At 44.7% G+C, this 144,179-nt stretch overlaps 1 protein-coding gene across 8 annotated transcripts; it reads left to right on the top strand.

The window, feature by feature from the left end:
- The first annotated feature begins 29,648 nt into the window (after window positions 1-29,648).
- On the top strand, window positions 29,649-128,871 carry TP53BP1 (tumor protein p53 binding protein 1). Of its 8 annotated transcripts, none has more exons than XM_066592696.1 (28): window positions 29,649-29,733; window positions 41,324-41,511; window positions 44,142-44,214; window positions 46,157-46,247; window positions 50,190-50,263; window positions 53,638-53,784; window positions 56,358-56,427; window positions 58,504-58,736; window positions 60,782-60,890; window positions 75,914-76,005; window positions 76,178-76,362; window positions 77,659-79,480; window positions 85,837-85,956; window positions 86,579-86,815; window positions 88,405-88,462; window positions 90,562-90,657; window positions 97,037-97,526; window positions 99,235-99,387; window positions 100,442-100,734; window positions 101,291-101,470; window positions 103,951-104,369; window positions 106,496-106,687; window positions 108,321-108,539; window positions 122,277-122,477; window positions 122,609-122,703; window positions 123,584-123,783; window positions 123,863-124,008; window positions 128,491-128,871. In XM_066592696.1, exons 2-28 carry the CDS (start codon window positions 41,332-41,334, stop codon window positions 128,676-128,678), a joined length of 6,363 nt encoding a protein of 2,120 aa, XP_066448793.1. In that variant the 5' UTR covers window positions 29,649-29,733; window positions 41,324-41,331; the 3' UTR covers window positions 128,679-128,871. The 8 variants fall into 8 exon arrangements, with proteins under 8 accessions (XP_066448793.1, XP_066448799.1, XP_066448795.1 ...); XM_066592702.1 differs by lacking the exon at window positions 29,649-29,733 and adding an exon at window positions 35,521-35,645 and having other exon boundaries at window positions 46,160-46,247; window positions 58,519-58,736; XM_066592698.1 differs by lacking the exon at window positions 29,649-29,733 and adding an exon at window positions 35,521-35,645 and having other exon boundaries at window positions 46,160-46,247.
- Window positions 128,872-144,179: the final 15,308 nt, after the last annotated feature.

The raw sequence follows: 144,179 nt of genomic DNA, 5'->3' as shown, positions 1-144,179 counted from the left end.
CTCCGCTCTGACTGCAAGCGTCCCCGCTGTGAATTACCAGCGAGAAACTAGCAGAGAGAATCTTATCAGCACAGCTGGCTGTGATAACAGCCTGCTCCGCTGATAACAGCTGATCGCTCAATTCTAGCAAACTAGAATTCAGTGATCAATGACTCGTGCACAAAAACTGCACAATGTCAGTGCATTTAGACAGAACGAGAATCACTCAAAGGACGGCTTTGAGCATTTTTTGAGCAATTTATGTTGCGTCTAAATAGGCTTCAAAGGATAGATATGGTGGCTCACAGGGTTTACAAAATTACTGTGAATATAGTACCTGCATATTGACTCCTTTCCACAGCTCTATGAACATGTGATGATGATTATCCATTCAGTCAAGACCAACTTTCAGTCATTTATGGATCGACATTCTCCATGCTTTCCTATGCTTGTGCACTTCTTCCAGTTCTTTCATGTGCATGTTTGCATCCGCCTTGATTGCATCCAGCCTGCGTGCTCCTTGGTGTCTTCTTCTTTGTGACCCACTAACTGTGACAGTCATGAATCGTGTTTCCAGAGAATTGGCTCGCATGATATGTCCAAAGTAGGAGAACAGCTTTTTGGTGATTTTCACTCTAGTGATATTTTTAGTTTGAAATGCTCAAGGACCATCTTGTTGGTGACCATTGCCAACCACGATACACGTAGCATTCTTCTCCAGCACCGTAGTTCAAAAGCATCAATTTCCTTCTATCTGCCTTCCTGAGTGTCCAGTTTTCGCATGTGTACATGGAGATCGGGAACACAATTGCATTTATTATTCGGATCTTTGTTGCAATGCTAATATCTTTGCTCTTCCATATCCTTGCCATTCCTTGCATTACGCTATGGCCAAGTGCAATTCTTCGTTTGATTTCTGGTTCTGATTTTCCAATGCTGTCAATCTTGGATTGGAGAAAGCGTAAATCTTTAACTGATTCAATTTCTTCATTGTCGATTTTTACGTGGACTGTATCATTACTTGCTGCCATCATTATCTTTGTTTTCTTTATGTTGAGGTACAGCCATGCGCTCACTTTCTTCTTTAACTCTTCGGGTCAGGTATTCCAGATCCTTTTCACTTCCTGCGAGCAACATTGTATCATCAGCATATCAAAGGTTCTTGATGTTTCTCCCTCTGATTTTCACTCCAACTGTTGATTCGCCAGGTTACATTATCTCATGATTGTTTCGACGTACAGACTGAACAGGACCGGTGATAGAATGCAGCCTTGTCGGACGTCTTTCTCAATCTCAAACCAGTCAGTATTACTGATTGCTGTTCGTACTGTGGCTTCTAGGTTCTAAGTCAACTTGCTTCATACATTTCCACAGCTTGTTGTGTTCAATGCAGTTGAATGCTTTGTTGTAGTCTATGAAGCATATGTACACGTCCTTTGGATATTTGACTTCTTCTCCATGATCCACTGCAAGTTTACAATTTGATCTCTGGTTCCATGTCCTATGAGAAATCTAGCTTGGACGCCAAGGAGCTCCTTTTCAAAAATAGAGTTCATGGGTTTTTGAATAATCTTGAGCAAGATTTTGCTTCCATGCGACAGGAGTGTGTCCAGTCTTTGGGCCATGATTTGGTCTTCCAGATCTGTTGACAGATTGTTAACGCATTGTTAACATTTGGATTGCCACTGGTTTCAGTAACTCAGCTGGTATGCAGTCAATGCCTGGGGCTTTCCAGATTGAAAGTTGTTCCACTGGAACTTCTTGACTACTTTATTGACTTGGTCTACTGCCTGCGTATAGCTTTGCTGTATATTTTTGTTACCTTCGTTTAATTTGATCTTCACTATGAAGTACTTTGCCATTTCTATCTTTGACAGTTGCAGCTTTGTGGGATGCAAATGGTACCTGTTTCACATTGGTGAAAAGCTCATGGGTGTGACCTTGCTTGCCTCATCCAGTTTACACTTCTCACCTTGCTTCTTTCTGACATTTAGCATTCAGCAATCTGAAATCAATGCTGTTGCCAGTGGCTTTGGCTGTTCATCTCTTGTTGGCGATTTTGCATTGGAGAGCCATATTGGCCTTTTTGTTGGTTTTCTGTATGGGATGAATTGTTCCACTGTGTCTGTTATGATAAATTTCATATCTTTCCTTATCTTCATCTTAATTCATCTGGAGTTTTTCTGTTTTTTACCTCTACTACATATTCTACTGGGATGTTGCTGGTTTCAAAGCATTTCATTGCAGGTGATCTTTTCGCGTTGTTTAAGCAGAGTTTAACTTTTGCAATGAGTAGCTGGTGGTCAGTACCACAATCTGCACTGGGTAGCATTTTGACTGCTTGTACTGAGCTCTTCCAACATTGCTGGCAAATGAAATAGTCTATCAGGTTGCAATCCTGCCCATTCGGAGCTGTCCATGTGTATAAACAGCGCTTTGGCTGCTCAAACCATGTGTTTGCAATCAATAATCCATAGGAGTCCCCGTTTGAAGGGAAAAACATCCCCCTGTAGTGACAATAGTCACTGGCAGAGCTAATCAGAGACTGCTAGGACCCTGCAGCTGTGCTGTAACAGGGGTACCTGGTGGTTACGTGACCTCCGGCTCGCAACCACCAGGGAAGAAACACTTCCAATTTCACTTCTTAGTACATAGCACTCATTGAGCGTTATGTACTAGGGAAAGAAGAAGGCAGAAGTGATTAAAAACTGCTTCTCCCTTATCTTTTGGGTTCTCAGCTGTGACTAACAGCTCACAACCCAATCTGCTTCTGCTTGATTGCAGAATTTCTGCACCGTATTTCTGCAATCAGGCCGGGATTAAAGCCCAGGACCAAGCACCGTAAATTTACAATGCTTGGTCCTTAAGAGGTTAATGACAACCTCAAATGGTGGGCCATACTCCTTGGTAAAAATATTAGTTCTCTCCTTCCAAAGATACTACATTCTGAACAAGTCGGTTTTGTTCCCCACAGAAAGGGAAAATTCAATACTTGCGCATTATACATGCTATCCAATTTGTAAAAACTCAATGCAACCCCTTGTCTGTCTTCCATGCAGCCACTGATGCCGAGAACACCTTTGATATAGTTAAGTGGGAATATATGAAAGTGGTGCTAATTTTGGTTTGCCTACTCAATTTATTACAGTCATTCTTACGCTATATTAGCCTTCTACCAGAATACAAGTCAATGGTACCTTATTAGCCCCCTTTACAATTACTAATGGCACTAGGCAAGGCTGCCCACTGTCCTTCATCTTATTTCTACTTGTCATGGAGAATCTACTCCAAAACATTAGACAGACTATTCCGTCCACACTACTGCAGCATTTGCCAACGATCTTTTAATATTAATAACAAATCCTGAACAAACATTCCCCAAAGTCCTAGAGATTTTTGAGCTTTCTGGTACAATTTCGAATTTCAGAATAAATTACAGTAAGTCTGAAGCCTTGAATATTTCAGTTCCTGCAGAGAAAATGAAACTGATAAAACAACACTCTCCTTTTTCTTGACCCTCCTCCGGCTTAAAGTACTTAGGTATTATTTTGCCACCTAATCCATTATCTCTTTATAAATTTAACAATGCCTCTTTTGAACAAAATTCAAAGCAAAGCAAAACAACTTAAAATTCCGCCCGCTTTCCGGATGGGTACAGCAGCACATGTCCAGATTCTAAAATGAAAGGCACTTCCATCATCATAGCCAGTTCCATTTCCTGGGAACATTTGGAAACACGACTAGATGGTACCGGTAGATACCTGTTTGTTAAAGGCAAGCTGGTCAATGTAGTGGTAACCTTGGCATCCATTTATGTACCGAACTCCGGTCAGGGTACCTTTATGAAGAGGGCCCTGGAGAAGTTGGAGGGATTTTAAGGAGGGCATCTTGATACTGGGAGGAAAAATGAACATTCCACTAGACCTAACAATAGACTCCTGACGGAAACATAGTAGCATATCAACTTCCACACAATGTAAGATTAGTAAGCTCTTACATGAACACCAGCTAATAGATGCCTGAAGAACTTTTCACCCCTCCACCAGAGACTATACCTTTTTCTCCTCACCACACAACTTACTCTAGAAAAGATTATTTTCTACTTAATCATTCTAGTCTACACTTTCTTTCAAAGGCAGATATTGATAATATATCCTTTTCAGATCACGCCCTCATGTCACTAACACTGTCCCTCCCAACATCTCTCCCCAAAACCTGGCACTGGCATCTCAATGAGTCTCTAATACAGAATCCACTCCTCAAAACAGAGATCAAGGGGGTTTGATACTGTGTAAGCCAGTAGCGCAAAGTATGATTGTTTTCAGTAAGAGAAACCAAGTAATCTTGTAAAAAGTATCATATCTACAAGATTACTTGGTTTCTCTAACTGAGAACAATCACACTTTGCTCTGTGTCTTTCAGGCAATACCTATCTCTATTCCCAGGTTCTTTTTCAAACACCTAAACTCTTTAATGAACAAATTCATCTGGGCAGATAAATCTCACGTATTGCCAGGGCTACGCTTTAAAGACCTAAACAGGAGGGAGGTTTGGGACAGCCAAACCTGACGGCATACCATCAAGCATCACATCTAGCATGAGTCATAGATTGGCATAGGCATGAGGATCTAAAACATTAGGTATCTCTAAAACAAAGTGTTACACCTGTACCTTTGATCACATTACCATGGCCTCTCGATAAAATTCCCATAAGTTTTAAAAATCACATTATAGTAGGACCCACTTTGAAAGTGATATTGAAGACCTTTCCAGGACTAGAGGTATCTCCAGCACCTTCATCCCTTTTTTCTGTCCTGGGTAATCCGGGCTTCCCCCTGGGTATGGAGAAAGGGATATTTCAACATTGGCAAGATAACCACAAAGACAAAGCACACCATTTCCTCCAAAATGGATGTCCATTAAAACATTGTCACATATCTCCAACCCAGTACGACTGTCTCCATGGCAGGTCATTCAACTCCGTCACTTTCTCATTTCACTACCCTCCCCATGACTTTCTTCTCATATTAAGACGCCCTTTGAACAACTATGCAATGCACAAGGCACAGTTAGAAACACCCTCTCACGTAATTACATTCTACTATATTCACAGTCTGAATCACCAGATCCAATCGACATAAAAAAATGGGAGAGTGATCTCTCAATGTCGTTTATGGAGAAACAAAAACAAAAAATTTACACCTTCACGCATAAATCCTCAATATCCAGTAGATTTCAAGAATCAGGGCTCAAGATTTTTTCTCGTTAGTACAGGATGCCTGCCCGCCTCCACACCATGATGCCTTCTGTATTTCTACTTTACTGGAGATGCGGGAGAGAACGAGGTACTCTGATACATATCTTTTGGGAGTTTCCTGTATTGGCCGGCTTCTGGTCAGAGGTATGGAGCATTACATCCAAATTTACAAGTTTCATATTACCTAAATCTCCGTCGTTGTTTTTGCTGCACTTAAGTGACATTCCAATATCCACCTATACGTGCTCTGTGGTACATCATCTAGTAAACACAGTTCGGGTATGTATCCCGAAGCTTTGACGTGAATCAGTGCCACCTCGACTCTCTTTATGTTTTAATATCATACAGGAAATCATAGAGATGGAAGACCTTACCGCGTCTCTTAAAGGAACACAAGACAAATTTCCGAAAACATGGTTTTATTGGACTGAATTCCAAAACTCCTTCGAATATAGATCTTTACATTGTACCTAATACACATATATAACCGCTGGTCCTCTTGGCTACTTACTTTTTTTTCTCTACCCCTGTATACCCCTAACCTTTTGCCTTCCCTTCCCTTGATTCATGAATATCCTGCTTATTTTACTCGAATGTACTCTAGACATGCATTCCACTCCACTGATACCAAACTGCAAATGTTGCTGTTAAATGAAAATTACAAATAAAAAATTTATAAAATTCCTTTTTTTTTCTTGGATTGGACAGAAAAACTTATTTTAACTTATGTTTTGCCTGTAATTTTTGGCTTTTCTCTAACTTTTTCTTAAAGGGGTGGTCTCGCGAAACCAAGTGGGGGTATACACTTCCGTATGGCCATATTAATGCACTTTGTAATATACATCGTGCATTAAATATGAGCCATACAGAAGTTATTCCACTTACCTGCTCCGTTGCTAGCGTCCTCGTCTCCATGGTTCCGTCTAAATTCGCTGGCAGCTTGCTTTTTTAGACGCGCTTGCGCAGTCCGGTCTTCTCCTTTCAGCACGAGCCGCTTCAGTGTGCTCCCCGCTACAGCTCTTCTGCGCATGCGCAGATGAGCTGTCACTGCTTGGGAGCGCGCTGGAGCGGCCATTCTGTACCTTCCTCTGTTAGAGGAAGGTGCAGAGCCGCCCAGCTGTCCGGAGAAGCCGCCCAGCTGTCCTGCCGTCCAGCTGTCCTGCCGTCCAGGTAAGTGATGGGCCGGGGGGGGCTGCCGCTGCGCCGGGGGGGGGCTGTCGTCGCTGTCGCTGCGATGGGGGGGGGGCTGCTGCCGCTGCGATGGGGGGGCTGTCGCTAGGCCGGGGGGGGCTGCCGCTGCGATGGGGGGGCTGTCGCTAGGCCGGGGGGGGGCTGTCGCTGCGATGGGGGGGCTGTCGCTAGGCCGGGGGGGGCTGTCGCTGCGATGGGGGGGCTGTCGCTAGGCCGGGGGGGGCTGTCGCTGCGATGGGGGGGCTGTCGCTAGGCCGGGGGGGGCTGTCGCTAGGCCGGGGGAACTAGCGCTGGGCCAGGGGGGTAAGTGATGGGTCGGGGGTGATGTTCACTGACAGGTGAAGGCCCCGGAGCCCAGCGCTGGGCTCCGGGGCCTTCACCTGGGCTCCGGAACCTAGCGCTGGGCTCCGGAACCTAGCGCTGGGCTCCGGGGCCTTCACCTGGGCTGAGGGTCTAGCGCTGGGGAGCCGGGGGCTAGCGCCGGTTACCTGCTGCCTGGCGGTGGGTGACTGGTCGGCGGCTGCGCGGCGTCTGGTCGGCGGCTGCGCGGCGTCTGGTCGGCGGCTGCGCGGCGTCCGGTTGCCATGGAGACACAGCTGGTAGCGTCTCGGGAGCGCGCACGTCGGGCTGCAGCGAGCGACGGGGAAAGAGCCGGCGGCCATCTTGGGGAAACTTTTATAAGTTGCTGAAACGCTGGAACGGTAAGTACAAACCAGCTAGGAAAGTCATTTACAGGGGTAATTAGTAATGTATGTTTAATTAGGGGGACTGGGCAAAAAAAAAAAATCACTGCTTCCTCGAGACATCTCCTTTAAGCATTCAAAAGCCCAGAGTAGCATTTAATTATTTGGCTCAAAAAAGACAACATGGAGGTTTCACACTGAAAAAGACCCATCACGGATCGAAATGTTGCTGGCACTTAGACCATGGACTAATAAAGGTCTTTTACTACATTCACGCTGCCTGGAGTGCTGCCTATGCATTGCTTTATCTGTTTTTTTCTGGGACTAAGGATCCAGTTCCCTTAGGGCGAGCACCAACACTATTTGAAAATCTCCAACCAATTGTTTTTGGACTGTGGTGAGTGCTGCTGACGATTGCTTTTTTCAACTTCCAGATAGCTATAATTATTACAGGACAGCACATTTAGCTTGATGGCTCTTACTAGTTGACAATTCCATAGTGTCGCCACTCTGAGTATAGAGAGAGGCATACTTGGTTCAAATAGGTTTTGCCAAAGGAGATAAACATTATCTCATAACTGATACAGCAACCTGTAAGCCTTAGTTGTTTAAGACTCATGCCAGAATGTACTTGATATGCAAAAACTGTCCCATATGATGCCAGCCTCATTAATACCAAACATACTTACAAGCAAACCTCTAACCATATCTGATACTTGGATAAAACTTAACACAACCACAATTCATAATATTCTTAAGGGGCTAAGGCCTCCTGCACATGGGTGGGTCGGACCCCGCATGCGGGATTCCCGCAGCGGAGTTCGACCCGGTGTCCGGCCGGTGACCCCTGCGTACCTGTCCGGCATTTTCTATGTGCGCTGCGGATTTGCCTGTCGGCACCCTATCGTGCATGCGCAGTAGGCGCTGGAGCTCTGCAATGACACGTATCCCGTGATACTTCCGCAGTGCTTGTTGCGGAATTGGCGCAGGATGGATGGCTTTTATTAACTTCAATGAAAGCCAGCCATCCGTATCACGCAAAAAATTGTAGCATGCTGCGATTTCTAACCCGCGAGTGGAACATCGCAATCGATTTTGGATATGGGTTGGATTTGCCGCGGAATCCGGAGGGTGAATAGCAGTCCAATTATAATCCTACGCACCAACAACACATTTGAACTACAGTATATAGAATCATTTGATCTCTTGGATGTGCTTGGGCACATTTCAGAAATCCTTTCACGATTCATTAAGAGTTCCCTCGTGGTGCGAAACTTATTTATCCTTGCCAAAACAGCTTGATAAACTAATATCACACTTATATAATGGCCTTTTCTCAAATCTGCACCTAATTAGCCTTGGTTCATAAGAGAGTGGGAAAGGGAATTAAATATATCAATTTCCAAAGAGGAGGTTGCTAAAACACTTAAAATTCACATGGCTTCACAAAATGTGTCCGCATTCAGGGAAATTCATATAAATTGTTGACAAGATGGTACAACACTCCTGATCGCCCATAAAAATTAAATCTAATACTTTCAGACACATGCTAGTGGTATGGCGGCCTCGGAGGCACCTTATTACATTTTTGGCAGGACTGTCCGCCTATACAATTGTTTTTGGACTAATATAAACAGATTAATACAATTTGTTCATCAGCACTTTAGCAATCTCTGGACTTGGTGCTTCTGTGGAGGCCAACCTCCCATCTGTACCCCTCTCAAATGAGTCTTCTGACTATGCTAATTACAGCTGCAAAACTTGTAATCCCATTAAAATGGAAAGACACAGAACCTCCCAGCCTATCTTTATGGGAGAATATACTCTCTCTCCCATTTGCCATTTCAATTGCAAGCTGGGAGAACTGCATTAGAAATCATTTTCTGTCTATCTGGAGACCCTGGCTGTTACCATGCGGCGGTTGCTGGTCCTCCCAGGGCAGTGGTGTGTGGGGTCCCGCGGTCGGGGCACGTCCCCTTGGCTTGTTGTCCGGCTGCCGGGGGCACGGGTGCCTGGCCGGCGTGGTGCTGGTGGCGTGCGGCACCGTGCGCGCGTGCACCTGGGAGTGCAGCTGCAGTGCACGAGCTCCCTTTTATTATGTTCTGTTGGGAGTTGGCTGTCTCCCTCTCTCCACCCCTGGGCGGAGGCTTTTGTTTAAAGGTCGGGCAGAGACTTGTAATCACTGCCAGTTATTGGTTTCCCTCAGTGTGCTGGTAGTCTGCCTCTGTTGGTCTCCTGCCTCTGTCATCTTGTCTGCTATACTTTGCTATTGTCCGCCAGGTTTTTCCATCTGCCTCAGTTCTGCTTAGTATTGTTTGTGTTCTTATACGCCGGACTAACTACATGTAGAAAATAAAAATCAATACTCACCTCCCGCGGCATTCTACGATGATCTGTGGCGCTGCTGCAGGCTGTCGCTCCCTCCTCCACGCCAACAGAGCATTGCTTTTTGGATGCAGGGCTTGAATGCCCCGCCTCAAGAAAGCTAATGGTTTGATTGGCTAACTCAGTATGGTGTCAGCCAATGAAAGCTGGTGCTGGGTTAACCAATTACAGCCATTCAATGACATCAATATATTAAAAAGCATAGGGCTAGTTCTGATCTTTGTTCATATTCTAGGAATGGTGCAGTGTCATACCAGCCGGTGACCATTTCTGCCCGCCACTGGCTCCCAGGATACGGACAAAAACCACCTCAAAGCCATTGGAGGATTGGCAGTGGAACGGCAGAACATTTAAGACATGATTTCTGAGAGTTTTGTTTTTATTTTATTAAAATTAGGCTGCCTGTTCACGGGCGTTGCGGTATCCCGTGGCGGATCTCCGCCGTGGGAGCCGCCACCCGGAGCAGGAGCCAGCAGATGGATCTCCGCAGTGAAACCTATCTGACAGATAGGCTTACTGCGGAGAATTGCGGCAATTCGCAGGATGCCTCGATTTGTCGCCCGCGAGCAGAGAAGCATAGCAAGCGAGCGGAGAATCATAGCAACGCTATGGAAAGCAGGCACTGCGTTCCCCGTGGCCGGATTATTGCCGCAGGGAACACAATTCAAAAGTGCCCGTGGACAGGCAGCCTTAGGAAAAAAAATGAAAATTCATTTTCAGGAACTGTACTCCTATTTTTTTTAAACAATCTCTTTTTATTGAAAAATGACAAAGCATCTTGTAATACATGTTAGAGATTAACACACAAGTCCCAACAAACAGAACATAACATTAAGGTATGCTAGGTAAAAGATATGTTAATGAGAATGCATAGATTGTTTCAGGAGCAATTGCATGCATGATATTTCCTGAATCAGGTCATATAATGGAAATGTGGGTCAAGAGGAGTGTCGTCTTTTCTTAAGGAGAGCACCCAAAAAGTGTGTGGAGACACCTAGGGGGTGAGTAGGTCAAGTTGTAAGAACTGTTGGTTAAATGTGCAGCCTTAAGAACAACAGAAAAAGAACAATATAGTGGTAACCCTGTCCAAGAGGATATAATGATGCACCCACTAATGTGTGGGTGGGTCAAGGGGGAAGCCTCAGCCCTTTCAGGACACGGCCCTTGTTTTTTTCTTTTAATTTTTTTCCCCAATTTTTAAAAAATCATACCGTAACTCTTTTATTTGTCCATGAACGTTGCTGTCTGAGGCCTTATTTTTGGCGGCACAAGTTATATTTTTTAATAATACTATTTAATGTGCCATCTAATGTACTGAAAAACTTTTTAAAAATTCTAAGTGGAGTGAAATAGGAAAAAAACCCACAATTCTGCTACCTTTGGTGGGGTCTTGATTCTATGGTGTACATGGTGCAGCAAAAATTGCATGCTAACTTTATTCCGTGGGTCAGTGCGATTACTACAAAACCCAATATTTTTCTGTTGCAATCTTTTGGTAGCCTTAACTTTTAAAAACATTTTCGTCGTCATAGTTGTGTGAGAGCTCTTTTTTGCGCAATGTGCTGTAGTTTCTATTGGGACCACTTTGGAGAACATACAAATTTTTGATAATTTTTATTACATTTTTTTCTTGGAGATGGGGTGACCAAAAAAGCATAACTCTAACGTTGTATTTTTTTCTCTGAAGTCGTTCACCGTACGAAGTAAATAATGCGTTACTTTGATAGACTACAGGGAGCTGCGGCCGAATGCAAAAGTAAAATCGTGGCAAAGCTCTGCATTTGCAATTGCGGCGTTTTGGTGCATTGATCTGTGAGAGTGGCCTAACACTGATAAATGTAAGGATCTGCACATGGGCAGAGGAAATACATGTCACCATTACACACTAAATGGGAAACCACTGAGTAACACTGACATGGGAAAGGACTTGGGAGGTTTAGTTAACTGCAGCTGCTGCCAAGGCAAATAGGATTCTGGGATGCATCAAAAGAGGTCTAGGGGCACATGACAAGAACATTGTTCTTCCTCTTTACAAGTCACTTATCAGACCATGCATGGAATATTGTGTACAATTTGGAGCACCAGTACTCAAGAAGGACATATAGAACTTGAGCAAGTTCAAAGGCAGTCAACTAGATGGTATGGGTGAACTACAATACCCAAAGAGGTTATCAAAATTAGGGCTATTCACTTTAAAAAAATGAAAAAAATTTGGTATCGTGTTAACCAGTAGAGCAAAGTGTGATTGTTCCCAGCAAGAGAAATCAAGTAATCTTGTAGATATGATACCTTTTAAAGGCTAACAAAAATACATGATGTTTTAGCAAGCTTTCAAACTTCTCAGGGTCCTTCCTCATAATGAAATTGATCCGCAGAGGCATGAATATAAATATATGTATACATACTTATGACAAGGCACAGACATGGATGTGATTAATTTGCACTTAAAAGAATACCACACAGGATGGGTAGAGAAATAAATGAATACTTAAATAGTCCACTGATAAAGATGTGAAGGTTATATGGTCACTGAATTAGTGTTAGGGGGTCACCAGGCCAGCAGTGCTATCTGTGCTATAAATTTCTCATACTTCTCATTCACACATGAATCCTCTTGAAGAATTTGGGAGTACAAATTTATAACAACTTTTGATACTTTCAACAGAGGGTTAAATTCTTTCCTCAAATGAGAAAAATTGGCTCCCTTGGGGCTTTTTACTTTCCTATGGATCGACATTGGGGGAGCAGGTGTGGGGTGGGGTAATAGTCTGAACTAGAGGGGGGGTGGGGTGGAGGTGGAATTGCAACAATGCTTAGATGGAAGGAGTACTTAGCATGTAGTCCGCTCAATAATTTCAGTGGTGGGTCTGAACTCTGACAACAGGGGAACAGAGGGAAAGGTAATACAGCTGAGCTAAAAAGCAGCTGAGGAGGAAGATCTGAAGAAAATAAATAGTGGATTATCATGCCCTATCGGTAGGGACATATCATTTTCAAGCTCATGAGTGATTATTGAAATAATCAGGTTGGGAGTGATTATTTCCAAAAATAATTGGGACAACCTGATCCTGATTCCCATTAAACTCAATAGGAGTGAAAATTGGGTTCACTAATTTGGGCTGCAGAACATCCCTAATGCAGCACCGTGATGGTGATTCTTCAATCAATGTGGCTCATTTGTTAGCATGTATAGGTTGCAGTGCTGGGTTTCTAGATTCAAATCTCATCAAGAACAACATCTGCACAGACTTTGAAAAACTCCAGTCCACATAGATGTTGTCCTTGATCTGATTTGAACCTACAACTTCAGCAGTGAAAGGCTGCAATGCTAACAACTGAGCCACCACACATGCTATTTTGTTTCCAGAGAAAGAGAAAAATAAACACAGAGAATACATAAATTCCATACAGATGTTACCCTTGCTCCGCAGTAGTGCTGAGTCACCATACTTGTTTTTCATTCTTTCGTCTCTGGAAGAGGAGAAGAAACACAGAGAGAACACACAAAGTCCAAGCAGATCTTGCCCTTTGTCATATTTGAACCCAGGATCCCAGCACTGCAAGACCACCTCACTTGTTCTTCCTTTCCTCTTTATTCCTTCCTCCTCCAGAGGACAAGAAGAAGAAAGTAAAGGATAAGAAGAAGAAATAGAAGATGAAGGAGGATAACAGAGAAGAAGAATAAGATGTTCTCCTCTGGATAACAAAGAAGCCTGCTAGCTCAATGACTAACACTGTTGCTTGTAGTGCTGGGGTTGTATGTTCATGTCTGACAGCAGACATCATCTGCATGGAGTTTGAATTTCTTTTTTGTCTTTATTCTTTTTATTCTTTTCCTCATCCTCTGGAGACGGAAGAGAGAAGAAGGAAGAATGGGCGTGGTGGCTTAGTTGTTAGCATTTGACTTGCAGTGCTAGAAACCTAGATTCAAATTTGACCAAGGGCAACATCTAAATGGAGTTTTTATATTTTCTTTGTGTTTGTTCTTTTTCTTCTCCTCTAGAGACAAAAGAACCAGTGTGGTGGCTCAGTTGTTAGCACTGCTGCCTTGCGGTTCTAGGTTTAAATCTAGCTATATTTCCTACCACATTGAACGATTACCATGAATCAGTATTGATGCATATTTGCAATGATTTTTAGTCCCACAGTTTAGGAAAAATTATACTCAATAATTAATGAAGTTTTGTCATAAAAAAAGCTATACTTACCTATTCCTCCCCAGTCAGTCTCTTTACCACATCTTCTTGCCGAGCTTCTGCAGTGCCCCTGGGGTCACCTCACCGCACGTCGGCCGGCTTGCTATGAAGGCTGCATTCCTTGCATTCTCTTCCTGCAGGTCAATGAAGGTCACGTCCCGGTGATGTAGTGTTCCATGCCTAGAAGGAATGCTGATCTATTGCCGAGACAGCTCTCATGCGCAGTCTCTGCAATAGATCGGCACTTTCCCTGCTGGCCTGTGGACTGTGACGTAACGTACATTGGAGGGCAGGAAGTAGACTGCCTGTGAATGTAGGTAACCTCACAGGAAGGAGAGGAATCAGCCAGCTGAATGTGAGGTGACTCCCTGACCTGAAGGAAACAGGAGAAGATTGTTGAGGTGAAAATCTGGTAGACTGATTGGGAGGAATAGGTAAGTATAGAATTTTTTTTTTTATGGCAGAACCCTTTTAAGTAAATATATTTTATTATAAATAGTTTCTATTATTCACAAATTAAATAGACACAATGGGCAGTTAATAAAAAACATATGCTATCTTTTTTAGGCTGCATTCCCACGAGCATATATCGGCTCGGTTTTCACGCCGAGCCGATATACATCATCCTCATGTGCAGGGGGGGAGGATGGAACAGCCAGGAGCAGGAACTGAGCTCCCGCCCCCTCTCTGCCTCCTCTCCACCCCTCTGCACTATTTGCAATGAAAGGAGGCGGGACAGGGGTGGGGCTAAGTTCCGAGAATTAGCCCCGCCCCCATTCCACCTCTCCACATTGCAAATAGTGCAGAGGGGTGGAGAGGAAGCAGAGAGGGGGCGGGAGCTCAGTTCCTGCTTCTGGCTCTTCCATCCTCCCCCCCCCCCTGCAGATGAGGACACCGTATATCGGCTCGGCGTGAAAACCGAGCCGATATACGTTCGTGGGAATGCAGCCTTAAGCTGTAAGAATAATAATGAGAAGTAAGGCTAGATTCACACTAGCATAATTTAATTGTGCATTACACTCGTAATGTACATGTGCATAATGTGTGGTAAATAGAGTCAATGAAAGTACATTGATTTTAATTGATCCAGTCACACTTGCGAATATTCATTCTGTATAATACGTGCGTAAAAAAGAACACAGAATGTTCTATTTTACCATATATTACGTGCAGTAGAGCCCTGTTGTTCTCTATGAGTGCATACAAAAACACTGTAGATACGCAATTACATATCGTATGTGTTATAATGATACAATATTTACATTGTCTGTACATGCATACAGATATAATCAGTGCCAATCAGCCAATAGAGAAATATATTTACAATGCAGCACCATAGCACCCTCTAGAGGCACCGAACAGTAATGCAAACAAACTCTCTATATTCCTTGAAACATGAATACAGTACAAAGATTTTTTAGGACAGAACATATCTATATAGCTATATAAATAAGCTTAATTGAACTGAACACCGACTATATAACATGTGTTATATATACCCTTTGTAAAAATAATCAAGCACGTAGAAGTTGTGTAGAGCTTGTTGACCACTAGATGCCTCTACGACGCAATGTAAGAGACTTTAATTTTTCAGGGGGAGAGCATTATTGGAATGTGAGAAGCTGTATACTTGCATCAATGAATACCAGATTGTTAGGTGGTGTTAGGACCAGTGGATGAGTGAGTATGTACACAAGGGGATCGGGCTCAGGATGCCCTCGAGAGACCACCAATAAAAAGGATCATCTGATTGTCAAGCACAAGAAGCTCCAACTGTTTTGTTGTCCTCCATCCAGAGACAGGTGGCACCATTGTTACAGACCCCTTTGTCTGGCATTATCGGGCATTTGATTGAAGACCATTACATGTACTGGCTTTGGCACCCACCCAACATCGCTTGCAGTTGTGTCGTAAACAAGGAAACTGGACTGTTACAGAGTGGAATCAGGTTGGCTTCAGCGATGAATCCAGGTTTACTTTGGGCACTGACGTCTAAATGCTGCCTTTGCTGTAAGGCGGCACACTGCCCCCAGTGATGGTCTGGGGGGGCCATCGTATACAACAGTCGGTCACCCGTAGTAGTGGTTCAAAGGACAATGACAGCTCAGCGATATGTTCCATTTGGGATGCCAACTTTGACAGCTTACGAGTTTGCATAATCTATAGGCTCAGTTACAGCAAATGTGGATCGATATGCGGTAGGATACAATACAGAACCTATGCCTACACGTATCAGGTCTTGCATCCAAGCTAAAGGCGGTACAACAGGGTGCTAGAGCCTCCATGCCCGCCCATATAACCCCTTGTATCCAAGCTAGAGGCAGGAAAACAGGGTGCTAAAGCCTCCATGCCCGCCCGTATCACATCTTGTATTCAAGTTAAATGCGGTACAACAGGGTACTAGAGCCTCCATGCCTGTTCGTATCATATCTTGTATCCAAGCTAGAGGCGCTACAACAGGGTACTAGAGCCTCCCTTCAAGTGTTCAGTTTTTCATAATAAATGTGTTAGGTTGTGTTGCTGGAGTTTGTTGTTCTACAGGGTTCCAGGAGCATAACCGCACAGGTGAGGGTTAATTCAGCTGGCTGGATGTGGTTGTTCAGGTCAGCCAATCCCCTGGGTCTGGGTGTAGAGATATACTCCAGCCCCTCTAAAATGAGGAAGCTGTATTTCCTCAGTATTGTCTGCTGTGTGAGTAGTGTCTGGACAGCTTGCCGCTTGCTGTGTGAGTAGTGTCTGGTCAGCTTGCATCTTGCTGGGTCATTAGTGTCTGGTCAGCATGCAGCTTGCTGGGCTGCCTGTTTAGTGTCTTTCTAGAGTAGGGACTGCAAGACACGAGAAGCGTTGTCGGAGCCTTGCAGCTTAAGTATATTGGCCAATGTCTGAACTAATCCCACACTTTTATATTCAGCTTTACCATCTGCTTTAGTGTGCGAGGTTGTGTGGTGAGTTTATGCATTTAATGTGTCAGTTCTGCCTGGTTGCGAGTATCACCCTTTCAAAGAGAGCAGGGCCGAGGTTGTAGCGTGGGGCTGCCTTTGTATAGGCAATTGCTCTGCTTGTAGGTAGGGCCAAGTCATCTTCCCTGCAGCACAGGGTCAGTTTCCCCTAACCCGTGTTTTTCAGGTCACATTCGTGTGGGCCCTGTGCTTAGTTGCCCACACGAACATAACAAAAAGATTCTTTTGCTCTGATATTGTAATCACTTACTTATAGCAATGTTACAATCCTATATAGAAAGTTTCATTCGATTCTTACAACTTCTTCTAGGTGCTTAATTTTTTTTGACAATTAGTGTATTTTCTGACAGATGACCCTTTGAAGACTTGTCACTATAGATGAGCGAGTATACTCGCTAAAGGCAATTGCTCGAGCAAGCATTGCCTTTAGCGAGTATCTCCCCCGCTCGAGACAGAGAGTTCGGGTGCGGGCAGCCGGCGCGGAGCGGGGCGGAACGGAGGGGAGATCTCTCTCTCCCTTTCTCCCCCCCGCTCCATCCTGCTGACAGCCGCTACTCACCGCTCCCCCGCGCCGGCACCCGAACCCTCTGTCTCGAGCGGGGGAGATACTCGGTAAAGGCAATGCTCACTCGAGCAATTGCCTTTAGCGAGTATACTCGCTCATCTCTACTTGTCACCTTTAAAGTAGGTCTGCAGTTATGTTTTTTTCACAGAAATAAGATGACTAAGAAAAAAGCATTCCTACCCTTTAGTAAGCAGTGTAGAAAACAATCAACCATGGGTATAAGTTGCTCTTGTGGCATCACTTCAATACAGTTACATAACATCAATCACGGGATTGTGTCATCCATTGGTTACCACTGTATTTAGTGCATGTACAGTGACTTCAGATCTTGTTGAAAGTTTTGAAAAAAATGGTCACTTTTGGTTATACACCATAATTAAAGTTGTGCACAAACTTGCTCTTGGCTTGTTGCCCCAGCCTTTCTCTATACATCTTTTTACAAATCAGTGGGTGTCCCAGTGGTCAGACGCACATCCAAGCCAACCTGTACTGCCTATGTAATCTAATACATAGGTGATAAATGTTAACTGCTGGAATAGGTCTTTACCTCTTTGGCTAAATATCTTTAAAATTCTTCATAGCTTCCCTAGCATACCTGTGAAGCAGAAATCTCTTCATTGATGGACTACAAAGTACCGTTTGTAGTACTTTGTTTTCCCTTCATGTACTTCAAGGTACCATATTAAATTTATCAATAAATCTTATGTACAAAAATACTGAAATGACTCTGTTATGGATCCATGTGTATGGCTTTGTAAATTGTACCCATAACCGAGTATGGTACAATCTAACATAAGACTTCTATTCTAAAGCTGAATGCAGATAACATTGATGATAGGAGATGGGGACAGCTGAGCTCTTCTTTAATCCTCTCCTTCCCCATGCAGTGCTCCATACACATGACAGAGTATACCGGCAACACCTTCCAGTAGAAGTCAATTACATATTTTCTCCACAGCTCCTAGGGAGGCCTGCACACAAACGAGTCGGATTCCACATGCAGGAGCTCACAGCGGTATCCAACCCTGTGCCCGACCAGCATCCGCGCGTACCTGTATTTCTCTGTACTACGGACGGTCTGGACAGTTAGCCGTCGGACTTGTGCAGTACAGATTTTTTTTTTAAATCCCTGCTTTTCACACACAATTGCTAGGCGATGACGTGGAATCCGCGACCTTTACGCAAGTCAACTGTGGAAGGGCCGCAGGTAGGGCAGCTTCTATTGACTTCAATGAAAGCTGTCCGCACAGAATCGGCGCAAAAATAGAACATGCTGCAATTTTTTTTCTGCTAGCGGAAATTGCAATCACTTTCGTCTCATATGAGCGGACATAGGAATGTTCTATACTTGCTAATGGATGCGGAATGCCAAGGATTGTCCGCATGGGTTACGATCGCAGATTCCGCAATTCAAATCTGACCGTGTGCAGGCGGCCTTAAGAGCGTTTCAAGGTTTGCCATTTTTCCAGGAACAGCACTGTGTCTCTGGGCTGTCTCTGGTATTGCAGCTCATCCCCATTCAACTGAATTGAGCTGTAATACAAATACAGCCTGTATACAGACATAGTACTGTTTCTGGGGAAAAAAAACCTGCATATTATTATATATACATACACACACTGACATGTCAGAAGTCATGGGACAGGAACTAGTATCATGAAGGACCCCCTTAGCAACTCGACATGGCATTGATTCCACAAGTAGACAGAAGGCATCTGGAGGGATGTTGAGCTGTGCCATCTAGATAACCTCTTGCAGCTCCGTGGTATTTGAAGGTGAAGGATCTCAGGGGTGAATGGATCTCTGCAGCATATCCCATAAGTGCCCGATGAGGCTTGTGTAGGCTGAATATGCAGACCACACTATTTGTAGAAACCCAGCAGAATGCTCCCCAATCCAATTCTGGACAACTTGGGCCCAATGGCATAGTGCATTATCCCATCATTGTGAATGTACATGAAGGGCTGCAAATGGTCACCAAGCAAAAAAACTAAGTGTGCACTGGTCAATGACATGTTAGTGGAACCAGTGGAGCCAACACATGCCATGAGAACACACCCCACACCAGTATTAAACCATCACCATGGTTTGTTGACAACTGGGGTCCATGGCTTCATGGGCTCCGCACCACACACAAACCCTACCATTTGCCCAAAACAATTGGTAGCGTGGTGGAGCGGGGGGTAGCAGTGGGGAACAGGGCGGAGCTCTCTCCCTCTCTCACCCCCCCCCCCCCCCCACTCCCCTCTGCAACCCCCCGCTCACCCCCGGCACCCCCCGAATCTTTTCGCCCGAGTAGGCAGTTACTCGAAAAAAGCGATGCTCGATTGCGAAATAGCCCTAAACGAGTACGTTCGCTCATCTCTACTGAGCTGGCCTTTTGATATAGTTAAAATATACTGGTAATATTGTGAAATACGATTTATAATCCCAAGTAATTTTTGTCCACCCCAGTATACACACACACTTTTTTTTCTTCTTTTTTAGTACCATCTACAGTATATAAATTATTGTTGAAAGACTGTGCCTAGAAAACACACTGATATACATTTTTGTATATTAGATTGATCACATGCTAGACAGAAGTACTAGAACAACTACTCTGATGCTATTAGGTTGGTAAAAAAAATAACAACTTCTTTGTTTATGCTTAGTGTGGTCTATAGTAAAGTAGTACATAGTTAGACACAAAGTGGGAATAACTGATTGCTAGCCTGTCAGTTGGCAAATCATAGGTTGCAGAGTAGCTCAATTCATCAAGGGACACAAAGTATATTTTTCTACAATATACGGGTACTAAGCTATTCAATTTCCTTGAGTAGTATCTAGGGAGTGAGTCACACCACTGTACAAATTATGGTTATTATTTCTACAGTCAAAATGCTATTGTTGATTTAAGATTTGTTAAGATTTTTATAATGAGAGAAACTCCCTATTAAAGGGTGTACCTTTCTTAAATAATGCCTAAGTGCTTGGCATCCGTTTGATTCTGTTCCACGTGGATCTTTTGCTATATTTTACCAGGCTAAAAACTAAAGTAATGGAAATTCCAAGCAATCTATGGCCAATATTTTATAGAACAGGCACAAGTAAGCAGATTGATATATAGATTGGTGGGAAAAGATTCAGTATGGCTTGTTTATTGAAATTGTTAATTCTGGAGGTCTAGCGAGATGTCCTACTTAGTGATTGACAGTCTTCCCGGTAAGCATATAGAAGTAACTGTCGATCACTGAATTGGACTGCACACAGGACTCGTTAGTCCAGAATGAGCAGGAATTTCAATGAATAACTTACAGTAAGGCAGGATTCAGATGAACGTATATCGGCTCGGTTTTCACGCCCAGCCGATATACGTCGTCTCTCTCTGCAGGGGGGGAGGCTGGAAGAGCCGGGAGCAGTGCTCTGAGCTCCCGCCCCCTCTCTGCCTCCTCTCCGCCCCTCTGCACTATTTGCAATGAGAGGAGGCGGAACAGGGGTGGGGCTAAGTTCCTGGAATTAGCTCAGCCCTGTCCCACCTCTCCTTTTTTTTTTTTTTTTTTTTAAATATAAAACACTCTCCTTTGTAATGAGGGAGCCTGACTGCATTTAATACTGTTCAAGGTACTGCAACATGAGCTTTCTGACATGTTCATTTTAAATTGGCATGAGATAGACTGGCAGTTGAATAAATTAGGGCCCATGCCCACGGCCGTATACGTAAAACGCTTCGGGTCCCCCGCAGTGTTTTACACATTACAGCCCATTCGCTCTGCTGGCAAAGAAGCGGCAGAGACCGCATATGGCACTGTGCAGGCCTGTGAATCACACACTTAGGGCTTATTCAGACAACCGTGTATCAGCTGGGTATTCACGCCCGGCCGATATACGGTGTCCTTATCTGCAGGGGGGGCGAGGATGGAAGAGCCAGGAGCGACGCACTAAGCTCCCGCCCACTCTCCACCTCCTCTCCACCCCTCTGCACTATTTGCAATGAGAGGGGAGGGGTACGGGGGGTGGACCTCAGTGTACTGCTCCCGACTCTTCCAGCCTCCTCCCCCTGCAGAGAGAGACGCCGTATATCGGCTGGGTGTGAAAACCCGGCCGATATACGGTCGTCTGAATAAGCCCTTAGAAACACGCGCAGTGTGATTTTATTTTTTTTTTGTTATTGCCTGCTCGGTTCATATCAGAGATGCATATGGAAATGTTGCCCACATGCAATGCATTGCGTATGGACATCGTATCATACACAGCCTATACAAGTGTATAGGGCTCACACTGCGTATGAACGCAGAGAAATAGAGCATGCAGCGATTTAATCCTCTTGCTTTGTCCACACGCTGGTGTGCATGGATCAATGAAAGTCCATTAACTTTCATTGACTGCATTCACCGTGTATCACTTCTGCATGTAATGCCCATGTAATAGGTTTCCAGCTAAGCACCTCAGTGCTTCCAGTCAACACTACCAGTGCGCCATGCTGCCCTATCCTTGTTTTGTGATGCACTGTTTATTACACTTGTATTGTGATATCATTGTGCTCTATAGTCATTAGGCGTCATTCACACAGGCATATGCATAAACGGTTACACACATGGACATGCACAGCGTTGCTCTTTTTTTTTTAATTCCCCGCTCTGTTCAGAGCACGGATGTGTATGAAAGGCTGTCCATACTATGTATAGGGCTCATGTATGCAGAGAAATAGAGCATGCTCCGATTTATTTCTTTTGCACATCAATACGCAGTGTCTGCACACTGGTGTGCACGGGACAGTGAAAGTCCATTGACTTTCATTGACTCCATTCACTGTGTATTACCCATGGGATATACACTTGCATAATACGCAGTGACAATACTCCAATGTGAACGCGCCCTTAGTTGCAATGTGACGAAGTTCATTATGCCTGTTACATCACTATGCGCACTAAACCCATATAGGGACATCATTCAAACAACTCTCCAGTGTTATTATTATTCTACTGTGACATCACTGCTTGCTATTCCTATTTTGTGATGTCATTTAATGCCTGCATTGTATTATGCTGTGACTGTGATTACTGTGCATCTTCTATGGACTGTGACATCAGTGTAAACATTATTCCTGTGTTGTTACCTCACCTTGGTTATTACTCATCTGTTATGAGCATGACATCGTTATTTTTACTATTCCTCCACAGAAATATCACTGTTTATCACCACTTTATTAAGACAGCACTGTGGGAGCTGATGGCTAAATAGTTCCTTGGCAGAATAAGAGGATACCCTATTAAATACAGCTGGAAGAAAGGAGTAATAATATTTGGTTAAGGGCTTATTTAGACGACCGTATATCGGCTCGGTTTTCACGCCGAGCCAATATACGGTGTCCTTGTCTGCAGGGGGGGGGTGGGGGATGGAAGAGCTAGGAGCAGGAACTGAGCTCCCGCCCCTTTCCCGCTCCTCGCCACTATTTGCAATGGGAGGGGTGGGATGGGGGGGGCTAAGCGCAGGGACTTAGCTGCGCCCCAGTCTCGCCCCCTCCTATTGCAAATAGTGGCAAGGGGCGGAGAGGCGGCTGGAGCTCAGTTCCTGCTCCTGGCTCTTCCATCCCCCCTGCAGACAAGTACACCGTATATCGGCTCGGCGTGAAAACCAAGCCGATATATGGTCGTCTAAATAAGCCTTAAGGGTGGACACCCACTTGCGATTTTTTTTACCCTGTGATGCGACAGCGATGAATTTGTAACCAATGATTTTCAATGGTTTCATACTCATTTGCGATGTTTCAGCAGAGCTTCGCATCACAGAAAAGAAATCTGCGATATCGCTGAGTGTTTGCAATGAGGGCCAGCAGCAGCGCCAGCCCCATTGAAAACATAGGGAGTTATATTGTGGACTTCTGCCACAGCTGTAACAGCTGTGACAGCTGTGGCAGAAGTCCAGGATGCTATGCCATAGCTTTCAATGGGGTCTGTGCTGCTGCCGGACCCATTGAAAGCAGTGGTTTTGTGGCAACCCCCGCAACATGATTTTCGGGGAAGGGCTTGAAATATAAGCCCTTCCCTGAAAATCATCCCTAGATGGTTAAAAAAAACAAAAAAAATCTTTACTCACGGCTCAGGCACGTCCTCCGGCTGGCTCCCCTGCACTGCTGTCCAGCGCTCAGCCAAATACAGCCAGCGCTTAGCTATTCATTGATATCGCAGCGTTTTTTTGCGCTGCGAGGCAAGTGTTTTCACTGCCAGTGGGGGTGAGCCCTTAGGCCTCCTGCACATGGGCGGAAATTCCCGCAGAATTTCCACCCGTGCACACTTCCATAGGTTTGCATTCGATAATGTAATCCTATATAGACAGCCGTGATTTGACCACGTGAAACCTCGTGCGGTAAACAAATCACGACATGTTCTATTTCTGTGCGAGCCTCGCAGAGGCCAGCACAGAAACGTCACTAGGGATGTGTTGGTTTTGCGTATGTACCAGCTGGGCGGCAGCCGGCACATAGCAGAGCGGAGAAGACGCCAGGAGGAGGTGAGCCGCGGTGGTCATTGCAGGGGCACGGCTCGCATCCAGCTGCGAGAATTCTGACCCGGCCGTCTGCAGGAGGCTTAAAGCATGAAATAAAAAGCACCCATCATTACAACATGTGTACAGTACTTCCAACAGGTGAATCTGCTGTGTATATTTAGGCATTTGAAGGGTGGAGAACAAAAAACCATTCAGGCCAGATATTCAAAACTGGAAGGAATAAACGGCAGAAAGATTTGCATGCCGCCACAGACTGCAGAGTGCCAGAAACTGGCATAATCTGCAGCCCATTCCCTGCTGCACAATATTTGTACTAAGGCAAGCAGATGAACGTGTTTGTGCACGTGAAACTCACAACTGTAAAACGTGACGAAGCAAACCTATTGATTTCAATGGGTTTGTTCTCATCAGCTTGTTTCTCATGCAATTCCTGCGCATGAGAAAAGATAGGTCTTGCCCTATCTTTCTGCGTTTTACCCAGAAAGCTGCCATAGAAGTCTATGACAGGTTAAAAAAAGAAATCAAGGGCAAGGGTGTGACCCTGTATACAATGTAGGGAAAAATACGACAGCTTGCCTCTTTTTAGGCTTTAAATAGCCATTCTATTTCACGGAAAGGGAGTAACACGCGTGCGGGTGAACCGGCATTGCGAGCTTAAAAATTACATTACCATGGCACGTGCATATCAGCCTGTGTATTGCTATCTTCAAACCTTGTTCATGTATAAATATGCTCAGCTTCGGCGAATGTAGTCACGCATATGTTCCTAAGGGTGACTTCATACACTGTGGAATTGTTGCTGAATTTCGGCTGTGGAATGCACATTGAAATTTCGCTGCAAAGTATAGTACAATGGAAGTACAAACCCTATTTGCTTACAGCAAAAAAACTCAGCAGTGGAAGATAGTCATACTTCGATTTTCAAATCCGCAGCATACTCTATTTGTTACGGAAGAGTGATGGATTTTCACCATGAAATTCACTCACAGGAATAGAATGAGCGAATTGCACAGTGAAAATCCACACAAAATCCACAAACTTGTTTTGATACAGATTTACTCAGCGATGTATGATCATACCCTAACGTGATAGTTTTGGGAATTAATATTTACTTACTTGCATTTAAAGGGGTTGTCCAAGATTTTTTTTTACATTGCACAGTAATTACAGAGGTATATAAAAGAAAGAAATAGGACTCATCTTTTAAATGTCTGCCACTGCAGTGTCACCAATTTGGACCCTTCTGGTCCTGTACCTGGAAGCTCCTGCAGCAGTCACATGCTATCTATTTCACGTGACTGCTGCCACCAATTACTAGCCTCACTGATCATATGTGCATGAATGGGTGATTGCTTGCATCAGTTATGTGAAAGATGTACAGCACATAACGTCAGCAGAAACTCCGGTACCTGCAGGGACCAAAGCAGCTGCAATAGAGCGACAGGACATTTAAAAGGTGATTTTCTTTGTTTTACACACTTATCTGCTTCTTGTGAAATTTTAAAAAAATCTCAGGCAATCTCTTCAAAGCAACCTTCAGGTCCTGGTAAACAAAGATGACCGCACCGCTTCTCTGACTACCTGATGAGCAATGTGTAAAGCCTCGTTCCAATGGTTTCCTATAGAACTGTTCAGATGAATGAATTTTAGACGCGCAAAATTTTCGCACCTATCAAAGATAGGACATGCGATTACAAGGTCGCATTTAAGCTCCGTGTTTTGCGCAAAGATAGGACCTGACCTATCTTTGGTGGTGCGTGTTTTCCCTAGACTCCTATAGGAGCTGGAGAGCACGCACCTCGGATCGTGTGAATGGGCTAATTGAAATAGCTGGAATTCACCAGTTCACGCGATCTTTAGTGCAGGATAGCCGCGATTTTTTTACGCGCCTATATGGCGCACCCACAGAGCTTGTGTGAATGAACCCTATTATTGTGTATTAGTAGTCTAAGATGCTGCTTTGACTGGCCAGTGCAGCTCATATTGGTAGCACTAGACAATCAAAATAGCAAGTAGCCTTTTAGGGTGATTTTAGACGAACGTGGTTTTTCCTGCCTTATACGGCTTCAAAATAAGACAAAACCACCGATTTCAATGGATTTTAGTGGTTTTGTTTTCACTAGCTCTTTTCTTGGCTGTTAATTGCAGCCAAGAAAAGATGGGACCTGCCCTATCTTCCCCACACATAGTAAATACTACATGCGAGAAAGATCGGCAGCATCTATCTTCCCATTTTTTTTTCAAACTCCTGTGCTCTGGTGTGGAGTTTGAACACCCAAAGAAAACCCTCATTCAGGTGCAACTATGCTCCATAGTGGCAAGCGTAGTTGCGCCTACGACCATCTTAAAAGGCCCTTAGTCTAATGATTAGAGATGAGCGAGTATACTCGCTAAGGCTAACTACTCGAGCGAGTAGTGCCTTAGCCGAGTATCCTCCCGCTCGTCTGTAAAGATTCGGCTGCCGGCGCGGGTGACAGGTGAGTTGCGGCGGTGAGCAGGGGGAGCGGGGGGGGGGGGGGGGGAGAGAGGGAGAGAGAGATCTCCCCTCCGTTCCTACCCCCTCTCCCCCGCCGCTCCCCGTCCGCAGAGACGAGCAGGAGGATACTCGGCTAAGGCACTACTCGCTCGAGTAGTTAGCCTTAGCTAGTATACTCGCTCATCTCTACTAATGATGCATACTAGTGCACAGTGTGCATCAGATAGTCAGAGAAGCAGTGCGGCCATCATTGTTTTCCAAGACCAGAGGGTTGCTCTAATGCTCTGATGGTCCACCAACACAGTCAAGTTTCTCCTTTGATAATACACTGAAATATTTTGAAGGGTTGTATATAGCATGTGCTCACAATTATGTTAGGCTCAGTTCCAGGTTTCCATATCTCTGCTCCATTTTTGAAGGGGAGAAACTGAAATAAAATGGAAAAAAGACAAATCCGTTTTTTTTCTCCCATTGATTTCAATTGGGTTTCAAAAGAACGGAAAGCAAACAGAAAGGCTTTAGTTTGCTTCCATTTCGTTAGGATAGGAAAATACTAGTTTGCAGCAGCATTTTTCCATAAAAAAAATGGAAACGGAATAACAGCAAATAGAGGCCTTTCTGTTTTTTTTTACATTTTTAAACCCCATAAAAATCAATGGGAAAAAATACTAATACATGTTTTTCAGTTTTATTTCAATTTCCCTTTTCCAAAAATGGAGCAGGGAGATGGAAACCCTGAACTGAGCCGTAATGCAGGTGTGAATGCATCGACGTTTTGTTTAATGTACTGTATAAGGCTAATTTCAGATTAACGTACCTTTATCGCCTTATGCCGCCATTATAATCACAGTCGTATGACAGGACCAAACGAAACAACTGTTCTCCATGGGATTTCAGTGGTTTTGTTTTCACCAGCTCTTTTTCCACTTGTGTTTTGTACGGCTGGGAAAAGATAGGACCTGGCCTATCTTTCCCGCACGTAGTGAATACCATGTGCGGGAGAGATCGGGCAGACCGCTGACTTCCGGACTCTTCTTTCAAACTCCTGTGCTCTGGTGCAGTGTTTGAACTGCAGGAGATAGGGATGAAATCCCCCTTGTTCAGGTGCAGTTGCGCTCCGGACTGCCGAGCGTAGCTGCGCCTATGGCCGTGTGAATAAGCCCTAATAGATACAAATTATATCATTTAAATGTAACTGCTTACTATACCAAGTTCTAGCAAACTCTACTGGGTCTTGTAATAGCACAATATACTAGTTGTAAAAGAAATAACTCTGTAAGGCTGCCTTCACGCTGGTGTAAAAATCGTGCAAGATTTGTGCGTTGCAAGACGCACAAATATAAAACCCATTCTTTTGAATGGGTTCATTCACATTAGTGATGCTTTCCTGCATGGCACTGCAATGCAATGCTATGCAGGAAACAAATCGCAGTATGTCCTATCTTTCTGCAAGATCGCCCACTGTCAGCAGCGCCCGCCCGATTGGAAGCAATGGGCTAACTCCGTGATCCTCTGCCACGGCTGTGACAGCTACCACGGGGGATTCCCTTCATCCCCGCAGTGATGCGAGTCTGTTTTCACATGAAACAGGGGCTTTCACATGTTGGCAAGTGCAATATCGGGCCATGATTCACGGGCCAATATCGCACTCGCTGGTGTGAAGGAGCCCTAAGTCTGTATTCACGGGTGAATTTCATGCACAAGATCTACCTGATAGCAGTATGGACGGAACTGGCATGTGAATATAGCACATTGATTTCAATGTGTTAATTTACATGAGTGATTTTCTCTCTGACTGGTGGTCCAAGATAGCAAAGTCACAGCATCTCCCATTTTTGGGCGATTCTGTTCAGGAATCGCCCATTAGTTCCAATGGCAGGAAAAAAACTTCATAGCATTCACATGTAAATGTGAGTTTCATTTGAGTGCGATGTGATTTTTCAATTTTTACATTTGAAACAACATGCGATTTTCATGCGCGTGAAAATCGCAACAGCAACGATGTGATATGTTTTTCTCGCAAAACGCATCACAATCACAGGAAAAAAAAACCACTTGTGTACAAGTGTGACTCGGGACAGTATTGCATTTGCTAATGTAAATAGGCCGGCTTCACACGAGCGTTTGCGTATTTATGCACGCATGAGCGGAGCGTTTTTTTTGCAGAACAAATGTTGCTTTTTTGCATGCGCATCGGCTTATTTTTCTGTAAGCCATGTGCATTTGCGCTCGCAAACAAAGCAGTGATGCTGCCTGCCATTGAAATGGCTTATAAGTAGTGATGAGTGAGCATACTCGCTAAGGGCAATTGCTCGAGCGAGCATTGCCCTTAGCGAGTACCTTCCCGCTCGAGAGAAAAGGTTCGGCTGCCGGCGGCGGGCAGGGAGCTGCGGGGGAGAGCGGAGAGGAACGGAGGGGAGATCTCTCCCTCCCTCTCTCCCCCATGCTGACTGCCGCAACTCACCTGTCACCCGCGCCGGCACCCGAACCTTTTCACTCGAGCGGGCAGGTACTCGCTAAGGGCAATGCTCGCTCGAGCAATTGCCCTTAGCGAGTATGCTCGCTCATCTCTACTTATAAGGCCTCTCTCATACAAACGTCTTTTTACAGTGTTTTGCACTAAGCGCTGCGCTAAGCCTCCTTTCATTTCAGTTAGGCTCTTTCAGACAAGCGTTTTAGCACAGTGCTTATAACTCGTGCTGAAACGTACGCCGTAAGAATGGGGTGTGTTAAAAACAGCATTAAAAACGTTGTAAAATGCTGCAGGTTTTTTTTTCAGTCGCGCTGCAGGATTTGCGCGACTGAAATGCACAGGCAAAAAAGGGCGTTTAACATACAAAATTTGCATGCGTAAATACGCTTGTGTGAAGCCGGTCTAAGGGTGTATATACATGGGGGAATGATATATACAATATTACACTTGTAAACCTATAATTGCGATGCCTTTTGTGAGAAAAATGCATTGTTGCACTTGTGTTTTTCATGAGCATGAAAATTGCATGTTCTTTTAATGTACATTTAAGCATAATGCAACTTTTTAAAGCTCCCGTAGGAAATAATGGGTGATTCTTTAACAAGAACTGTCCAAAAATAGGACACACCATTATATCTCGGACCATGTTCCGAGAAAGAGGAAAAACAATTTAAAAGAAACACTCATGTGAATAAACAGATTTAAATTAAAAGTGTTCCCTCTATGTGTGAGTTCCATCCATATCGCAATCGGATGGCACTCTTGTATGAAAATTGCCTGTGTGAATACACCCCAAGTAGAACAGTGTATCTGAAACAGACATTATCTTGTAAATTATGTGTAGGGATTGTATCCTGCGTGTTTGCTATTTCAATCCTAATAATAATAATAATACTAATAATAATAATAAGTCTGATGTCAGTACAAAGAACTCCTCCTCTGGTGGAAACAGCGCCCCTAGCGTTCTTTTAAGGATTGGCAGCTCAGAAGAGCAGCTTTCTCCAGCAGCAGAAACCATTCTGTCCGTGTCCCTCCCATGCCTGCCTGCCTTCCCTTCTAGATCTACTGAGCTCATTGAGGTACAGTAAATCTACATTTACATACTAGCGATTGTTATGGTCGTGCATGCTATAGACACCGGCTATAAGCTTTGATTGCTGGAGACAGGCTGGAGATTGCAGGAGGCTACAATGGCAGGTCTGCTGCGTAGTCCTTTCATTCATTCTCCAGATGGCAGAGATGCTATGACGTGTTTGATGTCATAGGAGTAGTAGATGGCATAGGGTAGATCCAGACACCCCAAAACTTTTCTCTTATGGCACACAATGTAAATGAATGGGCATTGTAGCTTTGTCCTGCTATGTAGTGGGAGGCTCTTTGTTCTCTGCATAAGGAAGAATGAATTGTGATTTTTTTTTCCTGCCATGCCTGGCAGCAGTGTTCCTGGTTAAGTGTTGCAGTGCCAGGAGCATTCCTAGTATAAGATGTGAGATGATGTCATTCTCCATACATTCTCCATTGTACATCACTATAGCCTATTACACTGTATCTGGGTATCTAATGCACCCCTGTTAATGTTGCAGAAGGCTCTGAATGTGCAGATTAATCATAAGAATAAAACATGAATTAAATATAATTTCTCTTATTCCATGTGGGAAATCTTCATGTTTAGAAACAAGTGGAGAATGTACAAGTGGATAGGTTGAAAGAAAGCAGGAAGGGTAGCACAGGGCTTTGTTCTCTGTAATGACTTCATGGAAATGATGGACAGATACATGTATAAAACAGGGAGATTGATCATGCCAGCACTACATGCAATTGTGGTGATATTGGTGACAGTGGGAGTTTATTTCCTGTAGACAGAGAGGAGTGGCTTCCTTTACAATATCAGTGTAGAAAAGATAAAAAAACAAACAAAAAAAACACAACACAAATGTGTCAAATTAACAGTAAGTATTTAAGTTTAAAAGTGAGGCAGAATTCTATATGTTAGGACACTTAGTATCAAGTTGCCCCAATTGCATCCACCATTCCATGCACCTTTTTTCCTAAGAAACAGAAAGGTCCTGTTTTTAGGGAATCAAAAGGGTGGGATTCATTCCTCTAGCCCCCATGATTGGTCCTTTCTGGGCTATTAAGTGAATGCAATTCTGCCAAACAGTGCAGCTTATGCTAGGATATCATGTCCCCTTTAAAGGATCATTATTACTAGTTATTACCAGCATGTATTGTTGCTATTAGTATTATTTTTACGTTGTTCTTCAGATAAAATAATCACTTGGGAACGTACGGTATGGATGGCATATGGGATGGTACCTCAACCAAAATTAGGCATGCAAATGATGTGAAACCATAGGGTGCCCCTGCAGTCCAGTGTCTTTTGTTTGGTTTGACCCCCTGGTGTATAGCACAAAGTAGTTTATCCCTGTTGATCTATGATTTAAAGATCATCAATTGCAGGACAAAATCTGCAGGAATCTGTATGACACTATTTTGCAGTTGTTTGCACGCCACAGTATTTTTTTTAGCATATTTTAGTACAGTAATGTTGCAACTTTATGAAATAAGATACTTTTACATTACTATATGACCCTCTGTTGCATTGGCCTCAAAGGGATTTAAGAATAAACACTCTACTGCATATGGCATAAGAATAAGGGCCCTTCTACACTGAACGATAATCGCTCAGATTCTCGCCGGATTGCAGGAATCTGAACAAATCATTTAGTGTAATAGGCCTGTTTCACGTAAGGGATGTTTTGTGGCCTGAAAGAAGCCATTGGAAACCATGGGCTTCACATACAAGGGTTTTGTAGCGAGATTTTGTAGCCCGTGTGAACGAGGCCTAAATGCCATCAGCGACTGAACAGCAAAAATGTGTTCAGTTTCTGCAGGTATAAAAATCAAATGATGATCGACTTGTATTGTCATCTATGAACGACTGCCTGTTCACTGTGAAAGGAAGACGGTGGAAGAGATCTCCGGCCCCCCCTGCCTCCATTCATTGAGCGATCCTCACTCCTTTGTGAAAGCTCAGGAGTAGAGATGAGCGAGCATACTCGCTAAGACAAACTACTCGAGCGAGTAGTGCCTTATTCGAGTACCTGCCCGCTCGTCTCTAAAGATTCGGCTGCCGGCGGGGAAGAGCAGGGAGGAACGGAGGGGAGATCTCTCTCTCACTCTCTCCTCCCCACTCCCGCAACTCACCACTCACCCGCGTCGGCAGCTGAATCTTTAGAGACGAGTGGGCAGGTACTTGCTTAAGGCACTACTCGCTCGAGTAGTTTGCCTTAGCGATAATGCTCGCTCATCTCTACTCAGGAGCGATTATTGCTGGGACAACTGTCCCATCTTAAAGGACCCTAAAGCATATACCCACCATTAAAGTGACCCGGCACTACAACAGCACTGGTCCATGCTTAACCACTGGTCAAACATGTAACCGATCCAGCCAATCACCGGCTGCAGCAGGGATGTCAGTATGCCCATAGGATCGTTTCTCTATCTGTGGCTCTTTGTGTATTGCTTGTTTGATCATTCTTTCATGGTCAATGATTTAAATAGACTTGTAGGATTCTCTTTAGTATAAATGTGGCCTTTCAAGTAAGCCAATCATGAAATGAACGAAAGCGATCAGCCAACAAGTGAATAAATGCAGTTTGGTCAGCTGATCAGATCTTCGTACTGCCATAATTGTTTATATGATCATTCGTTCCCCAACTGTCTGAATCAGCTTGTGTAAAGGTTATTTAAATGAACAGCGATATATTTGATCAGCCCTTGGCACTTCGCTCATCTCAAGTTGTCCAAAGTGACCCTTAGGTTCACTGACAGCACTTATTTAGGGTGATCATTGTGTTTGTGTTTTCTGAAAGGGATTGCCCAAGGCTAGAAAAACCTAGCTACTTTCTTCCAAATATAGTGCCACCCTTATCTATGGGTTGTGTCTGGTATTGCAGCTCAGTTCCCATTCACTTTAATGGAGCTGAGCTGCAAAACCACACACAACCCTATAGACAAGGGTGGCGCTATGTTTGGAAGAAAGCAGCCAATTTTTTTCTAACCCTGGACAACCCCTTTAAAAAGGACCTGTTATTTGTCTTTGTCAACAGGGCTGGCTGTATAGCCCTGCAGATACAGCCCCATTGACTCTTTGGCTACTTGTGTTTCTTGATACTCACCTCCATTCTATAGGGGCTCTTCTCAGATCTGGCTGCCAGCACTGTTAGTGTGTCAAATTGGCGGTTTAATCTGCTCACTGTCAATGGGTGACGTCAGTGAACATATTTGAAAACCCCAACCACATGAATTTACAGTAAATTGCCACAAAGTTTCAGCATAAATATTTTCCTATTTTCAGTACACACATCTGTGAGAATTCACGGACATTTAAACATATACTTATTCTTCATTTAGTGAGTGCTGAGTAATGAACTGCCATATAGGAAATTTGTCAGTCTGGCCCAAGTCCAAGAGATGCTTGATATATGGGAGAGAATATCCCAGTGGTGAATTTCGTTAGGTAGAGCACTACAACCCGAACCAATATTGGATTTAGTAAGAAAATGTAACTGCATCTCTTCGGGCTTATTCACACAGATGCCTTTGTGAAGCGTATTGTGCACACAAAATTTGCATGTGTAGCACGGATTTAATGGAACCCATTGATTTCAATGGCTTTGTACTCGAAACACATCGCCCATTGTTTTCAATGGGACAGTAAAACATATTGCATGGCGTGCAATGCGCATGCGAGTGTGATGTCTCCCATTAAAAACAATGGGAAACACTTGACGATCCTGCCACACCAGAGGATCGCTAATTTACTGAAGTAATAGTAGGCGTTTTTGCCATAAAAACGCCTTGCGTCATTTTGAAAATGCACGTTGGTGACCGCGATATCGGGCTCGAGTTTCTCAATATCGCGCTCACCGGTGTGTCAGTAGCCTGGGGGTATGTTCACACATGGCATATAAGCTTTATATTTTCCGCCACATATTTGCATTCTGAAAATATGCAATGTATTTTAAGACAAGCAATGAGGATGGGATTTCAAGAAATCTTATCCACATGCTGCAGAAAACAATCTGCGGTGTTAAATGACCTGTGATGTGGACTTGTTGCAGATTTTCCCAATTGATTTGGGAATGGAGGAGTAAAATCTGCAACAAATCCCAGTTGTTGTAGATTTTGCTGTGGATCTCAGCAAAATCTGTAGGCAGGGGGACTTAAAAAAAACAATTACTCATTGTCTCCTCCACGTTCCCATGCAGAGGCTCGCCGCTATCTGCTTCCTAGCTCGCAGTGATGACGTGTTGTATCGACACGTGACCGCTGCAGGGAATGAAGGAATATGGATCCGAAACCTGGTAATACCACCAGCGGAGAGAACCGGGGCCATTTTCCATGTCTCCTGTTGTTGCCAGGCCTGGTTCTCTCCATTACTGGTATCACCAGCTCTAATGGGATCCATATACCTTCCACCCCAAGAGTGATGTCCTACCCAGCTTGTCTAATGAAGGTGTTTCACCCCAAATCGCATATTTTATGTGTTTTTTTAAATCCATTTAATAAAAGAGAACTTGGATATTACGCCCTACCATCTCACTACCTTTACTGGAGAGTTGTGCCAAGATACCATTTTTTTTTTGGGTCCTCACATATCTAGCGTGCCCACCGTTCGTGGGTTTTTCTGCTTGGTAGCACCTCCATTTTCTATCTGATTTTTGCAACACTCTCTAAGGCCGCCTGCACACGAGTAGAATCGCACCGCGAATCAACAGCAAGTTCTGTTTGTTACATGCTATAGAAAAACGCTTCCTCCTGCACACTCGTGGAATCGAATTGTGGTTTTTGCGAGGGGAGGAAAAATTGCAACAGGTTCCATTTTTGTACGGATTCCCCAGTACAAATAAAAGAAGAAAAAGTCACGTACGCGCAGATACCGGCTTCTGTCAGGGTCGGGTTCGACTGTGGGCTCCCGCATACGAAACCGACACGTTCGTGTGCAGGCGGCCTAAGGTTTTTAGGTTCTCGATATTCATCTGCGACCCGAGCCTCGGATGCCATTGGGTTTGCTCCACCCCTTTTCTTCCACATTACAACTGTACGTAATCAGTTCTTGCCTCCATATTTGCTGTTATTGGTTTTATTTTCTACTGCACAGATGCAATAAAACATGCTACGAATACCGAGGCAAAAACGGAAAAAATAGTTTGTGCTGTTTCTAAAAACCGGCCATGTGAATAGATGCTTAGATTTATATTAGCTCCGTATTACGGTCCGCAAAACACGGACCAATTATGGAGTTAAAATACGATCGTCTTAAGTGGCCTTAATCCAAGGAAGACCGCGCCAGAATGTGTTTTAAGTATGGATTTCTGTCACAGATTTACATTGAAAGCTACCATGGATTAGCCTCCTTAAATACGGCTAATCCGCATGAGAAAAACCTGACATGGAATCCGCATTAAGAAATGATGCTTCGCTTCCTTTTTTGGCGGTTTTATATTATAAAAAGGTAAAATAATATAAAGGCAGCCACATGGCAAACAGTCACATTAGTCCTTTTATTGTTCAATGAGCTGTTAAGAATGGAAGCTGCAATCTGCTTTCTGGCTTCCTTTGCACATAAGGTGTCTTTATCTTCACTAATGTCCGGCCTGCTACAGTAGTGCAGCCTGGAAACACAGCATGGAGCAGCTTACTGCGAGCCTAGGCGCCATACTGGCTGCCAGGCCGGCACTACCGAGCCCCTAGCAACAGTAACCATGGTGAGGCCGAGCTTCTCTGTGCAGGGAGTGAGTTCCTCCCCGCGCAGCCAATAGGCGCTGTGTTTAGGGTGACGTCACGGCCAGTAGCAGAAGGCGCTGATGACGTGGTTCCCGGGCACAGCATGGTAGCCCCGCGCTTCCCCTGCATTCTATAGGGCAGATGGGCACCCTGGCTGGCGATATATCACGACACTGGCGCTATAGGGGATACTGAAACAGTGAGTCGGAGAGAACGTGTGCAGTAAAGGCGGGTGCGCCGTGCAATATGTAGGCCGGGAAGGACAAAGGGACGGCGGGGGTACTGAGCACTACATGCATACATGGCTGCTACATGTTACCCGTGCACTATTGTTTATGTCATGTGACACAGTGCAGGCTCTTCTAATCTGCTCTCTGTTATCAGCCAATTCGCCTTTCTCCTAGAGGTTGGGCCATGTTCACAGGTTGGGAATACACTGGGGGTTTTCTGCTGCGAATTTGCGTGCGACATATCCTGATCGTACTAGCAAAAATCCGTAACGTAAATTGACCGGTAGTGCGAATTCTAAGGGGGTTTCCATAGGGGGAAAAAATTGACTAAAAGCGCACGGTGTTATATTAACAAAAGCGACTAACTTGCATGTGTTGCGCAATTAACCCTTTAGTAACACGACCCATTTTGGGCCCAAGGGCACTGATTTCCCCCCCCCCCCTTTTCTTTTTTTCTTTTTTGGATTTTTGTCTCCACTTTTTAGAAGCCACGACTTTCCCCATCACCATGACCGTATGAGGGCTTGTATGTTTCGTGACGAGCCGTAGTTTCGTTGGTACCGGTTTTTACATAAATATAATGTAAAATTTCTGTTACTTTTTTTTTTTCCTTTGGAAACGGAGGGAGAAAAAACACCTCGATTCTGCAAATAGTTTTGTGTTTTTCTGTAGAGCGTTAGGGTGTAATTTCATCACATAATACGCAGGGGGTGGAGTCAATGATAGTTCATTTATTTTCCTTGACCCACTTGCGCTAGTGGTTTTTATTGCGTATAATACGCATGTTAAAAAAAACCCAGTATGTTCTGTTTTACAGTGTATTACGCGCCATAGAGCAACATTGTTCTTCATGGGCGCGTGATAAATGCTGTACGTATGCAATTACATTTACCGTGTTTATACGCAATGTCGCTAAGCAACAGAGCGGACATTTTAGAAAAAGTTAGACTGCGCATGATAGCCTGCAGGAGATAATCTGCCATATGCAGTGATACGCCTGCTCCCCGCCGATACAACGCTGCGTTGTGCATGCAGCGGTCTACACATGCGCTGATGTGAGCCGGCCCTCAGTCATCATAAATAACATGATAAAGAAAAATTTTCTGCGTATTTGTACAATTAAAACCCTACCAAAATGTATATATTTTTATGTTTTTCCACAACACCGCTGCATTCAGTCCTGGAACTTTTCAATTTTTTTTCCATGAAGGCTCACCCCTGTCCACAGGCGTTGCGAAGTCTTGCGGCAGATCTCCGCCCCGGGAGCAGGAGCCTCACACGAATCTCCGCCGGTCAGCCTAATCTGATAGATGGGCTGGCCGCGGAGAATGGGGGCAATTCTCAGCATGCTGCGAATTGCCGGCCGTGAGCGGAGAATCGCAATGATTTACTGTCGGCGAATTCACGGTCGTGGACAGGGGCCCTTATTGCGTGACGAGGTGTAGTTTTTATTGGTACCGTTTTGGGGTGCTTATGACTTTTTTGTTCACTTTTATTGTGTTTCATTTGCGAGGCAATAGCAAATATGTACTTTTTAAAAAAAATGCGTACTTACATTTTGCTCCCTCTGTAAACCGTTTACATGCTGCGATCAACATTCATTTTGGCATGTAAGGTCTTAACAGCGGGGATCGGTGCAGTGGGCAGCTGCCTGTGGTTCTAACGAGTTAATGATCGTCAATGGTGTGGCATTGCGACCCAGCATGTCTAAAACACATCAGTTCCAGAAAATCCAACTTGGTTGTATATTGCTGGCGCGTTATTTTCACCATACACATTAACCCTTTCCAATCCACTGTCTGACGTCTAAAGACATTACGAGTTAAGGCTATACAGCTCTGATGTTAGAAGACGTCCGTCAGGGTTCTCTTGCTGTACATTGCCAGCCTCTATGCTGTCAACGCCTATCCAACATGTCACCCCATGCAGTACTGGCTTTAGCCAGCAGATAACGTTGTTGTATAACTGCAGAAAAAGAGTAAGCCCCCTAGGAAAACCAGGATACAAACTGGATTGGAAAGGGTTAATGTAAGGGCCCTTTACGACGCGCCGATTTATCCTTTGAACTAGTGAATGACGTTATCGTTGGTTTATTTGCTCGTGCAGCCTGTTTAGAGAAGTGAAAATCGCAGTGATATCTGTGTTCTGTGCGATATCACTGCATTTTTGCGACTTTGTAGTGCTCTTTTGCTGGTATTTTCGGGGGGAGGGTCAGGGTTTGAAATATAAGCCCTACTCTGAAAATAAGGCCTATCTGCAAAAAAAAAACCCCCAGTGCATTACCTAACGGGCGCTGTCTGCTCCGCCGCACGTCTCCTCTGCAGCCCCGGCAGACTTGCTTGTAGTTTTCAGTCAGCGCTTCCTGTTCAGAGATTCAAAATCTTTGCCTTAATGCGATGGCTGTGATTGGTTCATTCAGCGCTGCAGTGATTGGCTGAGCCAAGGCGTTCGAGAACCAATCACAGCTAGTGCTTCCTGGAGGCGGGGATTTTGAACCTTCAAACCAGGCAGTGTCGACTGAAAACTACAACCAAGTCTTCTAGAGTTGACGCGCGTGGGACCTGACAGCGCCTGTTGGGTGATGTAGCCTGTTTCCCTGAAAATAAGACATAGCATGATTTTCCAGAATTTTTGAGGATGCAAAATGATTTTTCAGGCTTTTTGAGGATGCTTGAAATATAAGCCCTACTCCAAAATTAAGCCCTGCTAACAGTTAATTTAAAAAGTCAATTTAAATAGTGTCCAGGCAGCTATACATGTAAAAAAGTTAAACCTTTTTGAACAAAAATTAATATAAGACACTGTCTTATTTTCGGGGAAAGGCAGTATTGTGTTCATTTAGTTTTTTTGTTTTTTTTGCTTAATGCAGATAGGCCTTATTTTAGGGCTTTTACAGTAGGATTTCCTATTGTAAAAGTTGCTCCGCACGAAAAACGCTTTTTTATGCGATGCAACACAAAGGAAGGCTCCAGAGGGAAACGTGGGCTACAAAACATTGATAATTGCGACAATATTCAGCACGTTTTTTTCTCGCAAATTAGTAGCCTACAAAACATTGCTAATGTGAGGGAACCCATTAGAAAGCATGGGCTAATTTTGTCGCCCGTGTGAAAGCACCCTAACTGTGCAAAAAATCGTGTGAATGGGCTATTTTCCGCAATATAGTCCTGAGCCTCAGTGTGAAAACTGCCCATTTACGCGATCGGTAGCGGCGTGTTGCAGGAAAAATGCGCTGCTGTTCGGAATTCCCTCAGTCGGTAGAAATCCTCCTAATGACTTCTTGTGTCCTAAATACAGGCAGCTGTCCTTTTCCGAGCGTTGGACGCGGATCAGCTCCCTCCCCTCCCTTTTTTGCTCCAATATGAGTCTATGGACACTTCTGCGTTTTGCGCACCAAAGATAGGTGCGGTCCTATATTGTTGCGCAGCAGGGGATTGCAGTCGCTCATGTCCTGTCTTTAGGTGCGATCTTGCGCGTCTACAATTCATTCATTTTTCCTATAGGAAACCTTTGGTTCGAACGGTCGTGTTTTTTTTCTACGGCTAACTTAGCTGCGCAAAATCCCTCATATGAGCGAGCCCTGAGGCTGCCTTCACACGGGTGTCAAAATCTCATACAACTAGGTTTTCCTGCATGGCACTGTCATGCTATGCGGGTAACGAATCACGGCATGTTCTGTCTTGTGTGTGCTCTCTTGTCACGGCGCCCATTGTTTCCAATAGGACTGGCGGCAGCAGCGCACTCCATGCTAGGTACACACGATGTGAGGTCTTCCAATGAAAACAATGGCAGAAACTCTGCGATCCTCCTTCGAGGATCCCTACACCCCCAAAGTGATGCAAGGCTGCTTTGACATAAAAACACCTCACATCCTAGGGAAATTCACATGGTGGGGAGTGCGATATGGGAGGGGATTCACAGCCTCGTACCGCGCTTCCCTGTGTGACGTGAGCCATGCGACCTTCATGCGATTTGTCTGTTTTTTAACAGTCCTACTGTATCTCTTTCACAGCCAGGCTGCAGCTGCGAGGATCGGGGATGACGCTGATCCCAGTTAACTATTTAGATACCATTGTCAGCTCCCTTTATTTCCTAAATGGCGCCCCCATATTAAGATGACGGGATTTCATTCAGTCGCCATAGCCGTCTGTGGCCGTCTATGTGACTTGTTCTGTAAATGCTCCTGAATTACAGCAGCAAACTCCGCTGTTGCAGTTCCGCAGCATATATGCTTCGTGTGAAGATGGCCTAATTCTTTGATTTGAAGGTCTGGACCCGCTACCTTTATCTGTTGTGGTCCGGGCTTCGTAAAGAGTTGGACCTCCTCCTAATGTGTAAGGCCAGATGTGGGGGTCATTTTCCCCAAGGATTTTGCTAAAAAAATCTATGTTGATTCATTTGCAAAATCCCCAGATTTTTCTCTGGATTTGTCGTGAATTTTCCCTGATTCATTGCAAAGTTCTGTTCAGCTCTGCTCACATTTATTCTCCTACATGTGGATGGGGTCTTGGCTATCTCCATAGATGGTGAATGGAGTAGTGGTCGCATGTGTACACTGCCGATCCACTCACTAAGTGGGACTTGGGGTGATTCTTGTGATCTCTGGGGTCCCAGTGGTCAGAACCTCAGCGATCAATTATTTATCACCTATCCAAAATCCGATGGATTTGGTGGGACAACTTATGCAAGTGTTTCCCAACTCCAGTCCTCAAGGTACCTCAACTGGTCATGTTTTCTGGATTTCATCAGCTTTGCACAGGTAACGTAACTATGGTCCATCTCAGACATTGCCACAGGTGTTCTTACTATAGGACATCCTGAAAACATGAACTGTTGGTGGTCCCGAGGACTGGAGTTGGAAAACGCTGTCTTATGCACACGTCTATAATTTTTTCTTTTTATTGAAGACCTTTGGACGGGATAGGTCATCAGTAGAGGATCAGCCAGAGTGACCTCCTGCTGATCAGCTGATTCCTGGCACCGCTGTCAATGTGCTCAGTGCTGGAAGCAGAGAGCTCTGACAGTACTGCAGCGGCACAGTTTGTTGGCGGAGGCACAGCTCCCATTGAACTAAATGGGACCTATATCTGCAGTACCAACTCGGACCACTGCAATATGGTGTTGCCTGCGCTATCCGTGATAACAGCGCCCCAGGGATCCCGAGCAGCGGATCCCTGCTGATCATCTGTTGATGACCTATCCTGAGGTACGTTTTTTTTTCTCTCACCTCTTTGATTTTATGCAAAACGTAAAGGTTCCTATAAATTATTAAGAAATTGAACACAACTAATTATTGTGTTTTATATTCATGTTGATAGCAGCAACAATCAAGACATACATTTGGTAATCAGTGAAAGATTCGTATAATATCCTCTGGTGCCATGTTGTCCAAACTTATCTTTGTGAAGAGCACACCATTATTGAACTACTCGATGTGCCAGTACAACACCCCTCTCCTCATCATACTTGTATATTATAAGCAAAAGTTTTCCAAAAATACATACAAAATAGCAATGTGAAATCCCCATTTTTGCGTATATATTGCACATTAAGATCCCTATGACAACTCCTAATGTCACGATTGTATAAAAAGCCCAATATATGAGATCCAAAATAACATGATTGTTCTGTATAATGTAATTTGTAGGCACGCTGATGGACCCCAGTAGGAGTCAGCCGGACTCGGACTTCTCGCAGCAGGATGCGCCGTGCCTCATTGTAGAAGACTCCCAGCCTGAAAGCTTAGGAACAGAAGATGATCTGGACCGCGCACGCTTTGGGCTGCTTGCACAGCATCTCCCACATCTGGAGGCACAAGTAGAAAGCCCTGTCATGGTAGGGGTTTTATTCCAATTTGTTGCATGCTTCTACTTGGATATAATTGTTATAAATGAAGCAAGATGTGTGAAATAGTATGCAGGATGCAACCAAGGCTTCAAAAATGTCACCCAAGCGCATGGACTGTTAAAAACCGCTCTCCAAGCATTACATTCATTAATGGACTTCAGGGAGATATTTTTAACTAAGGAGGAGTATCCAATTTGCAGTAATTCAGATTAAAAATACATAGGCATACATGAAGTTAAAAACTTGCCATCTATGTATAAAACATTACTATAACTTCTAACAGTGCTTCCCTGCATAAATGGAGGATTTGGGGAATTCTAAACCTGTTATATTTCATACACTGTATATAAGGCTGTGATGTTGCATAGCTTATTGAAAGTTACATTGGTGACTATAGCCACAGTTGGTTGCACTACCTCTATTAAACTTTGACCTAGCAGACCTCTAGTCTAGTCAGATGTAATTTTACACTACTTAGAATGTCTGTGGGGTACTCTAGTGGCCCTTTTACTGGGGCCAACAGTTGGGTAAACGACTTCACGAATGCTGACATCACCGCTAAGGTTGTCAGCGCCCATGCCGAGCGTTTACACAGAAAGACTTGCTGCTGGCTTGCTAGGTTCTCGTTCGCTTCTTGCTCAGCGCTTCACATCCTAAGTGAAGCGCTGAGAATGGAGCGTTTACATGGGACGAGAAGCTAGCGATTGTTTTTTTTTTTTGTTTGTTTGTTTTTAAGCTGCCTGAAAAGTCAGCTTAGCAAACTATGAACAAAAAGTGAGGGATTTCTGTACATTTACACTGAACAATTATTTATCAAATTCGTACGTTTGAACTAACTTTGAGCGATAATCGTTAAGTATAAATGGGCCTTAAAATCCATTTGACCATTTCCCTTCACAATGGCATATCTAAACAGGCTGTGTTATGGTATCCCAGCACAGTGGATGGACAAGCGCCACTCTCCGGGGGACAAACTGTAGAAGAGCGGTGAACCGATTAGCCAGCAATGACCACTCATTGTGGTAAGCCATCACTTCCAGCAGCAAAACCTCCTCTGATCGCTACAACAAAAGGGCTATGCTCTTTTGTCTTGTGACTTGGTGATCTTTGGACTCTACCTCGTACTGCAATGGGAGTTGACAAGTTTTATAAACATTAATTACAATAGCTGATCAAGAGCTATATCACTTAAAGGGGTTCTGTCGTTTAGAATAAATAAATAATTCTATACTTACCTATTTCTCCCCCGTCAGTCAACTTACCAGATCTTCAACTCACCTATCTTCCCCTGTCTCCTGCAGTCCGGGGGGGAAAAACACTTCACCTCCAGCTGGCTGATTTCTCTCCTTCCTGTGACGTTACTGCATTGTCGGCAGTCTTCTTCTTGCCAGCCAATGTACGTTACGTCACAGGCCAGCAGGGGGAGTGCCGAGCTATTGACAAGACTGCTCATGAGAACTGTCTCTGAAATAGATTAGCATTCCTTCCTAGCCAGAGAACAACATGACCTTCACTGACCGGCCTGGAAGAAGAATGCAAGGAATGCAGCCTTCAAAACAAGCGGGGCGGTGTGCAGTGAAGTGACCCGGGGCAGGAACTCAATGAGGAGAAGATCTGGTAAGGGGGGGGGGGGCGTGAGGAATAGGTGAGCAGGAATAGAATTGTTTTGACAAAATCCCTTTAATGTTGACCCACTTTGGAAGGTCTAACACAGAGATACCGTATGCAAAGAAAATTGCATGGGGATAAAGCCTAGGAGACTTGTGTCCAGCAATGTGATTTCCTTGTGGTGTTTTATTGCATTGTTTACGTTTGTACTCGGAGGCCATTTAGGGCTTTTGTGCATGCCCCTGTACACAGGTCCGAAGCATTCGATGATTACTATATATCCCTGAGTGCACAGTAAGGCCTGCTGCACACAATGGGGTTAAATTCCGCATGTGGAAGCCTGCAGCAGAATCCATCCCTGACTGTGGCCAGTGACCCTGTGTACCTGTCTTCATCTGTATTGCGGATGGCTGCAGCGGTCGCTGTCACTAGGCGATGGCGCGGATACCCTCGACCTATCTGCAATGCCAATAACGAATGGGCCGCGGGTTGGACGGCTTCTATTGACTTCAATGGAAGATGTTTGTGCGGAGCCCGCACTAAAATAGAACATGCTGTGATTTTATTTCTGTGAGCGGAAATCGCAGCCGCTGTCTGCTCATGTGAGAGAATATGCAAATATTCTATTGTTCGAATGGATGCGAAACAGCCGCGTGGGTGACAATCGCGGATTCTGCAATTTAACCCTTTCCAATCCAATTTGTATCCTGGTTTTCCTAGGGGGTTTATTCTTTTTCTGCCGTTATACAATGGCGCCATCTGCTGGCTAAAGCCAGTACTGCATGAGGTGACACGTTGGATAGGCTCCAATAACAGAGGGGCTGGCAATATACAGTGAGAGAACCCCGATGGACGTCTTCCGACATCGGAGCTGTACAGCCTTAAATCATAATGTCTTGAGACATCAGACAGTGGATTGGAAAGGGTTAAACTCGGTTGTGTGCAGCCGGCCTAAACGTTAGATACAATGACTCTCTTTATTTATTTGGCTTTTGTTTTCCTCGTTGTAGGATTTTGTGCCTGGTAAACCTTCCATTGGTGTTAAAGAACGCATAACTGAGCCTGCAAAAGAAAATCATCTAGGTAATGTGATCAGAGACGCTTTCATGCACTGCACTGTCGATCATATTTTTATGTAATGCATTGTTTTGATTACTTTACATGTATAATTTCTATAATCAGTACCCTATTCTGCGTTTTCTACTGACAGTGGCTGCATAGAAAATGTTTTTTGGTTGCTGTTCCTTTTTGCACCTACTGTCTCCATATTATTTTTTTCATGCAAGTCATAGTTTTATCTGTTAACTTACCCACAAAGTAACGTCTCTTTATCAGTGTACCTTTTTAGAGCAGTTTTGGCATAATAATGGCTCTCATTTTTTTTCACTGAGATAAATTATTCTTGGAAAATCTTTGTGGTGACTACTTCATTGTCAAGACTTAATATTTTTGAGGCTTGACCTTTTGCAATCCCAATTTTGGATAGAGGGTTTCCTAGAGGGCTTTCTCTTTCTGCCATTTTACAATGGGGCCATCTGCTGGCTAGAGTCAGTATTGCAGTATGTGATATGCTGAAGAGGCCCCCTGACAACAGAGCGGCCAGTAAGCTACAGTAAGAATACCCTGACGGACGTCTTCCGACATCGGAGCGGAGCTGTGCAGGCTACAATCAGAATGTTAGAAGACGTCAGACAGTTGACTGGAAAGGGTAAAGGCCCTTTTACACGGGCTGATGATCGTTTTTATTCTCGCAACCTAGCGAGAATCTGAACGATTATCGTTTAGTGTAAATGTGTGCACAGACTAAACGACGAATGAGAATTTGTTTATTTCTAGTTTGTCAAGTTTCTGCATGCAGAAAACTGAATGGCAGATCGGCTCGTGTAAACAGCCAGTCGTTCACTTGCTGTGAATGGGAGCGGGCGGGTCGGAACAATCCGTGCTTTGCGCTGATGAGCAGGGACAGTGTAGTATACAGGCCCTAACAAGGATTGGCTGAGGCCCGGCCAACCAATACTATGTTTGGGCTCATCAAAGCATTGTTCCGCTCACCCAGGCTCCTCCATAGTTAGTCCAGTCCTGCTGCGGCTCCTCTGCCGGCCTGGTATTAGTTCTGCCCCAGGAGGAAGGGGGTAATGGTGATTTCACGATTTTGATGAAAATTAGAATACTTGAACTAATTTGATTAACCACTCAACCGTAATAGGAATTATCATTTTATAACTAGGCAGACTTAGCATCCCAGAGCTTGGAAAAACAGGTTGACATTCCCTGTAGTAGGTGTAATAGCAGCTATACGTGTCTATCACCCCAGCTTTCCCTTGAACTGATATTTCTAAGAAACCGCATTCCTTTTACTTGTAACATAATCACAAGTCAAGAACTTGTTTTTACAGTAGACTTCTTATTTTAGCCAGAAATGTTCTTTAGGCTGCAATCGTGCATGCAGCTTTCTGGGCCAAAGCCAGGAGTGCATCCAGTAAGAAGGAAAGACTCGTGCTTCTCCTCCTCCCATCTATGTTTGGCTCACACCGCTGACACAAAAAGTTCATGTGTGCTTCCAGACTTGAAGTGGTTTCTTGTGATTTTAAAAATCTATTCATGTGGGCCCCAAATTGCAAAACGCAGTTCTAAGCTTTGTAATATACTTGCTATACTGTTTCTTCTCTGGTTTTGTACATCTACTGTTTCTGCTATGTAGAATGTAACTCCCGTGACCAGTGATTGGCAACACAATCATCTGATCATTACTATGGATGACATGTCGGTATGCACTGGGTAACCTTAGGCATGCAGTTTTTGATGTAGTTCTGTTAGTCAAACCCAATAATGGGCACAAAACGGAAAAGGTTCAGTCTTTCATTACATTTCAGTCTTTTATGATTCCTGTCCTCTTTAAGAAAAAGAAAATTGCACGTTTTTACCCTTTTGGAAGATGGAGTCATATATTTACTGATAAGAGTTCATATGTAAAATGTGCTATTCATTTCTATTATTTATTTATTTATTTATTTATTTTTTAAAGTAGCATCCATGGAAAAACTACATGCACCAAGTGGTGATCGCATTCTTAGCCAAGTAATTGAGCAAGTTTCTTGTCCGCCAAAAAAAAGCAGGTACGTTGATTAGTAATAATCTTTATTCATATAGTGCTTACATATTCTGCTATGCTTACAAAAACAGGGGAATACAAAAAGACTAAAGTACAAAAATTGATGGAAACTGTAGGGGTGAGGGTCCTGCTCCAACGAGCTTACATACTACAGATAATGGGGTGATACAGAAGGTAAAGGGGCTGGAGATGTGCACAGTATGGCGAGGTGGAGAGTGAGGGATGCTATATGGTATGCTTCCCTGAAGAGGTGTGTTTTTAGAGCACGCCTGAAGTTTTGTGTGTCAAAGATTTCACAGATAGTTTTCTGTAGCGCGTTCCAGAGGACTGGTGCTGCTCTGGAGAAGTCTTGAAGGCGGGAATAAGCGGTTCGAATTAAGGGCTCAGTTACACAGGCGCCAATGCGCTCGTGTTACTGCACGAAGAAGACGGCCACACTGCAGGTGCGGACGACTCTCCGCACCGCCGGAAGAAAGTACACATGACCGACAATGGAGCTGGTCATGTGTTCTTTCTTCCGGCGTTGCGGAGAGTCGTCCGCACCTGCAGTGCGGCCATCTTATCGGCGCCCGTCTGACTGAGCCATAAAGGGGAACTCAGTCTGATTTAGTTAGCAGAGCAGAGGGCCCGAGCTGGGTGGTGGATTGAGATAAGAGAGGCAATGTAGGGTGGTGTGGTGCTATGGAGAGTTTTATGGATGAAGGTAGTGAGTTTAAACTAAGTTCTGTACTTAACGGGCAGCCAGTGCAGTGGCTTCCAAGTAGCGGCTGGACAGGAAGATGAACCTGGCTGCAGCATTCAGGATGGATTGGAGGGGGGAGAGTCCAGCGCAGGGGAGGCCGATCAGCAGCGAGTTGCAGTAATCTTGAAATGTTTTTGAGGTTCAGCTGACATGTTCGTGCGAGAGATTGGATGTAGCGGGTAAAGGAGAGATCTGAGTCGAATATGACCCCAAGACAGCGGACGTGCTGGGAGTTATGGTGGTGCCACACACTGAGATGGAGATGTCAAAATGAGTTCGGTTAGCAGAGGGTGTAAACACCAGTAGGTCAGTTTTTGAGAGGTTCAGTTTTAGGTAGAGAAGAGGACATAGTGTTAGAGACAGCAGACAGACAGTCGGTGGTGTTCTAGAGGAATGTTGCTGGTATGTCACGGGGGGCACTGCTTCATCCAGGGCCTGTCTGAGAATGGTGTTATGTGCTGCAGCCAGGTTGGGGCAGGTGAGGAGATAGATGGGGGACAGAGAGGACAGTTGGATCTCAGCAAAGTATTGCATGTGAACAGCCTAAAGGTTCCTGTATGTAGGTAGGTAGGAGGGTCTGGGGAGATACTAGGAAGCTTGACAGAAAGAGAGGAGGTGATGGTCAGAGAGCGGGAGAGGGGAGTTAGTGAAGTGGGAAGCATAGCACAGACGGAGGAAGACCAGATCCAGAGTATTGCCCTCCCTCTGAGTGGGAAAGGCTGTGAGCTGTGACAGACCGAGGGAGGAGGTGAGTGATAGAGTACTAATGTTGTTGGAACTATATTTTAATTTTTAATGATTGATCAATACAGAACTCCAAGGACATGTAAGGCGGGCATTGGCTGCTTTCTCAAATCTTTTGAAATTAATAGATGCACATGTCTTTCATTTGTTTTCAATTCTGCACAGTTTGTCAGACCAAATGTGTGCAGCATGTAAACACTTCTAGTGTGTGTGAACTGTGTAGACTCGCATCATATTCCAGCTGCTTATACCTGTGGTTTTGCTGGTGCATACAGATACAAAATGGATATATATATATATATATATTATTATTTTGTTTTTTAAAGGAACGTTTATTTAGCCAAAATAGACAAATATACAGAAACAGCAGACATCATAAAGAGTGCACACCTTGCTGATACATCACAGTACATGAGAACTGAAAAAAAGACAGACAAAAATGGAAGCACTGACTGTCTCATATTCGTGTACATTTCTCATAAAACATAATACTTGGCTGTTCATTTTCACATTTATTTATCAGCTACCCATAATGGAACAAACCCAACCAGGGAGGGCTCCTAGCCTTGGAGCCCCAAAACACCAGGAAAAAAAGAAAAAACTTGACAAAACAAACAAAAAAAGGGGACAAAAAATAGAGAGAACACCCCCCCCCTCCCCAAAACTTTAACCCTCCCCCCTTAAACAACAACCCTGTGCGACTCTTAAAGAAAAAAAGAATTAGCCTAAACAGTAGATCAGTTCAAGCGGGTAACCCTCACCATATCCATTCCCAATATCTAGACAGGCATCTCTGCTGCTGTTGCCAGACAGTTCACCCAGCCCCCCCAAACTTTGTCAAACTTCTCAGGACATCCCCATGCCATATAAGTCAGTTTATAGGATATAATAATTTTTATACATTAATCAGTCATTTGGATATGAGACTCCTTCGAAAATTGGCCTGGATGGTTAGTGCACTTTAACCCCTTTCTGCCATATGACATACATGTGCGTCATGGGAAGCAGGAGGTTCATGTGAAATGCCGTATATTTGTGACATGTAGGTGGTGGGTTGGCTCAGCTTTGGAGCCTGCGTTATCTGCAGCAGGAGCCATCTGTAACTGACAGCCAGTGAGAACACTGATCCTCCCCTGTTGAGCCTTTACATGTCACAATCAATGTTGAAAGCCAAAAATGCAATGAGTGATCTCAAAAGTCAAATGTACCCCAAAATGGTCCGAATAAGAACTACAGCTTTTCACACAAAAAGCAAACCCCCACAGAACTCCCATTAATAGAAAAAAATTATCGCTCTTTGAATGCAGTGATGCAAAAAAAAAATTATTTCCCCAAAAAACGTTTTTATTGTACCAACGTCGAAGAATCTAAAAAAATATATAATTTTGTAAACGTATCGATCCGCAGAAAAAAATTGATTGTGTCATTTAGGCCTTATTCACATGGGCTACAAATTGCGCGACTTTGTAGCCGTACAAAAACGCATAATTGTGAAGCCCATGATTTCCAATGGGTTCTTTCAGGCACAAAACATCTCTGATGTGAAAGAACTCATTGTAAACCATGGGCTGCACATACAGGTGTTTTTGTAGCGCTACAATTTTGTGGCCCATGTGAATAGGGCATTATACTGCATGATGTCTGCTGTTAATAAGGCAGAATCGATGTGCTTTTTCACCCAGGCTCTCCTCCTCCTTTTTTGTAATGCATTGCATTACTTATATTGTACTAATCCTAAGTTACAGTCTTCATTCTGGCTAAAAGCTGTATTCACAATTCTCCTGGTTGTAATTGGAGACGGATGCAAATTTGTCAGATACATACTGAACAGTTTAGCTGAGCTATACTTTCTATGATGCAAATTACCAGAGCATGCATCGGGAAGGAATTCTGGGAAATTTCAGCTCTGAAGCCTGCAGAATTGTGAATGCAGCTTAGGGCTATAACACAGTCTCTATATCCGGATCAGTACAAGAAATGAAATATATTTGCACTGTAAAACTTTTATTTAGATTATCTATGTAATTTGTTAAATAGTGTTCAGAATTACCTTTTTAAGGATGTCCCCACCTTGTAAGGTGATGGCATTTTGCTAGGATATGCTATCACTTTGATTGATGGGGATCTTGCGTCTGGGATCTGCACTGATCTGGAGTATGAAGCCCTGGTATGGCCCTGTGTCCCCTGCTAAGTTCCTGCCCGTCCTCTCTCCGGGTCACCTGGCCCACATGTGGACAGACCCCCTCCCCCCCACTGATCATAGCGAAGCTGGATCCTTGATAGATGGGAGTACCTCTTTTATGACTGTTTATGTTCACCATATGAATTATAAGGTACAAAGGAATCTTTCTTGGGGATCAGTTAAACAGATGGAACACTTCAGAACTGCTAGTCTAATTATTGTTCAGCTATGTAGTTCTTTATTTCATAATATTAATATGCTTTATTTCTGTTACTCAGTGACCTCCCCTGTATTGAAAGTAACGAGCTCGCGGAGGCGGGTGACTGCACTACACAGTCGCTGCAAGCTGAAGGTAACATTGCAAAGCCAATGAACATAGTAGCAATTGCATCTACCTTTCAAAGGGAACCTGTCAAGACGATTTTGTGTTAAGCCAACATTACTAGCCTGCAGGACAAGTGGAAGCAGTCTGAACCAACTGCTTTTTATGGCCAAATGACCCTATTAACCTTTTGCAAATTGATCTTGAATATTTCCCACTCTGTGTCCTAATGAGCATAGAAGAGTCATATTTTGTGCAGATGAGTCACAGCACTCTGAAATCGTGCCTCCAAAACGGTGATTAACTGCATAGCAAATGTAATGGCACTGGTGAAACCCTGCGCATGCGTTATTCGGCTCTGTTGCAGCACAAGCGTAGACATTTTCTCCTGTACTCTGTCTGGCCTACTACACCTCATACGCATGCATAAGAAAACTACTGCTGAGCGAGATGTCTGCTGCCCTGAAGGGTTTATGAGCATCGGGATACACTGGGGTCGGAGCGGAAGCTGCTGCTCTGACCTCTGTGTAGTGGCCGGTGCATGTAATTGAAGACGCAGCTCCCATTAATTTCAGTGAGACCCCAGCCTGCAATTATGAGCACCGGCCACTACACAGGGGCCGGAGCAGCAGCTTCCGCTCCGACCCCGATGTATCCCGGAGCTGCCTGGTAGACTCCTTTTAAGGCTGCTGTATGACTCTTCTATGTTCATTAGCATATAATTTATTATATTTTAACTTGATCTAGTGTTGCATCGTGTTCAGGAAGTCTCTTCTCCTGTATATCTTCAGAAGAATGGATCTCTCAAATGTGATGTAAACCTAGACTTATTTGTATTTTGAAAATCATCTAAAGTCCAATTGCAATAAGAATCGCGGAGTGTAGAGTCAGTCATTCCTGTGTTATTGGCCTCTCCCCTTTCCCATAGAACGTCGGTGCTAGACATGCGTAGTGAGCCGATGAATCCAAGGTGTATACACCGCCACTCACTGCTTATATTGGTGTTATAGTGAAAGGAGCGACACAACCCATGCATGGGATCTCGGCAGTTAGCGCTGATGTCAGGTGGCAAAGGGGATGTCAATCACAGGAAAGGGTGTGATTACAGCCATGACTCAGTTTGGCTCCGACACAATCCCAATGATTTCTGGTACATTATTTGCATATAGCACATGCCCTTATTATACTTTTTGTTTCAATTTGTCATAGTTTTCATATTTATTTTCTGTCAGGAAATGCTGTTTACATTCAGAGGCTACAAATCAGGTACATCGTTAGGACCCTTTCACACGGAGTGATAATCATTGAGATTCTCGCAGGATCTCTGGGATTTGAGTGATTACACTGCAACAAATTTTAAAAAATTTATAACAGAAAGTAATTGAAATGTTTCTGTAAAATTAAAACATGCTGATTCCACTGGTAACATTGAATACTAGCAGCACATCGCACTTTCAAGTTACAAGCCATTTCCTTTATTTATGATGATGGCAGTTTGGATGGCCCGTAATATTGGATCTTGACTCCCTCCTGTAAGAAATATTACTTTCCCTCTGTAAGAACCAGCAAAAGTCGCCCATCAAATTCGGATTGTACTTCCCTTTGTAATATTCTTCAGTGACTGAGATGTCTTGTGTGCGTAATACGCAGTGAATAGAACTCATTGATTTCCAGGCGCATCACATGTGCCGGCTCCGGTTATGTGATCCGCTTTGCTATGTCACCGCAGGTCCTGTTCCTCACTAAAGCCTGCCCAGACGCTGTTGCAGCGGTAAGTAGAGCGGGGACCAATGGGGACCCTATTACTACTGGGGCTGTAATAGGGCATCGCCTATTACTACTGGGGCTGCAATAGGTGTCACCTATTACTAGTGGGGTAGCAATAGGGGGTCACCTATTACTACTGGGGTTGCAATAGGGGGTCACCTATTATTACTGGGATTGCAATAGGGGGTCATCTATTACTACTGGGGTTGCAATAGGGGGTCACCTATTACTACTATATATCAATAGCCCATCCAGTGCTCTGGTGTTCTCTCTCTGTCTTTTTTTAAACGGCCCTGTCCTTTTTATAGCGATGGAGGTAAAAATATGTTGTGATAAGACACGCCCCTAACCCCTCCCTTGACCACATCTTCTGTCCAGCTTTGGGGCTCCACGAGAAACTTTTGCTTTAAGAAGGGCTCCATGTCTGAAAAAGTTTGCAAACCACTGACCTAGACAATGCTCCGTGAGGTAAACAGCCTGGACTCCAGACTGATGCTGTGAGAACTTGCAACAAAGTAACTTGTGCAGCTACTGCAGCGTTAAAGGGGTTGTCTCGCGAAAGCAAGTGGGGTTAAGCACTTCTGTATGGCCATATTAATGCACTTTGTAATATACATCGTGCATTAAATATGAGCCATACAGAAGTTATTCACTTACCTGCTCCGTTGCTGGCGTCCCCGTTGCCATGGCTCCGTCTAACTTCGGTGTCTTCTTGCTTTTTTAGACGCGCTTGCGCAGATCTATCTTCTCCATTCAACTCGTCTCGGCATCACCGGCATTTTGGCTCCGCCCCCTTGTACGCGTCATCACTAAGCTCCGCCCCGTCACATGTGCCGATTCCAGCCTCTGATTGGCTGGAATCGGCACATGTGACGGGGGTGGAGCTTCGCGATGACGCGTACAAGGGGGCGGAGCCAAAATGCTGGTGATGCCGAGACGAGTTGAATGGAGAAGATAGATCTGCGCAAGCGCGTCTAAAAAAGCAAGAAGACACCGAAGTTAGACGGAGCCATGGCAACGGGGACGCCAGCAACAGAGCAGGTAAGTGAATAACTTCTGTATGGCTCATATTTAATGCACGATGTATATTACAAAGTGCATTAATATGGCCATACAGAAGTGCTTAACCCCACTTGCTTTCGCGAGACAACCCCTTTAAGTTAAGAAGAGCATTGCAAAGACTGATGTATACACTTCTTAGCTGTGAACAGGACTAGCTATATACAGAGTTTGTAGCCTGTGAATGCAAAGAAAAGTGTCCTTAATTACTGAAGGCAAATGAGCGTCACGAAAATGGTGAGCAATTGAAACTTTATTTACTAAGTCTGGAAACCACTTTTAGGGTACGTTCATGCGTCGCTGATTTGCTTCAGGTTTTGTTACGGATCTACAGCAGGTTTTGCCCTTTCAATTGCATTCAATTTTAAGGGGTGAGATCTAGTTGCGTTTTTGGCACAGATCTGGAGCAATCGGTGACATGTAAATGCACCCTTAAATAAAAAATTAGTTTCACATGTTGAGATTGATATAGACTCCATTGTAGATATTCTAATGAGCAACACATCCAAATTGGAACATATTTCTAAAAACGGAGCCTCTTATGTGTCTAGCTCACACACTGTATGCATCCTTTCCAGATTCTGGAACTTCACAGCTGGCATTTGGAGTACTGGAACTATCTCAGAGCCAAGATATTGAAGGCCAAAGCACAAGGGAGGACGATGGAATGGTTTTGCAAGACATAACAAACGCTGAACCTCAGACAGTTGAATGTAACCAAGCAGGTATCAGCTAGTTCTCTTAAGTTATGTAATGTTTGTCCTTGACTGGTCTTGCCATTAGAAGTCTGTTACTGCATGTCTTACTTTCCATTATTGACAAAGAATTAGAATTCTGATTACAATGAGCTACTGTGTTTCTTTATAAATGTCTTAACCCTTTCCAATCCACTGTCTGACCTCTGAAGACATTATGATTTAAGGCTGTACAGCTCCGATGTTGGAAGACGTCCTTCGGAGTTCTCTTACTGTATATTGCCAGCCTCTCTGCTGTTGGCGCCCATCCAACGTGTCACCTCATGCAGTACTGGCTTTATCCAGCATATAGCGCAATTGTATAACAGCAGAAAAAGAGTAAGCCCCCTAGGAAAACCAAGATACAAATTGGATTGGAAAGGGTTAAAACTGATTTTTTTTTCAACAGTTTTTTAGTTTGAGAAATACATTCAGATTATACACGTGCCCCATCGCGATTGGACAAAATGTTCCTCCAGTCCCCAAACAGTTGCACTTCAGGTGTAGCCTCCTTACATATATGGTGGTCTTGCCCCTTACTCCTGCCTATGTGGCACAACATAAATAGCCTATACAATGCAGGTTTTAACTCCTCCCTGACCTTCTCCCTAGAATTGGCTCTCCTTACACTGCTTCCAGGCTCTCTGGCAAGGACTACTTTAAGTAGAATAGGACCTTTTGGCTGTAGGGCATACCCCTTCCCACACCCCTTCCCACACTCCCTCCTCGTTATCCCTTTCCTGTGGACATAGTTACGGTCGAGCGCAGGCCTTGTTTTCGTATGACTTTATATTGATTAAAATACAAGAATTAATCAGTGTGAGATATAAAAAAAGGAAATGTATCATTCTGCTGTAAAACATATTTTGAATGTAAAACAATTTCTCATTGTATCCTACAGTTTTTTAATAAAATACTTTTGAACCATAGATTATACAAGTGCCATTGAGCCACATTAGTTCTATCTATTACAGAAGTATAAGGCTAGGGCTACACAGTGGTGTGCAGAGGGTTCATGAACAGCCAAAATTGCATATTAAGTATAAAAATAAACTAATAAACAATCTAAATCTTACATAAGTTTTTGTGAGCAAGGCCTTATCTATGAAGTAGGGGTGTCAAAGGACTTACATGTGCTTGTTCTGTACAATGGTCCAGTCCTTTTTTTAATACAAAAATCTGCAAGAGCCAGTGTCTGTGTATTGTACAGGTATGAAGTACATTAGGTTATAAGGGGTGTCGGGGAATATGGTTTGATGAAGAGTTCAGATTCCAAGGGGTAATGCAGAAGCAGGACAAATAGAGAGCCGTTAAATCGGAGAACGTGATAGGCCTACCTTAAGAGATGTGTTTAGGGTGCGCTTAAAACTGTGGATATTGGTGATTAACCTGGTTGTCCAAGGTAGCGCATTCTAGAGAGCTGGTGCAGCGCAGGGAAGAGTCTTGGAGACGGGATTGGGAAGTTAGGTTTTTGGAGGATGTTAGTCTAATTTCATTAGCAGAATGGAAAACATTTGTAGGGTAGTAAATATAAGGAGGTGCAACACTGTGGAGAGCTTTATGGCTGAGAGTGATGAGTTTATACTGTATATCCCGTAGTGGATGGGCAGGCAGTGCAATAAGTATCCCTGGTGTAGCTGTTGGCTAATGGGTAGACCTGGTGTAGCTTTTGGATAAAAAGATGAGCCTGTTTGCTGCATTCAGAATAAATAAGAATAAATAGACCCTTATTTGAACTTTCCTTCAGTATCTCCAGCTCAAGGAAGCTGAAAATTTCCATCACTAGGTAGGGAGCGAGGTTTACGCAGAATAAGAGGAAGACCACTTGTACCAAACCCAGCTTGTGAACTGCTCATTGGACAATTTAGATCTAATTTCCATACCACGAAGATATTTTGGGGCTCAGGCAGCATAGTGAATTGAAAAAAAAATAATCACGCTTTGTGGCCATATCTGCTACCTGTGGTCAGCATAGGTTTTTTGGCGAAAAGGTGGTGAAGGCTTCCATTAATGGCTTTAATGAAGTATCTTGCACTATAAACACACAGGAACTTGGCTGTCAATTTTTTTAAGCAACTGTACAGATAACCTGTACAATAGGGATTTTGTAATTGGGTAGTAAATGTATATATATTTACTGCCCATGCTAGATAACCATATGCAAGTGAATCAACTAACAATTTAATTTTTTTTCAATAGCTGGTCATTTTGCGAATATTCTAAAGCAGTGTGCCTTTATGTCAATGAAATATTATGGAAATTGCTTGAAAATGACATACATGTGGCTTTCAAAAGATGTCATTGTATAATTTACTCTGTGGAGCTACAGTATATACTGATGTGTACCAGCCCCATGAAGGCCAGAAAGGTCCTTTGTCGAGTGAATGGAGCCCCATGTATACATTTGGTGTGTACGCCGGGAGGTTTTTCTTCTCTTTGTATACAGCAAATGTAGTGCTGAAATGTGATGTGAACTTAGAATTATTTGTCCTCTGAATTAACAAAATAAGATAAATGTATTATTTGTATATTTAGTTATATAATAACTAAATTATCTCTTTCAGAATTCAGTGACATTGGTGCTGAAGCTCGAGGGGGTGTTGCAGGAAATGTATTAGAAGATGAATTGAAACGGTAAGGGAAATACTGCAAGACAGCTTGTGCCTCGTTTCCAATCATTTTGGGAATGTTTTAGGGGCCAGTATGAATCTTTCTTGTCTCAGAGGCACTTTTTTGTTAATAAAATGCCAAGAAGACATTCTTGCATTTTTTTTAATTGCTTTTAATGTTTATTTAATGACCTAGTTCTTACCATATGTCCAAAAAAATTGCAGGTCCTCTTTACCAGTTGTAATTGTTGGTGCAGTATTTAAAGGGACCCTCCAGGCTTGGTCTTACGAAGACTCATTTGCCTTAGTGTATCTGTAACAAATAACTGATCTTTTCCCTGCTGTTGGTTTAGTAAATTGTAGTCATTGATTATTCTACCCTTGCCCTACTGGAGAAATCGGCTTTTCATGTTCTGACTTCCTGGTGGGGCTGTGACAGACTTATGTTTATACACAACATCCAATCAGAAGAGACTGAGCTGCAGGGGAGGGAGAGAGCAGCAGTTTGAATGAATGATGACAGGGTGCGTGTTTTAGACTACTTCCGACTCCCTGTAGACATTCTACATTCACTATAGTCACAGATCACAGTTCTGCCCTAATGAAGCTGAGCTCAAAAGCAGGCAAGGAAACCAGAAAATAAATAGCAGGTAATCATCTCTTGTAGGTATTGTCTTAAATATTGATTTTAAGCTTCTGACTGGACAGTTACTGTTATTTAATGTTTTTTGTCACTTTCTTGGAGTTTAATTAAAGGGAGCCTGTCAGCTTGAATTCGTTGTCCAAACTGCAGGCATGATGTTATAGAGCAGGAGGAGCCGAGCAGGTTGATATATAGGTTTATGGGGAAAGATTTAGTAGGACTTGTATTTTATTCATTTAACCCCTTGAGTGGCAGGTTTCCTACCACCCTGTCGTGCCCACCAGGGCAGGTTTTTTAAAATGGTCTAATCATTGAATTTCAACTAGTTTTGCAGTTGCGTCTCAAGAGCCATAACTTTTTCATTTTTCCATTGACATGGCCATATAAGGGCTTGTTTTTTGCGGGACAAGTTGTGATTTTTTAAACAGGGGGGAGGAAAAAAAGAAATGGGGAAAAAAGAAAAAAAGGGGCCATGTCATTAAGGGGTTAAATAATGTATTAACTTCCTTCTCTGGGTCATTACGACGCACATGGATACTACATGTGTGATTGTATTTTTGATTTTTTACAAAGTAAAGGGAGACAAGTGTTTTTTTTATTTTTTTAATAATTTTTTTACTTTTTTTTTTTAAAATTTTTTTTAAATTTTTTATTTTTTTTTGTCCCTTTAGGGGACTTCCACAGGGACCCATCAGGACCCCTGATCACATTCCAGGGGTCCGATGGTGACAGCCCTTTACATGCTGCAGTGACAGCCCTTTACATGCTGCAGTCACATAGACTGCAGCATGTAAAGGGTTAACACAGCAGAGATCGGAGGTTTTCTCTGATCTCTGCTGTAAGAGCTAGTACCTAGCTGTCCTCTGACAGCTAACAACCAGCTCTCCCTGCCACAGAGACCATCAGCTTGCTTCTGACAAGCCGATGGTCTCTATGGCAACCTGTAAACAAAGCAGGACATTGCCGACATGTCGGCAATATCTTCTGCTGGTTTTTCAAAGCCCTTGCTTTGTTCTCTGTGGGACTGTGCAGGCAGAGCACACTGCTACAGCTTGTGGCATTGTGCTCTGCAGCTCCCATAGTGATACATAGCCCGGAAATCTTCCGGGCTATGTTGCTATGAGCAGTGGAGCTCGTCACGGAACTTTTCCGGGCGTGCCACTCAAGGGGTTAAACCTCTGCAGGTTCAGAGCTGAGTGGTCCAATGGGCGGAGCTATCAGTGATTGACAGTTTCCTCTGTACGCACAGTTATACACTCATAGCTGTCAGTCACTGATAGGACCGCCCATTGGACTGTTCAGCTCAGAATGAGCAGAGGTTCTACTGGCTCTTTCCCCGTAAAACTATATAACAAACTTCGCAGCTCCTTCTGCTCTATAACATGATGCCTGCAGTTTGGACAGCAAGTTCAAGCTGACAGATTCCCTTTCAGTTGTAAGTTTTCTTTTGTGAATTAGGAAATGTCTTTTCAGACAACAGGAGGAAGTATGTACTATGGAGACTTCTACCAACCCAAGCCAGCAACAAACGTGCACTGCTGTAAAACCCCACTCTGATGGAGAACAGCGGAGTTACCAAGGCATACAGGCGAATGTGGAATCAAGCTGTGCAAATATGGAGGAGGAAGAAATGGATACTTCAGAACTTGTCTCTAGTCAAGAAGACCTATTTGGGCAGCCAAACAATGCAGGTAAGGAAAACAAATGAATAATAACGTGTTACATTCACTTGCAGATCTTATTCACCTTGCCTGCACAGAAGTAATATATTTATGGTTGAAAGAGAAAGAATCTAGGGATATACACCAGAAATCTGCACAGTTACAGACATTCACTGAACAAGTCCCTATACACACCAAGTATCTGCACAGCTACAAACACAGGGGAATCTCATGCATGTAAACGTACCCCAAATTGGGCATGGCTTAAACATCCTCACCCACACACATAAGGGACGGAGCATCAGATATCGCCCATCTGACAGCATAAAGGACATCTGATGTCTGGAACCACACTTGACAGGGATAAGGGAGAAGGAGCTTGCATGACATATGACTAAGGGAATTGGGTGTCCAGACCATCTTCAGGGAGAACAGGAGGAGGAGGAATGGATAATGACCAGCACCGTTTAGCAAGAGGGGCGGGTATTTATGTAAACAGAAGCATGGTGATTGGCTGGCTGGAGAACGCCACACCCTCTGCCAGCCAAATCAACCACATCTGCAGCAGCGAGCTCCTGGAGACCCATAGTACTGCAGATCCCATGAGCACAATGTGACATAAACATTGTTAACCCCTAATGGTCTGTTCGCATGGCTGTATATTTGGGCGATGTGCTGTCTGAGAGTTCCATGGACAGAGCACTGCCAAATATTAGTCTATGAGGCTACTCACAAGGTCAGTTTTTCACATGGACCAATGTTTTTTTAATGATATTAACTACATAGTATAAATAATGTAATATAAATAACTTCATTCTGCGGACAGCACAATTATGATAGTTCCTAATGTATAGTATTTCCTTATGCTAATTTTTAGTAGCTTTTGGACATGAAAAAAACTCATTCTTAGAAAAATAAATACAATTATTTTATTTTTGTGTCTCCATATTTTTAGAGCAGTAACTTTGTGTCCAATGATGGAGCTGTATATTTTTGTTTTCTTGGAAGGATGATGTAGTTCTTATCGGTACCATTTTGGGGTACATAGAATTGTTTTAGTTGTATTAGGAAAGGAGTGATAAAATGTTAAATTATGTGTTTTGTTTTTTTATTATATATATATATATATATATATATATATATATATATATATATATATATATATATATATATATATATATATATATATATATATATATATATATATATATATATATAATATAGTTGTTTTTTTTTGTCTTTTTTTCCCCGTTAAATAAAGCTTTGGTGTCTGTTTTTCTTTTTTAATATATTTTTGGAATATGTTATTTTCTTTCCATTATGGGACTTGATTATGTGATTATATCAGATCTGGGGGCCTTCCTTAGCCTCCCAGTTGCCATGGAAACCTATCGGCACCCTGCTTTTAGATTGTGAGGGTACCAATACTAACAGCTCAGATGCCTTGGTTGCTATTGGGGTTTTAAATCAGGATTGGTGTTATCTCCTAGCCTGGCTATTGCTACAGAATATTAGCTGACTTTAGCTATTATGACCATACCATCCTCGTACCGCACATGTATGGCGCTTTGTGAGAACTACCTTGTGTCAGTGCTCTATATTTCATGGTTTTGCTTTAAGCGTCGGTGGACAAGGGGTGGGAAACCACTGTGAAGATTATTCCACCATCATAGGCAAGAACTCTGGACTTTAAAGGCCACAGCATGTGCCTGGTCTTTATAGCAGTATAGGAGTATACCCAGTGTATACTTGACAGCAGCATATTTTTGAGTGTGAAAACTTGTCATAAGACGATTGCAAGATGCTGTGTAATGCCTAGTGCAGGATCTAGGCCGGGGGATGAGTGGTGCGTCGTCCTGCCCCGGACCCTCACTTCACATATAGCAGTGTAAGCTTTGCCTGCAGTGTTTTTTATAAAGGAGAGTTAATTTATTGAGCTTTGATGCAGTGATTCCTGATGCCGCCTCTAACCTCCGGGGTACGGTTATGAAATGGCTTGAACAGACTTCCGGTATACATAATAAGATGCACATAGATTCTTTTACATTTAGTTTTATCTTGTTTTTCCCATATAGAATCTCATGTCAGTCCTGTTGCAAACAAGATTGTCTCTACTCCAGCTGACACACTGCGCCTCCTGCATTTCTCCGGACAGGCTAACCTTACACCTGTGAATGTCTCAGAGTAAGTATGTGTTCTTCATTGTTCTATACCTAAATTGACTTGCTGGTTTACAGTAACAAATTTAACTATGCATGCAGAATGTATAGGTAACATATGTAACGCTCTCCTTTTCAATATTGTCATGGTTTGTCCCATTCCCAAACCTCTCTCTTCGCGTATGTGTACGCTAAATTTTCAGACTACTCTATTCACAGTGGATTTAAGTAGTCTAAGACACTCCCACCTGCTTGCTAATAAGATTAGCACTATGTCCATCTTTTATCAGGGGAGTGTGTTGAAGCACACTGTGCATAGGGTAGTGTAAGAATCTGGCAGTCCAGGGCACCAGGTATGTTAACTATACCTTCTGTGTTTATAGGGATATTTTTACTATAAACCAGAAGCTATGCAGGCTTTTTTGCTGCATGATAGTGTGTGTGCTAAAGTCACAGAACAGATCTTCCATCCATTGCAAATACATAGTTCCATACGCTGCTTATTATATTGGAACACAGAGGTCATTGGTGGTTACAGTTTGCTGCCACTTCAGGGTCAGCCATCTTTAGATTCAATTAAATTTATTGATTTTACATATTAAACCAATATGATGAATTACAATAAACATTGGTCCATCTTAACCTTTGTCGTTGCTTCACGTCCTCTTGTACAATGAAAATAATTAGAATAATCAGGTCGTCTTCATCTGCATCATATATCAATATTAATACTTGACTCATAAATGTTATACCAACTATAACTAACTAACAGGGGGGGTATAGAGAACGGGTAAGGTTAGGAGAGAGGGGGTAGGGAGAGGTGGGTTTTAGGGGGTAGTGCACCTCCTCGCCTGTTTGTATTGGTGCTCTCACTCTTCAAGTTGACCTGATTCCAGCCTGGTTTTGAACGTGTCTGAGGCTCTCATCGCTATCCACGGGCTCCATAGGTTATGCATCCCGGTTCGTTCCTTTTCGCTTTCAGCTCCTTCCTCCTCATACCTCATTAACATATTAAGTTTCTCTGACCACATTATTCGTGTGGGTGGAGATCCTGATTTCCACAATTCAGGTATCGACATCCTCACTGCTAGAATAACCAGCCGCAACAGGTCAGCTTTCACTCTAGCCATAGAACCGGGCAGTATCAAGAGCAGGGCCATCTCCGCTGTTATGGACACACCAGACCTGGACATGTCGCTGTATAGTAATTCCACGTTACTCCAAAGGGTCCTGACTGGGGGGCAATCCCACCAAATGTGAGTCATTGTCCCGGGACCGTTCTGGCACCTCCAGCATATCGGCAGTATTCTATTGTCAATTTGGTGCAGTCTTGACGGTGTCCGATACCAGCGGGATAGGATCTTAAAATTCTGCTCCTGTAATCTACCATATCTGGTGCTTTTGTGGCACATGAGGAAGGCCCTCTGCCATTCTGATGCAGTGCAGTTGACCCCTAACTCATTCTCCCACTGACCCGTGTAGTTTGGGAGGGAGTCCCCCGTCTCAACGTTCAGCAACAACTTGTATATTACCGAAATGCCGTGCTCCGTAGGCTCCGGCGACATGCACATCTCCTCAAATGGCGTCAGCTGTCTTTTAATGCACTCCCCGGGCGTCAGGGACCCCACAAAGCCCCTTACTTGGAGGTAGCTCAACCAAGCTCCTGAGGGGGGACTGGAGTTACCATAAAACTCTCTCAGGGGTTTCATCCCGTCCTGGTTTACTACGTTAACGACTCTAGAAATTGGAGAGTCTGGGATGGACAGGATTGTATTCTTATCCCTCGCTGGTGGGAACTGTGGATTGGCCACCAGTGGAGTAAGTGGGCCTGGTATTGTTATCAATCTCGCTCTTGTGGCCCATATCCCCCATTTCTTGAGGATCTCTAAAAGGTGAGAGGCTCTCCACCTCCTCAAGGTGCTGTCTAGGTATCCAGGGAGCCCCCTGTGCTATCCTAGAATCGGCTGCATGCTCCATTTCCACCCATAATTTAGTTGCTTTCGCTTGTAACAGCGAGAGGATGAAGTTTGCCATACAGGCCTTGTAATAGAGTGAAAAATCCGGGAGCCCCAGCCCCCCTTCTTCTTTAGACCTTGTTAGTAGCCTGTGGCTAAGTCTAGATTTACGGTTCATCCATACGAATTTAATGATTAATGACCGGATACTCAAAAGGTATTGCCGGTTCAGGGCTACCGGGAGGGTCTGGCACAGATACAGAAACCTTGGGAGGGAGTCCATCTTGACTGCATTTATCCGCCCTGTCCACGATATGTAAAGAGGGCTCCATTTGCTCAATTCCGCCCTCAGGCCCTCCAGGTATGGAAGGAAGTTTAGTTCATAAATCTGTGCAGGGTCAGCTGGGATCAGTACCCCCAGATATTTAATGGCCGAAGACTTCCACTTAAAGGGGAAAGAATCCGAGAGGGCCTCCACCTCCGTCTGGGCCAATGTTACATTTAGGATCTCCGATTTCTGTAAGTTAACTTTAAAATTACTTACTCTCCCATATCTCTCAAATTCCTTCATTACCACTGGCAGCCCTACTCTTGGGTTCGACAGGAACAGGAGGAGGTCGTCCGCAAAAAGCGCTAACTTATGTTCGGAGGGGCCCTCCGTCTGTCCTCTGACCGACCCGTTTTCTCTGATGGCGTTGGCCAGGGATTCCATGGACAGGATGTACAACAGGGGTGACAGGGGACACCCCTGTCGAGTTCCATTATTAATCGAGATGGAATCTGAAAGGGTCCCATTCACCCGAACTCTGGCTGATGGTCCCTTGTATAAAGCCATAATCCATTCCCTCATTCTCTGGCCAAGGCCTATCTGACGGAGGGTCCCCTGCAAGAACCTCCACCTGACCCTGTCGAACGCCTTTTCTGCGTCTATTGTCAGCAAGCACAGTGGTTTATTTGCTGCTCTCGCCCTGGATATTAGTGAAATCGTTTTAATAGTATTGTCCCTGGCTTCCCTCCCAGGGACAAATCCCACCTGCTCTCTATGTATCAAGTCAGGGATGTGCTTGCTGAGTCTATTTGCTATGAGTTTGGCTAACATTTTGACATCTAAGTTTATCAGGGATATGGGTCTATAGTTTGCGCAGGAAGAGGTGTCCTTCCCCGGCTTCGGGATTACTACTATATGCGCCTGAAGGGCCTGAGGTGGAATGGGGCTCCCCTGAGAAACCCCGTTAAACATCTGCGTAAGCATGGGGGACAATTCTTTTCCAAAGATTCTGTATAATCTGGCCGAAAACCCATCCGGGCCTGGCGCTTTGCCTATCTTTAGATTTTTGACCATCTCCTCTACCTCTTCGCATGTGAAGTCCTCCTCCAAGGCTGCTGCATCCTCAATCTTTAGCGGGCCCGGGCCGTATTTTTCTAAGTATGTCCTTTCCTCATCCCCTTCTCTATCTCCTGCCCGTGGGGGTTGTTCTATGTTATAGAGTCTTTCATAGTATAGGTGGAATTCTTCCAGGATGTCCCTTGTGGAAATCGCTGGTGTCTTCCCTGCTCTCTGTATTTTGGGTACGAAAGTCACCGGTGTTCTGGGGTGTAACGCTCGAGCTAACTTTCTTCCACATTTATCCCCTGCCTCGTACGCTTCCCTACGGAACTTGTCTCTCAGAGCCAGCGTCCTCTGGTCTAATATTGACAGGATCTTCTGGCGCAGCGTCGATAATTCTGCCCGGACTACGTCATTTGAGTTTTTTTTTGTTGGCTGTCTCTTTCTCCTGTAGGGCCGTTAGCAGGGCTCCCAACTCCCTTGTTCGCTCTTTTTTTAGTCTTGCCCCTTGGGAGATCATGGTTCCTCTCAGGACACATTTCAATGCTTCCCATTTGACTGGGGCCCGCGTGCTATCGTTTTGGTGGTCCTGTACAAAATTGCCTATGGCTGTTTTAATCTCTTGGACACATTGGGGGTCTTTTAGTATATTGTCATTGAGTTTCCATGCTCTAACTCGTAGGTCTTTTTGAAATCCGTTGAAGTCGGCGTATACCGGAGCGTGATCGGACCAAATAAATGGTCCGAAATCGCATGCGGGCCTGTAGTCTAGGAGGGCGTGTGAGACCCATACATAATCAAGCCTGCCGTAGCTATTATGGGGGATTGAGTGGAAAGTATAGTCCCTGACGCCCGGGTGTAGCAAGCGCCATATGTCCACTAGGTGCATGTTTCCTAGTTCTCTCATTAGGGTTCTTGTTGCTGCCCGTGAGACAGAGGACCTACCTGACGATGTGTCTTGTTCTGGATCCACGGCTAGGTTAAAGTCGCCTCCCAAAGCAATGGTGGAGCCGTCCGCGAACTTCGCCAGCTCCCTCAGGGTGGCCACGCCAAAGGATACCTGTCCCTGGTTCGGGAAGTATAAATTTGCAAAAGTTATCACCTTTCCAAAAATTTCTGTTTTAACAAATAGGTATCTACCTTCTGGGTCCTGTAGAATGCCAAGGGGTTGCATCTGTAACGTGTTATGAAATGCAATAGATACTCCTCCCGCCTTCCGGTTCGGGCTATGAAACCAGGTAGGAAATGCTTTTGTGGAGCAGGAAGGAATCTCGTCTGTTTTAAAGTGGGTCTCCTGGAGGAGAAGCACCTTCCTACCTTTTTTTTGCATGTGGTATAAAATCTGACCCCTCTTGGAAGGGATATTCAACCCCTTGGCGTTATACGAGGCAATCGTCAGGTCAGCCATGGACCACACTGGTTAGGTCGCTTGTCACGTTCTTCAGGCGAGGTTTAGGGTGGACGGGGTTGGGGATAGTGGGGGAAGGATAGAGCATGGGGCTGGGGGGAAGGGGGGGGGGGGTTAAAAAACATAGAACATCTACAGGCCACTCGCAAGGCCTCACTATTCAACACTAAACACTATTAGTTGCTATTAACTAGCTTCAAGCGCAGCTTAAGAGCTGCCTACTCTAGGTGGGGAAGAGGAGACCACTAATGGAGGCCTGCCCCCGCCCTCGCTTGGTGAAGAAAAGAGAAGAAAAGTAGAAATATGACAGATATAAAGAATAAATTGAGTAGCTGATGGCACTGATCTCGCCCGCCGCCGGGTCTATCGCCGTATCCCACAAAGGGAGAAATGAAAGAGAAGAACAGGTATGCAGGAAGGTGGATAACAACCGATCTTCGTTATCCGTTGGTCTAGACACTAGAAGGGGCCTAATTAGGCTGGTCTGGTCAGTTCGTTACACCAGTCTTCCTGAATGTAATCCTCAGGACATCTGTGGCTCCTCTTTCAGCCTTTGTCTTGATTTCTTAGGGGTTTATTCCCCGGTTCTCTTCGCGGTTTCCCCGCTTTCTGCCACTCCATTCTGGGTGGGGGGACCGGCATCTCGCCAATTTTGGGCCAGTCTGGTATTGCAATCTGAGGTAACTCCAAGGTCCCAAGAAATTTGGGTAGGTCTCCCAGGTGTCTAAATACAGCCGATCTCCCTCCTTTTCTCGCGTGAAGCTGTAGGGGGAACCCCCATCTATATGGAATGTCTCTCTCTCTCAGCGCATTTAGGAGGGGCTTCAGGGCCCTGCGTAGCTGTAGTGTGCGCTTAGATAGGTCCGGGTACACACTAACCGAGTAACCCTTGAACTGCAGAGTGTCCAGCATGCGTGTTCGCTGTAGGATTTGCTCCTTTTCTCTATAAAAATGCACTCTGCATAGAACGTCCCTGGGTTTGGCGGGGTCCGCTGGTTTCGGGCCCAGGGCTCGGTGGACTCTGTCCAGTTCTAAGGCGGAATCGGCAGGTCTCTGCAGCAAGTGATTGAAAAACTCAGTGATCCAGTCCTCCAGTTGGTCATTGTTTATCTCTTCAGACAGGCCTCTAACCCTAAGGTTGTTTCGCCTATGGCGATTCTCCAAGTCGTCGATATGATTGGTCAATTCTTCTATCTGGTGCGCTTGTGCTTCCAGAATATGCGCGTGTTCTACTATAGTGGTTTGGAACTCTTCTTGTACCTCTTCAACTTCCGCCACTCTCTGCCCCACTTCTCTGATGTCTTTTTGTAGGACTGCTATGTCTTGCTTGTGGGCTGCATCCAGTTTCTGTAGAAGTTCATTCATCTCCCCCTTTGTGGGGATTGCCTTCAGGTGGGCTCTCCAGTCCCATTCCTCATCATTTGTTTCTGGGGCCTGGGGTCCTTTGTGGCTAGCGTGCTGGGCTTCGGGGTTGCCTGGGGCTTGTGTGGTTGTAGCTCTTTTGTTGGGCTGTGCAGGGGGGCTTTCAGGTGTTTTGTTACTGTGTGCTTTCTTCCCCTCTGTATCCCCGGTTTTGATGTGGGGCACTGCTCCCTTCGCTCCTTGTGTGGGTCTTTGCGGGAGGGGGGCAGCGCCAGGGCCTGGTTCATGGCGGCTTCCTGGCTCCCCCTTATCACTCCCTCTTTCTTCAGTACCCCTTTCTCTTTCTTTTGTTTGGGGCCCTTGGTCTTTTGGGCTTCCCTGCTGTGGTTCTCTAGGTGGTACTTGTGGGGTTGTAGGCTGCCCTGCAGGGCTCATTTTCTGGGGGGAGCTGGCTGTCAGCATGCCTGGGGGGTTTCTCCCTGCTGCGTTCTTCTCCTGTGTGCTGGGAGCGCCGGCTCCCCCTCCCCATCCCCCCTCTGCAGCCGGACCCTCCGCTCCTCTGACTTCTGCCCGGGGCCATACCTCCTCCTCACTGCTGTCTCCCGCTGCCCCCTCCGATCGGGCTTCCACCTCTGCTGGCTGTGATGGTCCGGCCCGGGGCTCCTCTTCCTCCTGTGTCCATGGCTGCGCTTCTTCTTCACCGGCGGCTTCCCGCGCCGGCCGGCGCGGCGCCATCTTGTTTTTGCCGCTCAGTAGCGGAGCTCCTGGGGAGCGGAGAAAACGCTCCATACTCGGAGCCGGGGGCTTCAGCGGCTGCCTGGGGGCTTCCGATGTCCTCTTCTTCCCCATGGGAGCTGTTTCTCTCGGCGGCGGCGGCGGAACAGCTTACGGAAGCGAAGGCTCGGGCAGGAGCTCCGGCAGGAACACCTTACTCCATCAAGCGGTAAGCCACGCCCCCGGGTCAGCCATCTTTAAAAGGAACCTGTCAGTTTAAAGTTGCTGTCCAAGCAGCATTTCCCATAAAACTATATACCAATCTGCTCAGCTCCTCCTGCTCTATAACCTGATGCCTGAAGTTTGGACAGGGTGTTTGAGCTTGACAGGTTCCCTTTCAGACAACCTGAAGCAAATTTCTATTTGCTATGTCAATGCAATTTTGTAAGCTGCTCATGGTGCTTCAGTAATATTTGCATGCTAGGCTTGTGTAAAAAATTATAAACCCATAGGCAATGTCTTAATGTGATTCAACGGCACAAAATATGTAGGTTTCAATAATACTCCATTTTTTACCCATATTTTTATGTTAAAGGTACAGAAAAGACCTCATTTACTAGAATGGCCCAATATACTAGCTTTTTACAAAACAGGTGAAGTCAGGTGTATATACAAGGCCTAAGATGATTTATCCTTTATGCAAAATGGTTCTTTCCGCGGATACTTCTGTTTTTATTTTCTGTCTATGCTGTATATGTAATGTGGGCCAGTCCTACTTAGAAGGGGCCGGTTATCATTTGGATAATGTTTGCATTGAAGTGCAATATGCTTAAAAGCTGTGCCTGTACATTCCTGTGTGCAGTCCTATGTGACACACAGCCCTTCCACTGCTATTGGTTGCAGGTCAGGAGGCCCCTGTTCTTCACATAGGTGCAAGACCTAGAGGTGGGTACAATATATTTATCAGGTATTTACAGCATATCCTGTAGATATGACATGAATGTCCAATGTGGACATATCCCTTTTAAGTTGCTGGCTAAGTGCTAAGTCCATTCAAAGTCATGGGAGGATAATAGTGTAAACGGTTCACAGAGTTTTCCTCTCTTGCAAATTATGTGCATTTATAAGGGGAAGACAGTCTTTGCATTCCTGGAGTACAATCCTCCAATAATGCTTTGAAAAATAAGGTTCTTGTAGTTTAAACATGATACTGGAGCATACCACACTTCGTCCACCACCTTTGCATAGATATTAGTTTAAAAATTTTAATGCAATACAGAACAATTAGGAGAAATCAGAGGTGACAGCCATACAACAGAGAATAATTGGTTAAATATATAATAGCTTGTGCATATAGAATAGTCCATGTCATTCCTGAAATGGAGATATATTTTTTCCTTTTCCATCATAATCGCCTCTAATTCACCCAATCGCCATATGGTTGCACATAGATCCACCCAGTGGAATATGTTTAAGTAAGTTCCATGGTACCAGAACCATTTTAACCATCTTTTATTGCATTTATGTCTTTCTTTATGTTTAAGGTGCTGTTTGAATCTGGACAGCAGTGGGTCTAGTTTTAGTTTAGTGTAATCAGAAATAATTCTTGATAGATTCACTTCCAAATACTTAGGGTGCCTGCACACGAACGGAATTTCCAGCGCGTTATTTTAGGCACATTATCTGCCCCAGGCCGCAGCCAATATACTCCTATGAGGATCCGCAGTTGTCCCCAGACGGACGGATTTGTATCGCGTTTTTTCACGCGTGTAAAAAAATCTGCGACCTGTTCTAATTTGGGTCGGATTCTGCGCGTGAAGCCTCCAATACAAGTGAATGGGTGCGTTTTTTCACGCAGTACATCCGCAGTGCAGCTGCGGATGGAGTCACTGGTTGCTATGACTACAGGAAGTAGGCATGGTAGGAGGCGTCCCAACATACAGCACAGAGCTTCACAGGCAAATTTGTAGAGGGAGATAGGTAGTATTTCTTGCCAATGCAGGATGTAAGAATGCAAAATCTGTAGTAATGAATTCGGCTGCCTGCAGACGAGCGGGTCGGATCCGGCAGCGAGAATTCTCGCCGCGGGACCCGACCCGAGAGCCTGCAGTGACGAGCGCATACTCACCCGCGCCTGGCGGCCCCGGCTCTTTCATGTGCCGGCAGCCGGCGCATGCGCAGACCGTAGCCGGCGGCCGGGTGAGTGTGAGCCCCGCACAAAAATAGGATATGCCGCGGTTTGTTTGCCGCACGAGATTTCGCGCGGCCAAACCGCGGCCATCTGCATAGGAGTGCGTATTGTAATGCACTCCTATGCAGACTTTCAGCGGCGGAAATCCCGCGGGAAATACCGCCGCGGGATTTCCGCCCGTGTGCAGGCGGCCTTCCTCTTGTGAATTTTTTTGCAGTGACTGAAATAAAGTCACGCTGGAAACGCGCCTAAAAAAAGTTACATGGATCAACCATGCCCACAAAGACATCTGCTCACCGGGTGAAAGCATGTTGCCAGAATAATTTAACGGTGCTCGCACAAGCAAGGGGGACAAAACGGAGTCTGGGTGTTGGTTTTTAAGCTGTTTTCCAAGGAATGGGCAGTTCTCTAGGGGTTGGGTTTACAATAAGGGGTGTCTGCTGGTTTTTCTGCGCGTTTTTTTTCCGCAACACATCCGCGTATATCCGCGCGTGATTTTTCACGCATCCGCACCTATCCGCAAGCACATTTAGGTACCATACGCGTGTGAAAATCCACTAGCGGAATCCGGAACGCTCGTGTGCAGGCGGCCTTAGACAGGTGTACAGATTACCTGAGCTTGTTCAATCCGAACCGTTAAGTCATGTTTATCTACTGGCATGATTATGGATTTATTTGTTAATGCTAAGAACAGAATAGCATCCGTACTTGTTAATCACAGAGATAGCTATCTCCAAGAATATCTCGGCATCACCCAGAAACAATAATATATCCAAATGTTATCTTATTTTACTTGCAAGGGGCTCAATTGCTACTGCAAACAATAATGGGAAAAGAGAAAAACCCTGGCGCGTTCCTCTATGTAGTGAAAAGGTATTTGTATGAACCCCATTCTGGCCCATGTCACCTGTCAGATGCTGTGCCGCCACAGCACTGAAATGGCAGTCTGGCGCTAAAGTGAATTTATATAGTTTTGGGCACAGAGTGTACAAAACTACTTGAAAATAACTTGAACACCACTTTAATTCTGTTTTCTCGTTCGTGTCATTGGGGGACACAGCTTGACCATGGGTATACAGCAACTGCCGATTGAAGATGGACACCAAGTAGAAAATGAGTTGGCTCCTCCTACTTGCTATATACCCCCTGCAGGCACTTTGCTAATCAGTTTTTAGCTTAGGAGGTGCTCTGGGTCTCTTTTTAGGGGTGGCTAGCTTTGTCAGTCGGAAGACCGTTGACCCAGGGCAATGGGAACTCCATGCATAGGTTTTCCCGACAATATGTCAGAGGTGCGGAAGCCCGGACATCGACCTAATGGCGTCCAGGTTCGATCATAAGCTACTAGTATTCATGTCTCAGTCTCGACCCTCTGGCTCGGTCAGTGGATGACCTTGTGATTTCATGGAGGGACTTTTGGCTCCCTTACATCTTTCCTTCCTTTCCCGATTCAGCGTCTTCTCAAAAAGATGAAAACGGAGGGTCGCCCAGTTATCCTGTTGGCTCCAGATTGGCCCTGGTGCGCATGGCACTCAGATCTCATAAAGCTGCTGGACGACACACCCTGGCGCCTTTCACCTCGAGTCAACCTACTCTCGCAGGGCCACCATTTCCATCCCAATTTACCTCGGCTGCATTTGATGACATGGGCGATTAAGACCGCGGATCTGAAAGAGTATGGTTTCTCCCAGCTGGTAATTCATACAATGATAAAGGCCAGAAAAGCCTCATCCTTCTAAGTCTATTATCACGATTGGAGAAGTTATTTTCGTTGGTGCGAAGGCCTTTATTTAATTTTTTTCCTTGTCTCACCTGGCATTTTTATAGGAAGGTCTGGACCTAGGTTTGGGTCTTAGCTCATTGAAGGGGCAAGTGTCCGCCCTATCTATTCTTTTTCAATGTCCGTTGGCAGCCGAAGCGGATGTACATACCTTTCTGCAGAGTGTTTTGTACACTGCGTGGCCTTTTTGGTCCCCTGTTCCTCTGTGGGACCTTAACCTTGTGTTGGAGGCATTACAGTCACTTCTATTCAAACCATTAGAGTATGTGTGTGTGTATATATATATATATATATATATATATATATATATGCATCTTTTGACCCTCAAGGTGACCCTGTTGGTGGCAATCACCTCTTTTATGTTGAATTTCCGAACTTGGAGCCACCCTTCACTGGTCTGCACCAGGACTAGGTGGTGTTGCGCCAAAATGTTTTTTTGGTTTTTTTTGCCGAAGGTGGTTTCAGACTTCCACCTCAATCAGGATATTATTCTACAGTCTTTGTTTTCCCTGATGCGGTTCTTCCAGAAGAACAGGCCCTGCATAAGTTAGATCTAGTGCAGGTGCTGCGGATTTACCTGTTTAGGACAGCTACTCTGAAGCGCTCTTGGTCTCTTTGTGGTACCGGACCGCCAAAGGGGGGACCTTGCCGCATTCAAGGGGGCCATATCATGTTGGATACGTGGTTGAGGCATATCAGGCCAAGGGTGAGATTTCACCTTTTCACATCATGGCACACTCCGCTCTGGTGTTGGGGGCCTCGTGGGCAATGCGGAATGGGGCTTCTGCTGCCATGGTTTGTAAGGCTGCAACGTGGTTATGGCTGCACACCTTTTTAAAATTGTACCTGGTGCAAATTTTTGCGGCTGCTGACTTTCATTGGCCGGACAATTTTGCAAACGGCCTGGGATTGTTCTCAAAGGTCTTGAGCAGGTTTCCTACCCCGGGAGACTGCTCTGGGACATCCCATGGTCAAGCGGTTTCCCCAAATGATGCAAACAAGAAACCTAAATTTTTGCACTCAGCGTAAAATCTTTCTCATTTCGTTCATTGGGGGACACCGCAACCACCTATTAAGGGTCCTTTATCTTTTGTTTTGGGATCTTTTCCCTGGCAGGGGTTTTTCTTGTTACACAGGCGCCTTCCTAATTTGGTTTATGCGCTATCATATGATATCGGGCCCCACCAGGGTGCTCCTACTACTTGCATACAAAACTGATTAGCTGAGTGTCTGCAGGGGTATATAGCAAGTGGGAGGAGCCAACTTGTTTTCTACTTCGTCTCCATCTCCAATCGCCAGCTGCTGTAGACCCATGGTCAATCTATGTCCCCCCATGAACAAAACGAGAGAGAGATTTTATGGTGTGTATAAAAAAATATCTAGGTTCATGTTTATGGACATGTCCTCTACTTTGCCAACATAAAGCCTTTTGTGTAAATTTTTTAATCAGATAAGTTTTATCAGAATTGTTTTTTGCATATAAAGTATAGTAAATACAACTAAAACAAGCCTACTCGCTCCTCTCGCAATGCACAAATCTGTGATTTTCTTGGCCATGTGAAAGAGGCTTTAAATAGAGCCTGAAGGGCAACGTATATAGTGTCAGCTTATGCTTGACTAGCTAAATTAAGTGTATCAATCCACCTCCTCCACTTTTTTTTTTTTTTTGATAAACTGGTCTTTCTGAGTATATAACCCCATTCATTTTAGAGAAGCAGAGGAGCAGATTGCATGTATTTAGCTGCAATTGATTTCTTGCTTCATATAGGATTCTTTGAATTCCTATGGAGCTGTAACTATCCAATTCATCCATAATGCCTAGTATGCAAACTCTAGGGTAAGGGCGAACATCCATTGTATAAACTCTTTTAAGGGCCACCCAGTGATTTTTTTTTTTCTGGCATGGTTAGTTTATTCTTTTTCTAGCATAAACTTTTCCCTCCAGATAGTCATGTGATCTCAGTTCTGACCAGCTCAGATCTACTTATGTGTGAAGTTTCTAGTCAATTTCTCATTTCTGATCACTCCCACTTGTCAGACAGTTAAAATAGAAGAGATCACAGCTCATCCTCCTGATTGTATGCTTATGGTCTATAGCGTATCTAGGTGAATCTAGAAACTCTAGCTAATGCTTTGCTAATGCATCATGGGATAGATTTTGAAAGTGCAGGTAAAAAATAAAATATCACTTTCAAGATGGTGCCTGATAAGCATCAGACAGGGGGTTACAGTTCATGTAAATAACTATAATACACAGAGGAGACCTCCAGAGTGTGACAGGCAATCAGGCGAGGCAGGCAGTCAAAGTGACTCTTTAATAATATCTAGTATTCATTTTCCAAATTCCGTCTACGTTCACTTTTATGCATTAAATGTGTACCTTCGATATTACTTTTTGGCCCGTGTGAATCTGATCTGATACCAATAATATATAACAGAAGTGGTGTTTTATAAACTCTGTGTATAAAGAAATAATGTGATGCCCACTGAGCTTCACATAGAGGTACTAATGGGGTCACTTCTAACACTGCAAACCACTGTTCAGTGTTGATCGGTCATTCGCCTCTTTCCCATTTTCTTTTATTCCCACTGGAAATTGCTGTAAATACTCAGGAATGATTTCCCTGTGCGAATAAAGTACCTTATTTTTCGCCTTATAAGACGCATCGGTCTATAAGACGCACCCCCGTTTTAGAGCGGGAAAATAGGGGGGAAAAAAATCATTACTCACCTGCCCCGGCGTTCTGCGGCGCTGCTGCAGGCTGTCGCTCCCTCCTGGTCCCCGGCAGAGCATTGCTTTCTGAATGCAGGGCTTGAAATCCCCGCCTCCAGAAAGCTAATACTGTGATTGGCTAAAACACGTCGTCAGCCAATTACAGCCATTCAATGACATCATTGAATGGCTGTGATTGGCTGAAGGCGCACGTATGTTAGCCAATCACAGCCATTCAATGATGTCATGAGGCGGGGATTTCAAGCCCCGCGTACAGAAAGCAATGCTCTGCTGGGGACCAGGAGGGAGCAACAGCCTGCAGCAGCACCGCAGAATGCCGGGGGAGGTGAGTAATGATTTTTTTTTTTTTTTTGACAGGAGGTGAGAAACCTTCTAACTGATCGCACATTTGTTCGTGCGATCGCGAATTTAATGCGCAATCGCGCTAAATAAATCGCGTCCGCACGTTAAATTTGCGATCGCGCTAAAAATGGCGATCGGAACAAATATTCGGCACATTCCCTTTATAAGACGCAGGAACTTTCCCTCCGCTTTGGAGGCGGAAAAAGTGCGTCTTATAAAGCGAAAAATACGGTATTACACCTATCGCATTTCCGTCCTCCTCGAGAAAATCTACCAAGGGGTACCTTACAGTCACCAGAGATGTTACTCAAGCTTGAATGGTAAAGGTGCGTCTTAAATGAAGAAATTGAAAATAACTACGAGAGAAATCAATACCCTCTGAAATGTTCAAAACTATTTAAGGGAGCATTAGCATGAACGTGGCCTGGAAATATTACCCCTCTTTTCTTCAACAGTGTGAAACCTTCCAACCGAAAAAATTCTCCTATCTTAGACTTAGGAGTGCATGATGTAAACCCAGATGTCTGCAAAATCTCTAAGATAAGATATCATTTGTCCTCCTCCCAAACCCGTTTTGTATATGGTGATAGTAACAGTATGTAAGGCTGATAAAAGACATATGTCCATCCAGTTCAGCTATTAGCCCTACCAATGTTGATCCAAAGGAAGACAAAAAAAACCCCAATGAGGTACAAGCAAGTTTTCCCCATTTAAGATACAAAATTCCTTCTTGACTCCAATCTGACAATCGGAATAATCCCCGGATCACTGACTCTTTTGAAGTTAATAATGATTATAACATAATATTGTATCGCTCAAGAAATGAGTGATTTGGGGTGGGGGGGGGGGGGGGGGGTACACCCTGCCATTTTGGACACTAACTGACCAATAGGTCTCATTTTTTCCCCTCACACCCCAGCACTGTATCTGTTGAAACGGAGAGGCTGGAAAATACTGTATACCCACGCATTTGGATTAGCCAAGCCCCCCAATTTTGTCCCTTTTTGGAGGGTTTGAAGCTTAATCCTGGCACATTTCTGTTTCTGTAGCAGATTTCTAATACTTTCCTGTTATTTAATTGCTGTACATCTTGGATATGTTCGAAAACAATTCCCAGAAAAGCTACTTGTACCTGTGTGACCATTATACTGTAAAGCTCCTTGTTTGCTTTCCTGAGTTTCTACATGTGTTCCTAATAGTGGGTAACAGTTGTCTGTCTGTTTACTTTCCTTGTGTAGAGTTTCCTTGGACCCAGTTTCTCCTTCCCAAGATACTATCAAGCCTACCCCCATCATCCTGCCCAGCTCACCCACAGAGCAGGAGAAAGATGGTAATCGCCTTCTGTCTCTGTGATAAATGTCTATCCTTGTCTTTCCCTCTTTCTTAGTCGGCTGCCGATTTCCGCTAATTATCTATACATATTTATTCTTTAGTTTGACTTGCTTCTGTTCGGCACTTCTTATGATTTACGCATGCCGGTATGTGATTCTGTTTTAATATAGTTGAAGATATGGAAATAGCTGCACCATCAAGCAAACCAGTGAAGGATAGGCAGCAAGAAGAAGCCACAAAACCTGAAAATGATCCTTGTTTAGCTGTACCTCAAGTTTCAACCCCAATGTGCCAAAACGCTCCAGCATTTGTGCCAGGATCTTTTGTGGTACCTTCACAGCCAGATTTTTCTCATGTAAGTATTAAATAGGGAACCTGATGTAACTATTCTTTTCAAATATGTAAACTAGTCACAAATAGACATGTGTTTTTTTGTTTTGTTTGTATATTGCTTATTATTTTACCTGAAGCACACTTAACCCCTTGAGTGGCACGCCCGGAAATTTTCCGGGACGAGCTCCACTGCTCATAGCGACATAGCCCGGAAATGGGCTATGTATCACTATGGGAGCTGCAGAGCACAATGCCACAAGCTGTGACAGTGTGCTCTGCCTGCACAGACCCACAGAGAACAAAGCAAGGGCTTTGAAAAACCAGCAGAAGATATTGCCGATATGCCGGCAATCTCCTGCTTTGTTTACAGGTTGCCATAGAGACCATCGGCTTGTCAGAAGCAAGCCGATGGTCTCTGTGGCAGGGGGAGCTTGGTGCTTGGCTGTGAGAGGACAGCTAGGTACCTGCTCTCACAGCAGAGATCAGAGAAAACCTCCGATCTCTGCTGTGTTAACCCTTTACATGCGGCAGTCTATGTGACTGCAGCATGTAAAGGGCTGTCACTGCAGCATGTAAAGGGCTGTCACCATCGGACCCCCGGAATGTGATCAGGGGGTCCTGATGGGTCCCTGTGGAAGTCCCCTAAAGGGACAAAAAATAAATAAATAAATAAAAATTTTTTAAAAAAAAGTAAAAAATTATAAAAAAATAATAAAAACACTTGTCTCCCTTTACTATTACTATCAAAAATACAATCACACATGTGGTATCCATGCGTCGTAATGACCCAGAGAAGGAAGTTAATACATTATTTAACCCCTTAATGACATGGCCCTTTTTTCTTTTTTCCCCATTTCTTTTTTTCCTCCCCCCTGTTTAAAAAAATTACAACTTGTCCCGCAAAAAACAAGCCCTCATATGGCCATGTCAATGGAAAAATGAAAAAGTTATGGCTCTTGAGACGCAACTGCAAAATTAGTTGAAATTCAATGATTAGACCATTTTAAAAACCTGCCCTGGTGGGCACGACAGGGTGGTAGGAAACCCGCCACTCAAGGGGTAAAGGTGGTTCTCGCCATTGGGCAACTCCTGCGAATGTGCCATAGTAGGGCATATAGGTATGTCATGGAGGTGACACCTATTTAGTGCCCCCTTCTATTTGCTAGAGCTGCTAAAAAGAACTTTGATCTATAATGATTTTTGCAAATTACGGACTTGCAACTGGTGTTCATCTCAGTAAAATAGAAGCAAGGGGAAAATGATTTGCTGGTAACTTTCAGGATAGAATATTTCACAGATTTTTCTAAATGTTTTCCAGGATGTGTTTGTACCGACTCCGAGCCTTGAAGACCCTATTTCTGGAGAGCAAAATGACCAACTGAATTTGCCTAAAGATTGTGAAAGTCCCCGAAGTTCTAGTCTGAAGAATGAAAGCCTTGAATTAAACCCAAGACCGTCCCATGAAAACGCAGAGGATGAATGTAATTTAATGTTATCCACAAGTGAACTTATGGAAACGGATAATCCACACGCGGAGGACATTAGTGGAGCAACACAAATTGAAGAGGATGAACAAGCAACGCACCTTTCTAAGAGTACAAAAGAGAGTCCTCGGCCAACAGATGCTCTACAAGAGAACCAGGATACTGTACATAGGCAGCCCGTTACACCTGCCCAAGATTCTCCCACTAGCAGTAAACAAAGTGCCATTGTTAACATTGATGTAAGTGACAATATAGATTGTATAACCCAAACAAGTGACTCTGCTAGTCAGAATGTGTTGATGCCATCTTTAAATTCAGATGCTTCTTTGAGCATCTTGGATCAGGAGGTGTCTGATCACAAGTTAAATTCATCTATTGAGAGCCTTTCTGGGGATGTCGATGAAGTTCCTGAAACTCCTCATGACAAATCTTCAGAAGATGAGCATCAAAGAGAGGAGGGCATTCTTAATCTTGCTCTTTCAGAGACTCAGGCTCAACATCTGCGTTCTGATGATGTGCAGCCGTCGGAGACTGTTGAAGCCATGGAGGTGGATCACAGCGCAGATTGTCAAGTTGCTAAAGGGAAATCTGATTATGAGAATGTTGAAGATCAACAATCTGTTTTCTTAGAGAATAAATATGATGATTTAAAGCACATAAAGTCTGTGCCTTGTATATTGCCTTTACATCCTGATGTACCTCCGCAAACTGAAAACAATGAATGTGGCAAGTCTGCGAGTGCAGCCGAGGGATCAGAGTTGGGTCCACCAGATGCTCAACAGAATGTAGAAGAAGAGCAGAAACCTCTTGTTGAAGCTTTAGAGAAGCCAAAGCAGATCTGTGACATAGACCATATTCAAAATGAAGTGAAAAGGGATGATATTGTGCCTGCCGCAAGTGATTGTAACAAGTCATTAAACTCATCTCCAGAGGAGATTTCGGACTTGCCTTTGGCTCCAAAGGTAAATGAAGAACTCTATGTAGAAGATGAAAGTGAAAAGCAATCTGTGCCTGAAACACCAGAAGGTGTTAAACAAATTGACCAAAAGTCGAATTTGACTGAACGGGTTGAGGAAAAGCAGGATTATATCCTACAAAGGAATTCAGTTGGCACGAGTATTATGGAAAAATTAACCCAAAAATATCCAGAGCCTCTAGAAAGAACAGAACATGTTGAAAAGCAAGTCATGTGTGGGTTGAGTGTAGAACAGGCAAACAAACAATGTAGCCTTGACATCGTAGAAGATACAGAAAATACACCAGACAATAGTCCGTTGTCAAGAGATGTCCTTGATTCTGCAAACAATATACAGTTGAGACCACCTGCAGCAGAACTAAAAATTGTATCTGTAAATGATAATGAAAATCTGTCTAAGGCTCCATTACTAGACCCGAACATGAAGTCTGTTAGTGAGAAAGTTAATGTCCTAAGTCCTCAGCCCACAGAGAACATTTTAGTCACTGGAATTACTGAACAACAGAGAGAGTCGCAGGAGAAACTTCAACCGATAATTCCTCAGAAAACGGTGGTATTTAATAAATGTATAGATGATGCATCCATTGGTTCTTGTGAAGATGAGGCACATGGAGCCGATTCAGAATTCCAAGAGAAAACCGCAGAACAGTCCACTCGTAGTCTCTGTGAAAGCTCAAGTGGTAAGTTAATGATTGCCCCCCATTTTTCTTAATTATTTTGTAAAAGTCATACATTTCTGTTGCTTACATAGCTCCTACATAGTCTGTAGTGGTTCGCAGAGATTAACATCACTCACATCAGTCCATGTCCTCAGTGAGGCTTATAATTGTATAAACACACATAAGGCCCAGTTTAATAGGAAGTCAGTTAACCTATCAGTTTGCTTTTGGAGTGTGGGAGGAAACTTGCAGGTAGAACAAACTCCATACAGATGATGTTTGGTTACATTTGAAACGCAGGACCTCAGTGCTACAAGGCAACAGTGCTAACCGGTAAGCCACCATGCTACCCACTTGTGACACCTTCCCTGTTGGGGAACAGGAAATGATATGAGTAATGGTGGTAGTCTCTGTATAGCGCTGCACTGTATGTAAGCAAAATGTAATAAATGAATAAAAGATCAAATTGGGGAAAATATTCTAGTAGAAAAATGCCTTTTCCCCTCACTGTGTTTGCATCATGCGTACTGACCCATCCACCTGGGACATGTTATACAGCCAAATAATGGCAGAGGCAAATGTAAATTATATTTCAAGTTTTCTTTGTGATTAAAAATAACATAAGTGAGAAACTTTTTTTCCCCTATTCTTAAACCCTAAAATCCACTTAAATAATACCTAAAAAGTAAATAGTTAAAGAGCTTACCTCAGGAGTGCATAGCTACCAGCTAGATGGCCAGATGCACAGAATAGAAACTTCTGCGTCTCACCAGCTTTAACATTAAACCTGAGCCCATGCTGAGCTCACAAGCACCTTGATCTATTGTGGCAGATACCGGATTGCAGGCCATTGCGGTCGCCTGTTGATCTGGTGGGGGTGGTAGTCCATGGTGCCGGCGAGCGCTCGGGATGCTGCTTCTTCACTGAAGTCGGACCACCATTTTCCATGCGTTCCGCTTCCTGTGGCCACATCTCAGGGAGAGATGCAGAGGGGGAGAGGATGATATAGGGATTGCCCGTTTCTTCTTTGAACACCGCGGCACATCTGCTGCCCTTCTGTTACCTATCTCCCTTCTTTGAGACCCCTCTCAGCTCAATACATCCTGGAGGAGCCTGTAGCTTGGAAACATGCAGCGACAGTGAGTTGCGAGTGACTCTTCTACAATAACTTGTGAAACTCCTATCTGCTGCCCTTCCTTCCTCACACAAATAGACTTTGAATCTATTAGAGAGCATTATAGATTTAACAGACTTTGTAACTTTTCTTTGGGAGACAGGTAATTGTGCTATACTACCCCATAACCACCTAAAGGGACCCCACACCCACTTTCAAGATCTTGTCCAAAACTAAAATAAGCACAGGTGTCAAATGGAGACTGGTCCAATGGTGTCTACTCGGCAATTCTCCACCATGGACCGACTTAAGGAGTTTGTTAGGATTCTCGGGGTGGTGATGTGAGCCTTAACCCTCCATGTGCTCTCTCTATTTGGACACCACCTGATCCAGATCTGAGAAATAAGTCCAAGGAGCCAAACCTAAAATCTGATTAACTCCTTTTAGCTATTGAGTAATCTACTGCTGCCCTCACGGGTAAAATTGATAGGGTCAAGGTGGAAGTCAGCCTCTTGCGTCAAGACTTCTGGAACCATTGGGACAGCATCCCACACATGGAATATAGGCTACCCACTCTAGATGATCTTGCAGCTCCACTACGGTCCGCAGTGCTAGACCTTACCCACAGACCTGCGATGTGGCAACAGAAGGCGGACAACCTGGTGAATCACTCCCGGGGAAACAACCTCCGTATTGTGGGTATGCCAGAGAGAGTGGAAGGGTAGAGGGCAGAGGAGTTTGTAAAGAAGTGGCTTCAGTCTTTTTCCTGACACGGTTTTCTTCACAGTAGTGAGAGCTCACAGAGTCCCAGTGAGGCCTCTTGTTTCCAAAGCCATTACTAGCATGCCTACTGAACTGTATTGAGACACTGTGCTGCAAGCTGCTCGCCGGCATGGTGAAATCCAATATGAGAATTCAGCCATTTCCCTCTTCCTGGACTTCTCGGCGGATATATAAAAACAGAGGACGTTTTTATTGGAGTTAACCGCAAGCTCTGAGAGCTACAATTGTCAAACTCCATGACTTATCCTGCTCGACTCCGAGTGATTGATGGAGATCACACCAGGTTCTTTGCTTCTCCATCTGAGGTGGAGAAATGAATCTTGACCAAGTGTTGAACTCAGAAAATATGAATGAAAAGGCGCAACGCCATCTCTTTTGTAAACAGTTGTGTTTTTTTGAGCCGAGTAACTAATCCAGTAAATTGCTGACATTATATGATCGCCAACATTCCACTTCTCTCCACATTTTGAAGATACATTCCTCTGATATTGGTAAACTAATCACTTCATTTACGTGATACTCAAAGTGTACTGTAGCCTTATTAATCAGGTATGCCTAATTTTATATATGGACAATGCATCAGAGAATAATACAATGAGAAACCCTTAAGTGATGTTTCCAAGCTCTTTTGTCTTATCTTTAAAATGCAAGCAGTTATATAGTTTGGTATCCCACACAAGATCAAGTCAACAATTCAAAGTCTACAGTATGTGTGATACTTCTCTCTTAGTAAAACTGCAAAGGTTAATTATGATAAAGCTGTATGCTCAGCAACTGAGACCCTGTTAGTAAAGCTACAATACTAGTCCTTTGTACACATACTTCTTACTATGCACATGACACTACTGCTTTGAAATATAATTCAACGCTTTCATAGTATACTTCCAGATCCCCTTAATGTACTTAACAGATTTAGGCAATTCTATAGTGCCCTGTACCAATTGCAGATTACATATACCTTTTGAGGAGCTGATGGATTATCTAGCAATCATCATCTTTCCACAGCTCATGGAAGACCATACATCTTTATTAGACTCCCCTATCACCTCAGATGAAATAGAAGAAGCCATGACAGCAATGTCTAAAGGGAAGGCGTCTGGCCCAGATGGCCTCCCAATCGAAATTTACATTTAGGATAGCAATATAGTAATTCTGCAACTGCTTTCCCTTTTATAAAAATTTGCCGAAGCCGTTTCTGAGACTCATTCAATGAAGCCACTATAGTATTGATACTAAAACCCTCATGCCGACCCATTTAATTACTGAATGTGGACTATAAGATTATAACTAAAATTCTAGCATCCAGGCATCTATTCATGATATTCTACATCCACATCAATGAGGCTTCATGCCTGGAAGATCTACTTTCGACAATATTAGGAGGGTTCAAGTGGTCACTCAAATTGAATGGAAACAGCAGAGCAATTGGGTATTGGTGTCCTTGGATGCCGAGAAGGCCTTTCGACATCCATCGAATGGCTATATTTACTAGAGCTGATGTCATGTTTTGGATTTGGAGACTCAATTATCAGATGGATTTCCATTGTCTACAATACCACTATGGCCAATATTTTAGTCAAATATTTACTCTAGATCCTTCCCTCTGAGCAAAGGGACATGTCAAGGCTTCCCACTATCGCCTTTGTTTGCGCTGTCCGTTGAGCCCTAGCTATCTGACAAGATCCTAAATATACAGGAATTAATTCTAGGGAGGGTCAAATTGGCTTATTTGTGGATGACATGATCCTATTATAAATTGGCAAAAATCCATTTTTATGCCTCTGCGAGTCAGGCATTTGTCTATGGGCCAGGTAATATGCCAGCTTGAGGCTGTTGCCAGATTCAAATATCTAGGTGTATTTATGTCAAGACAATCCACATATAGTTACAATCTGATCATCGCACCAATGCTCCCTTTTCTTAAAGATTATTTTAAAATATGGAGATCCCGGCCTCCACCAGTTGCTGGGCGAATTAATCTTATCAAAATGATTGACTCCGCAAAGTTCTTACATAACCTAGAACATTCAGATACCATAGTACCGCAAAAGTATTTTTTAACGTAGTCTGTTCTCTCCTATCCTCCTTTTTGTATGGAGCAAGGAGAAAATACTTCTGGTGTGTTTCTGAGTCAATCCTAGCAAAGATATATCACATGACCCCCTTCTCATTTGAAAAACCTGAGCTGAATTCAATATGGTGGATTTCATAATGGCCCTTAAACGTTTCCGCCACCAAAATATGCACCCTCCGTCCCAGTTAATACTTTCACATATTGTAAACAGGTGTGTCCAAACTTTTGCTTCACCCTGTACATTGATTACCATTTACGTATTGCTTCTATATTGTAGCAGTCATGGATGCACACCAGTAAAGAGATGCGGGTGCATTAAAACTGGGTTACCGCTCGGTAGTACTTCAGAATTTAATTACAGTGTATTGTGACTGTTTGATTGATATATATATATCAATCAATCATGTTGATCGCTGACCGTTTCATGTTATTTAAATATATGCCGGTGTAAATAAAATACAAGTACCTTTTAAGATTGTTTGTTAGGTTAGCCCTGTTTACTGCTTACTGTGAATGGAGGCGGGTGGATCGGAACGATCCCCGGCCCCACTCTGCCTCCATTCACTACCACGTCTCTATTCGTTTAGCAATGCTCATTCCAGAGTAAAAGCACAGGAATGATTATCGTTGGGATGGCCTGTCAGGCATCTGTTGCCAGACCGAGCGTCCCATGTAAAAGCACCCTCATTTTACACTGCACAACTATCGTGCAAATAATAGTTAGATCAAGTGATTTGCACGATAATTGTGTGGTATAGACGCATGCAGCAAACGACTGATCAGCAATAAATCGTTAGATTTTTGCTGATGATTAGAGATGAGCGAGTATACTCGCTAAGGCACATTACTCGAGCGAGTAGTGCCTTAGCCGAGTATCTCCCCGCTTGTCTCTAAAGATTCGGGGGCCGGCGCGGGTGACAGGTGAGTTGCGGCGGGGAGAGAGAGATCTCCCCTCCGTTCCTCCCCGCCCCCCGCCGGCCCCTGAATCTTTCGAGACGAGCGGCGAGATACTCGGCTAAGGCACTACTCGCTTGAGTAATGTGCCTTAGCGTGCTTTTTTTTTTTTTACCTGCAATAACACCCATGTGAATGGAGTGCTGGCTGAGCATGCACCGTCGGCGCTCCATTTATTTCAGTGGAGCTAATGGAATACTTGGGTAACTCTGCAGTCACATTGAAAGTGATTGGAGCGCTAGTGCATTTATATAACCAGCACTCCATTCAATCTCTTCCTAAGGCCCAATATCCACGGGCAAAATGGAATTAAGCAATCCGTGCGGGTCTTCCGCATGTGTGATCCGTGCCTTTAGGGAATCGTTGGACACCCGTGGGTAATTACATACCTGTGGATGTCATCTTTCCCTGGCACGTGGATCGCATGTGCGAGAAATCACCCGCAGCATGCTCCATTTCTTGCGGTTCTCCCGTACGGACGGCTCCCGCTGCTTCCATTGAAGCCTATGAAAGCCGTCCGGTCCCATGGCACACCCGCAGTTGTATTTGTGCTGTGCTGTGGGAAAGCAGGAGTTCAAAAAAGTACATATGCGCACGGCGCATTCGACGGAGGGGAGACCCGCAACATCCGGAGAGGTAGGTATAATCGAATTTTCTGGCCTCATGTCTACGGGAAAGGAGGGATCGGCTGCATGATTCTGCATGGCGAATCCGTGCAGGCCCGAGTTTCCCCATGGACATGAGGCCTAAATGTAGAGGGGGAACTAAATCCACATTTGGGACTACTGGGGAGGCACAGGACCTCCACTGAATCAGCAAGTTATCCCATAACTAGGGAATAACGTGCATTGTGGTACAACCCCTTTAATCCTACCTGCGATGTTAGTGAAATGACTGCTGCAAAGTTTTCTCTACAGATCAATAACTGACAAAATAGTTTAAGGCTCTGGTCACTATGAAAAATGCTGGATTTTAGTTGTTTTTGTTTTTTTTCTTTTAAATTTAGATTGTGATGGTCATTTTCTGATGACGCATTCCCATGAAGGTTATGTTCACACACGTTGCTAAATATAATCCCTAATCCATGGCAGACATTTGAGGCTGAGCTACTGCTGTGAATTTGTATTGACAGCTGCCAAGCATATGCACGCGGATTAGCCTCATCCACTAGGGGGTCATCTACATTTGGATAACCTGATGCAGGTTTTGTGTCAAGAAGCGACGCCTCACTTTTTCTTCAACGCAGATTTGAAATTTACACATGGAAGAATTCAGATCCTTTAAATGAAAGTCAAACTGATTTGCCATGGAAACCTGTGCTACATAAACTTTTTTAGGATTTTGAATAACATATTTGTTTCCTAACGTTGATTTATTCTGTTACTGTCCCCTTTTAAACCATTTGTTACAATGTCTCCTGTATCTTTCTATTTGTAATGGCTGTCTCTCTAGAAACACCATTCCATTTTACACTGCCAAAGGAAGGAGACTTAATACAACCAATGAGCACCGTTACACCTCCCATGATTGGCCAGTTGAAACGGGGGCCACGAAGACATAGTACCCCAATTGGTAAGATTCTTATGTTAATCCACCAATAACTGTAAGTTCCATGACTTATGTATATACATATATACAGCCTGCGACTACATCCTTAGTCCTAGACGTTCTGATCTTATAGTTCACAGTAGCTGGTACATTATCCTATATCGATTTTGTATCATATGCCTTTTGGATTTACACAGACTTTTTGTAGCACAACAACTCCGGTCTCGTCTGTCACAATACTTGCACAGCACTACTTCTGCAGTAACTAACTTATGACTTGAATGCTATTTGCACACTTTGTTTCATGGTATATATATTTTTAGGGCTCATACATATAGATGCATTGTAGAAAAAAATTCTGCATGCTCCATTGAACCCTAGGAGACACAAGGAGTCCGAAGGAGCCTTTACAGCTCCTTAGTAAGGAGCTCTGTGCATAGGGCCGTGTACGGGAGTCCTTATGGATATAGTTGTCATGTATGTATAAATCCCAGCCTTATATCTACTTTTGTTTCATTTCTTCCGAGAATGAAATGATTACTTCTAATTACCAGCCTTGGATTTATTTGTTTTTGACTGTTCAGGAAATGTTTTTGTCCGTAGTGATATGTTCTGACTTGGGAGTATTGGATTTCTGCTGTTTCAGTAGTGGGAGGCTGTCCAGACAGCACCCTGGCAACCAGTGATGTCACAGCTGAGAGCAATGTGGCGACCAACGATGTTACCATAGAGAGCGCCATGGTTACAACAGATGTGTCTGAGGAAAGCGACAGGGGAAATTCTGGCTCTGCCTCCGATGCTGATGGGAAACTGTGTCTGAGAATGAAACTTATTACACCTGTAAATGAGGAGAGTGAAAGTGCTCCACAGTTTAGCTTGGAAAGTAAGAATGCAACACTATATACCCTTGGAAGGATGCTAGAAATAAATGTTGTGATGCCAATTGTAAGAGTGACATGTTCGGTGTTTACTTACAGGGGTTATCCAGGCTGCAAAAATTCATGGCCTATCCTCACAATCAGTCCCACTGAAGTGAATGGTATAACGTTGCAGTAATCAAAGTGGCCGCGCACACACAAAAATACTGCATTCTGAGTACGAACAGGATCGTAAACCTTGAGGAGCTCACGAGCGCTTCCTCCACTTTTAACCCTTTAAAGACCAAGTGCGGTAAATTTACGGCGTTTGTTCTTGGGCTTTTATCCTGGCCGATAGAATTTGGCATGGGATTAGTTTCTGCTCCTGCAATCAAGCGAGAGCAGGCCTGGTCCTCAGCTGTCAGAGACAGGCGAAGACCACGAGGAGAAGGGAGAAGGTGTTTTTAACAGTTTCTGCCTTTTTCTTTCCCGGCTGCATAGCACTCAATGAGCGCTATGTACTAAAGAGAGAGAGTGGAAGTGTTATTTCTGCTATGCCGCTCGGCGATCACGTGACCGCCGGGTGTGCCCTGTCACACCAGAAATGCAGGGTCCTATGAGAGCTTGATCAGGTGTGTTAGTGACTACTGTCATTACAGGGGGATGGTTTTCCCTGTAACTGGGGGTAACCTATGGATGCCCCAGCTGCAGTGGAAAAGAGTCTTTTTTTGAAAAATGTCTGGTTTTTTTGTTGTTTTTTTTTTTATTTCAAAATGTAAATGGCCCCCAGAGGTCTTATATGACATCATGGGAGACATATATGGTGAAAAAAAAATAGTTGCAAAAATATTTAAAAAAAAAATAATAACTGAATAAAATAAAACTATATACATAAAAAAAGAAAATGACCCACCGTCGATGCCAATTAAAACCGTCACCTGTAATCTGAGACTATATAAATTATATATCAAAAAGGTCAGACAAAATAAGGAGTCCTTACCTATACTTTATTTTAGAGTAAGTATGCCAATCTGAAAATTTAGTCTATGCAATTTAAAAATATTTTCTTTCTTTTTTTTTTTTTCTTTGCTTTTTGTCCCTAATAAGACTAAAATCCCTAAAAAGTGTGTGGTCCTTTTAAGACAAAAACACTCTGGTCATCAAGGGTTGAACAGCTGATTGATGGGGTCCCAAGAGTCAGACCCCCACTGATCAGATATTGATGACCTATGCTGAGGATTGGCCACCAGTATTACAGCCTGGATATCCCTTTTTTAAATTCTGCACATTTTAGGATGTAGTCCATGCCATCTGTAACTGTGTGGACTGTCGTGAGTCTAGATTGTAGAGCTGATATTTTGTTGGAAGTAGCTTCTACTAGAGGCCTCGTTGCAGGATGTCTCTTCTAGACTTGGAACAATATAAACCAACTTTACATGAAAAGACTTTCTTATAGACTTTGGCATGATATCCTAGCAATATATAATCAATGTCCCCCCATTGAAAGATATGATCCAACTTGGCTTCCTGTTATTCACAGCATTTGGACATTAGGCTTGTACATGCTCATGTTATAGATGATGTTTAAATGTCTTTCTATTTCTTGCTTCTTTAGAACCTCCTGTTGCTGAGAGAACAAATGGAGCATCCACTGTGGAGGGAGGTATTGCCAGGTAACGGACTCTGGTTGCTATGTAGAGTTGTATGATGCAAATAGCTTGAGTAGAAAGAAATGTAATTCATGCTCAAACAGGGGTGTATCGGCACCATTTTAGATTTGTATGCCTACAAAAGTGTTTGCATATACACACAGGCAAGCACTATACTGCTATTCTGCTCTAATTCAGTTCCCATAAATTGGGTGGAAAGGGAGAATGTACACACTATGTACGCAGCGGCGGCCATCTGTGATATGTTATGTGTCTGCTGTCTCAGTAATGTCCCTGCCTGTGCCTATTTAAACAGGTTGCTACTTAACTAGTGCCCTCTGTATGTATGCCCATATGCAAGCATCCTCTATTGTTGGGGCTACTGTTTTTGCTGGGTGATACGGCTGAAAATTAAAATGTTAGTTTTTTTTTTTTCTTTTTCTTTTTTCCTTTTCTTTTTCTCCCACAAAGTTTAGCAAGATTCTTGATTTTAGTTTCCATTTTATAGTTTTTTTTCCTAAAGAAGCTAAAGGACTACTAAGCAAGTGGACTTGGAAGGCACATAGTGATTGGGTACATTTACCCAGTAAGCATTTTCCATGCTTGTCAAGATCAGTGTTGGATAGACAGGGGGCACATATTGCACCCATCGCTACATGATGACATAACACAATAGTGTAGGTTTTCCCACAGGTGTCCCTACACCTGTACAGCACCAATGATCCACACATACTGTAGGTTCCGAACCAATGACACTACTGCTAATAACCAGCAAAGAGGAGTGAGGAAATGCCACCTGTAGTAACACAACTATCAATGAAACTGCCCAATCAAGCTTGCGGCTGACACAAAAATAAATCTTGTTATTTGTATAGTACCAACTTATTCCGCAGCACTTTCAGGTAATTATTTTTTACATTTATTACCCCACACCAAGCTGCTGCTCAATTTACCAACCTCAGAAGGATGAAAGGCTGAGTCGGCTACCTGAACCATGCTTGGATTGAACCTTCAGGTCGTGTGTGAGAGCTTAGGACTGCATTTCACTTAACACTCTACGCCACACAAGCCCTTTATGCCTGAGCACCATGTCAAGTACATATTGCCTTTTGCGCCATACCCATGACTTAGCATGTTCAACTGACATTAGATGCAACTTCTTGCATTACAGATGGTAAAACAGTAGAACGCAGCACATGTGCTAATTAGTAATGCTGCGAATTGTGGTACATGCAGAGCCATCAGTCATATTGCTGTATGTTGGCAGGTTTGCAAGAGCACAAACAGGGCTTATCAGAATTGCTTATCAGAACTTGCCACCTGCTCTAGATATTCATCTTTAGGCTGCCTTCAGCAGATCTTAACTCCGTATTAGTTTTGTTTTGCAGACTGTAGTATGGAGCTAATGTAAATTTATACATTTATTCATATTTTTCATGACCATGTTTTAAAAATATAGCATGGCTTATTTTTATCTGTATTTGTAGCCATTGGTATTGTTTTCTATTGGGCAAATACGGATTCGCCCTGTCGATAATAAAATCAATGACTGTATATACGGAAGCAGATGTAGATCACATACCGATGACCTATGGTTGCAATGTCATCTGTAACACATCCGCACAATGATGAGCTTGTCTGAAACTGTCCTCACAGATATTCCTATATGAATGAATGATCATAAGTCAGCTTAGAGGTTCAGGAGAGCAAATAGAAGGGGCTGGAGACGGAGCTATCGGATGAACACACTGACATTTGCTAGTGAGCAGCTTTCTGCGGTTGCTATTTACTTTGATACAGAAAAGCCGCAAAATCCACATGGTGCAAATTTTTTCATCCCAAAATACATGCATTTCAGTTTTTAAAAAAAAGGCGAATAAAGGTGTCCATAGCCTATAATTCAAATGGCGAGTTAATCAAATTAATTAAATTACTCACTTGGCCCTGCTTGTGCTCTTTCTTCTCAGAATGTGTTACTGATTTCCCAAAGGTAGAAGAATTTAATAAATTACCATTGTATTGCTGATGATATTTTATGGCAGATGAATACTTATAACTGACTTGTACAAGAGAGGAGCTGTACAGAATGCTGCATGTTTAGAGCTTTATTGTATTTTGAACAGTAGAAGAGAGAATTCCCCATCTGTGTTCGTACGTGTGTGTGAGGTCCATCGTGAAGAAGAGTCCGGAAGTCCTCAGTTGCCAGCTACGCCGGTCAGGTAATTATCGTAAAGTGTACTACTGTATTCTTCCTTTTGAAGTCTTATTTACTGGTTTTCATAACATTTCATAAATTAAATTGATTGTATGTAGGTTTTGTCCAATTGAAAAAAAGTTAATTTCTAAAGTTTCAAAAGCGGAGTAAAGATATTATCGGCCCCTTCATTTTATTCGTGGAAGTCACCGTGTAGCCAAAAATGGCTACAGTACTTACCATGAGGGAAGATGCCATAATTATTATGAATCCCCAATGTCACATAACCCGCTCCAGAAACTCTGCTGTCCCTAATATTAGTGGCTGGCACAGTCCCCTCTCGGAAGCCATCAGGAAAAAGGGGAAAGCTGGGTCATGGAAGCACGGTACTTTACTATGTAAGCATAGGTTTTTAATGTTTTCTGGATGTTGCATGGTGCATAGAACAGAACTGCAATCGAGAGGCCACAGGAGATTCGATTAGGGTAGTTTCACATATGCACCCTGGGTCCTGCTTTCCTACTGTGTTCGGGGAGCAGGAAAGGGAAATCTCTGGCCGAATGGCTCAGTCTCCGAATGGAACCAAACGGACTCCATTGACTATAATGGAGTCCATTCATTTTCCGCTCAGCTGCCCAGCATGCAGCACTTTTTCTTCCAGTACTTTGAGCTGGATCTACTAAGTAATACAGCAAAAAAAAAACCTATATAAATTTGGTATTATCGTAATGGCTCATAGAATAAAGTAATTTCTATTGAACTGTGTATGTTGTAAAAAAAAAAAGACCTGCCCAAAGTTAGTGAAATTGCACGTTTTTTTTCTCATTTCACTCTTTTTAGAAATTACGTTTTTCAGTACTATTATATGGTATATTAAATAGTACCATTGGAAACTACAACTCGTCCTACAAAAAATAAGCCCTCACATAGCCATGTCGATGGATAAATAAGAATTAAGATTTTTATTTTTGGTTTGAAAATGAGGAAAAGCCAAAAATGAAAAAAAAATAATTTTTTTTACATTTTTTTCTTTTAATTACCTAATAGTCATTTGTCTGTGAGAGTGTTTTCTTTCTAAGGGTGCATTCAGATGACCGTATATCAGCTGGGTTTTCACGCTCAGCCGATATACGGCGTCTCTCTCTGCAGGGGGAGGAGGCTGGAAGAGGCGGGAGCAGTGCTCTGAGCTCCCGCCCCCTCTCTGCCTCCTCTCCACCCCCCTGCACTATTTTCAATGAGGAGAGGTGGGACAGGGGCGGAGCTAATTCCCAGAACGTAGCCCCACCCCGTCCCGCCTCCTCTCATAGCAAATAGTGCAGAGGGGACGGAGAGGGGGCGGGAGCTCAGAGCACAGCTCCCGACTCTTCCAGCCTCCTCCCCCTGCAGAGAGAGACACCGTAAATCGGCTGGGCGTGAAAACCCGGCCGATATACGGTCGTCTGAATGCACCCTAAGACTGTAATGTGTTATAGAAGTTGACCTGGGGCTCTTATACCCTGGTTTGTCTGTGAGACAAGGAAGGCTGTCAGTCATGCATTATGCATACAGCGATCTCTGTCAGTCACTAAGTTAAAACCGCTGATTGGACTCCTGAGCAAAGAAAGAGCAAGGATTTAAAGGAGATGTCCCGCGCCGAAACGGGTTTTTTTTTTTTTAAACCCCCCCCCCCCGTTCGGCGCGAGACAACCCCGATGCAGGGGTTAAAAAAACCACCCGCACAGCGCTTACCTGAATCCCGGCGGTCCGGCGTCTTCATACTCACCTGCTGAAGATGGCCGCCGGGATCCTCCGTCTTCATGGACCGCAGGGCTTCTGTGCGGTCCATTGCCGATTCCAGCCTCCTGATTGGCTGGAATCGGCACGTGACGGGGCGGAGCTACACGGAGCTACACGGAGCCCCATAGAGAAGAGGAGAAGACCCGGACTGCGCAAGCGCGGCTAATTTGGCCATCGGAGGGCGAAAATTAGTCGGCACCATGGAGACGAGGACGCCAGCAACGGAGCAGGTAAGTATAAAACTTTTTATAACTTCTGTATGGCTCATAATTAATGCACAATGTACATTACAAAGTGCATTATTATGGCCATACAGAAGTGTATAGACCCACTTGCTGCCTCGGGACATCTCCTTTAAATAAATGAAATACACATTATGCCATATATTTTCCCACAAAACTGTATATCAATTTGCTTTATCAGGTACTATTTTCAACGTGGCAGGTTACCTGAAAGTATCAGCTTTACATACACTGAAAGGCCACTTTATTAGAGGCAACCATCTTTTCGCAATTGCAGCTTTCCTGTATAGAAATTAGACACCTGAACCTCCCAGAGCAGCATCTTAGTAAGCATGCACGCTTTCCGTAGATCAGTATAAGACCTCCCCCACACAGATGTTTTTTACCGCGATTAGCGCGGTGTAATGCTCCCACTGTTTTCAATGGGACCGCTCAGACAGCCGTTTGATCGCAGCACTTTCCAGCACTGCGCTTTTTGAGCGGTGTCTGTTTTTAATTATGAGGTATGCTAAACTCTGCTGTCGTCCGTAGCTCCCTGCAACCGAAAGCGAAAGTAAACTCATGGCGCTTAAAGCGACAATTGTGTGAAGGAGGCTTCAATGTGAATCCACATTACAATGTGAAAATCATGGGATCTGAGGGACTTCAAACAAGGCATAGTCATCAGTGCTAGACTAACTGGGGCCAGCATTTAAAAAAACTGCCAACCTTGTGGGGTTTTCTTATGGAATGATGTTGAGAGTATACTGAGAATGGTGTGAGGAAAGGCATTCGGTGAAAGGAGATCCTTAGAGGATGGAGAGGGATGGGAAGAATTATGACGAAGAGGTAGTGCAAATTGCAGCCAAATACAACCCTGGTGCTCCAACTAACCTGTCCTCAATGCACAATATGTTCCTTAGTACGGTTGGGCTAGAACAGCAGAAGATCAATTTGAGTTTCATTACTGTCTAAGAGAAACAGAAAGAGAAGACTTAAGTGGGCAAAAGAGCACAGAAATAGTATCACTGAGCGGTGGTCAGATGAATCCAAATTTCGCTTGCGCAGTACTGATGGGGGTTCATAATTTAGTACAAGCAGCAGGAATCCGTGAACCATTCTTCTTATGTGCATTAGATGGGTGTGTCCATAAAGTGACCTACAGTGTATATATATGTAAATGGAAAACCACTGAAAGTAGATAGGGTTAAAATGAATAAGAGGAAATGAGGGATGACCCTTTGTCTAGTCTAGGTGCTGCATTCATTACTAAGCTAATTAAAAACTGTATATTTTAATTTTGGTATTAGAGATGAGCGAGCGTACTCGGAAAAGCACTACTCGCTCGAGTAATTTGCTTTATCCGAATATCGCTGTGCTCGTCCCTGAAGATTCGGGTGCCGCTGCGGCTGACAGGTGAGTCGCAGCGGGGAGCAGGGGAGAGCGGGCGGGAGAGAGGGAGAGAAAGATCTCCCCTCCGTTCCTCCCCGCTCTCCCTGCAGCTCCCCGCTCCGTGCCGGCACCCGAATCTTCAGGGACGAGCACAGCGATATCGGATAAAGCAAATTACTCGAGCGAGTAGTGCTTTTCCGAGTACGCTCGCTCATCCCTATTTGGTATACATGTCCATACTTTTTTTTCCCCATTTTTGCACTTGTCCTTTGTTCTATGTCATATCTGCATACATTTACCATAGTTTTCTTTATATGAGAGCTCTGGTTTGTCTACATGGCCGAAAATATAATTTTAAAAATCCTTGTGGCTTAAGGACACTGTTAGCGAAGTGAGCTCTTATGAAATATGGATTTGTACAGTTTCCATTGAACTGAAAAATTAGTATTTTTCTGTGCCGCAGCTGTGTGTAGCCTTTATCTTGTAAGCTCAGCTGTTTGTGCCCCGGATTTCTCTGGCCTGCTTTGAGCTGTCCATCAGCCATATTAGTTCTGAAGCTAATTCTTCAGTCACTTAGGCCTAAACCGTCACCCTTATCTCAGGTTTTCCTGGCTGTTCATCATTGTGACAGAACCTTCCTCAGTGTGAATGAATTGATATTAATAGTTTGCAATATGATCTGGTATCCGAGTCACTTGTCCATCACAGAGGTATCGGACAGAACAAAGTCCTCTACTTAGTGTATGCTCTATGATCATTTCCGTTTTTTTTCCACTTAGTTGACCAAGTTGAAAACTAAGGAATCCTTTGACATGTAGTTCAATAATGACATTTAGTAACGAAGAAATTAGCCCACTAGGATTTCAGTAGAAATAATTATAATGCATATGGCATAACGGTTACATAGTAAGAAAGGCAAGTCTTGAAATTAATACAAGTGGTGCTTGAAAGTTTGTGAACCCTTCAGAATTTTTCTTATTTATGTTATATTTGACCTAAAACTGCATCTTATTTTCGCATGATTCCTAAAAGTAGATGGAGCACCAAATCAAACATTTTATTTATTGAGCAAAATGATCCAATATCGCATGTCTGTGAGTGGCATAAATGTGTGAACCTTTAGCATTAGCAGGTAATTTGAAGATGAAATTAGTCAGGTGTTTTCAATCAATGGGATATCAATCAAGTGTGAATGGGCGACCTGTTTTATTTAAAGAACAAGGACCCATCAAAGTCTAGCTCACGTTTGTATAAATGTTTCATGGCACAAATAAGAGATTTCTGTAAACCTCGGAAGAGTTGCTGTTGCTAATCAGGATGGAAAACATTTCAAAACCATCTTAAACAGTTTGGACTCCACCAATTGACAGTCAGATCAATTGTGTACAAATGGAGGAAATTCAAGACCAGCATTACCTTCTTCAGGGTATTCAACGAACAAAGATCACACGGAAAGCAAAGCGGAGGACTCTGAACAACAATGGTGTGCATGGCTGGATTGCAAGGAGAAAGTCGCTGCTCTCCCAAAAGAACACTGCTGACTGTCTGGAGTTTGCGAAAGATCATCTGGACAAGCTGGAAGGTTAATGGAACAATGTTTGGTGGATGAATGAGGTCAAAATAGAGCTTTCTGCCTTAAAAGAGAAGCGTTATGTTTGGAGAAAGAGGGGAAAAAAAAGAAAACTCCATTACAGCTTAAAAACCTCAGACCATGTATGAAACACAGTCGTGGTAGTATCATGGTTTGAGCCTGTCTTGCTGCATCTGGGCCAGGACTGTTTGCCTTCATTGATGAATGAACAATGAATTCTGATTATGGTGGCAAATTCTAAAGAAAAATGTCAGCACATCTGTCCGTAAGCTGAACCTTAAGAGAATGTGGTCCAGGCAGTACCAAAGCACACAAGTAATTTTACAAAAAAGTTGTTAAAGAAGAATAGAGTTAAAGTTTGGGAATGGCTGAGACACAATCCTGACCTTAAAGGAGATGTCCCGCGCCGAAACGGGTTTTTTTTTTTTTTAAACCCCCCCCCCGTTCGGCGCGAGACAACCCCGATGCAGGGGTTAAAAAAACCACCCGCACAGCGCTTACCTGAATCCCGGCGGTCCGGCGTCTTCATACTCACCTGCTGAAGATGGCCGCCGGGATCCTCTGTCTTCATGGACCGCAGGGCTTCTGTGCGGTCCATTGCCGATTCCAGCCTCCTGATTGGCTGGAATCGGCACGTGACGGGGCGGAGCTACACGGAGCTACACGGAGCCCCATAGAGAAGAGGAGAAGACCCGGACTGCGCAAGCGCGGCTAATTTGGCCATCGGAGGGCGAAAATTAGTCGGCACCATGGAGACGAGGACGCTAGCAACGGATCAGGTAAGTATAAAACTTTTTATAACTTCTGTATGGCTCATAATTAATGCACAATGTACATTACAAAGTGCATTATTATGGCCATACAGAAGTGTATAGACCCACTTGCTGCCTCGGGACATCTCCTTTAATACTATAAAAATGTTGTGGAAGGACCTGAAGCAAGCGGAAACCCACCAACATAACAGAGTTGTGGCTGTTTTATACGGAGGAATGAGCTAAAAATCCTCCAAGTCAATGCTCAAATACTGGAAACGTTTAGATACAGTTATTGCTGCACAAACGTATCTCACAGCAGATAATGAAAGCAAAGTTTCACATACTTTTGCCGCTCGCAGTCATGTGATATTGGATCATTTTCCTCAATAAATAAACCAAGTCTCATATTTTTGACTCTCTTGTTTGATTTGGTTACCCTTTTATAAATTTTTTAGGACTTGTGTGAGAATCTGACATATAGTTTTAGGTCAAATATAAGCAGAAATAATTCTGAAGGGTTCACTAACATTTAATCGCCACTGTAACAGATTTCATCTATACCTGGAGACACATTCATGAAACCGTTGTAGAAAGGATGGAAATATGCTTTAAGCCATTGTAGAGGAGTAACTGAAAAAGTGCTAATAATCGACATCATGCTGTTTGCAGGGAAAACCCATTCCAGTTTTCCAGCAAAGAAAAGGATGGAACCTCTATTGCTTCTCAGAACATGAAAGAGATCTGCAGTGAGCAGGTCACAGATCAGCTGTCTACATCAGAAGGGTCTGTCCAGGACTTATCCTGTGATCCAGAGGCCATGGAAACTGAACATTACCAAGAAGAAAGTCAACGTGATGTTGGAAAAGAGGTTGACCGAGACAAGAAAAATACATCCGCTCCATCTCCTACCCGACAGTTGGACGCAGAGGAACATTTGCCTTTGGGTCATAGAAACAAAGAAGTTCAAACTGTGAATGTAGTAGAACCTAAATCTCTAGTTGTGTCATCTGCAACCCAGACAGACGTTGTGTCTAGCCCAACAAGAAAGGCTGCTGAAGGGTCTGGCGTACACAATCCAAAAGAATTCAAGCATAATGAAAAATCGGAAGCCGCACAGAAGCAGGGACAGACCGATGACACCGAGTCTGTGCACAGTCAGGTAACACGCTGTACTGTTCGGCATGCAAATAAATGTTTGGTGAGCCTTGTCTGATGTAGTTTGAGGAGTTACTAATACCACAAGATCAGTTATGTGACATTATTCATCAATATTTTTGTACCTGAAGAAAATCCCAAGGACCAAGTTAAGGGAGGAAATATCTATATTTACATTAATAATGCCTATGTCTAGAGGTGTTCTTCCAACCGTTTTCTCTCCTGCTAATGCCAATTCTATCAGTCCCATAGCCATTGAATAGAACAGCAGAATCGGCATTCTAGTGATCGGTGGGGTCCTCAGTGATCAGACATTTATCATCTTATCCTATGGCTAGACCATTATGCACTGTGCAGTGGATCCCTTTTAAAAGGGTTCTATGTATAGAATATAAAATGTGAAAAGTGCTCAGCCTGCTGTACAGACCTAAAAAAGGGCATACTCCTTACACCCAACCTCCAACTCCCATTTTGACAATGCTGGTTTTCCGTTGCTCTCTACATTCTGTTTGCTGTAGTGATAACCTCCAGACACCAGACACATGGTACTGCTGTAGTTAATCAGAGGCCAAAGCAAGCTAGTGATTAGCTGTAGCAGTCTCCTATCTCTGTTGTTGGGACATCGTTGCTGCAGCAGGATTTAGAGAGCGTTGGAGGACCAGCACCATCAGAATGGGAGGATTGCATAAGGGGAGTATATCCTTATTTATGTATTTACAGCAGGCTAGCCACGTTTTCATTTTTTTTTTTTTTTTTTTTTTAATTCTGATCGCCCTTTTTAAATGTCTATTAATTGCAATCGGCATCAGAAAAACTGTTGGCTATATAGTTAAATTTGCTCTTTTGCTTTCTGTTCTTGCATGGTTCTGCTCCAACCCCATTGTATCCTGGCTGGCGCTGCCTCTACTCGCCCCGCCTGTAGCTCCGGTCCGGCTACGCAATGCAGATTCTGTGACTGAGGTCAGCGGTCACATACTAAGCATCAGCCTCTGCCAGACCAAGGCTGCAGGCTGGGTGAGTGTAAAGCCTATAGAGATGCTGCCCGGCCAGAAGCCAAAAGGGGGGGGGGGGTTGCTATTGGCCTCTGGTCTGGCAGCATCCCTGGGACTACTATGGGAGTCATTATTACTACTAGGGCAAATATAGGGGACACTTTCTACTGGGCCACTATGGGGGGCTGAGGCGGGAGGTCACTGTTACTAATAGGGACACTGTATCTTGGGGGAACATTGTTACTACTAGGGACACTGTGGGGTGGGGGGGGGGTCACTGTTACTACTAGGGCCACTATGGGAGGTCACTGTTACTACTGACGCCACTATGGGAATCACTATTACTACTGGGGCCACTATGGGGGTCACCATACAATTACAATCGACCCTTTGAAGGTAATCATAAGACTGATGTGGCCCTCAGTGAAAATCAGTTTGACACAGTCATTGGCAGGTCCCATGGGTAGGTTTGGTTGCGTTTTCTCCAATGATTACCAAGTATTATCAGCTTTACGGGATAGAACTATCTAGACATATAGGAACATTCCTTCTAGTTCATCTACAGTATTTCTGATTGGTGAAGGTAGAGTTCCAGTACAGATAATGATGTGAAGGAATCCACAAGTTTGTAAGAACCTGATGCTGAATTGACATTGAAGAAGTTGTAAATCCGCAGTAAAAAGCTTGAAAAAATTGTCAATTACTTTCTTCCCTGTTAAGGAAGAGGATGACTTTGAGCTACCTCGCCCTCCTCCCGGCCGTAGTGTTCATCGGCATGTTCGTACAGTTAGAGAAGTACGTACTGTGGTCACTCGCGTTATCACAGATGTGTATTACATCGATGGTGCAGAAGTGGAGCGCAAGGTTGTGGAGGTAAATCATTTCTGGCTGATACGTCTGATGTAAATTGTGTGCACACATCCTCTTTGGCTTGTCACTTGTGGAAATGTAACATACACATGGCCTAAGGACGGCACATTGTCAGCAGCCGTTCAGATATTGTGGCTTATGTTGTCTAATCTGCTATGAAGGATCCCATAACTTGACGTCTTATGTGCATATGTTTGTATGCATGAGGAACACTGATTGAGAGGATACAAATTAGGATGTGATTAAGGCCAAGGGGGACACAACCCCCTTTTTATTTTTTTTTCATCCCAAGACAAAATTTGACAAATTGTCCAACCATGAAGTTGTTAAAGCTTTGACTGTGTAAATCAAAAGTAGTGCGCTTTTAGAACAAGCTGTATTTCTAAAAGGGTGTAAATTCAGGGGCTCTGAACAAAGCTAAATGGTGACATACAGTATTGTGGTGGGTGGGATGCACTGTCTCTCTAATGAGGGCTTGCTATTGGCCTGCTTCATTGCCATATGGTATCATAGGTGAATAGCCGAACTGTGCACTTCGCATACAGCTGCAGTACTGAATTGAAACTGTACGGAACAGTCTGTATTTCTTTGACCGAAAATTTAATTTGCTTGCGTATTTCGTCCGCTCCGGATTTTTGTGCTTGCAAATACACTGCATATTTACATACGCTAAAATATATGTAGAAGGGCCCATTGAGTTGCTGTGCAAATAGGCCGTGAATACATAGGTTTCCTGGGTACTCCTTCCCTTCCATGGCCTATTGCAGTGCATAGTATGCACCAATATAGGGCATGGTGCGTATTTTTTTCATGTGATCAAACGTGTGAAAAAATACTTACATGCGAACCAACCCACTGAAGTCAGTGAGTTCTGTTCACTGTATATTACGTGCACAAAAAGTATATATTTTAGTGCTCTAATGTAGCATATTTACAGGAGAAACTTATGGCATCTTACGGTTGGCCTGGCATCTTGACCATCCGCTCTCCCAGCAGCTCTTCTAGGCTACAGTACTGAGAAATTTAACAACTTGTTTTCTGTAAATGTTTCCTTTAGGAGGCAGAAGAGCCTGTAATAGAATGTCATGAATATGAAAACGAAGTGTCGCCGTCCAGGACAGCGGTCTCCTCTCTGACTTCTGGAGATCTGGCAGATATTAGTTCTTTATCATCCAAAGCGTCAAGTCTTCAGCGCACGTCTAGTGGAGCAAGCAGCGGCCTTTCTGCTGGACAGAGCACTAGCAGCAGCTCTGACCGAGCAAGATCAACTGCAGGCAAAGGGAAAAGTGGCCAGCTGGATGCTGGAGACTTTGCCATACCGAGCGGTCGAGGAAATGTTGGAAAACTGAGGTACTTGTGTGGTGTAGTGATTGCCCCCAAAAAGGGTAGAAGAGCTTTAAACCTACATATAGGAAAATGTGTTTTGTTATTTTGTATGTAAAATATATTGATCTGTGGACAAAGTATACAAGGTAAGCTTCTTTCTTTATGTGAATATACTTGGTATATATGCTGGTAAAGCTACCGATAAATACACCAAGTCTAGGCTTGTCCACGTTCACCCGATTGAAGTCAAAACAGTATCTTTTTGGGCTCGGTTGTAGGGTATGTGTTGGCATACTCCTCTTTTTAAAATGTTAGGGAAAGTGTTACAGACTGTGTTTTCCTATATAATGGGCTGGCACACAAATACATTTTGCAATCTTTTTTTTAACCTCGTGGCCCGTGGGCGATGTGTGCCACTCTATGGCTATAGAGTGGCACACTTTGGAGATTGCCATAGGAATTATGCATAGGCGACTACTGATATATATCTCAGACATATGGCTTTGAGGAGATGTAATACAAACGGAAATTACAGTCCAAATTCATTGTAGAGCCATAACATAAATGATTTCTCTTGCAGTCCAAGGAAAGTGGCCAGTCAGCCAGGGTCATCACACCGACTGGGAAGACAAACGGGGATGCAAGTGAGTGAGGATGATGCAGATGCACCACTTGGAAACAGACCAGGGGCCAAAGCACCTCTTACACCCCGTGGAAGAGGGAGGAGGGGACGACCTTCTTTTCGAGGAGCTGGATCCAGGTATCCACTTCTTCTATTTTGCTAGAGAACTACAACTAAGTAGCCATATGTGTTGTCTTTTATTAGCTGTAGGTTTTTTTTTTTCTTAATTGAACATAATATTGTGCTCAGGTATAACAACACGAATACAATGCTCTAATTGTAGTGTTTATAGAAGAATGTTGCATCTAGTACCTACACAATAGTACACAGCTACACAAAAGCCATACCAGCTACCTTGGAATTTAATTATTTTTAATCCTTTTTTAGGGAAGCAAGATGATCAGGAAACTGCTATTTTGGCTTTTTCTTTTACAGCATTATTGTGTGGGATGAATTACTGTAATATTTTATAGTACGGGTTGTATGTGGCGATACCAATTATGGGTCTTTTTTTTTGTTTGTTTTTGTTTTATTTTTTCAATATTTAAAGGCGTTTTCTAGGGAGAATGCTATTGATGACCTATTTTCAGAATACGTCATCAATAGTTGATCGGCTGGGGTCAGTTGCTTAGGACCCCGACCGATCAGCTGAGTGGGTGCATGCTGTCAGCGGCACAAATACCTTCTGTATCACCCCATTATCTGTAGTATGTAAGGTCGTTGGAGCAGGACTCTCACCCCTACTGTTTCCATCAACTGATTTCTGCATGTAACCGTGGTTTTTGTTTCTTATATCTGTTCTTCCCTGTTCTGTAAGTACTGCAGAATTTGTTGGTTCTATATAAATTAAGATGATTCTCCCTGTAAAACCCCATTTTCCGTGACTAGCTCCACTGCCCATATTGATATAGCCTGGAAGATTTCCAGGCTATGTTTCACTATGGGACCGTGCAGAACACAATGCCATAAACTGTGGCATTGTGTTCCGCCTGCACAGTTCCACAGAGAACCAGTGCAGGCCTTTAAAAAAAGAAGCAGGAAGATAGTACTGATCTGCCGGAAACTTCCGGCTTCTTTTTTTGAACTCCTGCACTATTTACACATTGCCATGGAGATCATTGGCTTGTCAGAAGCCAGCCGATGGTCCCCTGTGGCAGGGAGAGCTGGTGATCGTCTGTCAGATGAAAGCCAGGCACCAGCTCTTACAGCAGAGAATAGAGAAAATTTCCGATTTCTGCTTTTTAACCCTTTACACGCCACGGTCTGTGCGACCGCAGCATGTAAAGGGCTGACAGAGGAAGGGGGCTCCCTCTGTCACCATCGGACTCCCCGCAATAGAATCAGGGGGTCCTGATGGGTCTCTGTAGCACCCGGAGGCTTGAATAAAGCCGCCGTATCTCCCAGCTAAATTAGGCTATGATGCTCAGAATTTGTCTGAGTGTCATAGCCTGTCTAATACTTTGCTACGCCTCAGCATTGCAGAGTATTAGAAGAATAAAAAAAGTATTATGCAAGTCCCCTAAAGGTACAAAAATGTAAAAAAGTTTTTAAAAAAAGTAAAAAAATTATTAAAAAAATAAAACCGACAAAACCCTACCTTTCCCCCTTTACTTTGTAAAAAAATAAAAAACAAAATTACACATGTGGTATCCCTGCATTTGTAATGACCCAGAGAAGGAAGTTAGTACATTATTTAATCTGCAGGGTGCACGACATGGAAAAAAAAAATCTAAAATGTGGCAAAAATAGCTAATTTACCCTATCTCACCATACAAAAAACAGAATAGAAAGTCATCAAAATGCTGCACGGATCAACAAATGATACTAATAAAAAGTACAACTCATCCCGCAAAATAAAAACCCTTACACAGCTCCGTTGATAAAAAATTTAAATGCTAGAGGTCTTGGAATGCAGCGATAAAAAAAAAAATAATCATTTAAATTTTTTTTTAAAGTGTAAAAAAATAGCAAAAAATAAAAAAACTATTACAATTTGGTATTGGCATAATCATACTGGCCTGTAGAATTACTTTAATATATTATTTATACTGCTCAGAGAATGCAGTGAAAAATAAAAAAACACGCCAGAATTACAGATTTTGTTAACCTTGCCCCTAGAAAAAATGGAATAAAAAGCGATCAAAATTTTACATGTTCCCAAAAATTAGATAAATGAAGACTGGAGTTCATCCCGCAAAAAACAAGGCCTTCTCGGGCTCTGGCAATAAAAAAATAAAATTAACACACCTCTCTGAATGTGGCGACACAAAAGCAAACCATTAAGAAAAAAAAAAGGTTTTAAATGTACAAAAATAGCAAAACATAAAAAACTGTATAAACTTGGTATCGCCGGAATCGTGTTGACTCAGAGAATAATGTTATCACACTATTTATTCTGCATGCTGAACGCCGTAAAAATGGAATCCAAAAAACAAATGGCAGAATTTCTTTTTTTTTCTCCAATCTCCCTACAAATTTTTTTACAAAAGTTATGCAATACATTATATATACCCAAAAATGATGCCATCAAAAAGTACAACTTCTCCCAAAAGTAATACTTTTATGTAAAAAGTAAAAAAAAAGTGTGGATTTCTGTACAATGTTTATTACTATTCCAGGGAAACTGGCACAGCAGCCCATGCACATGGCGAGGATTCCACTGCTGCTGCCATTCCAGATGAAGAACCATTTACCCGCATAAATATTGGTCATCCAGAAGCCCGTGACAAAGCGAGCCCAGGAACCCTCATTATGTGTCGCAGTGACTCTCCTGAAATCCCATATCAAACTCCAAGTGAAAGCCTGGACTCCACTAGTGGCAGTAGTTTTGTGGGGCTCAGGGTTGTGGCCAAGTGGTCCTCCAATGGCTATTTCTATTCAGGCACAATTACGCAAGACGTTGGAGGAGGCAAATACAAACTGCTGTTTGATGATGGGTATGAATGTGACGTTCTAGGAAAAGACATTTTATTGTGTGACCCTATTCCTTTGGATACAGAGGTCACAGCCCTCTCAGAGGATGAATATTTTAGCGCAGGTATGTACAGTACTCCAATATTATGTAATACAGGTATGTAATTAGTGTGGGAGGTTTTCTGTCTGGAAAGGTAAGCAGGAAGCCCTGTACCGAGGCTTCAATGTGTCATAATTATATGATAGACTTCGCATACATTGACATCTTTGTGAGTTTGTGCTGGGTATATGCCGAGTCATTGAGCACACAGAACTGCTAGGTACAGTGGATATACACCCTTGTTAAAACTCCATGTCTTGGAATGGCCCAGTCATGAATCCCATTGAAGATCTGTGGGTTGACCTGAAGAAGGCGCTACACACGAGATGCCCTCACAATCTGACAGATTTGAAGCGCTTTTACAAGGAAGAATGGGCAAAGATTGCCAAGTAAAGATATGCCATACTGATAGAAACCTACCCAAAAAGACTGACTTTATGAAAGCATTCAAAGGGTACATCAACAAAGTACAGTAAAACCTCTACTAACGTTGGTGATCCATCCGAAAACAATTGGCTTCACCTGAAACCGTTGCTACTCAAGGTAATTATATCCATAGGAATCAATGTAAATCCAATTAATTCATTCTAGGCATTCCAAAAAACACACCAAATCACATTTAATGCAGAGTAAATATGGTATTTAATACCAAAAACAATAACAATGGAATATAAAACACTGCTGTAAAGAATAAAAGAACATTTAACATATTATTGAACATGTCACTATGTGTTATCTGTGGTGTTACATAGCACTGCAGGTCACATCTACAACCTCATCTGTCCTCAGCGTTATCACTGTGTTTTCTGTGCTGTCACATAGGACTGCAGGTGACATCATTATCTGTCCTTAGCGTTATCACTGTGTTCTCTGTGCTGTTACATTGGACTGCAATTGTACAGTACTGTATTACCCGTCGCCGATGATGAAGGGTGGGTTGCTTTAGCAGCAGGAAGAGGAGGAGGAGACACTGAGCAGGAGATCACAAGGGTTCAGAAGCAAGGTCACGTGGGTCGGCACACATCGGTGTTATTAGAGGCAACCAATGTTACTAGAGACAAAATTTTGGCTAAAAAAATGGCCTTACCTGAAATCGTCCTTAGTATAGATGTCAATGCTAGTAGAGGTTTTACTGTATTAGTTTTAGGGTGTGCATATTTATGCAACCACACTATTTTAGTTTTGTTACCTTTTTTTCTATTCAAACTGATTTCAGTTCTTTTTTTAATGGAATGGTACATGTATTGGGTCACATTGAAGGTGGAAATGCATCTGAAATCCTTCATCTTTTGGCATGTGACAAAAACATGGTATTTTAACGGGTGTGTAGACCTTTTATATCCACTGTATGTATGGGAAATGGACAGAATCCTGAACAACTAACTGACTGAGTCATTTAATGTGTTAAAGGGGTTAACCAGCTTTAAAAAAAAAAAACTGCACGTTCTCTGCTTCACTGATCTTGTGCTGCAGGTCCAACAGCCTCCTGCCAGTCTCTGTTTACAAGTGGACAGAATGTGACTATTGCAGCCAGTCGGGGGTACTACTACTGGCATCGCCACTCAGGGATGGGAGCCATAATGCCAGGGGTAGGGGCACTTGACTGCTGCAGCCACTGATTGGCTGCACTGGTCACCAGCAGTGTGAAATGCAAGTGCTGCCTGCATGTATACAGAGATTGGTGGGGAACTTCCAGAGCTGCAGCGCTGAATCACCGGGGCAGAAAACTGGTGAATACTGGTTCTTTTTAGGTTTGATGACCTTTGTAAGAAGTTTTCCCGCAGAATTTCCGCCCATGGAATCTGCCATAGGATTGCGTTAGAAAACGCAATCCTATGCAGACGGCTGCGATTTGTCTGAGCGAAATCACGCACGGAAAACAAATCGCTCTATTTCTGTGCGGGGCTCGGCAGGGGCTCGAGTCAGGTCCTGCTGCAAGAATTCTCACAGCCGGATCCGACCCCAGCCATCTGCAGGCGGCCTAATTAGTATTCCAGAGCTGTTTGTATGTAGCCCAGAAGTGGGATGCTTTTATGATACTACTCCTTCCTCTCTCTGCTGTCGGGTTGTCCAGCTGTATTTTGTTTGAGGAAATAAAAAAAGTCTGTGTGTGAAGATATAGTAGTATTGATTTGCTGCTTGTTTTTCAGGGGTGGTAAAGGCGCACAAGAGAGACTCTGAAGAACTGTTTTACTGTATTGAAAAGGAAGGTCAGAGGAAATGGTACAAAAGAATGGCTGTCATACTTTCTCTAGAGCAAGGAAATAAGTTGCGGGAGCAGTTCGGACTCGGTCCATATGAACCTACTACACCATTAACAAAGGGATCAGACATAAGTCTCGGTATGTATTTTCTGGTAATCTCTACAGATTCTAAAACTGTGTATGGAAGTCTCACGACTGTAAGCAAAAGTCTAAGGCCTCATGTCCACTTGCACGCATGGAAGCCACTGCTGAATCCCGCAGCGGTATCCGTGCATGCTCGCGGACATTGAGAGGAAAAGACCGTTTCTTACCTCTTCGATTCCAGCATGGGTCTCCTCTGAGCCGTCCGGATCTTCTTCTTTTAGCATGGCGCATGTGCAGCGCTTTCTTTTTTGTTTTTAATTCTCCTGCTTTCCCGAGGATCACAGTGACAGCTGCGGGTGTGCTGCGGTAGGGCAGCTTCCATTGACTTCAATGGAAGCCGTCTCTGCGGGATCCGCAGGAAAATGGAGCATGCTGCAAAAAAAAATCCTATCTGCATGTTTTAAATTGCCGTGCGGATTCAAATGCATCCCTATGGACCGCAAGAGGTGTGGATCTCCCGTGCGGATTTTATAATTAATATCCACCCGTGGACATTGGGCCTAATTTCTGTGTATACTTTATGCAATAATAGCAAGGTCTGATAAATCCCAGGTGGCTAACGCCTGACGAGAAATCGCACATGGTAGATGCGTTGCATAGCTTTGCGTTTCATTTATCGGACTAGGGTTTGCACATGCAGCAGACACAACGCCAGACAGATGAATGGAATAGATTCTCACACTCTGATATTTCTGCAATAAATCTTAATTCACCCTTAGGCTGATTTCACACAGACGAATGCGATATTGGGCCGTGAAACTTGCCAATGTGAATTGCAGAGTGTTTCCTATTGTTTTCAGTGGGAAACCTCACATCGCATCACACTTGCATGCACCTCACACCCCTTGTGATGCTTTGCCGTCCCCATTGAAAACAATGGGTGATGCAAAGGAACGCCCAAAGATAAGACATGCCACAATTTTTAGTATTTCCAAAGAATTGGCTTCATATTCGTGCAAGATTTGTGTGTCTAGCCGTCTAACATTTCAGGGGATTTTCTTTTTTTTTTCTGTTGCAGTCAATATGGTTCATATTGTCAGGCCAAGAACTATGCAAGAGTTCAATCTTAGTGAATAGTATCTTGTTCTCCTCAGACTTGTGCACAATCCACTCAATAAAATAGTGAAATATAGTTGTGCTAACTCACTGAGTATTACTGTTGTTTAACCCCTTAAGGACACAGCCCTTTCTTGTTTCCGCTTTTTCCTCCCCATTTTTGAAAAATTATAACTTTTATTTAGCCATTTTAATGTTGCTGTATGAGGGCTTGTTTTTTGCAGGCCGAGTTGTATTTTTCATTGCTACTATTTAATATACCATATAATGTACTGAAAAATGGGAAAAAATAGTAATGCATGTAGCGATAAGGGGTTAAAGTAATAGATATCAATATCGAATATTGGCTCTCCAATTACTAGAAGAGAGGGGTAATGACACTGCTAGAACCCGGTCTTCCTTAGATGCTATATTCTGACGTGTGACGTTGGGAACTTGCGCCACATTTTTATTTTTGTAGCTTGTTCATTTAAATCATGTTTATTGATAAATCTCACCGCTCTTCATTTTTTACAGACTCCTTTGCCTTGGTCTGTATACAATTTGTGTGATAGTTTGTTGTCTTTTTCAGATAATCTTGTGGAAGGGAAGCGCAAGCGGAGAAGTAACATAAGTGGGACGAGCACGCCAACCACCTCCGCTACAGCTACCACCACCACACCAACCCGGAAAGGATTGGAGAGCCCCCGCAGCTCCCTGGGTCCACTGTCTGGTAAACGGAAATTGATCAGTACAGAAGACGAGAAATCCTCAGCTAAACGGGGACGCAAATCTGTTGTGGTGAAGCCGGGTAAGAATTTCTTGGTTTTGTTTTGAAGTGAAAACATTTTTTTAAAACTTTCCCCTGAAATTAAAAAAACAATAAACCTGGGGGCGGAGCCTGGCCGGAGATGTAGAAAGTCGCACCTCAGTGTAGCTCCTGAAAGACCCGACAATCCCATCCTGAAAACGGGACCCAGAGGCAGCGAAAAGCAGCCAAACAGTAGCGGAGGCACAGCAGCAAGCTCCGGAGGTGAAACGAGTGACAGCAGCAATAATGGTGCGAGGCAAGGAGCGGGGAAAAGCAGAAGAAGCCGGTGGCCGGCAGAGGCAAGATGGCACCGGCGGGAGGGAGCCGAGAACACTCATACCGCGGCTCAGTGTAAATAGTGCAGACACTGCACGCAAACTGGCAAGGTATGCCAGGGAAGAGGGAGGCAGTAAAGAAGTCCCCATAAGCCCCAAGCAACAAAAGGGAGACACAGGGGAGCAGGAGAGTTTGCAGAGAAGCACGGAGATGGTGGGGGCAGGAGGGGAGGAGGAAGTCACCGGCACAGCATACACAGAAAGTGAGAGAGACAAGGAGAGGGCAGACAAAGTAAATACACTAACGGAGCCTGTTAAACACAGCAAAGATAAAGTCAAACAAAGCAGTCCACATGCTGTACAAGACTCTGCTGGAAACAGGCAAGAAGTCATAAATCATGCCCACAACACCAACCACAATAATAATGATGCAAACAGTGCCAACACAGAAAAACATCATGCAAGAGACAGCATGAACAGTACAAGCAGCCCAGACATCTGCATGCACAGCGCAAAATATGCAAACACGTCAGACAGCCCTACACGAGACACCTATCAAAGTACAGAAGATGCTGCCAAAAAAGACCAAAGACAGGAGGGCGATAGATGTGCCAGTGAACCTACGCTGAAAGAAATCTTCAGCGAAATTACTAAAGGCAATGCGTCACTGAACAACCTTAACATGCAGATGGGGGCGATGCAAAGTAATGTAAACCTGCTACGGCAAGATATGAGGAAAATATCAGAGCGTCTGATAGAAACTGAACAACGTATAAGCGACGTAGAAGACGCAATACAGCCGATGCAGCGAGACGTGGGAAAAAACCTGCACGACATACAATACCTACAGAACAAGGTAGATGACCTAGAAAATAGGTCAAGAAGGAACAACGTGAGAATTGTGGGCCTCCCAGAAAAGACGGAAGGAAGAAACGCAGCAGAATTCTTCGAAACATGGCTGCCCGAATTGTTCGGAAGAAACACCCTAACTGCGATGTTTGCAGTCGAAAGAGCCCACCGTGTACCGACACGACCCCTCCCCCCGGGGGCTCCAGCCAGACCGATACTCATAAAAGTGCTGCACTATAGAGACCGTGACACCATACTTCAAAAGGCCCGCGAAAAGGGTGAAGTTCAATACAACGGCGCGAAAATCTCCTTTTATCCAGACTTCTCTACGGAAATACAAAAGAAGCGAGCAACATTTATAGAAATAAAAAGACGGCTGCGAAACCTACAAGTGCCCTATGGGATGTTGTACCCGGCTAAACTGAGAGTGGCGGCGCTGGGTACGACACAATTCTTCGAAAACCCAAAAGACGCAGGTCACTGGATAGATCAAAATGAAGAACAGATCCGGAGGGGAAGATCGCCGCGCAAGTCACCATGAAGAGGCTGCACCCAAAGAAATGTTCACACAAAGGGAACCGAAAATTTTTTGAAAGGAGCTCCTGGGACGACAGGATGCATCGCGTAGGAGAATGGAGGACTGGTACCCCGATCCGATGAGACAACGGATCAGTGAGTTATGTGTTGGGGATGTTTGTTGTTTGGTCTCTCTCTCGCATAGTTGGGAAATACTAGATAGTATACAGTTAAAAGGGATAAGGTTAAACGATAGAAAAATGGTTCAGGGAGGGATAAGGGGAAGAAATGTTAATGTAATTGTACGGTTGAATAGTATACTGCAAATAACGAAAATCTGCATTGCAAAGGTGAATAAATGTATGTATTGGCGGATGTGGGGGGCCAAACCAAAATGTTGCTGGAGAGGCCCATTGCGGAGAACAAATAGTAGTACACATACACATATACGGGGAGACATGGGGGAGACACAAATATTGAGACGGGGGTCCTCCCAGTGCGACTCACTCACAAAAACAAAAAGGGGTGGTAACACACAGAAAATAATCCTGCGAAAAACAAAAAACCCAAAAAATGAGTAGTAAGATCAGGGTCGTATCGTGGAACGTGAGAGGTATGAGCGACCAGACAAAACGATCAGCAATACTGAAAGTCATTAAGGAACAAGGCCCGGCTATTATATGTATGCAGGAGACGCACCTATCAAAAGAAAATACGGACACACTCAAAATAGGAGGGATGGGACAGAGCTTCCACTCCACACACACCAGGTACTCCAGGGGGGTTAGCATAGTGGTTCATAGAAATATACCGTTTAAATGCCTATCACGAAAAATCGATCCGGAAGGCCGCTTCATATGCCTACACTGCAGAATATACAATTATACATGCATTATAGCTTCAGTATATATCCCGCCACCATACAATAACACGACAATGCGGCAAGTTATAGGATTCATAGCAGACAAACCGGACATCCCAGTCCTTATCATAGGTGACTTTAATTCGGTCATTAACCCTACACAGGACAGACTAAGGGCAGGAAGCGTAAACGAAGAAAGGAACCTAACACCATTAGGTAAACTAATAAAAGAAATATCATTAATAGATATATGGAGAACACGGCACCCCACACACAAACAATATTCCTGCTACTCATCCACACACCAATGTTTATCTAGAATAGACCTAGCGGTAGGGAATATCCAGATATATAGAGATATAACCCGGATAGAATATCTGCCAAGAATGGTATCTGATCATTCCATACTACGCCTGGACATACAACATAGCAACACCGATAGTCACCCCCAAAAGAGATGGAATCTGAACTCGCACTGGCTAAATATATTAAACAAGGAAATAGTGAAAACGACACTAGAGGAATATTTTACACTAAATAAGGGTACCACAAGTATGACGGTCTGCTGGGAGGCAATGAAGGCATATATGAGGGGGGTATACATACAACAAATCACGCAGGCGAAAAAGGGGCATAGAGATAGAGGACAAAAAATACGTGACAAACTAAAAGAATCGGAAGAAAACTATATAAAAGAGAAAACAGTAACAGCACTCAACCTATGGAAACAAGCTCAAGAGGCCCTTAATAATTACGTACTAGACACGGCGGCAACTAAAAATGGGTTCCGAAAACAGACATATTACGAGGAGGGAGAAAAAACGGGACATATGCTGGCAGTTATTGCCCGAGCACAAACCAGCCCCACGTATATCATTGAATTAAAAGACACACAAGGCGAGATTGTCAGGGATACAACAGCCATAAGAGAGACTGCACGTGAATTCTACTCCTCTTTGTACTCCTCGAAACTGGAAAAAACGGGGGAACAAATCGAGGAATACTTAGCGGACATAGGAACACGTAAATTGTCAGAGGAACAGAGAGAGTTCCTTGATGCACCAATAGACTTGGAGGAGATGCAGGAGGCGGTAAAAGACATGCAAAATAACAAGGCCCCAGGGGAGGATGGTTTCCCAATAGAATTTTATAAACAACACGCAGACACCTTACTACCACAACTTCTAGAGACATGGGTGGGGGCGGAGAAGGAAGGGGAACTGCCACAAACAATGCGAAAAGCAAAAATAATAATTCTGCTAAAACCAGAAAAAGACCCCCTGTCGATGGATTCGTATAGACCAATATCGCTGTTAAACGCGGACGTCAAAATTATAGCAAAAGTTCTGGCAAAGCGGCTATCACAAGTGGCATCCACACTGGTGCACCCAGACCAGAGTGGATTTATACCAGCAAGATCAACGGCAACGAATATCCGTAGGGTATTTCTAAACCTACAAATACCCGTAGATAACACCGGAGATAGAACCATATGCTCATTAGACGCGGCCAAGGCGTTCGATAGCGTCGAGTGGCAATACTTGTGGAAGGTTTTAGAAAAAATGGGCTGTGGCCCAATATTTGTGCAACGGGTGAAACTTCTATATGCTGGAGCGGAGGCGGATGTGACCATTAACGGGGGGTCATCAGAAGCCTTCCCACTACATAGAGGGACAAGGCAAGGGTGCCCACTATCGCCACTGCTGTTTGCGCTTGCAATAGAGCCCCTGGCATGCAAAATTCGAGCACATCAGGAAATAGTGGGATTCAGAAGAGGAAATATAGAGGAAAAAATCGCTCTATATGCGGATGACATGTTATTATTCTTAGGGGATGGGGAAAAATCCTTGGAAACCGCGATGCTAGCAATAAAAGAATTCGGAGCCTTCTCAGGACTCACCATCAATTGGACGAAATCCGAAATACTACCGGTAGATACTCCAGGTATGCAAATTGCTAATAGAGAACTAACCCTGAAATGCACCCCAATAATTAAATACCTGGGAGTTAAAATTACGAAAAACGTCAGCGAATACGGGAAAATAAACCTAGAACCACTTATGGAAAAATGGAAACAAAAACTTCACATATGGCGGAAACTACCCATGTCAATCATAGGAAGAGTGAATCTAATAAAAATGATATGGATGCCCCAACTGCTATATCTAATACACAATTCCCCACACTGGATAACACAAAAATTCTTCCACAAGGTCAAGGGATTATTTAGAGAGCTCATATGGGGAGGGAAGACACCCAGGATAAAATTGGAACTATTATGCAACTCAAAAGAAAAGGGAGGACTAGCTTTGCCCAACCCGTTCTCGTATTTCGTGGCCTCACAGCTGCAGCATCTCAGGGGATGGGAGACAGAAGAAACACACGACGCTAGTTTTAGAATTCTTAAAATTTTTTTCAGGGGGTCACACCTGCTCGAAACCCTGGAACGTGGAGCGTTTAAAAAAAACGGTCAAAGCGCCCCCACACTAACAATGACACATAAAATATGGTGGAAGACCAGAAATATGTTCAATATAAAAAGCTGCACCCAGCATACCCCCATATGGAATAACCCACACCTGCCAGAAATCAACAAGCTAAGAGGCTTCCAAGGGTGGAAAGACAGGGGAGTCAGGAGAATGGATCAGATACTGGAGGGGGGGGAACTAAAAACCCTCGAGCAGATAAGACAGAATTACAGCATCCCCAATAGTGACTTTCTCGTCCGTATCATTGGGGGCCACAGCCTAGACCATGGGATATAGCCACTGCCCTAGGAGGCGACACTAAGCAAAAAAGTGTTAGCTCCTCCCTACCTGGCTATATCCCCCCTGCAGGCACTCAGCTAATTAGTCTTTAGCTTAGTGTCTGCTAGGAGGCAGACATGGAAAGAGCTATTCGCGGGAATCCGGGGAGTCGGGGCTTTTCCCTGGCTCTACTGGCCTCCCGGGGGAGACGCAGGCAGGGGGTGTCTCCACCACTACTGCGGCGTCTCACCCAGAGAAGAAAAAGGGGCCCGACCATGCAATGCGCATCTGAGTCGGTTACCCGCCAGCCATAGGGCTCCCCCTCCCTGGAGTAGCGCACTGTCTGACGGTGACGCGTAGGGGGCAGCACTGCTGGAGTAGTCGACGCAAGGGCAGGCTGTGGCTCCCAGGACAAAGACACCCCCGCTTGGGACTATGGAGCATTCCGGCGCCATACGGACAGACCGCACAGCCAAGCTTTGAACACATACCTTAAGGAGCATCAGGACGTCGGCGGTGGCAACGGCGGGGGCAGCGGCAGCGGCGACGGCAGCGGCGATAGCAGCAGCAAAGGCGGCGGCAGCGGCAGCTCTCCCGGCCAGGGATAGAAGCTTGCGTGTCGCAGGACGCCGGGACGCCGGCCGGCAGGCCACCTCCGGGCACGGCGCTCCGGGGGGCGGAGCGCCGTCGTCACGGCCGGAAAGCGTCACTTCCGGGTCGCGGGGACGCTTCCGGGGCAGGCCACGCCCCCTCCGACCGGGGTGAGTGTAAAAAGACCGCCGGACAGAGGAATGGCCACGCTCTGGGACACTTCATTGGTCTACACCTCTGAGCCCAGCACCTGCAGCTCGCCTGAAGCACACAGCAGCCTTCCAGCCGTTCAGCCCTGCAGTCCTGCAGTTTCCCTCTGCAGTTTCCTTCTGCAACGGAGAAAGCACCCGGACAGCAGCAGCACCTCCTGTCTCGGGCACCAGCAGCAGTAGCAACTCCGCAGCAGTCCCTGCCACAGCACCTGCCGGGTCACCAACGCCGCGAGATCGTATGGTACACCAGCGTCGACTTCCGACAGCATCCAAGCGTCAGGACCAGAGGCTCCAGCTGGACCGGGGGAACCGCAGAAACAGATGCTAGACCGGGTAAGCCCTGCCCAAGGCAGCACTTTGCGGTGTTCTCCCCTCGCCCTCCCCATCCCCCCTGCAGGCATTCCTGTAACGGTACTCAGCTTTCCCGCTACCTGGGAATTGTTTTCTGTTGCCATGTCTGACCCTAGATCAGAGGGTTCCAGCTCGGCCAAGGGGAGGGTGAAGCATTACGCTTGCACTACCTCAGCGGTAAGTTCGCTTGCGGTCAAGTCGACCCCCGCTGCACTAGATGTGCCGCGGTGCGCGCAGCCCAGGGTCCCCGGTGCCCCCCGCCGCCCCTGTGGAGCCAGGGCCCGAACCCCAACGGGCGAGGTCCCTGGCCGCTGCCGTTTTTCTGGCTTGGCCATATCCTCTGCGGCAATGTTACGCCGGTTAGAGCCCAGCTCAGACGCGTCCTCCTCGGAATATGCACGAGAGAGGGCACACAAAAGGAAGAGGTCCCTTAGCAGCGAGGACACTCCCCATAGAGCGCGCCACACCGGGAGGTCGTCTGGACCCTCAAAGTCCAGACGATCCAGGGACTCTCATGGCTCTCATGGTCCAGGGAGTCCGTGCATGCTTATCATAGATCAAGGCATTTTTTTCACGGTCCCGGTATTCTGCGAGACCAGCCCGGGCTCGCGATGAGTCCCCTCGAGCATCTTGCTCATGGGCGCCCCAGGACACGGCCCAAACGGCAGGCAAGGGCAGTGGGTCTGAAGACTACGACCACTCTGCAGGCTCGTCAGTTTTGGAACTAGACGAGGAACAGGTGTCGCGCCTAGCCAGCCTAATGTACGGCCTGGTAATATCCATAAGGGAAACCCTCCAAGTAATGGAGGAAACAGTCCAGACGCCTCCTTCCGCGGTGTCATTTAGACGGCAGAAGGAGATCACGACAGGTCTTCCCAGACCATCCGGATTTTTCGGAGGTTCTTAATAAGGGATGGCAGAACCCGGATAAGAAATTTAGGCAACCCGGGAAGACTTGGGAAAGTATATACCCATTCCCAGGGGGCCTGAAAAAGGGGTTGGGCGGTACCTCCGGTAGTTGACTCGCCAGTGTCGTGACTGTCTAGAAGCACAGCACTGCCAACAGCCAAGGTAGCAATGCTGGCTAATCCTCAAGACAGGAAGCTGGATGCGTGGGTAAAACCGTGTTTTAAGCCACAGGCACCGCCTTACAGCCGAATTTTGCGACCGCATGGGTCAGCAAGGCATCCATAGCCTGGGCCAAGCAGCTACGGAGAGACAGTGTAGCAGGCGCTCCACCAAATGAGTTGCTCGAACTGACAAACAACGTCATACAGGCAAACAAATTTGTATGCACAGCAGAGCTAGGCGCAGCCAAGTTCGGTGCCCGGCCATCCGCCGCATCGGTGACGGCAAGGAGAACTCTCTGGCTGAAAAAAAAAAAAAAAAAAAAAAAAAAAGCTGGTCAGCAGATACAGCATCCAAGATGGCCCTAACAAAATGGCCATTCGAAGGAAGCAGGCTGTTTGGACCTAAACTAGATGACATGGTAAAGGGCGCTACAGGCGGCAAGAGCACGTCGTTACCACAAATGCCGGCAAGAAAGGAGAAGGTTCCACTAAAAAGGAAACCGTTCTTTCTTTTAGATCCTTTCGGCGTTTTTTTCATCCCACCCAGGGTCAGGGCAGTGGTCCCAGTCTACAAGAACCCCGACAGACGCAAAGAGGGGCCCCTCTTTCAAAACAAGGCAAACATGGCGATCCCGACCCGGAATATCTAAAACAGCGGGATCAAAAGAGCGCGGCACGAGATGCTGCCCCCACCCAGTGTCACCAGAGTGGGGGGGGGGGCAGGCTCTCCCAATTGCGAGAGACATAGGGGAGGCGCGTGAGTAACAAGTGGGTGCAGGAAATTGTGACATCCGGTTACGCAATCGAATTCACGACTCCCCCACGGAATTCGTTCTGCAGGTCCAGAGTGCCTACCACCCTGGAAGGAGTAGCCAACCTACAGCAGGCAGTGTGGAACCTTCTGGCACAGGGGGTTGTGAAACCGATACCGGAGGCACAAGAGAGGCAAGGGTTCTATTTGAATCTTTTTCTTGTACCCAAAAAGGACGGCAGAGTGAGGCCGGTGCTGGATTTAAGGAGGTTGAGCCAATTCATCAGAACAAAACATTTCCGGATAGAGTCAATCAAGTCCGTGATAACCTCCATGCAACCGGGCGAATTTCTGTCCTCAATAGATATCAAGGACGCTTATCTCCATATCCCGATTCGGGAAACGCATAAAAAATTCCTTCGTTTCGAAACACAGGGAAGGTTTTTTCAGTTTACGGCGCTGCCATTCGGCCTGTCTACCTCTCCAAGGGTCTTTACGAAGGTACTAGCAGCAGTGATGGCGCCACTCCATGCGGAAGGTATATCAGCCATTCCATACCTGGACGATATACTAATAAAGGCACCGTCGTGGGACGGCAACAGCGTACACGTCACGAGGAAGATTCTAGAAGAATTCGGCTGGATAGTGAACCGCGAAAAATCATGCCTAATACCGACACAACACTTGGAGTTTTGGGCATGATATTCGATACCAGCCAGCACCAGGTCCGGCTACCTCAAGCAAAGGTAGACAAGCTCCGGCAGGGGGTCCGGTCCCTAACACAGGGGAAACCGTTAACCCTCAGACACTGCATGGCTATCCTGGGCCAGATGGTGGCAGCATTCGAGGCGGTTCCGTTCGCCCAGTTTCCAGTCAAGGAAACTACAACACTTGATATTGTCACGCCGGAATGGGTTCCGGATGACCCTGGAACAGCGAATCCAGATAACCCCTCAAGGCCAAAGGTCACTGAAGTGGTGGCTGGAACCTGGGAGGCTTCAGGCGGGATGGCCTTTGGGCACAAGTCGCTGGACAGTAGTGACGACGGACGCCAGCCTTTCAGGTTGGGGCGGAACACTAGGGGATCAGTCTGTTCAAGGAGTGTGGTCTCAAAAAGAGACAAGGCTACATATAAACATCCTAGAGTTGCGGGCCATCTACTTGACTCTCCGACACTTCGGGCCCAATCTCAAGAAAAAATGTACGTATTCAGATGGACAACACCATAGCGGTGGCCTATGTCAACCGACAAGGAGGAACACGGAGCGTGTCGGTAATGAGCGAGGCAGCAGGCATACTAACGTGGGCGGAGAAGCATCTGAGCTCGATTTCCGCAGTCTACATTCCCGGAATAGAGAAAACTGGGTGGCGAATTACCTAAGCCGAGAAACAGTGGATCCCGGCGATTGGGGGCTGCACCCAGAAGTATTTCGGACGATATGCCGGAAGTGGGGCACGCCAGACGTGCACCTCAGGGCGTCCCGACTAAATTACAGGCTACGCCCATTTATGTCCCGAGCACGGGATCCACAAGCAGCGGCAACGAATGCGCTAACCATTTCGTGGGAGGAGTACAAGCTCCTATACGTATTTCCACCCGTTTCTCTCATACCGAGGATCCTAGGGAAAATCAAGCAGGAAGGATGATCAGCAGTATTAATAGCACCAGACTGGCCAAGAAGAAGCTGGTACGCGACCATCATAGAAATACTGTTCGACACACCGTGGCATCCTCCAGAGCAAAGAGACCTGCTATCCCAGGGGCCTTTTTTTCTACACCCAAATTCCAAGTCTCTACATTTGACGGCTTGGCCGTTGAGACCGAGGTGTGGAGGAGGAAAGGTTATTCGGAGAAGGTTATCCAGACTATGATACGGGTCAGAAAACCAGCCTCATCGGCAGTTTATTATAGAGTCTGAGAAGCGCTTCTTCACCTGTGTGAGGAGGGGCGGGTACAACCGATGCAATTGTCGGTGGCCAGAATTCTTGCATCCTTACAATCAGGCCTCGAGGTAGGATTGAGGGTAGGCTCGTTAAGGGGACAGGTGTCGGCATTAACGGTGCTGTTCCAAAAACCAATCGCAAAGAGGATGGCAGTACGTACATTCCTGCAAGGAGTCGCCCATACGACACCCCCGTTTAAACCCCCGGTCCAAACTTGGGACCTTAATTTCGTGTTAGACACTATGACGGGCCAGCCGTTCGAGCAGCTGAAGGAGATTCCTATGCGACTACTGACCTGGAAGATGGTATTCCTCGTCGCCATTACGGCAATCCGTAGGGTCTCGGAGCTGGCGGCTTTGGCTATGCAGGCGCCATATATGACCGTCCACCAGGACAAAGTGGTGCTGAGGCCATCACCCAAGTTTCTACCAAGGGTGGTATCACAGTTTCATACTAATGAAGAAAATTGTCTTGCCTTCTCTTTGTCCAGATCCAGTACACAAAGAGGAAAAAATGCTGCACCACCTGGACATAGTAAGGGCGCTGAGGATCTATGTGAAAAGTACAAAGGCGCTTCGTAGGACCGACACCCTCTTCGTTATTCCGGAGGGGACCCGAAGGGGCTTGGCAGCCTCAAGTCACCCTACCCAAATGGATAGGGTCCCTGATAACAGAGACATATCGCACCTCAGGGCGCTCGCCGCCATTTCGGGTTACGGCCCACTCCACACGGGCGGTAGGGGCTTACCGGGCAGTCCGTCACGGAGCCTCAGCCCTTCAGGAGGGTAAGGCAGCCACCTGGACTTCCTTACATATGTTCTCAAAATCTTATAAGGTCCACACAGCTGCATCATCTGACGCCGCTCTTGGCCGGAAGATCTTGCAGGCGGCGGTCGTTGACCGCACAGCCGAACTTTGAATGCCCACCCAATATATTGTTTTCGGGACTGCTTGTGGACGTCCCATGGTCTAGGCTGTGGCCCCCAATGATACGGACGAGAAACAGATATTTTTGGTATAACTTACCGTAAAATCTCTTTCTCGTCGCGTTCATTGGGGGCCACAGCACCCACCCCTTATTTATTTAGGCGGTTGCTGGAACTTTCTGTTCTTCGGTCATGGTTCGGCAGAAAATTGTGCCAAAGAGTTCGTTTTGGTATGTATAAAACATAATATGTATAATTTGACTCCCACTGGCTTCCTACTGCTTGCAGACAGACTAATTAGCTGAGTGCCTGCAGGGGGGATATAGCCAGGTAGGGAGGAGCTAACACTTTTTTGCTTAGTGTCGCCTCCTAGGGCAGTGGCTATATCCCATGGTCTAGGCTGTGGCCCCCAATGAACGCGACGAGAAAGAGATTTTACGGTAAGTTATACCAAAAATATCTGTTTTACAAATATTTGCAGCTTAGACACGCTATACAAGCGGAAAAAAACTCGACAGAAATAGCAGTGACAACTAATATAGTAGCGGACATAATAGGAAAAGCCACCACCACAACAGGGAAAATATCTGTACTATATTCCCACATACAGGACACGGTTAATGCACGAAACCCGATACTAACAAAAGCAAAATGGGAAGCAGACATAGGGCCCATTGAGGAGTCGCACTGGGAGGAAATACTGCAAATGACACCTAAACTATCTCTGAGTGAGTCACACAGAGTCTCACAAATATTCCTAATACACAGAGTGTACCGCACCCCGGCCTTCTTACACAATATAGGAATGAGAACCTCCCCGATATGTGTAAGGTGCAAAACCCACACGGCGGACCTAATCCACATGATATGGCGTTGTCCGAAATTGCATAGATATTGGGTGGGAATAAGAAATGCAATAAACGCAGCATTTGGCATACGTATGGACTTTACACCATACGTGTGCATTCTGGGATACATACAAGACCTAGCGTTGGATGACCATGAAAAACTAGCGGTAGCTAGACTACTGTATATAGCCAGAAAAACAATAGCCCAACGTTGGTTGGATGAAGAACCACCCACGCTGGGAGAATTCAAAAACAAGGTCAACCAAATTTTACCGTGGGAAAGGAGCATATACACTAAGCGCAAGGTCAGCCAAAAATACCAGGACATTTGGCTGAGATGGATACACGCCCAGAGTAACAGTGCTGGACCAAATGCATAAGTGGAGTGGTGAGCCGTGTGGGGAAGCACCAGTAAACCGAGGATCTAATAGGACATAACAAAGCATGTAATTGATATATACAGAGTTTATTAGGAAATGTAGAATAACTTACAGACTCGCTACATAATAAAATAAAGCGGTAAGGATCAACGAGATAGGATGGGAAGGGAGGGATGGGAGAGAGAGAGACCAGACAAGGGGCAAAGGATATGGCGCCGCCCCGTGCGGGTATGTAACAAAAAAATACCCCTGAACCAGTAAAAGAAAACAGCAAGAGGACAAGCAACAAAAAGACCAAAGAAGAAAACAAACAAGCAATACAAGAACTGTTACTATTGGCTACGATAAAGCACATTGTTTAATTAGAGACAGTTTACCCAAAGAACTGAACATTGAGAGAGAGATCTTAGGGGGGGAGGGAGAGGGGGAGGGGGGAGGGAAGGGGGGGAAACCAAAGTTATGTAAGAAATGTTTTAATAATATGTAAAAGGTGAAAAAAGTTTAATAAAAAACACTTTAATTAAAAAAAACAAAAAAACAATAAACCTAATAAAATTGGACTGCAGCCCGTCTGGTTTGCATCGTTGCCACTCGGTCATCTCTGATAAAGTTCTGTAATAGAAACAGCATTGTTTCAACAAAATTGCCTGAACAGCCTTTCCTTAAAGGGGTATTCCTATCTTGGGAATCCTATTTCAGTGTGTTCGAAATCGCAAAACAATGTGTTTACCCATAAGATGTTCAGTTCCAAAATGCTCCATTCTGCAGATATTGATTCCTCTCATTTACTGCTTGTTGTAAAGAAAACAGACCACCTTTCTTATGGAAAGAAATGGCAGTGGACGCCAGCACTTGCGCATTTCTTATCAGTCGCACGTGAAGACTAGCTTTCGGCCTGGTCTCCAGCTACTAGTGTGCTCTATTTCTTTGCATAGAAGAGGTGGTCTGGTTGTTTATTGCTTGTTGCTAGAGAAACGGAGGACAGAGGAATCAATATCTGCAGAATGGAGCACTTTGGAAATAAACCTCTTATGTGTGAGGGCATTGTTTTATGATTTCCAACATATTAGAATAGGATTCCCGAGATGGGATTACTCTTTTAACTCCTTAAAAACTCCATCTGTCACCTGATCAGACCCCCTCCCCCCACCTTCCCGCAATGTATTATACAAATGGCTGATGATTGTCTAATCATACCATACACTTCTGTTTGCAGCCAACCTCAGCAGATCTTTGCCAAATTTATTATGTTTTTTATTAGCAGAAACATCTACAATTTTCAAAGTTGCTCTTCTCATATATTTACATTTTGGAGCTAATAATGTTGATACTATTAGGTTTGTACTGCAGATGTGTAAATGGTTATCCACATCCATATATCGTTCAGTGTTTTAGTCTGAATTTGTGCTTTAAAGGTGCTGCAAAAGAAGAATTTCTGAGTCCCAATGAAAGTGGAGATACCAGTGACCAGGCAACACTCGAGGATTCACATGGCCCTTTACCACAGAACAAGCTGTTATTCACAGGCTATTCTGTCTTACTTACGTCGGCCACATCGTGTGATAAGCTCAACAATCACCAGAAATCACTGGAAATCAGCAGTGAGGAGGAGGAAGGTAAGCATCATGGCTGTGAAAATCAATGTGTCTTGCCACTTATAATTATAAGGCAACCGGTAGGGAAAATCTTGAGTTATTTCCTAGATTCCAATGAAATTATAAGTGAAGTATCTGTCTTCCCATTGCAGAATACGTGGAGAGCAAACCTTACAACAGACAGTACAGAGAGGCACAAATCCGGGCCGGGGGTGGTGAAATCTTGGGCAGCTTCAGTGAAGCGCTGGTAAGGGCAACATCTCTGCTGAGAGAAAAACTGAGCGGCGACTTTCCTTTTTTTGCACTAGTTCATTTGATGTGTGGTGCTTTCTTAGGGCTCATTCCAATGAACGTATTCTCCCCGCATAATATGCAGTGAATGGAGTCAATGAAAGTGCATTGTTTTTTATTGATCAATTCACACTTGCAAATATTCATTGTGTGTAATATGCACACAGAACATAATGTGTATTTCAGCCCTATTGTTCTCTATGGGTTGCAGATTCAGCGCTGTCCATATGCAATACATTGCATGTGTGATATTGAATACACAATATAAGACTGAATTAAAGACTGGGGAATTAAAAATAAAATAAAATAAAATGTAGTCACACTGCACAGTGCACAATCGCTGCCATACACAGCGATAGCCGTCTCACACGGCGGTAGAACATGTGCATTGGAATGAGCCCTTAGAGTTAATTGCTAAAGATAACTTGTTAAATGTTAATCAATCGCTAACATCACTAGTAGTTCACCACGTGGTCCTGTGCATGACATTGCAGCATGTATAGAGAGCCTCCTAAGCACTGGGACCCAAGAAGGTCACTAGAAAGTCTTAAGTCCTGTTATCCCTCAGTCACACAACTAGAAGGATTTTATTGGTGCAGTAGTAAAACATGCTGCTTAAATGTTATATAAGTGATGGAAAATACCACCACAGCATGTAGGAGCCTTCTATTTATTACAATATTTGATTTAGCAGCATAGCTCATTCCTTCTTGCTTATTTTAATGTTATTGTGGCTTCAGAAGAAAATAAAAGTCCAAGTTGAAAAGTTTGAGAAGTCCAGCTGTGACACATGCAGTATGTAGATAGTAATTATATAACTTTAATCTCCCCCATAGAGTAAAACAGGAAAAAAATGTTTGCTGATTGCGGAGCAGCACTGCCGGACCAAGAAGTATTTCCTGTGCCTTGCCCGTGGGATCCCCTGTGTGTCTCACATCTGGGTGCATGACAGTTGTCATTCTAATGAGCTGCAGAATTTCCACAACTATCGTCTCCCCGCTGGGTACAGCCTTCAGGAGGACAGGATTTTGGAATGGTAAAAGGTTTCAGGTGTGTCATGTCCTGTGGCCGCTCCTCTTAGGGTGTTATTTCATGGGTATGTTTGAATTCCACAGGCATGACTCCAAGCAACCTTTTGATGGTTTGCGCTTTCTCGTGGTGTCAGACCAGCAAGAAAACTTTTTGGAAATGTGGACAGAAGTTGTAATGACCGGAGGGGCAGCATCTGCAAAACAACACAACTCTACAGATGTTGACAAAGGTGTGTATTGCTATAGCATTCAGGTACTCTGGCACAGTTACATGGATGTGTAGTGAATTTGGCCACTCTTCAGCATCATAGATTCTTAATGAAGTTCATAGTTCCAAGAGACCTGCAGTAAGGCTAACTTCAGACGGGCGAGGGTGATATCAGGCCGTGAATAACAGCCCGATATCGCCCAAGCCATCCATGTGAAAGCCCCCGTGGATGCGAGGCCTTTTCATGTAAAAACCACCTCGCATCACTTCGGGGATGCAGGGAATCTCCCGCCACGGCTGTGACAGAGGATCGCGGAGTTCTCACATTGTCTTGAATGGGGCTGGCGCTACTGCTCCTGGTTCCATTAAAAACAATGAAACTGTGATGCAAGATCACGCAGCTAGGTAGAACATGACATGATTTGTTTCTCGCATCGCGGTGCTACACAGGAAAAAAAATCTCTCATGTGTATGACGACATTTTGTTGTCACTAATCAAAAGACATTTTCTATTTGTTGCTGCACTGCTAATCTACTTCCGAGTCCCAATCTGCTTTTAGATGAAAGCTGCCTCCTAACAGTACCAATTAACAAGTTTGAGAAGCAGCCTACAAATGTGTGTACTGTTTCCTCTTGGCTACTCAAACCCTGATATATGGGGTGTAAGATGACCAACTATTTAAAGGCTATGGACAGCTTTTGCACTTTAATTAAAACAAAAAAAATGTGTTTTTGAAAATGAAGACTTTTTGTAATTGGTTTTCATTAAAAATTTCAGATCTATTGATTTCTATGCTTGTATTATTTTTTTTAAAACACTGCAGTCTGGAGGACTGAAATCTTAGCAAATTTTGTCAGTCAGGGTAAACTGACTCGCTCCTCACCTAGTCTGCATCCTTGTAATGAACCTGCATTCAGTGCCTTTCCACTGACCTATTAGAGAGGACTGTATGACCGGGCCAGGTCTGGTGAAGGAGATCAGGAGGACAAAGAGCAGAGAAAGCTATTATTACAGAGGACTGGAATTCATTCATGATGAAGTTTATGCTCTCCTCAGCAATGAGGGGGAATAGACCAGCAGCTACTCAGAGAGGATGAGAGATAGCTGTGTAGTACTGAGTGGGTGTGGTTATGTTACACAGCCTCTGAAAGAGGGGAGAGAGAGTTGAGCATGTGCACATTCATAAGAGATACCAGCTGATCAGTGCCTGAAAACCTGAATGTAGGAGAGCCTGCAAATAAAGTATGATGCTTTCTAAATGCATGAGAAGGAAAAGTAATGCAAAATAGAGATAAGTGCAGCATTTTTTTCTTAGTAAGATATGTGTTTTTTCATCCACAAATGTTTCCACAGCCTTTAAAAAGGAAAAGAGATAAAATTTTACAATTTTGTCATGAGATGTCTATCTTGTGTCGCCACCCAGTGTTTGTGTTGTGAATTGCAGTCTGTCAAGGGTTTTACTAGCATGTCCTTAAAGTGTATTCAGTTGGTTTCATGACGAATTGGAGTCCCTTAAAGGAGATGTCCCGCGCCGAAACGGGTTTTTTTTTTTTAACCCCCCCCCCCCCCCCCCCCCCGTTCGGCGCGAGACAACCCCGATGCAGGGGTTAAAAAAACCACCCGCACAGCGCTTACCTGAATCCCGGCGGTCCGGCGTCTTCATACTCACCTGCTGAAGATGGCCGCCGGGATCCTCTGTCTTCATGGACCGCAGGGCTTCTGTGCGGTCCATTGCCGATTCCAGCCTCCTGATTGGCTGGAATCGGCACGTGACGGGGCGGAGCTACACGGAGCCCCATAGAGAAGAGGAGAAGACCCGGACTGCGCAAGCGCGGCTAATTTGGCCATCGGAGGGCGAAAATTAGTCGGCACCATGGAGACGAGGACGCCAGCAACGGAGCAGGTAAGTATAAAACTTTTTATAACTTCTGTATGGCTCATAATTAATGCACAATGTACATTACAAAGTGCATTATTATGGCCATACAGAAGTGTATAGACCCACTTGCTGCCTCGGGACATCTCCTTTAATCCCAGTTTTGTTCATTAGCTTATAACAATACAGATGTGTCCGCCCTTACTTTGGACTGCACTGACAGCGATAACTCCTCTTCTCAGACTGGTTAACTTGCATGTGTTAAGTGTTTTCCAGCCCAAAAACTATAATTTCTAATCTTAAGAAATCTCTCGGTCGTGAGTTGCAATTTAAACGTTCATTTTAATAGAGATGTGCTGGAGCTACTATAAAATATTGCCATTTACAGTATATAATGTGATAAGTGAAAGCAACAAAAAGGCAAAAAATCTTATCTGGCCATAGGTCAGCCCACACTTAGCTGGGTCATTACAGAGAATTCCATACAGCCACTACATGAATGTATCCTCCAGTAGATCTGTAACTACTCCTAAGAGTGCCAAATGTACTGTGCATAGCCGTGATGTAGCAAAGTTTAGCCCAACACTGATAACATGCCACACACAACAAGTACACTATGTTGACAAAAGTATTGGGGCATTCATAGGCTTCATGCCCACAGCCGTGTCGGATTCCGGCAGCGGAATATCGCAGCAGAGTCCGACGCTTCGCCCTCCAATGACACCATACTCGCCTATCCGAATCCGCCATGCGAGTCCCGTCTGGCGAGCCGGTGCTCATGCATAGTGCAGCGCATGACGCACCGGTAGTGGGGGATGACGTGGCCGGCGGTGATGTGTAACCACGCGATACTTCCGCTGTGCTCACAATGGAAGTATCGTGTGACAGACTGCTTCCATTGACTACAATGGAAACCGGCAGCGCGTTTTCCCAGCGGCAATTAGAGCATGCCGCGCTTTCTTTCATGCTGCGGAATTTTGCAACGTGAACATTGAAATGCAGAAAGCTATTAGGTTGAATAGAACCAAATAGCTGCGGGATAACGCCGCGGAATTCTGACGCATGAAATGCCGCAGAAATCCGACCGTGGGCATTAGCCTATAGGTGATGAAATTTGATTTTATTTACATTTTTCAGTATGATGTAGGGCTACCTTTTGACATCAATGACTGCAGTTACCCTACAAGGAATGCTTTCCACCAAATTCCTTAAGATGTGGGGTGGGATTTGCTTCCATTCCTCAAGGAGAGCGACAGACAGTGATGCGGGGGATGATAGGTGTGCACAGCTATGACATTGAAGTTCATCCAAAAGATTACTCGGATGGGTTTGAGACCCAGACTTTGGGCTGGCCAATAAAGTTTGCATGCGTTTTGCTCCCCAAACAAAATCTCAACACTACCTGCTGTATGACATGGTGCTCGGTCATGTTGATAGAGACACGAAGCCGAGCTGTAAGAAAGTATTGGCACATAGTGTGTAATGCCATATTTCCCAGAATGTCTCCATACCTATTGGTGTTTAGGGTGGACTTCACTATAATCAATGGCCCTAGGCCTTCAGAGCAGAAACCCCTCTCCTCCTACCACTACACCATAACAGAACCTCCTCCAAACTTCAATCGGGACAATGCAGTTGTGCGATGTCTTCACAGCTCGTAGAAGGCTTTGTTGTCCACGTTCTATCAATTTACGAAGTCTTATTGAACTTTACTGCACTGCATCTACAGCAGATGCTTTCCATTTCCAAATAGCATTGCCAACAGTTGGAAGGTCCAAAAGTGCTGTGATGTCTCATACTAATTGATTCTCAGGTGACATCCCGCCATCTTACCCTGTTCTACACCTCGTGGCGTTTTCATGGTTTCTGTACTGGGATATGCCTGTATACCAAATGCTTATACATCTGATTTGAGTATCCCCTTCTCTACACAGGATAGGTTTGCTGGGGGTCCCAATACTTTTGTTAGCATAGTGTATCTTAATACAACTGCAGCTATATTGAAAAGGCATGAAAAAAGTTCTGTAGCACAGTTTTAAGGGCTTCTTCAGATGGCTGCAAAAAGTAATGAAGCAATTGATTTCAATAGGCTTTTATAACTAGCGTGATTCTTCTGCAATATTACTACGCATGAGAAAAGATAGGCCTTGCCGTATCTTTCTCGCATGTACTTTTTCTACGTGCGAGAAAAGATAGAGCAGGACCTAGCTTCATGGTTTTTTTTTTAAACTTACGCACAATAGCAAATACGTTTTGTAGCTCCCATGTGTTTAAGCCACATGGTAAGTGTCAAGTTAAACAGTGCTAAATCTGTAGGACAGAGCCAGTCATGTGAGCACAATGCAGATTTCTCTCTTCTGCCCTAGTACAATATATTTTCAGCTACTTGGATACATGACCGAAGACACTAGGTTGGTAAATGCTATGCAACAGGTTGCTCTGTTGGTGAATCTGGTGCATAGCATGTGAACGTGTTACTAAAGCTCCGCTACTATATACAATTACATTAAATCTTTGGCAAACTTCTGCTTGAGTAAAAAAAAAAGTTTTAAAACCCCCTTTATGTGGCAGTCAGTACAGTGTGAACCCATACATACAATAGCAATGTAATGCACTCTCTTTTTCAGATGTTGCTCTGGGTGTGTTTGATGTAGTGCTCACAGATCGATCATGTCCAGAATCCATCTTAAAGTGTGCCCAAGCCTTGGACCTGCCTGTTATTTCTGCCGAGTGGGTCATTCAGAGTCTCATCCACGGGGAGAAAGTTGGTTACAATAGCCACCCACAATACAAACACGATTATGCTCCAAGTTAAGAAGACCACACTTCTCTCTTATCCTTTTTATCAGCTCCTTTATTTTTGCTGCTCTTCTTGCATTGTGCATACTGTGTTTTAGATAGTTTTCAATGTTTGTGTGGTTCTCCCACTGTTTGCATGTGTTTACTTGTACATAGTTTTAATTGCTGGACTTTTATGACAAATAAATGTCAAATTTACTTGTTTTAAACATGTTTTCTTCATGTTCATTTTATGTATTGTATATTTGAATATGGTAAAGATCAAACTGATTAAATCACTGTTTGCAAATCTGTACAGTGAGCATTCATAAGAGGGGATTTAAATGTTAGTAATGCATGTAGAGCCAGACAGGCCAGATAGTTAACTACTATCTACATAAAGGTTGTGATCAGTTTGAGGTGAGGGAAATGGGAAACACTGACATGGAAAAGGACTTGGGGATTTAGTTGACTGTAAATGTAACTGGAGCAACCAGTGTCAGGCAGCTGCTGTCAAGGCAAATAGGATCATCAGGCGCATCAAAAGAGGTCTAGGGGCACATCATGAGATTATTAATCTTCTTTATAACTCACTGGTCAGCCCACACATGGAATATTGTGTGCAGTTTTGGGCACTGGTACCCAAGACATATCAGAGCTTGAGCAGGTACAAAGGTGGGCAACTAAAGTAATAAATGGAATGAGCGGACTACAATACCCAGAGAGGTTATCAAAATGGAGGTTATTTAGTGTAGAAAAAAAGATGTCTGACGGGCGACCTAATAACTATGTATAAATATATCAGGGGTCAAAACAGAGATCTCTCCCATCATCTATTTATACCCAGGACTGTGACTGTAACAAGGGGGCGCCCTCTACGTCTAGAGCAAAGAAAGTTTCTACACCAACATAAAAGGGGGATCTTGACTGTAAGAGTAGTGAGACTATGGAACTCTCTGCCTGAGGACGTGGTGGTGGAGAACTCAAAAGAGTTTAAGAGGGACCTAGATGTCTTTCTTGAGCAATACAATATTACATGTTAGTCACTAACTACTTCAGAAGGGTCGTTGATCCAGGAATTATTCTAATTACCAGATTGACCATGACACCATGACATGAGGTCAACAGGAGTCACGAGTCCTAATATTACCTGAACCATATGGATGGCTATGTCGCATTAAGTTGCACCTGATGAGTGCACCATTTGGGGTTCACTGGGTGGTACACCGTATTAGACAAATCAAAACTAAAATACTTTATTGATATCAGTTAAAATCGGGCGGGCCAACAAAGACAAACTCACATAAATCACACATATAAAATCTCTACCATCCAGGCCGGAGGTGCTATCTCTCACTTCTTTTTATTATTTTGGTACATTCCTGAAAGTAGATTGGGGGGAGTTAGGAGCTGGTTGTGGGTTTAGGGCAGATAGACATAGCTGCTGGTCATTTGACCATGTCTTCAGTAATAGATAGTGATCTGTATACAGACCTTGTTCTGAAAAACAGCAAATATCCTGTGGGACTGGGACCTGTGCTGCTCTAGGACCACTTAGTAGTAAAAATCATTCCAGCCCTTTCCTCTCATTTTTAGCTGTCAATATCCACATTTAACACTGACATGACTACCTTAAGGTTCCTGAGGAAATGTCAACATCAGACATAGAAACGCGTTGAACCCAAATTATGAACCGTCTATATAGTGTTATAGGTCTATTAAGTACCTTGCATAGGTCCTTTCCATACTCGAGCAGGGCATTTCTTGTCCTTGCCCCTGGGGGGATCATTTCAACAGTTATTGGTCCGAGCAACCAGAACCTAGAACCTTATTCAAAGTGGTACAGGTCATCTGAGCACTTGGAATAAACCCCTTCCATATATGAGCAGGATAATCTTTGTCCTTGCTATTGGGGAGATTTTCTAATTCTGGTCCGAGTGGTTTGGCAAACTATAAAATTGCTGTTTCAATCACTCTGTAAATCATAACTGATCATTATTTCTCCTCGGCCTGTATATTCAGCAGGGTTTCAATTAATCTCTGCTTTAATATTGACCGTTTCCAACTAGGAAATATTGTATCTATTCTCTTATTTAGCCCGCCTCTTCACATGACCGATAGAGTTGTCATCTAAAAGTAGTCCAATTTACGTACTTGGACTAACTGTACTTGAAGTCCACATAGACTTCTGGTTGTTAATCATCAAAAAAATACAGCCATATCCAATCCTTCGCTTTGAATAGGGTTGTCAAGGCTTCAATCAATTGGTGGGCTATGAGAGATTTTATATGTATGATTTATGTGAGTTTGTCTTTGTTGGCTCCTAAGATTTTAACTGATATAAAGTATTTTAGTTTTAATTTGTCTAATACTGTGAAGGGATTTAAGTTTCTGGTGATATAGACAATAACTACTTCAGTGAAAAGTTCAACTGGTTGGTAGTAGCAGTGTCATAGTCTGGGTAGTGGCTGCCTGCCATGGCCTAGAACCCATTGGTTATTATACCACAATCTTTGAATGGTGAACACTACAGGAACCTGTTAGCTTGCCACCTGTACCCATTTCTCTAGTAGGACAAGGCTCCATGTTATCGAACTCTGATCACTAAGGAGTGGTTGGAGGAACACGACTATAAATTCTCCACACTGCTTTGGCCCCCAAACTTACTGGACTGTAACCCCATTGAGCATGTTTGAAATATGTTGGAAAGGGTTGTGAGAACCATTCCCACTTATCTGCAAAATGTTCACCAGCTGCTAGAGCTGCTGCAATAGGCATGGGTCAATTTGGGTATGGAAGATGTTTGCCACGTTGCGGAATCTGTTCCCCAATGTCAGAAAGCTGGAGTCCCCTGTTAGGGAAATAATTAGAGATTTCTGTGTGTTTCATTGCCTGGTACGAATTATATGAGAAGTTGTGTACACAAATCATTGACACATTACACAGTCAGTATCATCTGACAATGATGCTTTTCTGAGTTTATTACAAAGCAGACAAAGTGTATATAAGTTCACTTACGTATGATGAGAAATACACGCCCCCTATAATCAATCATAAGAACTGATGATTGGCTCTAGGTGCTAATGGTTTAACATATGTTAACGCCTTGAGGGGTCTTACTACTAAATACGTAATTCCTAGGAACCTGAAACTTAAAGGGGTGGTCTCGCGAAATCAAGTGGGGTTATACACTTCCGTATGGCCATATTAATGCACTTTGTAATGTACATCGTGCATTAATTATGAGCCATACAGAAGTTATTCCACTTACCTGCTCCGTTGCTAGCGTCCTCGTCTCCATGGTTCCGTCTAAATTCGCTGGCAGCTTGCTTTTTTAGACGCGCTTGCGCAGTCCGGTCTTCTCCATTCAGCACGAGCCGCTTCAGTGTGCTCCCCGCTACAGCTCTTCTGCGCATGCGCAGACGAGCTGTCACTGCTCGGGAGCGCGCTGAAGCGGCCATTCTGCACCATCCTCTGTTAGAGGAAGGTGCAGAAACTGGAGCTGCCCAGCGGAGAAGCCCAGCCCAGCCGCCCCGAGAAGCCTCCCAGGTAAGTGATGGGTCGGGGGGGGGGGGGCTGCCGCTGCGCCGGGCTGCGCCGGGGGGGCTGTCGCTGCGCCGGGGGGGGGCTGTCGCTAGGCCGGGGGGGGGCTGCCGCTGTGATGGGGGGGCTGCCGCTAGGCCGGGGGGGGCTGCCGCTAGGCCGGGGGGGCTGTCGCTAGGCCGGGGGGGGCTGCCGCTGTGATGGGGGGGCTGTCGCTAGGCCGGGGGGGGCTGCCGCTGCGCCGGGGGGGCTGTCGCTAGGCCGGGGGGGGCTGTCGCTAGGCCGGGGGGGGCTGCCGCTGCGCTGGGGGGGCTGTCGCTAGGCCGGGGGGGCTGTCGCTAGGCCGGGGGGGCTGTCGCTAGGCCGGGGGGGGGCTGCCGCTGTGATGGGGGGGCTGTCGCTAGGCCGGGGGGGGCTGCCGCTGCGCCGGGCTGCGCCGGGGGGGCTGCCGCTAGGCCGGGGGAACTAGCGCTGGGCTCCGGAACCTAGCGCTGGGCTCCGGGGCCTTTACCTGGGCTGAAGGTCTAGCGCTGGGGAGCCGGGGGCTAGCGCCGGTTACCTGCTGTCTGGTCGGCGGCTGCGGGGCGTCTGGTCGGCGGCTGCGATGCGTCCGGTTGCCATGGAGACACAGCTGGCGGCGTCTCGGGAGCGCGCACGTCGGGCTGCAGCGAGCGACGGGGAAAGAGCCAGCGGCCATCTTGAGGAAACTTTTATAAGTTGCTGAAACGCTGGAACGGTAAGTACGAACCAGCTAGAAATGTCATTTACAGGGGGGCTTTGTAATGTATGTTTAATGGGGGGGACTGGGCAAAAAAAAAATTAACTGCTTCCTCGAGACATCTCCTTTAAGGAGAATGGGCTCATTCTATATTCGTTCTAACTGCTCCTCTGCTATCTCTGGACATTCATAAGCCAGGAAAGGATATAGGGGAGTATGAGCCTGCATCTAATACATACCAGTGCATAACAAACACATTAACCATTTATATGTTGGCTATTCACTAAGAAGGTAGATATACGAATACGTGTTTGCCATGGCTAATGTAAGAAACATATACACGATAGTATACATATATTATTACTAACAGTCCCTCCTTTTGTTTCTTAGAGCAACTAGAACAGCTAGCCAGGTACTTACAGATGCCCTATTGACATATGCTAGAATTCCTACACCACCTCCCCGGATCCCCCAACTGATGCACCCCTAGTGCTCACGAGAAAACGTATCTTGAAATAGTGTTGTAGGAATGGAGAGTTGATATAAAGCAAATTCAATATCAAAGTCAGTAGCTAAAACCTCATAATACAGAACAGGGACAGCTTTGTCAATAGCCTTAGAGATAAATCCTCAAAGGCACGGAATAATGCATCAGTCAATAGCAAGAATAGTCACTATAGTTCTAGCAAAAGATGAAATCCAGTGGCTCCATCTCCCAAAAGCATCAGTCCACCAGTCACCAAAGGGGTCGGAGATGCTAGAATTTGCTGCTAGTTCTTTAGAGAGGCTATTTGGACCCTTAAGAGGCTTAGTTATGTAACATAGTTGTGAAAAAGATAACAGGGATTGAACAGTTTAGGAGAAAGCATATGTCTATCATGGTGGGAAGACTCTCTTGCAATGAGACGCGTGTATCCAATTGGATTTTGTCCTTCCAGCTAAACATCCGTAGCAGTGGTCAGGAAATCTTGTTATGGACCATCAAGTCTGGGTTCCAGAGCTTTACGGACATGTCTTTTGGTAACCACCCAACCTCCTAGTTTCACAGAATGAGTTTCTTCTAAGCTGTCAGGATCTGGAAGGGAAGCAAACACTCGAGAATATACATTAGTTAAGTGTTTTGTGAGAGCAATAACATAGTTTGTCAAGCTACCATGCTGTATCTGGAGGTATCGTGGAAAATACAATCCGAACCTTGGGGCCGACCCAAAAAGTACCTCACATGGGCTGAGGCCTATTCTGTTAGGTGTGTACTTTACGGAGAAGAGTGCCAGAGGTAGGCACTCTGTCCATGGTCTATTGAGCTCTACCACGGCTTTTGGTTTCTAAGGTACTATTTAAGCTCTCTACTCTACCACTGCTTTGTGGATGGTACAGAGCATAAAAGACCTGTTCTACCCCCAATGCTTTCATTACTTTCTGCATCACTCTTCCCATGAAGGGAGTGCCTCAGTCACTCTAAATTGTCTCTGGTACACCGTACCTGAATATCACCTCAGGGATCAGTTCTTGGCAGTGGAATTTGTGAGCGGATAGGCCAGACTGATCACCCTGAAAACAGGTCTAAGCAGATTAGAACGTACCCTTACCTGCCCACCCTTGGCAGTTAGATGAAGTCTATTTGAAGACACTGGAATGGGTAGTCGGGACAAGGAGTGCACTGCATGGGAGTCTGTACAGACTTTACCCACATTGTTCTGTGCAGAAATCAGGCAGCCCTGTGTGTATTTAGCTGCCGTGATGCTAAATCCTGAAACATGACAAAAACTGAGAGCCAGGATGAGATCTCATCACCACTCAATTAGAGAGGGAAAGACTGAACTACCTGTGGCAAAACATTTTTGTGGTCAGGGACACAGCATTGAGCAGATGAGTTATTATACTGAAAGGCAATTTTAAGTTGCAGCGCCACAGAAGAATTTGGGAGTACAAATTTATGGTCATGTTTGATACCCTCAAGAATGGAAATGAACCTCAGCCTGGAATTCTTGCATAAGTGGAAAATATGAAAGGTCTGAAGGAGATCAAGAGGATGTCCTCCTCCGAATCATAATTTATTTATTTTTTCTCTTTAAAACTTCATAAAAATTCAGAATTTGACTTGTAGTAATGTTGCCATCCAATAGGTGGTGCTGCATCTCCTTCCATGTGCAGGTTGAAGGAGCGATAAGACACATCATAAAATTGTCTTGAGCTCAGTGGACTGACTTACGATTTAAGTCTCAGCTCTATTTGTTTTAAGTTTTTAGTGCAAAACAGTCTCAAATTTCTGTGTGAACATTTATTTAGATCAAGATAAATGTGCTCCCCTCCCCTCTGCATCTGTATGTTATAATTATGTGCCATCCAAACTAGTTTCATTCATTAGCCTGACGAAGGGGGCGAGATATCCCTAAAAGCTTGCTGTAACAGCATGCATTTTTGTTAGCCATTGAAAAGTATCATATATACAAGATTACTTGGTTTCTCTCACTGAGAACAATCACACATTGCTAAATCCTGGAGCATACCAGTGACTAGCGCCCACATCTTTCATAGCTGTTTTTGACAGGTGTGTATTTCCATGGGAGGCCGGAGCCATGATGCAATAGGGGCCTGTGAAAGACTAGGCTTGTTTGATACCATCCATTTATCTCCAGGTGTCTCTCTGCCCCTCCTGCTGGTTCCCATTCTTCCTTTTTCCCCCTTGGTTGCCTGTTTTTGTAACACTATCAGCAGGTCATAATCCTCCTGGGGGTAATGCCTGAGGGAATACCTGTAACAACCCAACACCTGAAGGATCAAGTCTGAGTTTCTGTGTGGCTGTCTTCACAGCCTAATCAGTCGGGTGATTTATGGTTGCCTCTTTTGTTCCATCTTTGAGTGGCCTTTTGTTGTGCTTTCAGGCCACTCCTTTGGACAGCAAGAGGGCTTCCATCAGTGACTGTACAACCTTACTGTTTTTAATTGCTTTTTCATTTGCTGTCAAGTATGACCTTGCTCTCCAGATGGGTCCCGTCGTCATGAGCGATGCCAAAGGCAAGGCTTTGACCACATCATATAAGGAGAGCGCAACATAACCTGTATAGAACCTGCCTTCTTGCCTATACCTTGATCTATCCACAAAGTGTAAAATCAGGGTTGTCTAATGACTGATCAACAACATGACTGAATCCCCTGTCTCCTGGGCCATTAGCTTAGGGTGGACCAGCCTGTTATTGAATTGGTAAGAATGCAGTGACCATTCAGTGTATACTTTTTTACTTTTAAAGGAATATTTATTTAGCCAAAATAGACAAATGAACAAGAACAGCAGGCACCAAAAAAGTGCACATTTTGCAGATACATCACACTACATGAGAAATGAACAGAGAAAAAATACATAAAAATAAATGTCTTGCATACTTGTGTACATTCTCGTAAACATAGTATCTGGCTATTCATTTTTAGCAATTATCCATAATAAAGCAAACTAAAAAGGGCTCCCAGTCTTGGAGTCCAAGAGTAACAGAAGGGAAAAAAACCCTACCAGAACCCCAACCTCTCCCCTAAAAAGCAACATAGCACGACCTACTATGTGGTAGATCAGTGCAAGTGGGTGCCCCTTCCTACTACGTAGATGGGTACCTCCATTGCCGTTGCAGAGCAATTTACCCAGCCTCCCCAAATTTTGTCAAATTTCTCTGGGCATCCCCATTCCATAGAAGTCCGTTTATGCATTGGAAGTGTAGAATTTACCACCTGGATCCATGCATTCCTGGTCGGCCTCCCAGGGTGTTTCCAATTTAATAAAATCACTTTTTCCCCTCGTCATCCTGACAGCATACACATGGAGGATGTCCAGTGGACCCCTGTTGGGACAGGAAGCGGAAAAACATACAAAAGGCACCTCCCGCCACCGGCTCACCAGTGTCTTCCTGTCCCTACAGGACAGTCCAAGCGGAAGCCTCCAGGTGTATGCTGGAGGCAAGGAAAAAAGAAGAAAGGAAACTCCTATGCAGCCTGCCCGCCCGTGGGGGGACGACTCTCTGGTCGGGCTGGCAGAGCTTGCGCGGGTGAGACCCTACGTGGGGACCCTCACCCGCAGGATCCCAAGGACCAGCACCACGTTCCCTGCGGGGAACCCTTCCCTAGCGCGCTGCCTAGTGGGGTTGTCGCACTGGGAAGATACAGCCCGGTACCTGCAGGGCTTGGAAGCCGCCCTCCGGATCAGGCACCCGCTCTGGACGTCGGGACCCGGCTTCCAGAGATCCTCTGTCGGCAGACGGCTGAGCAGGTATGCCAGCGAGGGGGGGGGGGGGAGAGCGCGCGGCGCGGGCCGACGGTTGCGCTCGATCCGACATCCCCGGACATCCATGCGCCCTCCTCAGAGCCCGACGCAGAGTGTATCCCCCGGGTCCGGCGCGGCGGCATGACGTCAGCACGGCCGCGTCACGGGGGGGCGGGGCCTCGAGGGAAAAGGCGCCAAATTTGAAAAAAAAAAAAAAAAAGAGGAGCAGGTATTCCCCACATGTCTTCGGTCAGCACCTAAGTAAAGATGTCGGCCAGAGAAGACACGGAGAGCAACCCGCTGGTGAGTAAACCTCCGGGGGCTCACACCAGGGGTAAGGAAGGGATCAGGTGCTGGAAAACCCCCCCTTTTTTTCTGCTGTCTCCGTCTCTTAGGACAGAGAAGCACAAAAGGGCAGAGAGGCCAAGAAGCGCGTGCGCAAGTGCCCAGTCTGCCTGCGGCGACTGGACGAGGGACACACCAAACCCTTATGCGCAGCCTGCACAGAGAAAGTGGTTCGTGAGGAAGGCCCCTCGGGCATATCGGACATCCGAGCTATGATCCGCGAGGAGATCGAGGCCTCTCTCTCGTCTCTTTCCGTTCCGCCCCCCACGAAAAGGGTAAGGATAGAAGAATCAGACTCGGAGGAAGGGTTCTTAGAAGATTCCCCCTCAGAATCCATACCGCCCATGGAAGACACGAGGAAGTACTTCTTCGCATCGGTGGATCTGGGGCAGCTACTAACAGCGGTCCGTCACACCATGCAGGTGGAGGAACAGACGCCGCAGCAGCCATCCCTCCAGGATACCCTGTTCCGGGGACTCATACCTCAGCCCAAACCATCATTCCCGGTCAATGATATCCTAAAACAGCTTATCTTGACCGAGTGGAAACAGGCAGAACACAAGTTTTTCCTGCCTAAGGAGTTTAAAGAGCGTATGGTCTTCACCCCGGAGGACATTGAGTTCTTGGACACCGTCCCGAAGGTGGATTTGGCGGTCGCCAGGGTCTCGAAGAAGGCTGCCCTCCCCTTTGAGGACATCTCCCAATTGCGGGACCCACTGGATTCACGAGTGGATTCGGCAATGAAGAAGGCCTGGGAGTCAGCGGCCCTCACCATGAAAACCAACATTACGGCCACGTCGGTGGCGAGATCCATGACGGTCTGGCTAGACCAACTCCAGGCCCTGGTCTCGCAAAGGGGTTCGAGGGAAGATATCTCCAACTGCCTTCCCCTCCTCCAACAGGCCACCGGCTTCCTGGCGGACGCCTCGATGGAGTCAGTAAGGTTCGAGGCCCGGTCGGCGGCACTTTCGAACACAGCCAGGAGGGCCGTCTGGGTAAAAGCCTGGACAGGGGACAATGCCTCAAAGAACAGGCTTTGCTCTTTGCCCTTCCAAGGACATCGCATCTTCGGACCTTCCCTGGACACACTCCTGGAGAAGGCCTCAGACAAAAGTCAGGGGCTACCAGCAGAGAGACCCGTCAAGCGGCCTTCCTCCTCCTACCCTCCTCCCTTTGTCCCCCCGAGAACATACAGGGGGAAGGGGAAAACCGGACGCTGGTCTTACCCCAAAGGCGGAAAGGGTGAGAATCCGCCCATCGGGATCCGGCAGGTGGGGGGCAGACTTAGGGGGTTCGCCAATAGATGGAACGAAATAACCTCCAATCCCTGGGCCCTTCGCCTGGTCTCAGAGGGCTATAGAATTGAGCTTTCCGCCCCCCCTCCCCGGAGGTTCGTGGTTACCCCCTGCCAGTCACCCGCGTCGGCCCGGGCCCTCCAGTCGGGGGTACGGGACCTACTATCCCTGGGGGCCATTATCCCGGTTCCCGCAGAAGAACGGTTCAAAGGCTGCTACTCCCCCTTGTTTCTTATTAAGAAGCCTAACGGGGCCTACAGAGTTATAATCAACCTGAAATACCTGAATAAATCTATAGCATACCGAAGATTTAAAATGGAATCAGTAAGATCAGCGATCCCCCTAATCACACCAGATAGCGTCATGGCCACGGTGGACTTAAAAGACGCCTATTATCATATTCCCATACACTCAGACTCCCAACAGTTTCTTCGATTCGCCCTGGTGATAGAAGTGCCAGTCTCGCATTACCAATTCGCATGCCTGCCGTTCGGGATTTCCTCCGCACCGCGGGTATTCTCCAAACTAGTATTGGAGATGGTAGCAGCACTAAGGACGGACAAAGTACTAATTGTCCCATACCTCGACGATTTCCTGCTTATAGCAGGATCACCCTCGGAACTCCAGCACCGGGTCAACCTCACCCTCCACCTGTTCGAGTCGCTAGGTTGGATCATTAACTTCGACAAATCCAATCTTCAGCCCGAACAAAGGAAAAAGTTCCTAGGGGTTATCCTGGACTCACACCACCAGTGCTCTTCCCTCCCGCTAGAAAAGCAGAAAACGATCCAAGACGAAAGCTGGGCACTTTCGTTAGCCTCCCAAGTATCCCTTAGGAGAGGCATGAGGGTCCTCGGTCTCATGACAGCCTGTATTGGAGTAGTCCCGTGGGCCCAGTTACATGGTAGAACTCTCCAGGACTTTATCCTGAGCAACTGGGACAAATCACCAGCTTCCCTGGATCAGGAAGTCACCCTCACTCACAAAGTAAGGTCCTCCTTGGGGTGGTGGACATCTATCTCCAACCTCGCCAGGTCCACAAGTTGGGACCCAGCATCCCCAGTATCCATTTTCACCGACGCGAGCGCAACTGGCTGGGGGGCCCACTTAGGCTGTCGCTATGTCCAGGGGGTCTGGAACCAGAAAGAGGCCACTCAATCCTCCAATTACAAGGAGCTTTGCGCGGTCTGGAGGGCCATCCGTGACCTCGAGGCAGAGATCGGGGGTAGACCCATTAAGATATTTTCGGATAACATAACTGTGTCCCTCATTCGCCACCAGGGATCCACGCGGAACCCCCGACTACAAGACCTGGCGGCGAAAGTGCTCGGGTGGATAGAGCAGCGGATGCCTTCCGTTTCAGCGTTCCACGTAAGGGGCCCAGAGAATGCCATGGCAGACTACCTCAGCCGCAGGAGGATAGACCCTGGGGAGTGGGCACTACATCCAGAGGCATTCCAATTGATTACAGAAAGATGGGGGACTCCAAAGGTGGACTTGTTTGCCTCTCGGGAGAACAAGTGCCCCCGGTTCTTTTCCAGGGGGGCAGACGGGGGCTCCCTGGGAATAGACGCACTATCCCAAGCGTGGGAATGGGACCTGACATACGCCTTCCCACCTATCCCCCTGATCCCTCGGGTTCTAAAGAAGATCCAGGGGTCCCCAGGCTCCGTTATCCTAGTGGCCCCGTTTTGGCCCAAGAGACCTTGGTTCCCGCTCCTGGCCGCTCTATCAACACAGGAGCCCCTACATCTGCCGTGGAGAGACGACCTCCTACAACAGGGTCCCCTGATTTGCCCAAAAGCCCGACAGTTCAGACTAGCGGCCTGGAAGCTGTGCGGGTAAAATACCTGAACCAGGGCCTATCAGGGAGGGTGACCACCACCTTATGTGAGAGTCTCAAAGAGTCCACCAGGAACATATACACCAGGGTGTGGGACACCTTCTCTAGGTGGTTGGGGCACAGCATTCACGACCTCCAACAACCAGACATTAATAAGATTCTAGAGTTCCTTCAGGACGGACTGGACATGGGCCTAAAACCTGGTACCCTTAAGGTCCAGGTGGCCGCCCTAGGAGCCGTCTTTGACTTCCCGTTAGGCGACCATAGGCTAGTCAAAAAATACCTTAAAGGAGCAGTCAGACTTCACCCCTTTATAAGAAGAACCATGCCCCCATGGGACCTGAATCTTGTTTTACAGGCCCTTTGCGCACACCCCTTCGAGCCCCTGGAGGAACTCTCAGTTAAGACCCTCTCATATAAGGTTGCCTTCCTAGTGGCCATTACATCCGCCAGGCGGATCGGGGAAATCCAAGCCCTCTCTATAAAAACCCCATATATGACCATCTTCCCGGACAAGATAGAGTTTAGGCCCGACCCCTTCTTTCAGCCGAAAGTCCTCACGGACTTTCACAGAGAGCAAAGAATAGTACTTCCCTCCTTCTGTCAGGAACCCCGGAACACTACGGAACAGAGGTTCCATAACCTAGACGTGAGACGAGCAGTTCTGAAGTACTTAGAGGTCTCACATACCTTTAGGAAATCTAATAACCTCTTCATTCAATTTCAGGGTCCACGCAGAGGAGAGGCCGCTACTAAGGACTCCCTAGCGCGGTGGGTCAGGAGGGCCGTAGAAGAGGCATACAGATCCCAAGGGATCCCACTCCCGGGCGAAGTTAGAGCCCATTCTACTAGGGCGGTCGCCTGTTCCTGGGCGGAGAGAGCCCAGGCGACAACCGACCAGATTTGCAGAGCCGCCACATGGTCAAGCACCCATACCTTTGTAAAACACTATCGTCTGGACGTGGGGGCCAGCCGGGACACGGCCTTTGGGCGGAAAGTTCTGCAAGCAGTGGTCCCTCCCTAAAGCCCTCGGTTGTTGGTATTCCTCCATGTGTATGCTGTCAGGATGACGAGGGGAAGACAGGAATTAGGTTTACCTGTTAATTCCTTTTCTGGAGTCATCCTGACAGCATAGGGGCTTTTCCCTCCCCTTCAGTTATCCTTCTCTACGTGAAGTAACGTATTGTACTATGGTTTCGGTATTAAAAATGAGTGATTAAGCAAAGCCGGGTCACTGTAGTTATTTGGTACACACTGGTGAGCCGGTGGCGGGAGGTGCCTTTTGTATGTTTTTCCGCTTCCTGTCCCAACAGGGGTCCAGTGGACATCCTCCATGTGTATGCTGTCAGGATGACTCCAGAAAAGGAATTAACAGGTAAACCTAATTCCTGTCTTTTGCCATAAAGAAATAGCAGTTTATATAGGGTGCAGGTAGCCGCAGCCACTGTTAAATTTCAATTTCATAGAAACTGGACAGTGGCTTTACTAGGTTACATATAAGTGCCAAACCTTCCAACCGAGTCAGGACCTGAAACTGAGCCATGATCACATGTCGCAGCTGATAATATCTGAAATATGTGTGTGTTCAGGCACACCACCGGATAGTAATCTGACGAGAACAGCCATCACCCAGCATATATACCAGCTGGCTAGGCAGATGATGATAAAAGTGAGGTCTCCATCTGGATTCTGGGGGAGGTAGGGGGAAGCCCCTCCACAGGATACATTATACAATCCCATGAGGTGTGGTAATCAATGTGTTTGGAACAAAACAGAAAAATTAGGCAGGAGACACAAAAATTTTGGCAGCAGCTTCATTTTTAACAAATTGACTCTGCCCACTAGAGTAAGCGGGAGAGAGGCCCAGCGCATCGCCATTTCCTTAGCCCAGTTCAGGAGGGGGGCTAAATTAAGGTTGTAGAAGGTACAGACCTTCACGGACACCCTCATACCCAGATAAGTTGTCAGTTGTCCAGTTTAGTGAGGTGAGCAAAGGGAGCTCAGCCACTGCATTCTATTGTGATTAAATGGGTTTTTGTCCCAGTTGACCCTAATACCAGAATGTAGGCCAAATGTGTTGAAAATGGTGAGTGCAGAATCGAGAGAAGACTCTGGGTCCTGGAGAAAGGGGAGTGTGTTATCAGCGTATAGTGCTATGCGCGCTTCATAATTGTGCCGTTTGAATCCTTTTACTACCAGTGAGGTCCGGACCTGGATCGCAAGGGGCTCTATAGCGAGGGCAGGGGGAACTGGGCAGAAACATGGACAATTGGTTTTAATACTGGCCACTTGAGAGCCATATAGGAGCTTTACCCACTTAATAAAGGTTGCCCCAAATTCAAACTATTGCATTACTGCCCACACGTACTTCCATTCTATTGAGTCAAAGGCCTTTGCCTGGTCTATAAATACTAAGGTGCGCTTCCAATAGTTAGTGTTTGTATGTCAGGTGGTCAAAAAGATGCCTTAGATTCACGTCTGTACTTTTGCCAGCCATGAAGCCAGACTGGTCAGTGTGTACAATCTCTCCAATAACTATGCGTGTCACAAGTATTTTTACGTTATTAGGGAGCGAGATTAGCCGATAGGTGCCACAATCTGCAGGATCTCTTCTAGCCTTAGGGATCATGACAATTAGGGTCTTGTGCATGGTATCCGGTAGGGCACCATCTCATAAGATGGAATTATAGTATTAGAAACCAGAGCACTAGTAAATTTTTTTTTTTTTTAATACCATTCCCCAGAGAGCCCATCCAAACCTAGGGATTTCCTGTTGGGGAGTGACTAGATAGCATCCGTTACTTCATCTATGCTCAGGCCCCCATATAGATAGGCCATACTACTCCAGCTCAACGTAGGATAGAGGATATAGTCAAGGTAGACTGTTGGTTATGCATCGGAGCAGCTAAGTTTGGAAGTATATAGGCTCCTAATGATTGACTAGTTTTGGGTCATCTATCTCTGGGCAAATAGGCCAGCAGATGACCATTCTTGTCTCCCTGGTCAAAGACTTGGTGATGGGAGTAAAATAGTTTCTTTTTTGTGTACTCAGTAAGTAGTAATTTGTATTCCCGTTGTAGGTTTAGGTCCAGGTAAGCTTCCAGGGAGGGATCCACTATGTGCTTGGTTTCCACAGCAACAAGACAGTGCTCCAGGTCCAACCGGGTGGCCTGCAGGGACCTTCTATATTCGACAATGGCAGATGTGAAAGAGCAGTGTATACATATGACCTATCAAGTTTGGTGATGAGTCAGACCCCCCACTACTCAGCTGCTTGAAGGGACTATAGCCTCTCCATTGTATACCAAGCCTAATACTATATATTACGTAGCAGCAGGGCCTGGTATTGAAGCTTACTGCCTCTTGCTTAAAAGGGAGCGAGTTGCAGAAAGGCCATGTAACAAGCATGTGGTCCACCATCAGCGCCACATGCTAGATCACAGCATTGTATTTAGCGGTACGACCGCTTTGAGTTTCAGATAGATTCTAGGCAGGACTTGTATGATATTGCAGTTAGATAGTGCTTGAAAAATAGATGAGTGGGA

Source organism: Eleutherodactylus coqui, chromosome 2 (assembly GCF_035609145.1).
Source record: "Eleutherodactylus coqui strain aEleCoq1 chromosome 2, aEleCoq1.hap1, whole genome shotgun sequence".
Classification (NCBI taxonomy): Eukaryota; Metazoa; Chordata; class Amphibia; order Anura; family Eleutherodactylidae; genus Eleutherodactylus; species Eleutherodactylus coqui.
Note: the sequence above shows the minus strand (reverse complement) of the source record. Positions and strands in the feature narration are given on the sequence as shown.

What these genes read in the sequence shown, in the direction of transcription:
- TP53BP1 (XM_066592696.1), top strand. Translation starts at nt 41,332, where the DNA reads ATGGACCCCAGTAGGAGTCAGCCGGACTCGGACTTCTCGCAGCAGGAT. An exon ending in TGTCCGCCAAAAAAAAGCAG is followed by an intron (nt 46,248 to 50,189) that starts GTACGTTGATTA and finishes TCTGTTACTCAG; the next exon opens with TGACCTCCCCTGTATTGAAA. An exon ending in AAGACATAGTACCCCAATTG is followed by an intron (nt 85,957 to 86,578) that starts GTAAGATTCTTA and finishes CTGCTGTTTCAG; the next exon opens with TAGTGGGAGGCTGTCCAGAC.